General features: G+C 36.9%; 1 protein-coding gene across 2 annotated transcripts; it reads right to left on the minus strand.

The window, feature by feature from the left end:
* Positions 1-14,551: 14,551 nt before the first annotated feature.
* Positions 14,552-113,465, minus strand: LOC149088156 (agrin-like). 2 transcript variants are annotated; one of them, XM_089245014.1, is made up of 29 exons: positions 112,589-113,465; positions 72,727-72,762; positions 59,340-59,555; positions 55,605-55,841; positions 55,212-55,427; positions 54,914-55,129; positions 54,174-54,386; positions 53,765-53,859; positions 52,420-52,534; positions 49,305-49,520; positions 48,955-49,197; positions 46,351-46,500; positions 45,585-45,677; positions 45,256-45,417; positions 40,931-41,074; positions 40,448-40,705; positions 37,787-37,987; positions 36,025-36,220; positions 35,704-35,916; positions 35,476-35,600; positions 29,401-29,508; positions 29,143-29,277; positions 27,286-27,529; positions 24,495-24,606; positions 24,111-24,414; positions 22,298-22,379; positions 21,926-22,159; positions 19,929-20,032; positions 14,552-15,151 (listed from the first exon to the last, which is right to left on the minus strand). In XM_089245014.1, the coding sequence occupies exons 1-29, from the start codon at positions 112,992-112,994 to the stop codon at positions 14,994-14,996; spliced, it is 5,232 nt and encodes a 1,743-aa protein (XP_089101140.1). In that variant the 5' UTR covers positions 112,995-113,465; the 3' UTR covers positions 14,552-14,993. The 2 variants fall into 2 exon arrangements, with proteins under 2 accessions (XP_089101140.1, XP_089101131.1); XM_089245005.1 differs by having other exon boundaries at positions 36,025-36,223; positions 112,589-113,464.
* Positions 113,466-144,179: the final 30,714 nt, after the last annotated feature.

Here is a 144,179-nt window from a genome sequence, read left to right on the forward strand (position 1 = left end):
TATATGCCGGGGCGGCCGGAGACAAAATTCTAACCCGTGGGGGTCTCACTTCGGTCCCCCTATAATAAAACGACCAGAAAAATTGCAAATTTGGATACGTACGACTTTTATCGTTATATCGCGGACTGTAATTACCCTTGACTAAAAAAAATGTGTACTGATCCCAGTGAAAATTTTACTACGTTTCCCCATAGCAATAATAATGGAAGATATAAAATTGTATACTTTTAATGTCAAACTAAAAGTTTGTTAATGCCAAAGAATATTTACCTTCCGGCATCAAGATATCTGTAAAAATACATTACTGGAAAATACATAAAAGAAGCACTTATTCAAGTTTGTACAGTAATTATTTTCAAAATGAATTGGTTAATGTGAATAATTGATTAACATTTCCATGAAACGAAAAATCTTCTTTGTCAATGACGTCGAGTCTTTTTTTTATGAAAACGGGAACTACGGGAGACCTCTTTTTCAAAACTCCCGTGAGCCAGGGGTCTAGCGGATTCTGCTGCAGCTTTCTTCCTACGTCTTCGCCTACAACAACAGTAGATACCTATCCCTACAAATACCAAAAATACTAGTATGGCAAGGGTAACGTATAATAAGCGTAATGCATCATTTTTTCCTCCTTCACCGGGTACTGTCGACAAGCACTCGCCTTCGCTATTGCACTCTTTGCTCCGACCACACTTGGTACCGGGATACAAAACCCGTTTCAGTGCCGACGAGGGATCCAGAATATCGGCAGGTTTGCATTTAGAAAAGAATCCTTTATTCTTGCAGCAGACTTTGCAGGCATCGGAGGTGCTGCTGCACTTGCAATCTTCCATACCACTGTCACGGCAATAGGTACTGACGCATTTCCCGGATTTACACGTACCGGATGTTCCGTTGCACGGTGTACGGTCATCAGCGTTGGTGATTTCCCCTGCACAATCTTTGCTCGAGCCATCACATTGCCTGGTTATGCATCCACCCTCACCTACGAAACAATTTTCCCCACGCTTTCCTGGAACGCAATCGAATGTGCAGCACTTGTCCTCTCTCTCGCTACAGATCCGATTGTAAGCCCTGTTATACGTGCACGAACCACCATGAGGACTCGGTACGCAGCATCTGTCAATTTCCTCGCACATTCTTTCATCACCGCAGTCGCATTCCTCACTTTCTTCACGGATGCCGTTGCCGCAAGTAGACTTGTGTCGTTGGAGGCATCTATTCACGTTTCTAACGACAACAACGCTCATATTGCTAATACTGCATGGTGAGAATGTAGTACTGAAAGGTCCTGATGCGATTTGAAAGTGCATGAGGTAGTAACCATAACTCCCACCGGGGCTGCAAACAAAATCTTCCGGAGGGTCGTGACTGCTACCGAAGGAGTGTCCAAGCTCGTGAATGAAAGCTTTTATACTGAAATCTTGCGTGATAGGTTGTCCCTCGTCGTCGATCAACGTCACGGCTCCCGTATTGTACCAGCGGGAGCGACGTTGACCAGTGATCGTCACCTCATCAGTGTCCGACCGAACTCCACATATTCCGGTGTTATCGTCCGCCGAATGCCACGCGCGGCCTACATCCGCCAACGTAAAGCGTATTGCGCAGAAGTAGTACGTGAGGCAATAGTCGGTCTTCCTGTAGGTCGCTTGCTCCAAGAAATCTGTCAAACTGCTCGGGGGTTTCCTGAATATGTAGTCTTCCCCACTGTTATATAGAATTTCATATCTAGCGACCACTAGTCTGACGATGTACGATTTCATGAGTGTCGAAGCGAATACTCTGTCTGCTGACTTGACATGAACGTACATGTGGCCATATACATGCAGAGGATTATTATTGTACCATTGCAAAAGACTCTCGTGAGCGATCAACTCAATGGAGCACGTGACATTCACGTTGGATTCTCTTCGTTTTCTTTCCGAAAACCCCTGAGAGGTACCATTGCGATATTTCGATTTTTGAAAACTCTTCGTTCTGTTATAGAGTTGAGCACCAGTATCGTAAGTATAGTTTTTCGAATAGCTCGCATCCACGTTTCTGTAGATAATGACCTTGGAGGTGGAGTTCTTGAAGTATTTCTCGGCCGGTTCCATATGGTACGTGATGTTTCCGTGCTCAACAAATCCTATAAATCGGCCATCACTGGTCCTATATCCTGCACCTGAAACATCCCCGCTATCAAAGTCGTAAAAGTCTATACGTAAGTCTTGTGTTTCCGCACTTTGAGAACCGTTGAGGGCTTGGGAAAGTTCCAATCTCGCCTCATCCAAAGTTGGGTCCATATACTTATCAGCTGAGAAATAAATACCTTGGCCGGAATAGTTGAATTGTACCTCCAGGACGTGATCGCCAATGATCGGGCTGTCATACTTCTTAAAAACCGTCACGTTAGGTTCAGCGATTTCGTATCGACTTACAAATCGTTCCAGTACATTTGGTGTGAAAGTCCACACCGGAACCAACTGGAGATAAATGATAAATGAGAAAGTAGATACCATGGCGCTTTTAATGCGCATAGTAAAGGAATCGTTTGCAGCACGAAATGATAAATGGTTATATCGCGAAAACCTATAAAAATATTTGATTCCCGCAGTTGCGGTTGAGAAACACTTCATAGAAAACTGCTGTTGCTGATGATGATGATGAGTTCGTTAAAATTCCACAATTCACACACACAAATGTAATTTATCTTTTAATCTTTTATACATTGTATTTACCAGATATTACATTTCACACAGTCTAATTCCGTGATGAAACTACTTTCAGTATATACCAATTTCTCTAATGTGCGCTACCGAGCCAAAAGGAATTCATTTTGTGATTGACTTTGCAAAGCCCGTACTGTCTTAGTGAGTCAACTGACCTTATTTTCTCATCAACGAAGACCTGATCAGTTGACCATATTTCCTAGAGAAAGATGCGGGACATCAAGATTATACAAGTGCAGGACATCACCAATTACAGTGAAACTTCGCTACAACGATACTCGGTATAACGATAGATCCCTCTAAAACTATATTTTTCAAAATCTTGTTTCGAATCACCTACAGTGTAATCTTAGAATCCTATCGATATCCTTTACTACGATAAATTATTCTGTAACGATATTTTTTGAAAGATTTTTAGACCGCTACTACGACATTCCTTCATATTTCGTTCAACATCGTCTTGAATGTAATTTTAACTTCGTCGCTTGTTTTTGCTTTTCCAAGGGAGTCCAATAGCATTGGTTTTTCGTAACACATGATCAAGTACTAATCGTACAAGTACTGATGAAATTTTCGTTATTGCCACTTTTCTTGTAGGGCAACGATCGTGCAATACGGTAAACTTCTTTACAGCGGCAATGTATTTGAATGAATTTTATTAATCAACTGAAAAATTACAGCTTTTCACCTCGAATAAATTCTTTAAAGCACATTTTTTGATTGTACCAACAATTCAAATGTAGAAAAGCTTTCAAGAACATCTAAAATTTGGTGGCACGTAAGTACAATGTCTCCTATCGATACACCCCCATAATCCCTCTACAATGATATTTTTTCTTCGTCCACACAGAGTATCGATGCTTCGAGGTTTCACCGTAATTTTCTGTGATTCGCAAATTATGCATGATTTCCCACCATTGACATCTAATTCAGCAATAATTGTGGCTTTGCTTACCTTCGGCATCTTTTTTGGTGATGCAGTGCATCCTCGATATAACGATATTCTGCGGACCAGGAAGAAATATCGTTGCAGAGGTATCGTCGTTATATCGAGAGGTAACATTATTCTTAACTTAAAATCACGCCCCCCCCCCCCACCTTCATCTGGTTCCCTAAACAGTCGGCTCCTTTCAGTTGGTGCCTTGTGCAGCCGCGTAGTTAACAGGATTCAACGCAATCCTAGTAGCTGTTTTCAAAATAAGTTTTAAAAAAATCGTTATAAAGGGGTTTATCGTAATAGAGGACATCGTTGTGTGTTTCATATTAGGCTATAGACAATTTCAAACAAGATTTGAAAAAAATATATATATCGTTGTAGAGCAGAGATCTTCATCCTTCTTTCAGTAGCGAGCACTGCCTGTAAAAGAAGACCACCGTTACGGCGAGATTAACATGCGAATGTATGAAATCAGGATGTTTCAATCCTTGACTGAAATTTGTACACGTAATACTGGGAATGTTGATGACGTGCTCGTGAGCACGGAATCGTATAACAGCATCGAGCACTCTGGGTACTTCAGGGAACACCGTGGTGTTCGCGAGCAACGGAAAGAAGATGACTGTTCTAGAGGCATTTGACGTTATATCGATTATGGCTCAGCGAGGCTTCGCTATAATATGGTTTGATTCATGTAAAGGCGCATGTACATTAACGCGTGGAAGCATTCGAAATTGTTTGCTCAGCAATTTGTACGATGTTGTCAACGATTCTTGAGCTGTTTTCACACTGGACCCACCTGGAATCGGTTTTTTTCAACGAACACAAAAAGGAAGTTCGTGATCCCACGAGCGGATTTGAACGCTGCAGGGGGGTTGTTCGTTGCAAGACCGGCGCGGTAGTGTATACGCGGCTCTAGGGTTCAGTAGGGTTATCAGGTTTACAAACTGAGAAACGAGGACACCTGCGCACTCGTCCTTAATGCAGTCACTTATTCCAATTTTCCCAATAGATAGCGCCACTATTCGGACCAATTAAAACCCCAGCACAAAAATAATTTCCCCCAACTCTATAAATCAGTATCCCCTTATAAAAGCAGAAACAGGAAAAATTCTTGGATTTTCGACGGCTATTGGTGAATGCGTGTTTGGGAAATTAGACACAAAAACACTCACATCAATAAAGAAATATATGTTTCAAAGAGTGGGAAAAAAAAAAAATAGTTCCGGAAACCTGAAAAAGGAGGACAAAAAGGTGAATTTTCCGAAACGTAGGAGAACGCTTGAAACGAGATCAAAAAGGAGGACGTCTTCCTAAAGATGGACGGTTGGTAACCCTACAGTTCAGTGCTTTTCGTATATTCGTCGAAACGCAGTGCGGAACAATTTCATGAAAATTTGTGAATAATATATTGAATTATTTTCAAAAAAAAATTGTGACATTATATCAGGGGGTGGAAGAACATCGAAAAACATGTATAAAATACAACATTTTATATTTAATATATTAATATATTTTATATTTTATATTTTGAAGACACACAGAATATATTTTTACCGCTACATATACGTGATGCTGCCATCTATGTGTCAAGTACAAAGGCTATAAATTTAACGATATTATTGAATAATCATAGATGGCAGCACATTATATTGACAAATGGTAATTTTTGAATATTCAAATATTTATATAGTGGATATCAGAGATTACAATTAAATAAAACAAGTAGTAAAGCTAGAGTAATCCTCATTCGTGGGGACATGTCCTTCTTTTTGTTGAATTCTCCCTTTCGTCACAGGTTTCCGAAATTAATTTTTCTATCTTGGTGGGGGGGGGGGGATGAATTACACTGGAGAATTATCAGCACAGTCCCCACATTCCAACCCTAGGGTTCCGTGAGAGCTTTTTTTTGGGGTTCCACGGGATCAAAAGTGACGGAACCCCAAAAATCTCGGAACCCTGATTTTTTCTGAAATTTTTCTTGTTACTGTTTCACCTGAAGCAATTTTTTATAAGAAGACTTCCTTGGAATTGGTACTCCCTAAACTCAAGATTTCCGTATAGATTTTATGAGGGGGTCTTCCTCCAAAGATGCCCCCCTCCCCCCGCCTCTCTTCTCTCCGATAGCCAATTGAGCTTCATGATATCGGATTCTCACCGCTTTTCTGAATAGCAAATTATAAATAGCAATTGTAAGACAGAACACTTTCTAACTTGAATGAGGCTATTTTTCCCATCCTACAGATTGTTCACCACAAATGGAAAATCGTTTATACGACGTTCAAGAGGCCACTTCAAAACGTTGTATATGAGTGAGAAAATCGTAAAACTGGAAGTTGGCTAAAAATGATCACCCTCCCACGCCCCATAGACCTCGAAGAAAATATCACAAGAATTCAATAGTTTTAATTGCATTTTGTTTGTTATAGAATAATCAGAGAATAATTATCCCCAACATTAAATTTTTCAAAATCATATTATAAATTACTTAAATAACTGTAATTCGCATTACATCACCGTTGCTCAAATCGTGAGTATTCTTATAATATATTGATCTCCTGAAGATTTGAAAGAAAAAAAACGTAATTTTTCACTTTTTCAAGAAAGATTATTTTTCTTTGTTTTCCATACCTAAGCAAAACAGGTAGTGAATCGAATCTAGCTCTTTAAAAGTTGTCTAAAAAAAAGAACCGAAATACTGGACATTCTTAAACCATGCATCGTGGCTTTTAGGGGCATCAACAACCATTTTCAAGGGCTTCGCGGCTAGCTGGCGTGTTGTTGATTGCATGTTTAGTGCTTTGAACGGGTATTTTTTTTACTTTCTGGGCAGGGGTGCAACTGGAAACTGGAAGGACGGGACTTGAGGGATTATAACTGGAGGGGGGGGGGGTGGTTTCTGGTGGCCCGGGCCCCGGACCGGGGGGGGAGTGCAAATTTCATTCTTTAGCCTCTCCTTCAACATTAAAAGGGGTGCCAAAATGCGTGCTTGCCCCATCTGACTAAGTATCGAATAGCGGCCTTGATACCGTATCCCTGTCAATAATCAGTCAATTAGTCGCTCAGCATCATCGCTAATCATCAAAGTTTAAGGCTTTTGAGTTGACGATATGCAATGAAAAACTATTATAGCTACACATTTTTGTAATTCACGATAACTACATATATTCAACGTATGGAAATGATAATTTTCCAAGCATTTGGAGTTCTAGTTAGAATGAAAACATCGAGTAAAATTGAAGTTTTTCCCACTCATAAATGTCCTGTTGTCTCCTTTTTTGCTCCCGTCCTCATCTGTGAGAGACTCGAGCCATTTGAATCACATGAGAAGAGCTCGAGAGAGGCATTGACATTGAACAGCATTTTTTCCCTTCCAGTTATTCTTTTGTATAATGTTGAATGAAAGCGTAAGGGGAATTTTCCACGAGTGACCATCATTGTATGCGGGTCAGTTCACCGAAAATTCAAGATTCCATATCACAGTAACACATAATGGCTCTCTATGCCCAATCAGTGCTGGTCATGCAATATCTCGTGACAAATATTTAGCATCTTCCGGAAAAAAAAAAAAGCTAGCTGGGGTCAATTGCTAAAAACTGACCGCCCTTCCACTTTATGTTTTATGTTTTTGTTAAAATTGGAATTTTTCATTCGTCTGAGACCATGATTTCAGTTTGTGCTGAAATCCGAAAAATTTATAGTCTTCATATTTACTATAGCTGATGTTGGTTTGACGCACTGAACCGTGGGGGAATTCCCTTTTTCTCTTCCTTTGACATCTCATACTATATTTCGGGTGAGAACGGTGTATGCCAAAATTCACACTCAACCGGGTGACCACGTGCAGTGAGTAGTAGTTTTTTCCTTTGTTCTGTATTTTGTTATTAATATTATTTATTTATCATTAAAGGTTTGATGAAACATTTTTTTTACTATGTTCTTATTGTTTTGACAGCTTCGTGTATTTCGTGAATTATAATGGGAATACTTAAATAACAAATCAGTGAAACTTTGTATTAGTTGTCATGATTTTAAAACGATGGGTATTTCTGGAATACTACTTACATTGCAATGGAATATGGTAGCTAGGTGGATAAGGTATTCGCAAACTGTGCCACAAGATGCTCAGAGATGATGTGTGTTCGAAACCTTCTTTTGTCCTTGTGTTTTTTCCTGCTTTGAGAACTATTTCAAAATCAGCGCCATGTTGATCAAACAGCAGATTGTTATTGGGGAAAGTCTGCACACCAAACGCTTGGAGTACGAACCTCTCGGTGAGAAACGTATAAAAGCCGTTTGGAATCGGTTGTGAACTGTATAAGTAAGTCCTATTGTGTATGACATTAAGCTGGTAGAAAAAAAGATTAAATGAGCATATTTTTCGTTATATTGAAGCTACTAGTGTACAACTAAGATGACCAAAGGAAACAACATAAAACGGACATTTTCATTGATGCCCGAGTCTATAGCTCATGTTAAAATAACGAATTCACGATTTACAAATTTCAAAGGGAGTTTTTTTAGCAGGTTTGACAAAATTAACATTTTTACTAAAACGACGAAATAGCCAAATATTATTATCAAAATTAATTCTGTCCCTTTAAATGTGGGTCATATGGTCACGCTGTGTGTAACACAAATATATAAATTTTTTGACACTTTTTATCCACTTATTCTACAGAGTGAATGCGGACTTTTGGGACACCCTGTATATTGAAAAATATTCAAAATTTTTTAAGGGTTCCGCGGAATAGCCTCGTAATCATCGAGGATTCCGGGATTCCGCGAGTGCTTTCACGTTGGAAAACCCTGCCTTAGGGAGTGTACAGGGAGGGGGACGTGAAAGATCTCAGCGGGGCCCCCTAGGCTGGTATCTTCCGTGCTGCCCTCCCATCAGACTTCCTCTATTGTGTATTTATAAAGTGGGAGGGAAATGAAAAATTTAAAACGGCTCAGTAAAAAAAAAAAATTTTTTTTCAGTTGCCTTTTGTGAGAGAGATGCTACTCAAACTTAGGCTGACCATCTTTCCGTAAGAGAAATAAGGAAAATTGGAGTTTCAAATACGGGGCACCGCCAATTATCGCCAGAAATGACACTAACACTTAAAGTTGCCAAATATTTCTGAAATTACGGAAAAATCACAATGGCGGGAAATTAAGCATTACTGGAAATTGCAGTGGATTGAAATGAATTCCACTTAAAAAAAACCGTTCACCAATACAAATGTGGGAGATTAATCATCTAAGTTATAATTGTAATTATCATAATATACTTTATGAGTTGAAAAATAATTTCAATCTTTGACTTGATTGAAGAATGAAAGTTCAAGTTGGCTTCGCGTAAAAAACGGTAACAACCGGGATACTTTGGCCAAAAATTAGTGACAGCCAGAAAAACAAAAAATGTCGGGACTCTTACAGGAAATACGGGACGTATGGTCACCCTACTCAAACTCATACGTTGTAAATACAGTGGTATTTCTGATATCGAAGGTAATTCCTTCCGGAATTACGTTCGTTACCAAAAACCTTCGTGAACCGAGGTATCACTCTACAGTAGAACCTATGTAAACGGACACTTTATGAGACGGAAACCTGTCTTTGAAAAATCCAAAAATCCTCCCTTCATTGCTGAGAATGTTTTCATGTGTGTGCTCTTCATGAAACGTAAACCTCTCTAAATATGGGATATTATTTGTCTCAGGAGTATTTTTCGTACAGGTTTCGTTGTATAATACAATCGAAGAAAAAGTCATGATACAAACAGACTGTCGAACCCATAATCAAAACAGTAATCGAGGGCATATAGTCCCACATAATTATGCTGACCATATTTGCTGGAGAAAAATACGTGAAATTGGCTTCGAAATACGGCAAAATACGGGACATTGCCAGTTATTACCAAAAATGATGCTAAAAGTAAGCAAAATTGCGAACTCGTGCTAAACTCACAGAAAATTCGCCAATCGAAGGAAAAGAATCACCACTTCCAATTGCAGTGAAAAATATCACAAATATGCGAAATAAATAGTTTGCAGTCGTAATCATCACAATGTAATTTCTGAGTTGGGAAGATAATTTTAATTGCTGATTTGAAAAATCAAAGGCGACTTTGTTTCGTTAACAATACGTGAAAAACCGGGACATTTTTTGCAAAAATGTCGAGACAGTCAAAAAACAGAAAAATCGGGACTGTCCTGTGAAATACGGGACGTATAGTCACCATACACATATTACAAGCAAACCTGTTAGAAAATAGAGAAATAATTATAAAGAAAACTAGAATATATATGTGTACGTCATTTTAAGAATTTCATGTTAAAAATATCTTTGGAACAAAAATGCAAATGATCATGAGATGATATGCACGCTGCTACGCATATCATCCTTGGATATTGGAAGCACGCTGAAAAACCAATGGACTATGTTTCCCCCCCCCCCCCCCACCATTTGTTATTTCCCAAATTTTCTCCGTTTTCGGAATTCAAAAAATATCCCAGTGAATATTGCACTTAGAAATGTGGAATTCTTTTGTTGACATCGGGAGAAAAAGTGCAACATTTTTCTGATAGGGTTTTTGAGCACAGGGTATCCGCCAACGCTTTTATTTCAATTACTAGATAGCCCCTTGCAACATGAATGATGTATATATCTGAGTTCTATATACACGTTATTTGAATAGTTTCTATAATTAGCCGCTGTGGTGGTCGAGTGGTCATAGTGACGGACTCCCGATTTCAGAACTTTTGGTGCAGTTTTTTTTTTTTTTTGTAAAAGTTTAGGATGAAATTGCAATGTAAGAAAACCAAGTGTTTTTTCTTGTATACATTTACACTATAATTCATTATTTGCTTCTCTTATTTTGAAAGAACAAATTAAACAACTGACACGAAATTTTTAGTATTTTATTTGCAATTGAATGAAATATTTTTTGAAGTTATTTTTCAAAGTTCGACATCAGGGGTCGTGACACCCCCTTAATTATTATCCGTGAAATACGGGACGTCACCAATTGTCATCAGAAACATTGTCAGAAGAAGCCACAGTAACCAATCGTAAAATCTAAAATTCCCATAACAATTGCGGACAAAACGTTAAATCTGACAGATAAAAAGATGAATACAGTCGAATCCCGTTTTAACGAATACCGTTATAACGAATACCATTATAACGAAATTCTCGTTTTAACGAACACTTTTCTAATCCCCCAGATAAGTATATATATGAACAATGCAAAAGAAATGGAATTCCTTTATAACGAAATTTTGTTATAACGAAGTGATTTCGTTATAAGGGGATTCGACTGTATTTATATTTTTTATTTACAATATACTGTAATTTATGTCATGGGATCACTGTGAAATCACGACTACAGTGAATAGTACAAATTCAAATAACTATCGTTAAAAATCGGGACAAATGCATAATAATAAAAAGTCAGAACAACGAAAATTACAGGGATGTCTCGTAATACGGGGGACACAAGTAGTCCGTCAAATTGTTTCAGAAGTTTTACTGGGCCTTGTTTTCAGAAAGATTGCTAAACACTGCTGTAGGATCAAAGGGGGTCCGCTTGAAAGTTGCGATGCGTGCTCGTATCTATCAACACACACACTGTATAATCACTTATCTCTGTTTGCTTTTAAGTCTATTCATTATGCTATTATTGACTCTCCATTCACTTCATCAAAGGAATTTATTTATAGATTTTCTTGAAAATTCCCATGAATGTCAGACGCTTTTTTATGACCAAGTATTTCTTCTCTTAAAAACCCTCTTCTTTCCATATAAACATGTGACACCTGAAAAACCTTTTCAAAAAGAAAGACAGAGGGCTAATATGTCACTTGTCTGAAAGAAATCGGAGACAAGACCCGGTATCAATGCTACATTACTTTTATTTTTCCTTTTACTTTCTCTTGTCTGTATGTCTTTAATGCTTTTCGTTTTTCCTTACGTTTTTTTCCTTATTCTTCAACTATATAAATGACAGTTTCATCCTTTCGATCGGAGCGTACTTTTGAAATGCTCAGTGAATGGCTTTAGAGAGAGAGAGGAGCAAGAAAAACATTTCTTCTATGGTCAGGGGGTATGTACGCATGGTATGTGTTGTTAGGTATATGGAAGGTGGCCGTACTTTTAAAAAGAGGGAGGTTCGTGAGGTAAAATCGCTGAGAGAACATTCCCCAGGACTGTTAGAACATTCAGAGACGTATATGTGCTTTTTTTGGTTTTTGTTTCAGCTCCTAGTTTCTAGCAGTTTTCAAGACAAAGCACCAGGGAGATCAGAGACAATTGCGAGGCATTAGCCGCCATCCTGAGGGTGAAAAATCGGACACGGGATCCAGATGCTATATAAATCTCTTTCTACGTATAAGGAAGGAAAAATATAAAACTGGAAATATTGCGGGATAGTCTATATGATAAATCATTTTTTTTATTGTCTTTGTGGTTATATTTCCAGTATTTTTTTCCTATCTATATGGGGACCACTGAATATCTTTTGTGTATAAACTGCTTTATTTTCCCTTATATAACTGTAGAGAATCGATCAAATATCTTATTTATGGTATAGAACTTTTTTTTATTTCGTATCTATGTATTAAATTAAAAATTCATAAATTCAAGGACTTGAAGATGGAAAAAATATTGGAGAAATAATTATATATATTTTGTGAACGGCTGTTTCTACAATCGAAAATTTTATAAATTGTTTTATTAATTATTTCTGTGTATGGCTACATAAATCATTGAATAATCAATTGATTTTCGGGCCTGTTTCACATGATTATCATTTGACCTAAAAGACTGGTGAAAATATCAGCTGCTTAAGGGGTCACATACCTCTTAACATGGGGAAACGTTAAAATATCATTACAAATACTATTTAGCCATTTATTTATTAGAAATTGTTTCACATTTTTCGAATTCTGCCAAATATATAATTTTTCCATTAATATTAATTCGATACTTAATATAATATACTAATATCATGTATTAAATAACTTCGAATTTAAAAAAAGGGATGGATTTATAAAATGAAGATTTAAATGCTGTTTAAAAATAGACCTTATTCTTCAATTTTATGGCTCCGTATCTTTTGCTTTCTACAACATCTTTTAGCTGTGATGTATGATTCAAGAAACATATAATTAGAAACGATTCTTTCCGTTTTTGATACTAAAATTTTTTAACGCCCTGAAATAAAATGGAGGGAACAAAAAAAAGCTGAATCAATTTCAAACACACACAAAAAGTGAAATTTAGAGGTGGAAATGGAGAAAAACGGGGGGTAGTTTTCATGAAATAATGTTCATGAAACAGTAGTAATTACGCTCGAGTTTGTACATCCATCCTAAATACCCGACATCCTTTAGAAGGTAGAGACAAATCTCTTACGTCCAATCTAGGAATGAAGTCCAAGAACAAAAATACGAAAGAAAGCTGTGAGAAAAACAAAAAAGCCCAGCCTTACGCTCCAATTACTAGAGTGAGTAGACTGCGTGATTATAGGAAGATGGAGTACCCACGACAAACTTCTCTCTTTGGCTGTTTGTGTGTGTATGTCTTTCTCAGTCTTTATCTCTTATATACCCGCCTTGCAGAGTGTAGATAAGCTGTTCCTGGTGATAAGTTCCTGGAATTTTCTCAGCTTATCAGCTGGTTGTGATAAAAACCTTTTGTGGAGGGCGTGGAAACGGGAAAAAGCCCCGAACGCTACCACTAAAGAACAACACTGGAGAACAACGAAGAAAGAATAAGTATTTCTGGGACTACTTTGCTCATATACGGCACTCTTGCTGTTCAGTCCATTATGAGAACAATGGATATGGGGGAAGCCATGCTTTTCCAATGGAAAAAAAAAGGATTGAGAAAAAAAATTCTCTATGGAAAATCACGGTGATCGGAGTTCTGCTTAAATTGGATAATTCAGGGGTTCTTAACGTTTTGAGACAGTGACCCAAAATCAACAACAAGATCAGCTTTGTGACCCCGGGGGGAGACTGTTCTCCGAAATCAGTGAAACCAGTGGCGCAACAGCCAGATTAAATTTGGAAATGTAACTTGAAAGGGAAGGGGGTGAAGTCCACTCTCTCGTCTATGCCAATAGCACAATGTTTTTACTGAACGGGGAAGGGGTGATCGCTTCATGCCACCCTCACAAAATCTGCTTATGCCATAGATATAGAAACTGTAAATACGCCTCTTCCTAGAGAGCGAGGGACTAGGCAAAGCCTCTTAGATATGGTATCTAGGAGACTTTGGACTAGGTCAGTGAGTGGCCGAACGCGTTATCTAGAGAGTTTCTAGCATGTCAGAGTGACCATAAAAGTGTCAAAGTATGTGACTGAAGAACGAGGGACCACGTCAGTGAGTAACATAAATAGCGCATGACCAGAATAGTGAGTTAGAAAGAAAGGAACCAAATCGGTGAGCGACCTAGATAATGCGCATGGATGTGAGTGACCGAAAGCACGTGCATGCACGTGAGTGACCAAAAGAGTGAATTAAAGAGAGTAGCGTAATGACAAGGGTGGGATCTACGCGGGATACAGCCCAAGGAGGAAAATTTAACGAATAAGTGGTCAGGAAAATTAGATTACAGAGGAATCTCTCACATAACGGACATTCCCAAAGCCTCCTAAGCACAAGATAGACTAGTACATAGGAGGCTTTGACACTCGCCGTTAGCGGACATTTCTTTTGAATTACGTCTACGGGCATCAATGTATTTGACTACCCATTTTAACGGACAATTCCTCGTTAACGGGCAACACCTTCAGTCCCCAACAGTGTCCATTATCAAGAGAGGTTCTACTCTGGAATGGGAGAAGTGCGGCAAAACAACAAATCCGCTGACACAACATGTTTCTACGAATACAATAATAATAATAACATCGATTCCTAGAAAAGTTCTTTAATGGGGGAAAAAAATATTAACATATATATATAAAATATGACATAAAATATTTTCATGTATATATGGCACAGTAATTCACGCAATCGTTCCACGAGAACGGACTTTGTAACCGAGTTCAAATACAGCCTCGTATTGAATCATTATTTTTGTATTTACAGTTCAACGGAGCGATCCATAGAGAGATTCTTATAGAGGAGTTCAGAACACAGATCAGAACAGCATAAATAATTATTACGTCGAGGATAAAGTTCTGACTCGAGTTATTTTCTCGGAATCACCATTCAGTCATGATTATACTCATGAAGGGAGTTCTTTAGCGTCGGCTAAGAAATAATATTATCCTCAATATCGACGATTTCTTTGCTTACGAGAATTCTTGGAATATATCTACACATACACGTGTCTTTCCCTTCACATTTCCTATTTAATTTGTTCTTTTCGAAGCACTGCAGAAGCTGAGTTCTTCTGTGCCTTGTAATAAGAAATGGAAGGGTTGCTTATCCACCAGTATAGAGTCAATGCAACCAGAAAAGCCTTGGTAATAGCTTGATGGCAAACCATTCGGTAATGATGGTGATCCACCTGAAGAGGAAAGCAAAAAAAAGAAATACGAGAGAAAGTTTCGGTGATGGTATCAAATATTAAAAATCTAATTATTTCGACCGAAATGGCGTTATTTGATACAATGGTTTTTCCGAAATGAAATGTAAGTACGTTTCAGATCTCTAATGAACATTCATATTGAATTCAAGATTGATGAGTAGGGTTGCCAGACATCCGTATTTTGAGGGTCCGTACCGTTAAGAGTACTAACGAGGCATTAGTTGTTGTTTTTTTCAAGATTATACTTCATACATTTTTCCTTTAGCGTTGAAATTGTTATGTTCAATATCTTACATGATTTTTGGAAAAATAAACCCATGACTTTTTTTTTTAAATACCTTAGTCACAATGATGATGGTTACCTGGCTGACTCGTTTTAGTTTTCGGGAAGTACCATCAGTGGTGAGTTCCGTATTTTGAGATTAGTGAAACTAGTAACCCTAATATGAATGGTTAAATGTGTTTTTTTTTACCGATTTTTTGATAATCGTTACTTCTTTGCATGCTGAAATAAACTTACCTCTTTAAATGTAGGATTTAGGCAACAAATTTGGAAAATTTATATTTGAAGTACCAGTGTATATACCATCCCTTTCTCAGAAACTGTTATATTTGCTAACATTTAAGAAATTTAGAGTACAGGTGAGTGGGGGCAGGCTTGCCCTTCCCCTCTATATCTGATACTAAATAAATAAATACACGTATGTTACTGCCAAAGCCCGAAGTTGACCGATTCGTGAACTGCCAAGCCCAGTTGATCCGGCCAATGTCCGAAATTCGAGCTTTCACCAGGATTTGGATGACCCCTATATGCCGATCCTTATACATCCCCATAATTACACTGCTCAAAACAATTAGGGGAGCAAGCAAAAAAGTGAAGAAAACCGTGCGAGACAGCCACGTATTGGCATACAATGGATAGTACACGCGTATCAATGCGCAATACAGAAAAAACACGTAAAAAAAATTGGAATTAAGCTTTAATTCTTTGAAAATATGGAAAAAACATGAAAAGGTGATTTAGCGCAACAATTTGGTTACATGTAAACGATAAAAAAAAGTACTGTTTAGACATGATGCATGAGTTTTAATAGGGCGTGTGGTCTCCTCGAACAGCTAAGACTGCTGCACACCTGTTTGCCATGGATGCGATGAGGTTATCGATCAGACTTTGGGGAATACTGTTCCACTCCTCAAGAAGTGCAATCTGCAAGTCTCGGACAGTAACAGGCGGCCTTGGTCGCGCAGCAATGCGTCGTCCGAGCATGTCCCAGACATGCTCAATTGGATTCAGGTCAGGAGAGCACGCTGGCCATTCCATACGCTGTATTGTTTCAGCTTCAAGCATCTTCTCCACCAGACGAGCTCTATGCGGTCGGGCATTATCATCCTGGAAAACAAAGGAATCTCCAATGGCTCCAGCGTAAGGGATGACATGAGGTCGCAGTATCTCGTCTGCATACCTTCGGGTCGTCAAAGTGCCATTCCGAATGATATACAGGTCCGTAAGTCCGCCTATGCTGATTCCACCCCATACCATAAAACCAGCTCGTCTGTATTGCGTAGCCGGTCAATTTGTCGCAATCAACTTGTCGCGCTCAACTCGTCGCGCATCAATTTGTCGCAGTGCCAATTCGTCGCGATACAAATTCGTCGCGGTACAAATTCGTCGCAGAGCCAATTCGTCGCGATACAAATTCGTCGCGGTACAAATTCGTCGCGATACAAATTCGTCGCGGTACAAATTCATCGCAGAGCCAATTCGTCGCGGTACAAATTCGTCGCAGAGCCAATTCGTCGCGGTACAAATTCGTCGCAGTGACAATTTGTCGTGTAACCAATTCGTCGGGACGTCAATTTATCGCAGAGTCAACTCGTCACGCGATCTGTATGTAGGTTTTTTGTCTCATACGTGAAAAAATAAACATGAAGAAAAGTTTTTTTCCATCAAGAAATGCACACAGTTTACTAAATTTTTTTTTTTGTCATTTCGAAAAAAATCATCGAAATTAAAATTACAATTGATATTAATGTTTTATTATTTAATTATTGTAAATGTTAAAAAAATCATTTTTTCTATGATAAAATTTTAAAATTCTGTAAAAAAATGTCGGTGTTTATGATATTCCCCAAATTACAGTACAGCGGAGGCTGTCTTTAAGTGTAAACTTGTATCTGTCCCATGTGGAATCGAGACTCCCACCAACATTAACCACTACAGTATCTCCACAAGAACCTGAAATAATTAATAATTTAATTTAATTAATATTTCATTTTCACCGGATAAGCCACACTTGTCGCTTTCTCTCGAGATTTCCATTACTCGTAGCGAGGGGAGTTGGGGCGCACACCGAGATGATAAATTGCGATCACATACATTTTCAAAATTTAATTTGCACCGGATAAGTTGCTCAAGTTAAAAACTCAAAAAATCCAACCAATAAAGTTCATAGGTTACATTCGAGCAAATGCAACCGATAATCTTATTGGTTGAATTTTTCAAGTTTTATAAAAGGACTTTTAGAACACTTTCATAGTGTAATGCTAGCCTTAGATATATTGTCGGTAAAAAATTCCTCAAAGATGTATTCCCTACATGGCAGATACATATTCAATAGTGAATTAGGGCCATTCAAGTATTACGTAAGCAGATTTTCAGCCATTTTTGACCCCCTCCCCCTTGTCAGCAAAAATCAGCAAAACACTGACCCCCATCCCCTCCCCCGTCAGCAAAATTTCACCAGCAGCTTAGAATATTTCATATCTTCAAAAAGGGGTGGTTGATGACGTAAGCGACCTTCAACCCCCCCCCCCCGCCATCAAAAGTCAACAAATCCGAAACTCCCTCCCCGATCCTGACGTAATACTTGAATGACCCCTTAGGCAAATTGTGCTTTGGGATGGGCATTGATCCTAATTTATCATCTTGGTGTGTTCCCGCAACACCCCTCGCTGCGAGAAATGGAGATCCCGCCAGAAAGCGGGAGTGCGGCTTATACGGTGAAAATTTAATTTTGAAAATTTATTTTATCGTAATTTATCATCTTGGTGTGTTCGCCCAACGCCCCTCGCTGCGAGAAATGGAGATCCCGCCAGAAAGCGGGAAGTGTGGCATGAATACCATGAAAACTGAATTTTGAAAATTTATTTGATCGGCGTACTGACTCTGCGACAAATTTGTACCGCGACGAACTGATTCTGCGACAAATTCGTACCGCGACGAACTGATTCTGCGACAAATTTGTACCGCGACGAACTGACTCTGCGACAAATTTGTACCGCGACGAGTTTGTAGCACGACGAATTGACGCTGCGACAAATTGATTGCGACGAATTGTCGCGCGACAAGTTGATCGCGACGAATTGACCTAGACCCTCTGTATTGTGACCTTTCAGGAACGAATGCGGGGTTATTTCGAGTGCCCCTGTCCCTCCATACCAGAACACGTCGGGTGTCACACTCCAGACTGAATCGGGACTCGTCTGTAAACAGCACTTGGCTCCAATCATGTTGCTCCCACTCTCGATGTTCAGCAGCCCATCTTCTTCGGGCCGCACGGTGGCGTGGGGTCAACGGAATGCAGACCATTGGCAGAGCCCTCCCTCATGAAGCCGATTACGTACTGTTTGGCTGGACACCCTTCGTCCTGTTGCCAAGAGCAACCGTCTTTGCAGTTCCGTAGCATTCTTTATTCTGTTTCGACGGGCTGTTAACCGTATATACCGGTCATCAGTTGCTGTAGTGGCGCGTGGCCGACCTTGCCCTGGTCGACGTCTAACATTTCCTGTTTCTTGGAATCGATTCCACAGCCTTGCAACAACACTTCCGGCGACTCCAACAGCGTCCGCGACACTACGTTGTGGTTGCCCGGATTCCAGTCTGCCTATAACACGTCATGCCATGGATTCCGGTGAATCACGCTGTTGAGACATCCTCAAGTCACCTTGTCTCAAAAAAAAATACTGCGCAGTCGAATTTCACAGTTACGGCAGTAAAACAGACGTTTCTGCAACATCCCGATTTCTGCCCTTATCTCCTTTTTCTGGTTTTTGACGTCATGAACTTTGATTTGCATATGAAGTTTTCCTCTTCCGTTTCCTGCTAGGCTTTAAATTATGGATGATTCATTTTGTGTTACTTATCGGTATACATCTTTGCGTAATTTTGTTAAAACCATGTGCTTCCCCTAATTGTTTTGAGCAGTGTATATCGATCACTGAGATATCGATATTCAAATTTCTTTGACCGTTAGGGTTGCCATAGCTAACCATACTTAGTATGTCTAGCTATGGCTAATTCTAATGACCGAATTATCACAAAAAAATACGCAAAACATTTCGATGATCCCGAATCATAGGGATCGATATAGGGATACCCCACCAAAGCCAGCATTTTGGACATTGTCCGAGTCAACTGCGCTGGCCAGTTCGCAAAGTGGTGAACTTCGCGCTTTGGCAGTAACATATACAGCATGTATATTTATTCACGTATTCACTCGCGGAACCGTAGCAAGGAAGAAATTGAAAGAAATAATGCTGAGGCAAATAAAAATATAATAATCAGTTTCCTTTCATTGGGTCATCAATGAAATGTGTAGCTGACAGAAGAAAGAGATATGGAAAGTTCCAGAATGTGTTTTTTCTTTTCCTTTCCATCTATTCTATAGGAAGATAAAATATCTCTTCCTATTACGGAAAGAGATTAAAATATCTTATTATTCAATATTTTTTCCCACGGTATAGAGCGGCCACTTACCGATCCATAGATGACCATCTATATTCAAATCAGTCGCTCCAGCTTCTGAAACATTCGAAACTGTTATTCCTTTGTCCACCCGTATTTCACCAAACCGTTTCTTCCTGTATGGAGAAGAAAAATGCGTACATGGTGAATACTTTGTCCGTTTCAGCTCAAATAACTCGTGAATCGTTGCTTGTAAAATATAAAAATAGAAACATACGTTAAACAAAGGCAAAAAACAAGGCCGCCTGGCAGTTCAGTGGCTAGGGAGCTAGCTTCTGACTGTGCACGTCTGGGTTCGAATCCCGGGTCGGGCATGGATGTCTACTAACACTAACAAATTCCCTGGACAGATCGTAACGATCTCTTGGGAATATGTGCTGATCACGTTAGTATTAATAGTATAACGTTCCCCGTTTACACATATCATTTACATAGTTGCCAATTTTGGAGAATGATAATTCGGGAGATTTCCGCGCGGATCCGAATACCGTACAAAAATCAATGTAAAAGGGATCTTTTAAAACATTTTAGGGATTTTTCATTAGGAAAAGGGAAATTTTAGGGATAGTAGCCCGTTGTAAAAAGTTCAAGTCGCAATAGTGAAAGTCGAGCATATATGCATATATCAGACCAGGGTGTGTCGGATTACCTAAACCACTGGATTACTGGAAGTTTGATTGCAAAAGGCTATTCACATACACACACACACACACACACAAAACAATACTATAAACTTCTGCGCAGAGACTTCCTTTGCTTCACTCGAAGAAAAGCCGCCTAAAAATGCCGGACTATCGAGAGCCCTATAGTTCAAGCGAAGAGTCGTTTTGAAATTAGATAATTCTCTGGAAATCAAACCACATTGTTCATCAAAATCAAGGAGCACCCCCCCCCCCCGTATACTTCTAATTTCATAATAAAACAGCACTTCCAATGAAATATTTAAAAATAATTTGATTTCACTCATCAGTAATTACGCAAATTAGAATCGAGTTGAAAATTGCATTCCAAAAACTGCTTCCGAGACGGCATATCCGTTAAGAAGAAATTGGGAATGTTCCCGGTATGGTCACCTCCTATGGGGAAGGCGGGATAATCGCCGATAAATTTTTTCGTCAAAAGGAGGTGCGGTGTTGCTGTTCAAAAAAGTTGGGAACCACTGTTTCAGGGGTCATTCAAGTATTACGTCAGCATCGACAGATTTCCGGATTTTCTGACTTTTGATGGCAAGGGTGGGGGGGGGGGGGTTTGAAGATTACTTATTACTTACGTCATCAACCGCCCTTTTTTGAAGATACGAAATATCCTAAGCTGCTGACGAAATTTTGCTGACAAGGGGGGGGGGGGACGTGGGTTTCAGTATTTTGCTGACTTTTCCTTACAAGAGGGGGTAAAAAAATGACTAAAAATCTGCTGACGTAATACTTAAATAGCCCCCCTTAGCGAATACTGTACTTGAAAACACTAATTTTTTGTTTCTTGTTCATCTCAGGAGAGACAGGATAACAACATTCTAATTGTTTTTTTTGGACAGGGTGACAAAATAAAAAGATTAAATAACTCTTATTTTCTTTTAATAACTATACACAACCTTTTACATTATTAATGGCGTATCAGAAGTCTACACGCTCTATTTGGATTTTGTTTTACAATGTGGAAGTATGCTTCTAAGATCAACAGTTCACGAGATATTCGAGACTAAAGGGAATTTCCTATGCACCACGTATATACACCAACATGATAAATTGCATTAAAATAGCTTCAAGTATAAAAGAGAAACCTAATTAAATTGCAGTTTTCAAAACTTTTTAATACACCGTATTGATTCGTTGGAGAAAGTTAATTAAAACTTACACGAAAGCTTTCTTTATACTGTAGTCAATGCAAACACGTTGTGCACGCAACGGGTAATTCTCCTCCCCCATCCCCCCAAAATACACAATATCGGAATTTAATTTTGAGATCTTATTATTGAAAACATTAGACGCATATAGAATAGCCGTGTCTACCTGACAACTGTTACAGTATGATACAATCCATCATCGACTCGCTGCATACTCTTGATCGACCAGAACGATTTCTGTTTACCCAAGTTGTAACTCAGCTCGGGATATCCGTCCACGATAGCCACCGCTATGTAATCGCCTTTCAGCGATGAACCCTTGTTGCCCCAAAGTAAGAGTCCGTTGGAATGTGATGTACGGAGTCTGAACTGCATTTTGTTGACTTTGCGGCTTCTTGAACTGGAATGAATGCGAAATATATTGATGACGTCAGCTGTATAATTGACGAAATCGAGAGGAACTAGCGATGCATAGAGATTATGCAATCAATTTTTAAATTATTTATTGTTGAATAATAAATTAATAGAATATATATACCCTTTTGCATTTTTGTACTGGAAGTTCAAGTGTGTAGTGCCATTGAAGGAGATTGCTCTCTGCAAATCCTTCTTCCTAACTCCTAAATACAAATATACATATTAAAAAATAATAATTTTACATTAATTGTATTATATTATGTATGGCACTGAAAACAAAAAAAAAAGTATAGTCAAGTTTGCCAAAGAACGAAGTTGGCCATTTCGCAAAGTAGCCAGCCCAATGTCCGAAATCGGGGATTTCACCGGCCCCTATATAACGATCCTTACACAACCTATATTAGGGGTGATTCGGGGTCATCACCGCATTGACGGATTTTTTGTGATAATTATGGCCATTTATAATTAGCCATAAATTATCAAGGTTAACTATGGCAATCCTAACGGTCAAAGGAATCTGAATATCGATATCTTAGTGATACATATACATAGGGATGTATAGAGATAGGTCCGAAGAGGTCAACTTCGGGCTTTGGCAGTAACATATAACATAAATTTGGGTTTCACCGGCCCCCTATATGTCGATCTCTATACATCACTATGTGTATGTATCACTAACATATCGATATTCAGATTCCTTTGATCGTTAGGATTGCCATAGTTAACCTTGATAATTTATGGCTAATTATAAATGGCCATAATTATCACAAAAAAATACGTCAATGCAGTCATTCAGAAAAGATGAGAAAAAGTGAAAGTTTTTCCCATCTTTTCTGAATCATCCTGTATATAAGATTTTGCCGCATGTGAGCTGGACAAGCGAACGATGGCTATATTCCAAGGAATTTCTCACTAATGGGCCACTACCTAAAATGTAGCAACGCCACACAGAGAGACAGCCTATAAGCTTAACAAATTTTGCCGCTCTCTACCTATTCTAGTCTAAATTTCTTGACCACTCATTCCTTTAAATTAGCCGTCCTGAGCTATAACTGCGTATGGGTATGCCCCAGCCTATAAGTCGTTATTTTGGCCGCTCACATGTTTTTCTACCCTTTGGGCAACTCTTTTCATTTCTCTCTCACTGATCTATTCCCTTGCTCATACTCTCTGCTTCGTGGGGTTCTCAAATTGCGTGCCGCGGTGCCTTGGTGTGCCATAAACTTTTATCAAGGATGCCGCGGGTGAAAAAAGTTAGGTAGGGTAAACTAGGGTAATCGCGTGCTGGCACAATGTTTCGGCCACCAATATGCTTGCGCTCTGTTTTGGGCACCCACTTCCTTGATAACTGTTCTGGTCCCTCACTACCTTGCTGACTGTTCTGGTCACTCACGTGCTTACACACTCTCTAGATCACTCTCATGGTCACTCTTTGACATGGTCTCCCCTCTTTTGGTCACCCACGTGTTTAGATCACTTACATGCTTATTGTTTTGCTCACCCACATGAATGCAAACTGCTTTGTTTCACGCACATGCTTGCACAATCTCCAGGTTACTCTCGTCGTTCACCGACATTGTTCCTCTTCGGTCTCATCAACAAGCTTTCGCACTAGTTTTGCCACTCACATGATTGCACAGTGTCTAGGCCACTTTTTTGATCGCTACCTTCCTATCCCTCACTTGCTGGGCAGAGTTGGATTTATAGTGCCTATTTCTTCCATTCTACTCGAATTTTCTTCATCATCCATTCCTGAAATTTTTCAGACTATAGACCGCTCAACTTTCTCCCCCGTAAATATGCCTCTGGTCATAAATCATGACAGATAATAGAAGGTGCAGCGTTGCTACGATATTATAAGTCTACGTTTGGAACACCCAAATCTTCATAAGTTTGGCGTCTATAAAGATTGAATAATTCAATGAAAAACTTACGTATTTCACATCTACGACCTCTGTATTTCAGTGAACACTTGCAATGGAAGTCGTTGAGTTCTGGGACGCACAATCCACCATGCATACAGACGCCATCAGAACATGGCGATCCCGAGTACTTCTGAACGCCGTACGACCTGAGAGCCCGGGACATCAAGTTACCCCACGACTCCCCGTTGACGATGATGCGTTGAATGGCTCCATCTAGGCCTTTGATAACACCTGATTCTTGATGAACGGATCTCAAGTTTGGCGTTCCACCCACGTACAGTGGGAGAGACAGATTCAGTTCTGTCAGTGGGGGCTGTAAAATGCAATAAACAACATCGTAAAAAGTACTGTATTCCAAAATTTCAAAAGGTTATAATTTTCTCGTATATTCACCTTGGATTCACCCAACACAGTTGTATCGTTGTCAACTTTGAGGGTCCCTTGTTTGCGAACTCTACTGACTTTCACGATGTGCCAATCACCCAAGCTCACTTTCCTGTTGCTTCTATAGGAATCAGTAGAGATTTTTTTTTTTTTGTTAGTTTGATAGTGAGGTAATTCTGAAATACAGTATTATATTGATATATACAGTATATCTCATTATTGTGACCACCAGTTTATATCCAGAAAACGAATTTGTGCAGGTCTGGGCTTGACTTAATAAAATGCTGAAATTATTTTATAATTATCTAAGCCTCGTTTACATGTGCAATGAAATATCCCGGGAAGTTCCCGGTGACATGGATTTTCGCTACAACCCGTTAATATGTCATTTAGTTTATGGTGGTATTCCTCCTTTTCTTTTCGGATGTCGTCACTGGTCACATGGGTTGAACGGGTGGTTGGCTCAAGATGGCCGACGAAAGATCTAACAGCAATTTTCGCGGCACAAAGGATTATGGCGGAATAGGTCGAAGTCACCCACCATTATTCCGCAACAAAGATGGGATTCTTTTGTGAGGGATCTCCGTCCCACCTTTTTTCTTCCCGATGAAGAAAAAAGTTGCCTTGCAGGTAAATAATCACCAAAGCTACCCCCATTCTTGCACATGTAAACGGGGCTCTAGATTGAAGCAGATTACGGTCCATTTACTCTTTTTGTGGTACAGAGGTTTTTTCGGTGCTTCGTTGGCACAGTCCATACTTTATATCCACCCCTCCATCCGCAATGAGAAAAGACCTCTGGTTGCTAGCTATAGCGTTTTTGTACCTTTTGAATTCTGCTAAGAAGTCAAATTCACGGTGCTTGCCTGTGATCATGGGGGGGGGGGGAAGGTTTGATGAACAATGAAATGTACTCGCTTTTCCTGCTGTCGATTCAGTATCACCACAGAACCGCAAAAGGTTAAACAGCTGCTCCAAATTCGTGACAAAGATCTACGCAATGAGGTTCTATGCTCGCTATGATCAATTGATGATCGAGTTGGGTTCAGATTTGCTCGATGTGGGGTTTAACCCCCTTAAAATGGTGGACGGAATATTTCTTCGGGGCCCGCTTGCAATGCTCATCCTCAATGTTTTCTCGCAATGCTCATTGAATGATGTCACCCTTTTGCTGATTAGTAGACCGATGGACTTTGGATTCGTTTGTAGGTGTTTATAGAAGCAAATTTGTTATAGCTGAGACGATTAGCATTGTTCACAACACTGGCATTTTGGACAAAAGTTTGGTAGCTCCGTGATTCATTTGGACTGTTGACTGCTCAATGGTAGGGCCGATAAGACCATGTACATCACGCCCTTACATATTTTGCAGATTTCAAGGCGTACCCAAATATGCATTATATGCATGGGGAGTCGTTAAAAACGTCGTAAAAATCGTTATCAGGAGTGTAGAAAGGAGGGAAATAAAAAGAAACTTTTTTAGATAGGGTTGGATAGGGTTACTATATAGAAATTTATGGCTACGTAAAGAGAGGAAAATAATACAGAATACTTACTCGTCTGAAACTTCATAATTAAGATAGACTTCGTTGAGCGAAATATGTGATGGAGTTTCTAGTGGCATAATGTCATTTGGAGTGATGAAAAAAAGTTTAATTTGGATAATCCAGATATGGCTGGAAATATTATCGGCATGATATCAGAAAAGAAGAACTAAGCTACCGTAAGCGTCAACAAGGAGGCGGTTATGTTTTCGTCTGGGGTGCATTGAATACTAGTGGAAAAAGTGCAGTTAACTGTTATATCTGAACGTCTGAATGCTCAGACATATCAGAAACTGTTGAATCAGTATCTAGTTCCATATTTTTTTAAAATCTCAAAATTACCCCACTGCTCAATTTCAATAGGACGATGCACCCCCTCACAAAACAAATTCGACCTGGGAATGGTTCCTTACGAATGGGATTCCAGTGATGGACTGCTCCGCATGTTCTCCATACCTCAATCCGATGGAAAACATGTGGGGCTACAGTTGCACGTAAAGTGTATGAGCATGACAAGCAATACAACAGTGTTTCAGAACTTGAACGGGTTATCTTCAAAGTGTGGCAAGATATGCAGCATTTGCCAAAAAAAAAAAAAACTTATTGAATTATGGAATTATTGCCTAGAAGAGTGTTTGACATTATAAAGAAAAATAGAAAATTAATTGGACGTTTAAAATGCAGCTAAACATGATTTTTTTTGAGTGATTTTATCATTTTGGGACAGGTTTTGATTCCACTATTCGATCTAATTTTTCCGTCATAATATATAAATGCAGATATATGTAAAACTATTATTTTAGTTTTTATCCTGTGAAGTCAGGAATTTCAAGTTAAAAAATAATTTTCACTTCGGAAAAATAAATTATATTATTTATAGAATATTGTATGTGGCTTTTTATCATTTTGGGACACACCTTATTAACTACTTAACATATCAGCAGTTACAGAGTAACAATATTTTTGAAAGTATCAAATAAAACTGAATAAAGCTACTACATGAAATTAGCATTATTTTGCGGAATCACGTTTCGCTATTTAATTTTGCAAAAAACTAAAAGTAATTCGTCTCAATTAACTCATTATTTAACTGAAAATGGTTCATAAAGATTAAAAAAAACCATTTTATTCTTGTGCATACCAAAAAAAAACAGTAATTAGTAAAAACTATAAAAAAATACATTGAAAAAGTTTTTAATGTTTGCGAGAGAAAAATCCAATTTCGATGGAAAGAATAAATTTTATATAATATTTACGTGATATTCGCTGAACCGCTGCCAAGATTGAACACGAAACTGACATGTCCGTCCACCATGTTGAGGGCCAAGAAATCTCCTCTGCCATTCGTGAGTTGCCCGTTGTAGAGTAGAACGCCGTTCGGAGATCTTGCCATGAACCATATCTCGATGGAAAATGCCTGACGGATATTTTGTAGAGTTGGGAGCTCCAAATACGTGTTGTTAGTGAAGTCGGGGATGTAAGACTTCACAGTTGCTCTCTCTGGAACAGTGAATTGCAATATGCAAATGCGTCAAATTCTTACTTATGTTGAATAATTATACGTATACAAACTGCATCACGTGGTTATGAAAATAATCACGCATAGTCACATCAAAGCAATGTGCAGCTCATTTAGCTCATGCATTTCAAAATTAGTTCTTGTTTTTAGATCAGGGGCCGTTCAAGTATTACGTCATCATCGATGGGGGGGGGGAAGGGGGATGTGGTTTCTGATTTGCTGACTTTTGATGACAAGGGGGGGGGGTTTGGATAATGCTTACGTCAGCAACCACCCTTTATGAAAATATAAGTTAGGATTCAGAGGGGCAGAGCTGATGGCGAAATTTTGCTGACAAGGGAGGGATCAAAAATGGCTAAAAATTTGCTTACGTAATACTTGAACGGCACCTCACTTATATGTCATTCAAAAAGATATATAAATGTATTTTTCAACATTTTAATATTTTAGTTTATGTTTTTACCTGTGTTTTCCCCAAAAAAGGCATCATTCAGTTTGACTATTTACTTATGGACGAAACGATTACCTTATTCGTACCAGGCAAAAGTAGATTGAACTTATCATTTCAAACCAAGTAGATTCCAACTTTCGATTCGCGTATTCACCTCGGTGAATAAGAGGGAATTCAAAGGTACGCGAAAATAATAATCAGAAATGACTGGAAAAATGAGCGAAGTAATGAAAGAATAAAAGCGTCAATTACGGACCACTTTACAGCATATATGCTCAACCAGCGGACCAAATGTGTGCCTCGGAGTTATCGGATATGGCGCACAGCAAATTTCCAAATAACTCAAGTGCGACCCCAAGTACATTTCCAAATCATTTGAGTGACACGCGGCATACGTCTAGTTAACTAAAGAGGCTCGTGTTACATTTGAGTGACTCGAAGCACATTTCCAGATCACTCTAGTGACCAGCGGTAAGTTTCCAAATCGATGAAGTGGCCCGCACTCCCTAAAAAGTTGAGCACCATTGCTTTTCAGGATGGGGGGGGGGATTAAGCAAGCTCCCCGTGCACTTGACAGTATACAAACACACACTTTCCTACGCATGTCTAAGGTATGAATGTTTGCGAAATTCCAGCGACATATAACGTGGATTTCCACGCTCATCAAGGAATACGTTCAACTCAGTATTTATAGGAGTACACAATCATTATCTCTGGAACGCTTGTCGGCTGAGGCTATTTAACTAAAAATAAATTTAAAAAGGGAGGAAGGCTCAGCGTTTTCTAATAATTCACTAATATACAATGCAACGCATCATTCCGCCTCTAGTTAACGCGCTTGAGCCCCGTATATACGAGACGGATGGCGATTTTCTACCCCCCCCCCCCCCAATGATGGTTTTTGCATTTCGATGGCTCTGTACACAAACATATTCCTATGGGTGCGCAATGTTTTCACATATTTCTAGAAGTACGAAAAATTCCTATTCATTACTATGGGCCCGTCAGTTCTTTTCTAGCAGAGCAGTTTTCTAGAGGGACGGGATCTGATGCAAGGCCCCTCACACGATGCATCTGAATGTTAGGATAAACACTGAATTAGGCACTTAAACTAAGATCTCTGTTTCGTAAACGATAACTTACGTTTACTGCACGTTTTCCCGGATCTACCAGGTGGACATTTGCAAACATATCCTTCGTTAGATGAAACTGAACAGAATCCATCTTTTCCGCATGGATTCGAACTGCACGCATCTGCTTCACTTTCACAGGAATAACCTAAAACGATTTAAAAAGAAGAAAAAAGGGAAATATAAATATTTAGGTTCATGATAATTCATTCAAAGCTTACTATATTGTTTCTTCAGACACATATAAATGTGACCATAGCCGTTAAAATACCTGTATATCCCGGCGTGCAGGCACACTTATAAGCGACTTTATCGGAAGCAATGCACGTTCCACCGTTTTTACAAGGCATCGAACTGCAAGCATTATCTGCACATTCACCTGCAAGAACAGTATCAGATGTAATGTACAAAAATTGTGTGCAAAGAACATGTAAGCAACATGAGCAGAATATTTTTGTACTAATACAAATGCACAACGAGGTGGCTGAAAAGAGATGACCATAAGATAATAGATGTACAAACAGGTATAATATACATCGGACTTGAAAATCTATTTCTTTATTTAAATCAGGGATGCACAGCCTCAGGCCCACGGGCCAAATGCGGCTCGCCTAGGAGTTCCATCCGGCCCGCGAAACACTTTTCTTCCCTTGTTCCGGAAAAAAAATGGCAATATAGACACATCACGGTCTAAAGAATGACCATGTTTCGTTCAGAAAGAAATATGGGAATTCGGGGTTCATACTGGACATTGTGATAATGAAGTTGGGTGTGTGTGTGTGTGTGTGTGTGTGTGTGTGTGTGTCAGTTACAGCCAAAAATAGCTGTCGAAAGAATGTAAGGTTGACAGCAAACAACACAGCAAAAAAAAGTACAACATGTAATACTAGTACTACAATGTAATGTTGTGGTACTGGTAACTATGCACCCTGTATATATATATATATATATATACACACACACAGCTGGTGTCGTGATGATGACCCCATGATGATGCTCCCTTGAACAATCGACACAAATGCAATAATTCTCAATTCAATAATACACCAATTGTAAAAGTAAACACTTTCAGACATTTCTCCGTAGGTTTAGGGGCTTTGCAAAACGACACCCATTTGTGCACATGCTCGTTAACGAGACTCAGAAAGTCGAAAATAATGAAATTACTACTGGCAAGTGTTAATCGATATCGAACCTATCTGTCTCTTGTGTTGATTCAAACCTAACTCAAAAGAACCCAATGAAAATGAATATACGAAAGAAACACATAATCTCTAAGAAAAATTGACGGCAGAGAGGAAACCAATCTCAAAAACTAGATCTTCTACGTGAGCCCGATTGTTTGTACGTACGGTGGGTAGTGGGGGGGGGGGAGACAGCTCTTATTTTAAACTTGAACCTTTATTCTAGGCACGTTCGGCCAGCATTTCAAACCGTCCATCATCTAAAGGACAAACAGAGACATATTCCCATCGAACTTCTTCTACCCCCACAAACAACAAGAAGAGTTTTGTGTGTTATCCGCGTCCGCAAAACATCCGCGGTCATTTTTCTCAGATATTCATTTCCCCCTTTTCCTTTTATTTTCTGTAAGTCCAAAGTCTCTATAATTCATGTACCAAGTGATTCCGGAATGGGGGCGGAATATCCTTAAAATGATGTTATAATGTATTATATAGAGCTTATAACGACGTCGAAGATTCCGTGAAAGTTTGTAGTTAGGCGCCAAGCAAGTATTACGTCAGCAGAGTTTTAGCCATTTTTCACCCCGTCCCCCTTGTCAGAAAAAGTCAGCAAATACGAAACACCCCCCCCCCCCCCCGAGGTGCTGAGGTAATACTTAAATGATCTCTTATAACCGAGATATTTACGTTACATTAACAAGGACTTTTCTTTGATTAAAAATGAAAAATGTAATCAGATGCAATCAAATACTGCGCATGAAGTTGTTGTTTCTTTTTGATCGGTCATTTTTGATCAATGTTGGAATCATAAAGGAAATTCGGGTCATAAATATACGATGTACGGAAAATTCACCGCCAACAATTCTGTTGTGTTTGGTCAGAACATGGTAACTCCAAAATCAGTTTTGAAGTATAAGCAAAATCAGTTTTGAAGTATAAGCAAAATCAGTTTTGAAGTATAAGCAAAATCAGTTTTGAAGTATAAGCAAAATCAGTTTTGAAGTATAAGCAAAATCAGTTTTGAAGTATAAGCAAAATCAGTTTTGAAGTATAAGCAAAATCAGTTTTGAAGTATAAGCAAAATCAGTTTTGAAGTATAAGCAAAATCAGTTTTGAAGTATAAGCAAAATCAGTTTTGAAGTATAAGCAAAATCAGTTTTGAAGTATAAGCAAAATCAGTTTTGAAGTATAAGCAAAATCAGTTTTGAAGTATAAGCAAAATCAGTTTTGAAGTATAAGTAGGGTGACCATACGTCCCGTATTTTTCCCCAGGACAGTCCCGGTTTTTTCTGCTTTTTTGGCTGTCCCGACGTTTTAGAAGAATGTCCCGGTTTCTCACGTATTTTCCGCGAAGCCAACTTGACTTTTTATTCTTCAAATCAACGACTAAAACTTTTCTTTCGAATACAGAACAATTACATTACGATAATTACGACTACAAACAAGATAGAATATGCATCTCACACACATTTGTCTTTTTTTAATTCACTGCAATTCGAAGTGGTGCTTCATTTCCCTGGATTGGCGACTTTTCTCTGGTTTTAGCATGAGTTAGCAACTTTGCTTACTTTTGGCATCATTATTGGCGATAATTGGCGATGACCCGTAATTTCCCATATATTCGAAGCTCAATTTCCCGTATTTTTCTCGAGTAAATGTGGTCAGCCTAGGTATAAGCATTTTCATTGTCTCTTAAAAATTAAAAATTAAGCATACACACAAATACAAATGAAAATATCATATATCAGCATGTTGTTTAGCCGTACGCACGTATTTGCGCATTTATCTCACTTCTAATTCACTTGTAATTATATCAGCTGTAATTAGCAAGTCGTTACTCTTAGATCAAAGAAACGGTTTTTTTTGGAGATATCATGTTCTGACCAAACACCACAGAATTTACCGACGGAAATACATAACTTTGAAAATTTATCAACAAACAATTCACCGATAGCGGCGCGTCAGCAATAAGTGAATATGGGAATTAGTGAACGAAGTAGGTACAGAGTTAATATGTGAGCGTATGAATGACCGAGTGAGTGGGTGCGATTGAGTGATAATATGAGTAAACCGGTAAATGGGTGAGCGATTGAGCAAGCCAGTGAAAATATGAGTGACTCACTCGCTCAATCTCTTTGCTCCTGACTCACTTGATTTTAATCACTCATTTACTCTTCCACTCACTGACTATGTTACTTTGTCGGTGAATATTCTTAGCGGGGTGAAGTGCCGTGTCCGTGAATTGCCTTGCGGAAACTTAACTACAGATAAAAATGAGTGCAGACGAGTGAATAACAATACATGTCCACCATACACTGTCTTCGTTCGCTGATGCATTTCACGAACGCAAACACCACACTGCTCTTCTTTATTCAGCATTAACTTTACTCTAACATTACGCAGACGTACATGGAATAAACATTCGATTGCCTATTGCACGATACTGTCGACCGACCGACAGAGCTTATCACGTGATTCCGCGCAACCATTTTTCCGCAGTAGGGGTTGCCGCGAATGCAAGCCGATCTCTTCATTAAAACGTCTCTCCGCAAAGAGCAACGGGCCTACAACGATAAAATCTTCAAACATTACACTTCATTCATAGTTCCGAAATATGTGGTAGATGGCAGCACTATAACAAGCATTACACAGAAACAAGCTTCACGTTAGGTACATCCCAGCATACACCAATTCGTTAGAAATTCCGTAGAGGAATATGGACGAGGTACATGCGTGGTTTAGTAGTAGTAGGGGTTGCCTTCTTTACCTCCCGCTCTACCTCTACATACTCGTACAAAAATAAACCAATTTATAACAACTGTTTTCATTTCAACTATTCTTATATCTGAAGGTTTAAAAAAATTCACGTGATTTCTGAATAACATAAGGCAGTTGCCAAAATTTATGTGTGATGTTGTTTAATTCAGAAAAAGGAAATGGGGGGGGGGGTGAAGATTTTCAAGTACAAGTGTGTGTGTGTGTGTAACCACATGAAATAAACTCGGCAAGAAGATGAGAAATTCAGTTTTGATTAAAATTTTTATAATTCAAAGCGATTTTGTTTCTAAACGATTTCTTTTCCTTGATCAAGGAAATATATTCTACCTATTTTTTTTCCTCATCAGAGAATTACTATTTGAATTAGGTAATTTTTAACACGAATGTTATGCACACTGAATCAAGATTTCGAATGCGTTAATAAAAGGAAAAAGTTGTCTGAAATTATTCTTTGCACTCTAACAATTTTTATAACAAGTTTTTGTTCTATTATTACGAAAAAAAAACTTTAATGATTTAGGTAGCCGAAAATAAATATTTCGAAGTCATTTATAACTTGGTGGGACGTTATTTATGCGAAGCGCACTGCTCATTTTGTTCCGACAAATGAAACAATAAAATCCGGTTAAACTCGATTATAACAATACTTCTGCTATAACGTCAATGATTAGCGATCTGTACAGATTCTCAAAGAGAATAATGTTAATGAGCCTTGCTTGCAATTTCGATGGAAACACTATGAACTTAGATACAACGTCATATTTTGTGTTGCTTTTACTTCCGTTTTCAAGGCGTTTACATGATCACATGAAAGGAATGTTCGTCTGCTGCTAACGTTGAATGTTCGTAATGTTAACATATATACGTATATACATTATTTATTTATTAGAAGCTTTGCAGTAGGACTTGCTCATTGACGTGCCATCACATTTAAATCTTTACTAGAATTGGAGATGAAGGAAATTTGCATGATTTTTATAACGAGCATGATTAAATATCGTTTCTCATTTTTGAAACATGCTTTAAATCACTGCAGACAAATGACACTATTTTCGTCATAAAATAGCGAAATATCTTGCACTTGTGATCCCAATTCATTTCATTTTTCTTGATCAAACATGATGTCGAAAAATTATAATAACAACAACTTCATGCTCAGTGTTTAGTTGCATCTGAGAACGTTTTTCATCACAAAAGTTCTTGAAAACGTAAACCTCGGTTATAACGGCGAAATTACACAGAATATTCAATGTCATCATAACCTACTTTGCACAGTTATAATGACAGGAACTCTAACTTCTAATGTATAGTATCGTGATTCGTTCGTCACCGTACGTATAGCAGGCAGTTGGAGTTGTATACGAAACGGTTTTAGGATTAGTCAAAACTCTTATTCAATACCCAAATCTCATTCAAGTCTCAGTAGTTCCCAAATATTTATTAGTCATGGACCCCTCGGAAATTTTGCTGTTTGCCATGGACTCCCACTTTTAGTCGTGAATCCCCAGAAATCTTAGTGTATGTCATACATCCACATTTATGGCAACGAAAACTAGTCATCTGCAAAGAGAGAGAGTGAGAAAGAGAGCGTTTTCAAACAATGGAGGACATTCTATCCAGTACTGGCAATTGTGATGCGATAACAATGCCATCTACTGGATTACCAAAGAACTAAAAACACTGTTTCATACTTCAATTGAGAGATGTCATCACGTGTAAAATTTCTGTCTAGAATTACAGCGATATTACTACAGCAGTGTGCCAACTTTATAGCGATGCTTTTGCGCTTGAATTCAACTAAACATTTCAATTTTAAGTAATTAATTTATATAATTTTTTTCAACTCAAAATATATTAAATTTTTCTTTAGTTTTTCAATTTTATAATTAAATAGCGGCCTATGTTAAATTTTTTTAGAAATCGGTTTTTGATTGAATATAGCGTTCCGTTTAGCTTAACGTTATACGTGCCTAAAGTAAGTTCCTGCGGAGACCAACAGATATAGTTGCTATGCCACTTTATTCAACTGCAATCGAGGCAAAAATAAAAAGTTCTTCCCTAATTCAGAGATGACTTTCATTGTGAATGTTCTAAAGTTTGGAAAAAAAAGACATAGAATGTTCTGCAAACGCGTCAATTGGGTCATAGAATCGCACCCCGCGATAAAAAAGAGGTGAACTCCTAGGCACCCATGCATATTCCCAATTGGGAACCGCTTTTTTCGCATATTTATATACCAACAAATTATCAGAAATACTAAATTACTGCAATATTCTAAATATATATTTTTTATAGTCATTTATTTTATGCCGAGGTCGTGAACTCACTCCAATGAATGATAAAACACAGATAATAAAAATACAGCATTCTAACTATTTTCTTACGTATTTTGACAGCTTTGAATATATCCTTCGATATCGGATATCCGAGATTGACTTCTCGCCGATCGACAGCCAAACGCCTTATGCATCCAGAGAAACCTTTGTTGATACCGATGTTGGCAAAAACACTGTATATACATAAAATCCATGAGAATTGTTACATTCACATACACTAAAATATTTCAGGTAATATATGGCAAATAGAAAATACATGATTGGACAAACTCTAACGTTTTGGAGTAAGTAGGAACATATCCGACGAAGAGGTTCTCGCCAAGATCCAAGTAGTTCAATAGACCATGACTTTTTCCCGAGACGTTTTCTTGTCCATCTACTGACAGTAAACCATCCTTCAGGTAGCGTTTCGCAGCGATTTTGATGAATTTTCCTAAAACAATCTTTTGAGCAGATCTCAAGATAACAGTACCGCTTCCCAAATTATACCTGGATTCAATAAAACGTTTTAAATAAAGTTTCTAATATGGAAATGTACGAGTAAATTATAAGCAATTTTAATTTAGAAATTCTGAACTCAAAGAAAAGATCCCTTACCGAAACTCTACGTGTCCGTCTTTGATGCTTAGAGATACAAAATCACCAATCCCCGATGGAGATTGGCCATTGTATAAGAGTATACCGTTCTCGGAATAAGTCTTGAACTCGATTTCTAGAGACAGTCTCGTATATGAATCGATCCTGTAGAGCTCTATGTATGAGTAGCCAGAAAACATCGGAACGTCTATAGAGACTGCTGTTGGTGCAGAAAACAAGAGTTTATCACGTGATCATCATACAGGCTTTTGCAAATTGTTTGCACAACGGATAACTCTGCAATCGTTGTCTTTAGTGAAAAATACTTTCATTTACAAAAAATTTTCAAATGACGTGCGGTAACTCAAAATGTCTAATTTCCTAAGGTGTCGTATACATAAAGAATATATGTGTATGAAATAACTTTTTATGTACCCTGTGTGCTAAAACTTAGTGAAATGTAAATTCAGCTCTCAGAAGTCACTAACAAAAGATTTCGAAATTTTTAAATACAATAGTTATACATATAGAAATGCGAACCATGACGCCACAACAAATTTCCGAACAACATGGATGAAAAAAGATGGCCATAAAATATAGATGCCAAGTGTAACTGAAATTCAGCAACCCAATATAAATACATATATCTCAAAAATAATTAACATACATAATAAACTGCCCTAAAAAAATTATGGTTGACGACCCCTAGAGGTAAGCAATTCCATTTATTCACAACCCTATTAGAGAAAAATTCCCTGCGGCAACACAACCTGGAATTGTCCCCAACTGAACCATAGTGGTGTCCCTTGTCGAAGCAGTTGATTGACGGTGTATTAATAACTCGTGGTCCATCCTATTCATCCCGTTGAAAATTTTAAACACTTGGATTCCCCCGACATCTACATTTCTCCAACGTAAACATATTCAAGAAAGCAAGTTTATCTTCATAGCTCAAATCTTGTGTACCGACAAGAGCACAAGCAGATCTTCTCTGCATCCCCGTCAACGACGACTATATCCCTCTGTAGGTATGGTATCCAAAACCTTACAGTATACTCCATTTTAGGACGAAATAAGCGTCGGAGAAGCGGAAGAATCACTTTAAGAGAACGCGAGGAGACTTTTATAAGAATGGAAACCGAGAATTCTGTGTTCGCTTTATTTGACTATCTCTGAACCGTGTCCGGAAAATCTAAGTCACTCATCAATAAGAATGCCCAGATAGGTGATCCTTGTTGCATTTGGAATAATAACACCATTCAATTAGGAACTGAAAAGTGGGTTGTTCGAACCAAAATGAGCAACCATGTGCCCATCAATATTAAAGGTCATGCTTCCTTCATTAGTTCACGCTACAATCATATTCAAGTCCATCTGGAGCATTTCCCTATTGCTTGGGTTTCCGAAAATGGAAATATTTGACTTAGGAGTTTTCAGATTTGTTGCCAATGAGATTAAGGGCACGGTTCAAGATGCGAAACGTAAAAAAAACGTAAAAAAAACGTAAAATAAAAGTTCAAACAGGACAAAATTCTGTAATAGTCAAATTAATTGTCAAAAATTCAGTTTGTATTTAGTAAAAGTAACTGCACATCATTTGAAAACGTTTCGTGATAGAAATGTGTGTTTCTAAAGTGATAGGTTGCAGAGATATTTTCAATGCAAACAATGTGGGATAACCCGTATAATCACACACAAAATTCACATAAAATAAAATCAAAATATTGTAACACTTCATTACTATGAGCGTATTGTAGATCTTTCTTTTTTAATCGCACATTACCTCTAGAATAAATTGTAGAAGGCGATGTGACGACAGCCAAAGCCGTTAACGTCTTCTTATTTGTAAGGTAAAGGTTCTCTGGATAACTGGAAGTGACTTCTCTCGTCACTTTACTATCGATTCGTCTCATGTGAGATCGACGTCTGGTCAGTCGACTAGATGGTCTGGCTGTTGTTGTCGTCGTTGTATAATCAGCCTGAACTGCGAAATTGATTGAGAAAAAACAAAAAACGTGAATTTTACGCAAATCACCCGAATATACATTGTTATTTAATATTGCACACATTTAATTCGACCGCACACAGGTTGAATGCATATTGTTATTTAGTAAGTTTCAAAGAATTCTCAGGTCTCGAATCGAGTACGAATGAAAAACTGCCTCTGGGAGTTTCTTTGAATTCATTAATCGCATAGTAATGATGAATAAACTAATAATGACACAGATTCCACCAATCGTCTTCATGAACTCTCATTGTTCGCAACAATCTGTTCAATCGATGACAAAAGCAAGGGTTTAAAAATATTGAGATTTTTTCTTATAAATATTCAATTTTTCATAAATTTATAGATTTTAAATAATTGTAGACAATTGTAGACTTTTTAATTTCTCACTTCAATATCCCATTTGTTTCATTACTGACAATTCAATTCTCTGTTAATCAGATGCAATACATTTTTACTGAAACTGAAAGGGACCTAAACAATTTTTAGGAACAGCTTGTGAAATTATCAAGATACAGTAAAACCCCTCTTAACGAACATCCCTCAGATGCGGTCACCCCTCTATCTTTCACGGCCAAATAATAATCTCTCCGTGTATTAAAAGTATGTATTTCAAACCCCTGATTAACGGTCACCCCTCTTTTACGGACGGATTTTTTTGTCCCATTGCTGCCCGCAAAAAATAGAGCGGTTTACTGTAGTTCTACAAATATTCAAAATATATCCGAACTTCGAAATATTACAGCTTTTCATAATTGAAAAAAATAATAATAATAAACAAATCCGATATTTCCAATTTTACGCGAAAATAAGATTTTCTAACACCAGAAAGAGAAAAATAGAGACAAGGTAAATAAATAAAATGTGTTCCTTTCTCATAGCTTATATCGCAATAAGTCAGCGGTATATCTCTGACAATGATATTTATCAAACCAGAAATGGATATCCATTTTGAATGCCACCGCCGCGTACAAAAAAAAAAAAAAATATCAGAAAACCGATGCCCTTGCAGATGATGAAGCCAAAATAGGGAAAATAAATATGAAAAAGGAAAAGGGTGAAGGAAGAAAATGAAAAAGCACCATCTTTTGAAGAAAAGAAATGTATTTTTCCCCCCAACCCCCTTAACAAATGGATTTAATGCTCGATCTGACAGCCACTGCCAAACCAAGGGTGTCGAGTTAGGCGGTATACGAAAAGAAACAAAAACTATTTCTATTCTTCTTGGAGTCACTGGTGCAAAGCCTTACCCTTGATTCTATTAAATTTCAGTATTGTTATCAGTTTACGTAAGCGGTTACTGGCTCCTCGGAAGGGGTGTGAATCATCGTCTATATTCGCCTATGGTTTAGAATAATGGTTCTCAACTTAGAGCTATGTGAGCCCCTTTTTGGCCCTGGGATATTTTAAGAGCACCACGGATGAAAATCAAGTGGAAAATGAGACACGAAAGGTGCCTGGGGGGGGGGCCCACAGACAGCTTAGGGGGAAGGTTGAAGAAATAAGGAAATATGATGGAGAAAGTATGCTTACTTCAGAACCCAGCAAAACTGCCCGTAGAACCTGCACCATCTTAACGAAGAGGCCATGTCCGTCCGGGCATGTGACCCTGTTTAGGTCTTCAACCTTTTTCTTATCAGGAGCACTGCCTGTTCCCATCATCAAAAGAAGAGCACCCTGATGCTGATTTCAATCCTTTTATACAATTGCTCCAATGTGCTTAATAGGAACGTTTATCAAGTGCTCGCTAGCACGAAATCGGACACGAGCATCGAGCACTTTGGGTACTTCAGGGAGTACCGTGGTGCTCGCGAGCAACGGGTTGAATATGACTCTTGTAGGCCCATAGAAGACTTACATAATGAGATTTGGGGTTATGTAAGTAAATATGCAAATGTGTAAGCCTCTTATTTGCAGCTAAGTATGCGGCCAGAAAATATCGTAGGAGGGGGCCTCCCACATTACTCGGAGGGCTCCGTGGTGTTGAGACATATAATCAGAAGGAAGCTCAATGAAATCTAACTCAGCTCAGAGCAGACTCGGATTCAGGGTGATCTGCAGGGAGGGGAAATTTATTGTGTAGGTTCGTTGGATCGTCCAGTATTTTATGGGAAAAATTACTTTTCAACGAAATAATCCGACTCTTGGGAGAGATGATCCCCCCCCCCCCAGATCTGCATGTTTCCCAGGGGTCCAGAAGATCAATGTTTTATAAAATGTTTATTTATTATCAACTTAAGTTTCTATTAAATTGAATTCATTGAGTAGAAGGATTCACGCTTCTCTATGAGGGTACCAGCCTGGTTAAGATAGGGGTAGGTGGGAATAGAAGAAAATATGAACCAAAGGGTACAAGCGGGTGAGGAAAAAGGGTTAAGAAACACTGATTCAGAGGTCAATATTTCTTATAATGTTCTATGGAAAAAATAAAACACGTACTTTCCTGTATGTTCCTGCTTTTGCAGCTTCCAAAAAACATCACGCCGATTGCCCTCTGGTAACGGCAGCTGAAAGTTCGCAGTTGGCACTCGGAGCCGTAACTGTGACCATCCGTACCACATACGGGGTCCTTCGCACCCTCTGGAGGACATTTAAAGTCGCAAACACATTGAGTCTTGTTGTTGATTATTTTGCAGACAGCACCGTGGTAGCAGGAGAGATCGTCGCAGGAGTCCGTTGTGGTATTGGCTGACGAAACTATTGGGGGAAAAAGGTGCTATATGAATGTATCTCTTAATAAAAAATATTTTTTTGTATAATTATTACTCTCTGATAGCATTTATATGAGAAAATCTGAATTGAAAGGAGTGCTAAAATAACTCATTCGTGTTCATAAACTTTCTCATACAATATGACTAATATTCTGAGTAAGTTTCAAATAATGTTTAGGTATTAGGTAAAAATGATATTCTCAATTCTTACTATCAACGCAGCCGTCAGGTCCCAGAGAAGTCCCAGGAGGACAATGATCGCATTTCATTCCATTTACACCATGCTTGCATACGCATCTCCCCGTCATTTGGTCACAATCATCTCGAACCGACCCATAAGAATTGCATCGGCAGCCTAGAAAAAAAAAGTACGTGATTTTCATTTCTTATCGCAAGGAAATAACATGATAAATCTTTATCTATCACAGGGGATATTTATTTCATGTAAACTCCCAATTATAATTCTTCATAACGACCACAGTCTCAAAATACTGAAAAGAGTAGTTTTTCCCGTATGATTCCTAGTTGGTAGAAACCTAGCAGCCCAGCAGCAGTCGACGCAAAACCCTATAGGCCAGATCATCACCCCGAAAATTTAGCTACCTCTCCCCCCCCCCCCCCAGGAGTTAATGGGCGAAAATAGCTGGGCTCTTATCATTAAACTGTTTCCGCAAGAGCACAGAAACCAAGGGCTTTTAATAGAGACTTCTTTAGGTCCGCGTATCTGCAGGATCACTACGAATACACACTGCGGAGGCACAGAATGATATTTAATATTGTGAATGAATATAATATAAGTTGCGCACTGTACGTAAGCGCCCTCCCTTTAAGTGGCACATCACCTTTAAGAAGCAAGGTATCTCGCTGATATACCGTGCTTCTTTAAAATGCTCTTATTTTAGAAATTGCAGATTCGGTTATATTTTGTAAAGATATTTTTCTCAATGAAACACTTTACACCTGTTCTCTTATTTTGCAGCTTGCTGAAAATCTGAAGAAAGACTATTTCCTTAAAAAAGATATGACGTTTTATGTGGAGGCGTTTCAGTGATTTGTATCGTCGCATGGACAGGGTAAAAAAAAAAATTGTGTTGTACTCTGGTTGAAAAGTTCTTTGCCATGTTATAATTTAGAAAAGTCTGACTTCTAATTACGGTCCCAGCGCAGGTCATATATTAAACTAAGGATTTTCAATTTTCTCACACCTGCGGACAGGTGAAAATATTTGAAATATTTTCGCACCGTTACAGATGAGAAGCAACAGGCCTACACAACGGTACAATTATCCAATCATCGCTATTCACTCATAACTAGAAAAATTCATGGCAGATGGCAGCACTGCACGTAACAAGCATTACACAGAAACTAGCTTCACGTTAAGCTCACAACACGTACGCCGACATTCTAAGGAACCGATTCGTTATAAGTGTCCGCAGAGGAACATGGACAAATTACATGGTTGGTTTAGTAGTGGTAGAGATGAGTGAAATAATTCGCGGACCGTCAAAAGATGAATAAATATGAAAATAATTTGCAGTCCGGCAGAAAATAAACAACTGGGGGAAAATATTTGTGGACCGGCGAAAGCTAAACAAGTAGCAAAATGACTTGCAAATGATCCCCCACGGGCATAAAATTAAAAAAAAACACCCAGGAAACATATTTCGTGGAGCGGTTGACAGCAAACACATAAATAAAAACTAATTTGAAGAAACACAATAATTTAATGTATTTTTTTGAAATCTGAGAGAAATTATATAGCGGCTACGTAGCGAAAGTTGTTGCGGACCGGTTTCGGTCCGTAGACCAGCAGTCACTGTATTGAACCCTTCGAAATGGCTACAAATCCCGTTGTACTAGAAAAACAAAGATCATTTCCATTATATATTCCATTATTAACAACAAAATAAATTATTATTTTTCCCACTATTTCACAGACCTGATATATTCAACAATATTTGAAAAAGACATTGCGGAAAATAATCGTACCTAATTCAATTTCTTTATACAAGTATGCTTAGAGATGAACGGTACTTCGTATAAAATTCTCATGTAAAAAAAACTCTACAATGCATGGAAAATTTAATGTTATACCATAGTAAATAGTACCGAGCAAAAAAGGGAATAAGCATCGTGTAATGCTCTTTTCTTTGCTCCTTGTTTGATAATAGCATTGCCGTTCCGCCGGAACTCGACAATACTGGACTGTTTTCAGCTGAGCACAAATAAATCGTGAGAATTCCGTTGTTCGAAAGAAGATTTATGTGACATTTCCGTGGAAGATTGTGATCTTTACGCAAACTATTTTTGTAAAGGATTCAGAGAGAAAGAGTGTTTTTTATTTGTTCTGTTGCTGCTGTTTTTTAAGCGTATATATACGGAAAAAGAGCTGTTTTATTTGAAGGGGGCAAAAGAAAATACGGTACCGGAGGTATTATTCTTGTACCGAGTCTCTTATCATTAAAGCAGAGAGATTAGAGAGCTTCCAAAACTCCCAACGCAATTTTTTTTTCCAGATTTTTCTACTTCACAATAGCACGTAATAAATACGTTTAGTTTTTCCTACCGCGGAACAAATAAACCGTTTGTTTTTCCAAACGTGTTTACAGCTGAATGTGACGTAATATAGAGCTGTGTTGTTAATTTATGTATAAAAGAGAAATGTACGTAATATTCATTTTGAAATAATCTTTGCGATTGGCTTCCGAAAACTAGAAACAAAACATTGACTATTAATTCGTTATAAATTACCCAAGTTAAATTGGCTGTTGGTTTGAGTGCCGTAGCCAGAATTTTCGCCCCCGGGAAGAACATGGTTTTGCTCCCTCCCCAAACAACTTGGAAATTTGATAATTTTGTAACAGTGACCTTTGTTCCCACCCAAAACTGCGGCCCGTTTTACTACCAAAGCCCGAAGTTGTCCGCTTCGCGAACTCGAGGGACCAGTTAAACCGACGAATGTCCGAATTTCGCTGCTTTCGCTGGGCTGTGGCCGGCACCATACGTGAATCTCTATATATCCCTAAATATGAATCACTAAGATATCGATATTCAGATCCCTTTTATCGTTGGATAATATATCGATTATAATTGCGATTATATCGCAAGTAAGGTTGCCACAGCTAACCCTAATTACTATGGCTAGCTATGGTTATATATAATAATTATGGTTAGCTATGGCTAATTATAAATGACCATAATCATCGCACACAAAAACGTCAATGTGTCGATGACCCTCCTAATCATAGGGATCGATTTCTAGGGATATATGGGGATCGATATATATACAGTCCGGTCAAAGCATGGCGAAAGCCCGACTTGTGGACATAGGCCGGGTCAACCAGGCCGGCCGTCTTCGGGCTTTGGCGCGCACACACACACACACACAAGTAACATATACATTTATTTATGTATAACCACATTACGTTTGTGTATAAAGTACTGACGACGAGTATTCTACCAACTAAGCAATGAAGCAGGGGCGTAGCCAGAAATTTCGTTCGGGGGGGGACCACTTTCATTTCGGGGGGGGGACCAAAGTGGCAGAACAATAGATTTGGCCATCTTTTTCCCTTTTTTCGGTCATTTTCTCACATTTCGGGGGGGGGGGGGACCAGACCCCCAAGTCCCTCCCCCTGGCTACGCCCTTGCAATGAAGACAGATAGAATTTCCTCTCCTTGAAGCGTTTCCTCCTTGGAGGTGAAGAGAGGAAGTTGCACAACCTGGGCGTGAGCGGTCATCAAGCAATCCTTGGAGCGTATGTATATGCTGAATGGCTCCGTTCAATGAACGGCGGCAACATTCTGCTAATACAGTCGAATCCCGTTTTAACGAATACCGTTATAGCGAAAATCTCGTTTTAACGAACACTTTATTAAACCCCCAAGTAAGTTTACATGGGAGTAATGCTAGGTACCCTGTAATTCCTTCATAACGAAATTTCGTTATAACAAAGTGATTGCTCTGGTTTCTTGGCGTTCGTGATAACGGGATTCGACTGTAGCTCGTAAATGACATCAGGGCCACCAGATGGCGATATATAACAAAAGACGTCACACTCCCTTGTTAATACGACAGACGTCACACTCCCTTGTTAATACGACAGACACAGGATCAAAAATTGGTGTACTTACAGCTCTTATTTAATTCCAGTTTTCATTTGATGAACTTTTATTTGAATTTTTAACATAAGAAGCAATAGCTGAAAAATATTTGGTGAAATAATAGTAAAATTATAAGGTCATAATTTTGAATTTTAAGGTCACCTTTTTTAGTGTTTTTTCAGGTCCAGGGCCGTCATTTCAACTTTTCCGGGAGAAAGCAAAGAACATGTACTCAATGTATATACGTATATATATGAACCATTTCTTGTGTATTTTCTAAAGCAGGGCGTTGCCCCCCCCCCCAAATGACAAGCCTGTTCAGGTCATATAAATGCTTGCATATTTATAAGATTTGTCGGTCATAAAAATCCGAGCACTACTGTACTTACTATATTCATCCCGAATGTAAAAGCAGTATTTATATCAACGTACTTATGCATCCGCTGTTTCCACTAGATATTTTGTGAAGACCCCAATAACCAGGTTCACACCTATCGCATCTCAGGCCACCTACTCCAGGTTTACAGGGGCATTGTTTGGTGACGGGATCACACGTCGAGCTGTACGATCCCAAACGATTGCAGCTACAGATACCTGTGCATGAAAACAAAATAAAAATCACGAAATATTCCGTTTTTGTTTACGAATAAAACTAAATCTAGACGATAAAATTTTTAGGATTTCACATGGGTTTGCATGGCCAGTTCTCAAAATCAGATTTACATTCATTAATAATATATAAATTCCAATAACATGTTTACTTGGACATCCTCCTAAGTTTGGACCTTGAACAGGTGTCCTTCCATCAGGACAGCAACCGAAAGGGGTATCATCGCAACTTTTTATCAAAGGAGCTAAAATGAGAAATAGCACGCTATTAAAAAGACAATCTGTATGAGTTATGCGAATACAAAAAATACAAATAAATTTTTTTAGTACAGGGTGTTTCGGAAAGGACTCCCTAACTTTGAAAGGGCATGATTTGTAAACAGTGATAGATAGATGAAGTAAATGCTAGGTTTCATGGAGAAACCCGGGATTTTAAATACACCGGTTTGCGAGAAATCAGTAAAAACTTTGCCACCACAGTCTCGGCCCAATGTCTTTTAAACAGCGGCAGAAATTGTCATTCATGCAGAAATGTGCAAAATCATAATTGAAATGAATTTGAAATGCTAGCAATGACACACACGGTGCAAAACAAGACTGAAACCACCCAATGGATGCGTTTGTTTCACACACCAACCGTTCATGCTGATGCAGCGTTTGAAGACTCCTACTGTAAAAAGTGACCTTCGAATGCTACTCCTCCTAGACAGAGATAAGTAGACTGTGTTGCCATCTGTTAGTCGAAATCTTAACTATGTTTACAAACCGGTTTGCTTGAATATTCTAAGCTCGCCCATTTGACCTTACCCCACTCTTGTCTCATTTTTTTATATATCTATCACCATTTCCAAATTATTTCATTTCAAAGAGAGGGATTTATTTTTGAAACGGCCCATACGTAATCATGGATGAGCTTACTTTCTTTGCAGCATTTAGCGAAATGGTCAGTCATATGACAGTATGTTTTAGGAGGGCACAGTTTCCCGCCATCTTTACCGCAATCATACTGTTTCTTTGTCGATGGGTCGATTACTGGAGGGTCGCCGTCACATGGCAAGTCAAATTTCGCTGAAAAGTAGCGAAAAATAAAATTAATATGAATATATAGGTAACAACTTATAAATGAAGAGAAATATTTGCAATATAGGTGGAGTGAAACTTCTCTGGAGAGCCAGTTCAATAAATTGACTACCTCTGAATAAGGCCAATTTCTCTCGGTCCAGAATACTTAGCTCATGAACTTTATTATGCAGAGTGTGTACGAAAATTCATCGATACACAATATTATTCGGCGAAAGGAAAATTCGCCGACAAAAAATTCATCTATATAGTGACATAGTGAATGATCAAGTGAGTCAAGGAGTTAGTGAATGAGCAAATGATCGAGTGAGTGAGCCACTCATTCAATCGCTTACTCACTCTGTCACTCATACGGTTAGGGGCTGTTTAAGTATTACGTAAGCAAATTTTTAGACATTTTTGACTCCCTCCCCCCCCCCTTGTCAGCAAAATTTCGTCATCAGCTCTGCCCTCTGAATCCTAACTCATATTTTTATAAGGGGTGGTTGATGACGTAAGCGTTATCCAAACCCTCCCTCCCCACTGTCATAAAAAGTCAGCAAATCGGAAGCCCCCACCCCCTGCATCGATGATGACGTAATACTTGAACGGCCCCTTACTCACTCACTGTCACTCATACGGTTACTCACTCACTCTGTCACTAATCCATCCCCTTGGTCACTCAAATGATCACTAACCATGGATGGATAAACGGGGGAGGGGGACCCCTCCCCCCCCCCAGCGTCAATGGTGGAGCCGAATGATCTAATGCATACGGGTATAAGTGAACTGACATCGTCATCATCATCATGCCCCCAGACTTTCAATTCTATCTTCACTTATGTCACTCACTCAGTCGGTCATTTATAAGGTTACTCATACGGTTATTCACTCGCTCGCTCACTCACTCACTCACTAGCTCAATCATTCGGTCAATCCCTGGTGATGAACTATGGTTTGTGAATTTTCCCCACGGTGATTTTTCCGGCGGTGAATTTTCCGTAAATCATCTTAGAGATGGTTCCACTGTATTTCTTAGTGTTAATTAATAGTATTTAAATATTGTTTTTATATATTATAACAAGAGGCGGAATACAGGGTGAACATAATTAAAGTTTACTTATTCAGAGCTTTTTATAGCCGAAACTAATCATCAAATAACGTCTTAATTAAGAGACGGGAAAATTTAGAGCAAAAAAGTCAGTTCCGATTGTCATCACTGAGGGGTGTTTTCTATTTGCATTGTAGTACACATGTTCATTTTTTGTAAACATGAGACTGAACTGCTTCCTGGCGTGGTATCTGAACATCTCTAACAAATCCATTACCATTCTTCTTGCTTGTCTAAAGAGTATGGCGTTGAGTTTTCCAGATCCGCGCTGGTAAAACTCTTTCACAAACGCGGTAATGTTGCATAAAAAGTTGTCATCATCCCCTTAACCAGATCATGGTCCACCGCTCTGTCTCAATGAAGAAATTCCAGCAAGTGGTCGAAGACCAGGACCTATGCTGGAATCCGTGCGTTTATGTTGCGAGTCTGACATGAAGTCTATTTCTGTGTAAAGCTTGTTAAAGTGTAGTGCTGTCATCTGCCATCAATTTTTTCTAACTGTGAGTGAAGTGTAATTATTGAGTAATTGTATCGTTGTATGCCCGTTGCTCTCTGTAGCGAGACTTTCTAACGGGAGGATCGGCTCGCATTCACATCTCGAAGTTGGGAACCACAGCAAATCAACTTCAGACGACGATGGGGGACGGGTTCGCACCCGTAGCCTCAAGATGCGAGTCTTTTACTGTGTCCACTCGACCGCTACAGTGGCACAGACGTTATCTTTTTTAAAGGGGGATCCGAAAATTCTCCGTATCTGTTCACAATTTTGTGATGCTAATTAAGCCTCTCAGAGGCAATGACGAGATATCTCTCCTAAATTGATGCCTTGTATTTTGGCAATTACCAGATATCTCGACTCCTTAAACCCTCTCATTTCGGCAATGTAAATCCCAGAAATATCTGGGAAAATGTTTTTTTTTTTTTCGCGAACATGTTTCCCCTCCTCCCTCCCCTGTCAGATCAACTGCCAGTGAGAGGAATGAGCTTTTATTCAATGTTTGATAACAGAAAGATAGAGGCAGTGTTTTTGTTCCTTCCCTCCGGAATAGTATAGGGATATGCGAACAGTATATATATATGAAAAATATAAAACGTTAGAGTATTTCCCTTCCTTGGTTTATTGTTCTCGGATTTGGAAAATCACTATTATTTGCACAAAAATGAAGAAAAGTTTATTTTTTTGAAAAAAAAATGTTGCGGCATTTTACAAAGGGGTTTACATATTTCCGGTGTGCCTGTTATAATGGGGATCAGTGAACTTTTGAGAACTGCTTAAATGGTTACGGTTCTTTATATACACTGTGTTTGTGTGTGTGTGTGCGCGTGCGTGCGGGCGTACAATTTCACATTACCTGAACAAAACTCTTGTGGTGCAGTGACTATCCTCCGCTGCTGCTTACAAGATTCCTCTCTCATTCGGCACTCGTTGTTGTAAATTTTTCCATCCGTACCACACACCGGCTCACGAATAGTCGGACAGGGAAAGTTACAAGAACAGTGAGGTATACCATCTCTATCATAATCACATACGCCTCCGTACTTGCAATCTTTCTGACGGCAGGACGTGGCTGTATCTTCTTTAGTTGGCGTGATTTCTGTATTTTCAAAAATACACAGGTACATCGTAAGAGATTCTGATTGGGTGAATAATCATTTTCAATAGAAAGGAAAACGGTAGAAAATTCTTCAAATGATTACTTACCGTCAATCTGTACAGCAGCCTCACAAATTCCAAAAAACTTGACAGACAGATCTACACTTCTCTGGCATGCTGCTCTCCTCATCTCGCACTCGTTTTGATATGTACTGCCATCACTGGCACAAACGTGTTCGAATGTCAATGGGCATTGCGTTGGGCAGACGCATCTGCCGTTCTCGCATCTTGCTCCATACTTGCAGTGTACGTCCAGGCATTGGTCTTTGAAATAATATAGAAAATGATATCTGATCATATGAACATGCACCAAAATTGTTATTCGTCATGCATCAAGTATAATTGCATCCAATTCATTAATCTAGAAGAGTGTTTCCTAAAGTGGGCAATATCGCCCCCTGGCGGGTGATTGAATGGTTTAAGGGGGATGTTAGAAGCTACGGGTTTAACATAGGATCGTACGAATTCGCTTGAGTTTGGAGGGGATGAGAGATATAATAAATTCTGAAGAAGGGGAGATGGAACAAAAAAAATTGGGAAACTATGTTCTAGACTCCAGAACATAATTTCCCAAAATTTTTGTTTCGTTGCCCCTTCTTCCGAATTTTTTTTCCGTCATCGCTCCCCGACGAAAGCGAACCCATAGGATCCTATGTTATACTCGTGGCTTCTATCGCCTCCCTGGACTATTTAATTGCTCCACCGGAGGCGATATTTCCCACTTTGGGAAGTAGTGTTGTACAATATACTATATCAAACAATTCACTTTCGTACCGAATTTATCATTTGAATGTATGCCGTGGAGTGGGTCACCGTTCTATGTAATTTTTTTTTTAAATTTCTATCCGAAACACCACGAAAAGTGCGTCAAATGATGCCTTTAGCTCACATATAATTTTTTTTAAAGAATGGATTATCATCTTCTGCTTGCGGATTGACTTGTCTATAAACCAATACAAATTGCAGGAATAACATTATTACAAGAAAAAAGTTACAAAAAATGGCGTTTATGTTATGATATTATTTCAAATAGTGCGAAAATCCTTCTTACTATCGAATTTCAGCATATATTTTCGAGACACTGTTTGGTTGTTATGAAGCCTTTTCTCTCAGATTTTTTGCACAATGTGCTAAAGTTTCTGTAACAGTCTTGACCACCTTTTCAACAGTTTGTGTGTGACATGGCAGGCGTAGTAAAGGCAGTTCTCCGGATTTTTGGGCGACAAACAGTTGGATGTCTTCGTCAGGTATGGATTTCAATTCAGGTGGGTCAGATATACTCTCCTTTTGCCAGTCAATGGGATTGATGTAAGAAAATTCATCAAATTTTACAATAAGAAATTGAAACAGTCGGAGTCTATTTTTCTGAATGCGGAGGGCTCACAGTTCACGGATGTGTGGTACAGAGTCAGTCAGCATTGCGATCAATGAATTTTCAGGGTGTGTAATATGACTAATCTGTACAAACATCTTATGTCTGTGCTAACACCTTGAATAGAAAACTTGGGTAACTCTGTTGAAATAACTTGAAACACCGTTTTTTTTTCTTTCACATATTTCTATATCTTTGTTGAATCTCCCTGAAAATGTTTTGGCAACGTATGATCGCAACGGCTTATCTAATCTTTAGTCGTTCGTTGGTCGATTAAGAAGCTTTTATCTCTGATAGGAATTTTTTGTATTTGTGGCAAATGCACTCTTCGATGTTCATATACTTGCAGGATGAAATGTCAAACAATAATTTACGGCGAAAAACTCTTCTAATTGCTTGTTCGGTATTTTAGGGTGAGATTTTAAAAGATTATTGCATTTCGTACGTGATACGCCATCGACATCGCTTTCACTCGTTTAGCTTGTACAGAAGGAATGGAAGCTCGTGACAATATTTCTTCAATTTTTTCCCGATAATGTCCTCTATTTCTTTATATGTGGGCTCTGTATTAGTTTAATTATCACGTTTCATCTTATGACGGTTCCACTCATACAACTTCATAACATATTCGTAGGTTAGTAACATATTGCATTTAATGTCACTTGAATCACAAAATAACGGACATTTCCACTTTGAACGAGTGCGATCCATGATGAAAATAAAACAAGCGCAACACAGCCTCACCTTATTTCAGCAGGAGTTATACTGGGAAACATGGGAGTCGCATGTGCATGCGTCTTCCTAGACTCCCCCCCCCCCCACTTCATCCGCCAATCTACCCCTCACACCTACAACGTGACGAATTGTTTGTTTGTAGAAAGTAACGTGAAAAAAAATCAAAAATATCGAAAAAATCCAAGAAATATATATCAATCCGGAGGCAGTTACACTTATCAGAGTATATAAAAAAAAACCACACGTGTTATTTTGAGACCATTTTAGCACCCTTTTAATGCTGTGCTCCTTATAATATGCAAATTCTATTTTCACAACTGGACAAGCACACAAAATATCATACAACCCATGCGCGGAACACAAGTCAAAACACACTCGATATATCATGTCCACGCATCCCAGAGCAAGGCATAGGGTGGGATCGTTTGCGGCCTTCACCAACCCCCCCCCCCCCAATCAGATTTTTCACGGGTTATGCTTAATTTATAGCGTGAAAAAGAAAAAAAAAAGGATGAGAATTCTTATAGGCCCCTGGTGCCAGAGCCCTGGCAGTCCCACCCGTGTAGGGGGGCCATTGTCATCATCATTTATGCTGAGAATCACTGACGAAATGGATTCGTACGCAAATCAGGAGAAAGCCGATACTTACGGGGCTGCGGACGTCAATGCAAAGGAAGGCTAAAGAATGTTTTCCGACAAAATACGTGCCAAAAGCGAGAACCGTCAGCGATCGCACCAGCACCTCCGCGAAAAGGGTTGCTTTATGAGTTGCATGCAGGATCCCGTGCGTGCAAGCATTGCGTCCTTTGTCCTTTCATTCTGTGTCCGTCTGCTAGTTTCTTATCATTTCATGACACAGCATGTAATTGTAGAGCCCTCTAGCCTCTAGCGTTTAACCAATTCAATTCCGGGCATGGGGTTTTATGGTGATTTGTGCTTGCCTAGTTGTATTCTATTACCCCCCCCCCCCCGCCCCAAATGTCTGCGTCATGAGTTTTGAAACACTCTGTATATACACTGTTTTCACACATACTGTAAATTATTTCATTAAATTACCGCAAAATCCTTTGGTCGCCACAGCAATGTATTCCTGTTTCTTGCAGGCCTCAACCCTGAGCTCGCATTCATTCTGGTAAGAAAACCCATCCGTGCCACAAACTGGAGCGTCTACCTTCAGCAAAATGAAATTACAATTAAATTTCATTATACTAAATACATAAATAAATAGTTCGTTATATCTGAAGGTTCACTATATCCGATCTAAAAGAGAACATCCCACGACATTGGGACCATAAATTGTGTCTGTTATATCCGGTGATTCTTCGTGAACCACGTTCACTATAGCAGATTCAATTGTATTTTGCGCTATCTCATATCATATTTCATTTTTCTTCGAAATACCATAGTGCATTCGCGAAATTTATTGTTCAGTGCTATTAGAGATTATTTTGAAGTGAAATTAACTAGTTTAAATTAATGAATTCAGGATTAATTTAGAACGTTAAAGATAAAATTTTAAAATAAATAATTTTAAATAATTTTAAAATAAATAATTTCATTATGAATTGTTGATCGTAATTTCATTAGAAGTCCGAATTTCCATCAAATGTTAATTTATGCAAGATATACAGGAAACTGGATGTTTTGTGTGAAGATGCTGTTTTTATTTCACTTTTTTCGAAAAGAAAAATTATTTCTGCCTCTACCGAGAATCGAACCTGGGCCCCTCTTCGTTTGCCAGACGAGTAGCCTACTCTCAACACTAAGCTACAGAGAAAATGCAGATATACGCTGCAAGGAAGAAATTTCCCACCTCCTCTGTAGCTAATTGATGCGAGCACTCGTCCGGCAAACGAGGGATGCGGGTTCGAATCTCAGCAGACATGCTTTTTTCTCCTACAAAAAAAAATCAACATATTTCCAAAAAAGATCAGCATCTCCATACCACTACCAGTTTTGTGTATATCTTGCATAAGCAAGTGGAGAGCGGCATGATGACATATAAAATCTAATTTAATTCCATCAGGGGAACTTATTCCAGGTAACAATGGCAAAAGCCGCTGCTGCCGTACGGCTTTGTTGCCCATTTCGGTCATTTTCCCAGCTCTGACGAACTTTTAAAGCATCCTATGGTTCAATCCCGGTTCTGTTTGGTATACATGCAAGTTTGGCGACGAATCGGTCTAAAATTGCAGATGTGCATAAAGGACAAACATACATACGTTCACATTTATATATAAGATAGAATTATATTTACTGCACTAAACATTTATTATCAAATCGTTAATTTCATGAAGAAGTTTACCGGAGACATATTCTTTGTTATCAAAATATAAAATGAATGCATTACATCTCTTTCATTTGAAAAGGGTATAAAATATGAAAATATATGAATTTATACCTTTATACAGACTTTCGGACACACGCACACATTTTCCCCGTCACTGTTCGTTTCGCAAACCGCATAGAAGTCACATTGAAGAGAGTCGCAACCATCTGCGAAGAAATTAATAAAAAAAATTGAAATAAATTATTTTTCTCGGAATAAGTTCCCACATAACTTGGAAAATTTTATATAAGGGAAGTTACCATTTATTAATTATCATTATTATTAGTATGTAGACTGCCGTGCTCACACTCTACTATCACACTATGATGTTCATGGGTCTCTGATGTTGAGCTCATAAATATTTTTCAATGTATTTTTTTCCTTATAGTAAAGCTTATTTGAGGAAACAAGGTTATACTGTATTTTTTCCTTTCACATTATTTTTCAATGATTATAGTCTTGTAACTAAAATTACACCTACTGCATAACCCTTCGTGATAGACAGTAATATTCGTTTTCTTCTGGCATGCTTCTCGCTTTAACTTGCAAATATTTGTGTAAGATATCCCATCGGTCCCGCATACGGGTTCGAACTCTTCTGAGCACGTCGGGCACTCGCAAACGGCTTGACCACTCTTGACTACGCACATAGCCCCAAATGAGCAATGGTGGAAATGGCAGTAACTTCGCTCACCTGTAACATGAATTAAAAAAATATATATATAATAATACTTCACACAAAATATATCCGCAGGTATACACGATGGTTATATTCAGTGCGTCCCTGTTCTGCAAAACAAAATCAATGCCCGAACCAGCACCAAACTTGGTTGGTTCACTTCATGCCATAAGGAAAAAAATTTCATCCATGCCATAATAATGAAAAAATGTAGTCTGTGAGGAAATGCCACATCACGAATTTTCCCAACCTTATTCCAATTTTTATTGTAATGCAAAAGAAGCGTTGGCGTCAAAATTTCTCCTCGGCAATTCGGATTGCAAGTCGGAAGTTTTTTGAATTTTTTTTGTGGAAAAATTCTCGGTGGTCTGAAATGATAACAAGTTTACCCTATGGTGGTTTCTATATGAGTAATTTAAAATCATTTCGTATACATTGTATACATATTATTCTAATATTGTGTGTGTGCTCGGAAGTTCATAATGCACATTAATCAAACACTGATTTAGAAATCCCATTGGAAGGGCGATTGAAATGCATACCACATTCTCCATCATGCAAAACGACGAGTTCTTGTCGAAGCAAACACGACTGTCGTTTCATCTCGCACTTATTGTCGAATGTCCGTCCTGTCGTTCCACAAATCGGTTCCATTTTCGGTTCGCAGAATTTCGGGCACTGACATGAAGCGACGCCGAACCGATCCACGTCGCATTCTTGTCCTGGTCCGCACTTCACCAGAGTACATGGGTTTAGTCCTAGGTATATGTAAAAATTTAGTCGCGTGCACAGAATTATGCGATCACACGTGTTCAATTCAGTGCCTTACATCTTACTTACCTGAACTGCATTCCCCAGAATATATCACACGCAGATTCTTCTGCATCTTACACGATTCCACTCTCAAAACGCATTCACTGGTATACGTCTTGCCATCGGAGCCGCATACGGGATGATACTCCGGAACGCATACGTCATTGCATTTGCATTCGGGATTCCGATTCTCATCTAGTTGACATACCTGATGCTGAGGACAAGTAATATCTTCACATGGATCTGGATAAAATGTATTTCGGCAAACATCATTAGAAAGCATGCGTTACCAGACTTTGAACAACATCTCTACAATAAAACTCTTGGTACTTTACAATTATATTCGCAATTACTTCAACGATACTAATTATACAAAATCTATGATTTTAAGAGCAGACACAGAAGAAGTCATGATCTTACCGCATTTTCCCTTATAACGGATATCGATGGCTCTCATCTCAATACATGACGTCCTCCGGAGCTCGCATACGTTGGGATAATCTTTCCCATCCGTTCCGCATACAGGCCTAGAATTCCGATTACCACCGAACATTGCGCATTTCTCTGGACAAATGCATTCCGCTGAACGGCCATCCAAGGAGGTTTGACATTTAGCACCAAAAAAACATTCCTTGTCATCACATGGATCTCCCAGTCCTGAAATTTATTTACGCTTGCATTATAAAATAATTATATACTTTTTTTCACTTATGACGTGAATAGAAATTCGTGTCCGAAACAATTTGTTTTTAATGCATTGAGGAAGAAAATGGACACGAAGCATAACAGAAACTATTTCTCGGAGATTCGCGAATGTGTGCCGGTTCTTTATTAATCTTACCGGTTCTAGCACAACGCAGTAGCGTCCGAGTGGCGATATTCTCGTCTTCCCCTACGAAGGCTACGGGTTCGAATCCGGTCAATGAATATCAGAAACAAGTACTTTACCTACCGAGCCTGGGGCGACCACCAATAGATAGCGCCTTCATTACCCACCCAGCTACAGTGGTTGGAAATTTCCGTATGGTGATCGAAGTTGGCGTACAGTGAAAATAGTTCAACGTAGTCTCTCTTGCATGTATATTAGTAGAAAATAAACATGGGATGTATTGAGTCACAAGAAGTTGCTTTCCCGTTACTTTTTCCTCCGATTTACGCCGGTCCGCAAAACTGTATATTTCAGCGGGCCATAAGTAAAAAAGGTTGAAGAACATTGTTTATATCGCTGCTGATGTAATTTCTCATCCCTTGATAATATTCGATAATTATAATTAAAGATACAATTTTCATCATTTCATTTAACGCCATCCAATCTATATCTTATATATAAATGTAAAAAGTATGTATGTATGTTTGTTCTTTATAACAAATCTACAGTTTTAGACCGATCGTCGCCAAAATTTGCATATATGCCAAACAGGACCGGGATTGAACAATAGGCTACTTTAAAAGCTTATCAGAGCTATTCAAATGCTCGAAATGGGCGAAAAAACCGTACGGCAGCAATGGTTCCTGGGCCCCAACAGTCACATTCGGAATTGTTACTTTGGTTACCCTCGTTCCCTAACAATGCGTTTCAGACATGCATATTCCTTTACAATGGTTTCCACTTCTTTAATGCTGTCAGCATTATTGTTTATTCCTTTACAATAGTTTGTTACGTTTTCAATAATGCCAGTAATTGAAGAAAACTCGGGCAGCGCCGGGTATTATAGCTAGTGACAAATAATGTCTGAACCTTATGTTTTTTTCTACTGCAGACGATGTCAAATCCCACGTCGGAACAATAAAATAGCTTCCTTTTGACAACTTTGAATTGGGTCAGTCAAATTATAATCACCCGGTACGTCGGAAAAAAGACAAATGAAGTAAGAAATAAAGATGTTGAAAAAAATGGGTTCTCTTGAAATGAAATGTAAAGCGTACAAAGCTGTACTTCAAAGGGTGTTCTTCCTTCGACGAACTACTATATTTGCATTCCGAGTAAGATGAAAACCATTCCGCATGAGCTGATTACCTCTCTCTACTCTATCTCTCAAGATGGAATTAATTGCCTGCTGTTTACCATTGCAACCAATCCACAGAGAAAAGAGAAGATTTAAGTACTCTGGAAATAGGGAACGCCTCTTGAAAATCTATTTAAAATGGAGAAAGTGCTTCATAACAAAAAAACGGAGAAGAGGAAAATCGATAAGAATTGTTTTAAAGACATTTGTTGTTGTTGTTTTTTTTAATTCATTGATGAAATGAAGATTATGCCGATAAAGTTCCAGGAACCATAATGAACAACACAATCGAAGGCAGCGTAAAATTTAGTAGAAAACATCTTCGCTAATTATATCTCGCGATCATTCGATTCGAATTTAGTTTCATCGGAATGGCTTCCGATGCATCAGGGACGTATAAATTGATGGGTTACCTGATCATTAAAGACGTTTTTGATGATGATAGGGCCTGAAAGATTTTGTAAAATATTTTCCTTATAAATTGTTATTATTTGGATCAGGGATAGGGATTTCGCTATTTCTTGTGTGCAAGAATGTGATTGTAATTTATTGCTAAATACTGACCAGTTTAACTTGAATGCTTCGGCAGTTTCGAAAGTTTCGTACTGGAAAGGACCTGAGGCTGTGGGTAACTAATATTGGTGGGTATTGAGAGAAAAAGATGGCGTAGCACTTGTAGTGTTCGCATCGGGGTGCGAGACAACCCTATTCTTTTTAAAGTAAACTCGTCCTCTCAACCCATGAACGTGATCTTCTTCATTATTTTAGTGTCGGAGTTGTTATTCGTATGGCGGTGTTGAAAACACGTATCATTTGGTCATAAATTCGTTTTTTGTTGACGTAAATGGATCGGTATTTACCCAATCTAATGCACGTTTTCACATGATTATCAAAATATGACTCAAAAAATTTGACCAAGAAAAAATTAATTAACTACTAACTAATAGCTAATAACTAATTATGACGGCAAAAAACAATTTTTGCCTGCCGAAGTGGAAATTCTCGGACAACGATAACGTAAGGAATGAAGGGACTCGTTGGAGCGTCCCATATTTTACACAGCCCTGTCCTATTTTTTTCACATTTAATGCGGCTCTTCGGAGGGATGATTACCTGGATCTGTTCCAGGCCCAAGGGTTCCAGAGGACCCGAGCTCGAGCCCCACCGTCGCCACGGTGGTCTTTGGCTGAAGTTATTTTTCTGTGGTTCCAGGTGAAAATGCGAGCCGATCTCCCCCTTGAAAAGTCTCGCCACAGGGGGCAACAGGCCTACAAACAGTACAAATATTCAATCAGCACACTTCACTCACTTCACTTCTTTGATCATTTTTGTCGAACCACGGTCATTTTCTCCGCACGAAGGCTAATTATACCGGGAACAACAATTGTTTGTTGATTCCTAACGGCAGGCTTGTTTTTATACTCATCGAGAGGTTGGTACTAACCCCTCGTTGTGGGACTCCCTGCGGTAGCAATCGTTTTCTGCGGTCATGTCACCGTTTCAGGAAAGTTTCCTGACAAGGACGAACCGGGTATCGCGACACCTCTAAAAATCCTTTAGTACTTTATGCGAGTATCTTATCGACCTGGGCTACCGCGCCCTTCACTTCTAAAATATAGATGGCAGTGATCCGATGCTTGTAGTGACGACATAAAACGTAATGAAAACTTAACGATTTAATATACGACAGACACATAACGAGAAGGATGACACGTGTATACAAATCGGTGGTACAATTCCAACTGACATTTTTTCTTTTTTTTACAATCACCAGGAGCGTGAGGAGGTTGCGCCATCTATACAGATAAGAACGCATTACAGCAGCATTGTAAAATCAGACACAACATTAGATACGCACTCAGATTGTACACACACTTATACTTCTGGCACAACTCATCAGGTAGTAAATTGCCCATGGCGATAGACCTGAGTTGTGCTCGGTTTGAAAGAAAAGAAAGAAAGGGTTACAGAAAAAAAAATCCATATTATTTATCATAACTTTGTTCATAAAAATTTAGTTTTGATTAAATTAAATTCAATAAGTAGAAATTGTCTCAATCTGGGACACGGGGGTTAATACAGGGGGGACACGGGTTAAAAGATTTCGAGGAGTACTGTTATTACGTATTTCTGGGTCACTTGAACTCACCGCAAGGTCCTTGGTGTTTAGTGAAGATCCTTTTCCGCCTCGTACAGGACGCCAACCGGAGTTGACATTCACTCGAGTACGTTACACCGTCACTGCCACACACGGGTGCGAACACATCCGAATGGCATGTCTCCTGGCATCGGCAATGAGCTAACCGTGTCCTTTGGTCGATAAGGCACGTCGCACCGTAAGCGCAGTACATCTTCTCACATTGACCTTTAAATAATTAAAAAAATATATATATAGAGACAATATTAATGAATTTAAAGAAAAACTTCATTATTATTGGAATCGACACCGAATAAGTAAATAAAAAGAAATAAAAACAGACAACACGTGTTCGTTTAATGAAACTTTGAATTTCATTATTTATTCGAATAGAAGCAATTTCAATTTTAATTTACTGAAAAAGTAGTGAGAACTATTCGATTCGGTATCTAAGAATAATGAACAGAAATAATTCAATGAAGACTTTAATTAAAGCTCTTAATTATCGTAATGAAAAGACACTAGTAAACGTAATTTAGTGTATTATATATTTTCTTTCCACCATATGTGCTATTTCAGAAATTTTGATGATTTTTTAATTTCTTTCGATTTTGTTTTTTCACGTGATTGATTAATTTATTCAATTAAAGAAATGTTATGGGAAATGCGATGCTGTAAACATTTATCACGGGTGTTTTTCGGGTCAGCAGCCGCATTAAAATAATGAATTCAAGCAATTGTTTATTGTGTGAATGTTCTTTCAATTTTCATAAAAGGTATTAACTCAGTATATGAACGGTATGAAGTTTATGATTTTATTTGCATTTATTTTTATATGATGGTTTGATTTTTTTCCCGTGCTACATAAAAAACATATTTGGATATTTATGAATACGTGGCCGATAGGATTTATCTACCATAAAATTTTTTTCTTATATTTAAAAGCAGTGTAAGTAATCAGACTTACACTGATATCATAGATTAGACAGAGAGATGGGAAATGGTTGCATTTTATTTGCATGTGTTACGGCCAAAGTCCGAAGTACGGCTGGAATTTGGCCAAAGTCTGATTTTCAGAAATGACTAGTGATTTTTTTGGGCTTTGGCCGGCCGGATTCGTGAAGTCGCTAAAGACCGCTGGTCAAAGTTCGATGGGGCTGATGTAAGATGGTCCGGTAGGCGCAAAATCCTTTTCTTTAGGGGGCCGTTCAAGTATTACGTAAGCAAATTTTTAGCCATTTTTGACCCCCTCCCCCCCCCCCTTGTCAGCAAAATTTCGTCATCAGCTCTGCCGCTCTGAATCCTAACTCACATTTTCGTAAAGGGTGGTTAATGACGTAAGCGTTATTCAACGTCACCCCCATGTCATCAAAAGTCAGCAAATCGAACCCCCCCCCCCCATCGATGATGACGTAATACTTGAACGACCCCTAAAGAAAAGAAAGAACCATCGCCATCGAATGATAAATCACTGTATATGGTAACAGTATTGAATTAGCTCGAGGTGACGAGAGAAAAACTATCAGAGATAAAAAATTATTTATATAATAAATGTAGACATAGTTTTTTGAAAGGATGACGACACTCTCCGTTATACATACGGAGGTTTTAACAACTGGCTGTTGCGAAGATGAATTTCGGAGAGAAAATTCAACTCCCTTTGCGGAAAATCGAACCCGCAAGCTGACTAGTCTAGTGGTCTAGAAAGTTCACCCAGAAAGTGAAAGGACGTGGGTTCGATTCCACGCAAAGGTAGATAAATTTTCTCTCTTTCCAAAATTCATTTTCGCAACAGCCAGTTGTTAATATATAGTTTTCCTTTTCAAATTTTGGGGAAAAAAGAATTATCGTATATACATTGGTTACCATAATTAACGTGGGCATAATTATAATGGAAAAATACGCCAAATGTCGATCTACCCTGAATCGTGTCTTTTCTTTCGGACTTTAGCCGGGGATCTCCAGCCGCTTCTCGAACGTGCTGGCAAGATTGAAATTTGGATATTGGCCGGGTAAATTTACAATGGAATTGGACAATTTGCGAACTGGCCGATTTCGGGCTTTGGCCGTAACGTATGCGATAGAACAGCGTTTCTCATCATATGTTCCTCCATTATTATACAGGTGGTCCGTTGGCAAACTTAATTTAATTTTTATTGAATGAAAAATCATTGAATTGTACGATAACTCAGATTCGTAATGTCAGTATCTGTTGAATTAAAAATAAGAATTTTTTTTAAGAGTAAGAGAGTTTTTTAAGGCACAAGGGTAACAACATTTTAAGAAAAATGCGAAAAATTTCGATAATGAATACAAGATATCATTGTCACCGGAAAAATGCAATTTTCTACAAAATTTTCAATTATTGCTAAAATTGCTAAAGATCTATTTCATATCACAGTAAAAAAATTATTATTACTTAAATTAACTAGGGTGCCCACTTATTACGTCGAGAAAAATACAGGAGATTGGGGACTCTTGATACAATACTACACAGCAAAATATCGGGCTCCCCCCCAATAATTGTCGTTTGGTATGAGGCTAAATTTAACAATTATATCTAAAACTGCTGAAAAACCACCAATGAATGGGAAATGAAGAGCTGCAGGAAATCGCTGTGAATTTAAATGCAATTAATCAAAAAAAGTTTAACGCATCGAACATGCGAAGTGAATGTTTATGCTGCTTAATTTATTATCAGCATAATGCAGTCGACGCACACATGAGGCACACCTCACGTTATAGCGATCATTCCATTACAACGATCGGTAGAACTTTTTCCCAAATGTTTTCGTATAATGACTATCGTATATGTTTTTTTTCGATATAACGGCCATCACCATAACATCAGTTTTCGACGGTAGGAGTGAGGTTGTTATAACGAGAGTCGAGTATATAATTTACAAGTTATGAAAATTTTCTGCATTCACAATTTTAGCACTTTCGGGTCTAAGTCCGAGCCTGACTCGGGCTCAACTTCTAACTCTCGTAGCAATGAAATGGCTGAATATATGTTCCCAGTGTTTTTAAACATAATCTATAAATCTGATTCCAAAAAAAAAATATAGATGGCAGCAGCCACAGATGTAGCTTTATGAAACAATGAAGACGTAAGTTTAGTTGAAACACATTTTCATCCCAGGTAAGGTAGCCATGTTTGTTGTGTTTCGCGATGTCTCATAAATAATTTTTTGACATATCCGATGATTTGGCTGAACTTAGAGATATATTAGCACACGATTCTTTGTCAGAGTTATCAGATTCAGATGGTACAAAATACCTGCTCGTTTTTATAAGGCATTCGAAATCGCAGTTTTCAGATGACGACGATAGCACCGGTGAATATATTTGCTTTTGAACAATTTTGTGTGTATATTACTTATTTTTTCAAATATTTTAAGACAATTATTTTATTATATTTGTATATTTTACAATATTATTATTCCCTTTAGATGATGAAACGTAGAACTCTTCGCCACAACTAGCAGCAGATAGTAGCATCTACATCAAATTCACGGAAAAAAAAAGTGAAGACAAGTCAGAGGGATGATTCTGAATGGAGTACCAATGATACCCCCGCCACAACTCCCTGTATTCCAAGAAGAATTCAAAGTGACTGCAGTAGTGGATGAAGATTCTACGGGGTTAAGTTTTTTTTCCTTCGATGAAGCAATGATTAGATAAACTACAGCTAAGCAAATACATAAGAGAAATTGCTATGCAATTTGTTGAAAAAGGTGGTACAGTAATCATAGCATGCCAACCTGCAGCAACAGTTGATAGACGTTTCGCAAGACATTTTCCAAAACTAATATCACCGACACCAAAAAAATAATAATAATCCAACAAGAACTTGTAAGGTTTGCAGCAGCAAATCAACGGCAGAAACTGGAAAAAGATTGAGGAAAGAAACTCGAACTTATCTCGAACCTTGTGGTGTTGCTCTGTGTACAAATGTGTGTTTTGAAGTGTACTATGCTAAAACAAATTCTACAAGATGATATTTTTTTTAAATAAAAACTATTTTTAGATATTTGTACAACATTTGGGTGAGTTTTTATTCAGAATTGTTTGAAATTTTATGTTAAAAAATTGTTTTCTTATGTTGTACTTTTTTTTAAAGCTCTAAAACATACAAATACAAATACAACGCCACAACAGGCAAAATGCCCAACGAGGTGGCTGATAAAAAGATGCCCATAAAAATATGGTTGTCATATGTTTCAAAAATACAGTAACCCAATTAAAAATGCAATTAACACAAATTACAAACAATATATACACATGATAAAATATTATACAATGCCCATAAAGAATACTTATGGTTGTCTTATTCTAAGAATGGATAGCTTCTCGATTTACCCCAACATGTTTATCGTATTTCTTTTTAAACGTGTCAATTGTGTTACAATTTACTACCTCCGGGGGTAAGCTATTCCATTTATTAACAACCCTATTGGAGAAAAATTCCCTGCGACACCATAACCAACCCTCCCTCACCAATCGATACTGGTGTCCCCTTGTAAAAGCAGTCGATTGGCGGTGTACTAAAAGTTCATGGTCCATCCTATCCATCCCATTGAAAATTTTGAACACTTCGATCATATCTCCTCGACACCTGCGTTCATCCAATGTAAACATATTCAAAAAATGAAGTCTTTCTTCATAACTCAAGCCCTGTGTGCCAATAAGGACACGCGTAGCTCTTCTCTGCACCCCTTCAACCAAGTCTATGTCCCTCTGTAGGTATGGTCTCCAAAACCTTACAGCATACTCCAGTCCAGGACGAACTAAGCCTCGAAAAAGAGGAAGAATGACTTTAGGAGAACGCGAAGAGACCTTTTTGAAAATGAGACCAAGCATTCTATTCGATTTTTTGACAACCGCTGAACAATGTTCAGAAAACTTAAGTCGCTCGTCAATGAGAATTCCCAAATCGGTGACTCTAGTTGCATCCGGGATAGTGACACCATTCAACTCGTAAGAGAACCGTGGGTTGTTCGAACCAAAATGAGCGACCATGCACTTATCTACGCTAAACGTCATGCTCCATTCATTTGCCCATGCTGCAATCTTGTTTAAGTTGGTCTGGAGCAACTCCCTATCGCTTTCATTCCCGATTACCCCCATTAGCTTCACATCATCTGCGAATTTGCTAGTAATTCCATCGATGCCCTGATCGAGTTTATCGATAAAAAGTGAAAAAAGTATGGGGCCAAGGACACTTCCCTGAGGAACCCCACTTGTGACGTCTGTCCAACCAGAGAATTCCCCGTTCACCATAACTCGTTGCGACCTATCTCTTAACCACGATTCTATCCAATTCAGCAAGTTGCCCCCTATTCCAATCTCGTGTAAACGCTTCAAGAGTTTGCCATGTTGGACCCGATCGAATGCCTTCTGGAAATCAAGGTAAACAACGTCGACATTTTTGCTCTTACCCAAAGCCTTAGTCACGTAATCATAGAAGCAAAGGAGGTTAGTTACACATGACTTCCCCTTCCTGAACCCATGCTGATTATCCGACAATACATTATTCTCGTCTATCCACTTCACAAACTGCCTTTTGATGATAATTTCCAAAATTTTCGAGAGGGAGCTCGTCAAACTCACTGGACGATAATTAGACACCACTTCTCTACTACCTTTCTTAAATATCGGAACAACGTTAGCCAGTTTCCAATCTCTCGGGACGATACCCTCAGCAACACTACTCCTGTATATCTGTGCGACTGGCCCCAACAATTCATTAGCACCTTCCCTGAGAACCCTGGGATAGATATCATCTGGTCCTGGTGCTTTGCTTGCACATACATTTCTTAGAAGATTTAGGACCTCCACGTCTTCCACTTGAATATCGTTGAGCGTTTTATTACCCCATGCAACACCCGTATATCGAATATCATTATCTCCATTAAAAACCGACGCGAAAAAGTCATTGAAAGCACTACACATGCCTACATTGCTCTCTACTTTTGAGCCTCCTATCGAGAGGGGGCCAACTGTCCCCTTACATCCATTATTGACGTATCGAAAAAATGATTTTGGGTCAGAGCCAATGTTATCTGCCAACCTAGATTCAACTTGCTTTTTACTATCCCTTATCGCTTTCTTCAACAGTCTTCTTTTATCAGTAAACAATGATAGGTCACCTCGTCCACTTTTATACTCTCTGAATGCTCTTTTCTTTTCAAGATAAAGGTTCCGCACGCTATCCGTGAACCATAGAGGGTGTGATGTACAAACACGCTTTTTTCGAACAAAGGGTATGACGTCGTGCAAAACAGAGGACAGCTTCGTACTAAATTCTTCCCATTGACTTACCACCCCTACTGATTCCAACCGGTCTTTGAAAACTTCCGCTAACCTTCTTCGCAAAACATCAAAGTTAGTTCTCCGAAAACAAGGAACCAGTCTTTTGTTATCAACCTTACCCGAGGAAAAGTTACAGTGAAATCTGACGATACGATGATCACTGGAAGAAAACTCTTCCCCCACCGAAACATGTTCAACTAGATCCTCAGAACTAGTAAGAACTAAATCCAAAATAGCAGTACCCCTAGTGGCTTCTGATACATGCTGATACAAAAAATTTTCGAGCACCAACTTAAGAAAGTCTCTTTCATACTGATTTCCAGATGAAAGGTTCTCCCAATCAATACCCGGGTAATTGAAATCCCCTAGTATGAGAACCCTCTTTCGCTTACACATGTAGGAAATTTCATCATGCATTTTGGCGATATAGTTTTGATCCCTATTCGGTGGATTGTAACAAACCCCAACAATAAGCTTATGACGTCTTTTGTTCTCAAGTTCAACCCATATGGTTTCAATATCACTTCTCTGCACGTTACACTCTCTAGCCTTCAAACATGATTTCACGTATATCAACACTCCACCCCCTTTCCTATCAGATCTATTTCTCAAAAAAGTATCGTATCCGGAGATGTGTAAGAAAGATTCATCCCCATCGTTTGCCCAAGATTCTGTAATGGCTATAAGATCCAAGTCCTCCACAACTATCATAGTTTCTAAAAAATCTTTCTTCTTACCCAAGCTCCTGGCATTTATTAACACACATTTTAATTTGCCCGGTGGTTTGTTGTCAATCGAGAAGCCATCCAAGTCAGAGGTGGGTAATTCCCCGTCAGTACTGTTGTGATTATCATTAACTAACCCCCTAATACTTTTTAATTATTTCTCATTAAATATTAATTATTATTATTATTTAAAATAATTGATATATTATGGAAGAAAAGAGTTTGAAATTTATATTAGTTTGAATATATATATATATATATATTCTAAGTGTTTTATAAAAAAATCATGAAAAGTGCCAAAAACTCTCAGTTCACAGGGACAATTAAGGGAGCGATCGACTCGCATCTTGAAGTTGGGAACTACAGAAAACCAACTTCAGCCGACCATAATTGTGGTGATGGTGGGGTTTGAACCCGGGACCTCACGACTCGAGTCCGTCACTATGACCACTCGACCACCACAGCGGCAGAAATACACACTGCAGAATTTTCCTTTCACGACTTGTTGCTTTATTAAATATTCTCGACGCTCCACGTGAACCCTGACAGTGCATAAAAGCTTCTTTACCGCACACCAACGCCGGTTGTATATCGCCACACGGCGATATCCAACCAGTGGAGTTGCGTGGGAATGAATGCACCAACTATCGGAGGTCGCCCAGACTCGGTAGGTAAGGAACATCACAAGTGTACTTAAGCAAGGTCTTTTGTATTATTCAATATAAGACTCGATGAAGATGTACTAGCAATAAACATCTAGAATGAATGAATCTAGATGTTATAGTTCTGGTTTTATGTACAGTAACTACATACTATGGTAAATGTAATCCAATGACGTTTATAAATTTCTATAACTACGTCTTCTTTAAGAAGATTACACATAAATGCATGCATTAAATTACTCTCTTCCTCAAGTTTCATATCTATTTCCCCTTATACGAATTCGTGTAAATTTTAATGCTGATATTAATGCTTAAAAAAATATATATATATTCCCGGAAAGAGAAATTCTGTCTCTGACGTCAATACGTGAAAATAAAAGGGAAAAAAGTCTCACGGTAATTTCGGTAGACATACTAGTTGATAAGAATACGAAAACAACATAAATATAGCATCAGAATTAGTGTACAAGAAAGTCACGGAATATTCTCAAAAAATAAAAAAAAACTCAGAAATTCTTAGAATATACTAGATACACAAAGAGACGGATATTTTCTATTTATTTCTTTACGTGCGTATGTTATTCGGAAGCATCATAAATTCAATTTATTAACCGAACCGAGGTACACAAAAGCAGTAAACGTTCACGATAGGATCCTGGGATTAAGTAAAAATTCCATAATAGAAACAAAAAAAAAATAAAAATAACGGAAAATAAATGAATTAAAGATTCCTATTCACAGTCTGTGGTTCGTAGACATCTTACATAGAAATTCTTTAGGTATTTTCTCCTCTGAGAGAACTTTTCTTCTTCTTTAGTTTCTTATTTCCTTATTTCCCTTTCAAACGAATCTTGACATCGCGTAGAAGAGACAATATTAAAATTTAAAAGAATAAAAGAAAAAAAAAACAACCCTAAAATTACACTATGTACATGTACTGGAGAAAAAAAAATTGCATTGTGTGTGTGTCGTATACCAAATGAAAGAAGAAGTAACAAAGTAATGGAGGAAAATATTTCCGGCTTCATTTGCTTCTGAAAGGAAAATACTTTTTTTCTTGTATTTTCTTATCTTATTTTTTTTTTTTCTTATTTCTTTGTCAAAAGTTCTAGATGCATTCTAAACAAGATGTGTCTTAACGAAAGCCCTTGTCAACGCATAATAAAATGCAAAGTCTCATAGGGCAAAAGGTTTTTTTTTTTCTCTTTTCTTACTTACTTCTACTATCTTCTTTTCTATGTATGGTTTCTATCAAGTTGCTTCCTTCCTCTCATTGAAATGAGATCAAAATTAAAATATTCCTATCAGTTTCCCCAAAGGACACGTACACGCACACTGAACGACAAAACACAGTGAAGAATCGCCAAGGATAGTGCTATTCGTTATAAGGCAGTGGCGTATTTGGAAAGAATTTCTTTTTTATATCGAGAGAAATGTAGGGTTCGATATCTATTCTTGGTACTATTATTACAGTTATACAATCTCATGTCTCGTGTTTATTTATTGGGCAAAAATTTTGATACTAACAATGCGTACTTTCTAGGAATTTTAAGATCTCTGTACAGTTTTTCCGCGAATATTTTCGGTGTTTCTAGGACTCGAGCCAGCTCGAATAATTCACACAAAATGTAAATCTTTTCGCTCTTCGACATCAAGTTCATCCGATGGTGGAGCATGAGTTGAAGAGTATTTGGTGTTATGTATAATTGTGAGAAAATGAGTTTTTTCGCTATAGGGAATTTAATAATGTAGGATACATGACTGGAATGTATCGAATAAATTATTGATTAAATTTAAAAGACTCTATCTTCAAGATGAAAGGTGGTCCATCTGAACAGACTGGCTTCCTACCACAGTGAGTAACTAAGTGCGACCCACCGACTTGAGGACTGAATTGTCGGGAAGGATAATTTTAACGGAGAAGGCAGTGTTGCAAAAAATATCGGTAGCGCAATTTTTGAAGAATCGCTCGGGACAGTAATCTGCTGTTGCCAAACCGGAAGTGGAAAGATAAACACTGGAATCGTGTGAAAAGATCGAGAATGTCTTGGAAGGTCTTCGTTGACCAGACTGGTACTACAGTAGAATTTCTGGAAAATTTGATGTCTCCTTAAAAACGACAAAAGGAATAGAGAGAGGAGTCAGAGTTGTTGTTGCTTTATCCTTCATGCGAGATATTTATTTGTGAAAAATTGTAAATAGCTGTTTTCTCTATGAATAAATTTGTGATGTCTTGAAGATTAATTCATCCTTTAATCATTTCAAGAAATTGTGAGAAATTATCCGGAACAATATCTTCGCATCAGCCAGCTGTTAAAAACCTTCATATCAACAATATATACTTTCGATGAATTTTAAGAGATTTCTATGCAGTTTTTCCATAAATATTTTCGGTAATTTTAGAGCTCGAGTCAGCTTAAATAATTCACTTGAGATGCCAACTTTGTCGTTGGTCTAGTTTATCCGATTATCTCATAATGGGACGCATGGTGAAGAATTTTCTGTATAATTTTGAGATAATGTGTTTCACCACTCCTGGGAATGTAATGTGTTCAATGAGACTATATACAGTAAAACCTCGTTAAGTCGTCACTCCGGTTAAGTCGTCATTTTTCTTCAGACCCTTCCAGCTCTCATAGACCACAATGTTATTAAACCCTCGTTTACTCGTCGCTAATCTCGGTTAAGTCGTCACTATGAAAAAGTTTGAGAAAGAGGAACAGACTATTTTTATGGCTCCCATTAAAAAAAGAGCTTGTTAACAGCATTGCCATATGCTTAAAAGTAACCATAAAATCCTATATATCCAAACGGAACAGTTTAAGTAACGAAAGTTACGCTGGGGAAGTTCATTTGCCGACTAAGGTTTTTCGAACGTTGGGGACTGTTCAAGCTAGATCTCATTTCTGCATGGACTCTACTAGAGAAACTGGAGAAACCGCGACACACTCAGGCTCTGTCGCAAGAAGCAACGTAAGCACTTCGGCCAAAATTTAAGTGCAAAATTTAAATTTGCCAAGTGCACCGCCGGCGGGCACGGATAATAAATAATCATAGAAAGCATGGGCTCTACTAATTTAGGGCTTGAAATTTAAACAAAATATCTTTGTTGAAAAAAATTAGACATTCTTTCCCAAGTTGAGGTCTTCGGTTTATTTTTCCCTGCCCAGGGCCCCTCCACCAAGTCAAAAGTGTCCGAAATTACTTTGTAGTTGTATCATGAACTACTGATGAAGAATTAAAACACTAAAATTTTAAATTTCATGTATATGTAAAATTAATGTGCAATAGAGTTCTATTATGAAGAAAAGCTACTTATAGCTACTTAAAGCTATTTATAGCTTTAGACTAACAGTTGCTCTCTGTAAGTCTAAATTAAAAATTACTAGTATAAACTAAAGTGTACAGTACATTTTACCACAATAATTTAATTAATAAAAGATGAAAAAACATAAAAAAAACTGCTATTATTTTTTCTTTCCCAATCTATAAATTTTATTGATATTGTTATTTTGATTCATACTTTAATAAATGTCATATTACTTTAAATTTATACGATTTTCACAACATTGCACATTCAAACTGACGGCACTCCGCTTAAGTCGTCTCTCCGTTTAAGCCGTCATAATTTTTCGATAACTTGAGGTGACGACTTATCGAGGTTTTACTGTATATAGGTTACACACACACACATAGAATGCATCGAATGATGCATCAACTTATATCTTTTTATTCGATGTCATTTCTGCTCTGACAATGTATTTTCTGTAAAACGAGAAATTTCTTAATTAAAACTATGGATGATTTTATGATGGCAGTGCTAGATGTTGTGAGAAATGTTGATTTGATTCTGAAGGGAGTTTACTAATCCAAAATAATGAAAATAAGAGAAAAGGTCCCAAATTTGTGTGTGTGTGTGTGGAAACTATAAAGTATGATTCAATTATCAAGAGTTCGGTATCATGGATTATGAACGCGCAATTAATTGAAGTAAGATCATTGACCTCAATCGGTTTTCTTTCCGTAAGACGTACATCATCATCACTGGCGGAAAGTGTTATAATCATGATGGTAAGAAGTAAATTTCTGGCATCAAAATTCTCTGTTATTGTTTATTATGACCATATATTTGTGAACGGAAAGTTTCAAGCGTTTCCGGTATTGCATCCGTTTCTTATTGCTTATTTCTGGAGCTTCTAGAATAACTGGCAATTATAAGTGATGTGTAATAACTTTCCGACAATCTTTACTGCCTTTGTTCCGTTATTCTCTGCAATGGGTAATGTGATCGCTGAAGAACCTGACGTTTTTCCTATTCAAAGGACAGATTTTATGTTGATAATTTACCGACATCATTTCGGTCTTTAATTTTGTGACGTTTGGCTTCTCTTAAATTCGAAGTATTTTACACTTTGCTGGGCATTAATTAGCCATTTTTGACGATTTAGAACCATTTTCGCATAATTGTAATATAGTAGATGTTTCTATGCCTTTTTCAATAATTCTGATTTGTTGTAACTGATTTTTAAATTTTTCTCCGATTTTATAATATTCTTTGATATATATATTTTTTTTAATTTCTGATTTTTTCAATTTTCTGATTTTTCAATTTTCTAGTTTCTCTGATTTTTCGATTATTAGCTTCGAAATGCTAATATAATATTGAAATTTACTTAATTAAACTTAAACTTAATTAATATTGAAATACAATAGTGTTTCTTGCAACTTTATGATGTACTTGTTCAATATTTTTGTGGCATTTTACACTATATAAAAATACTTTTTGTGCGAACAGAGTTTCACCATTTACTACATAATTTATTTTATTTAATATCAAAATTTTGTAAGGTCCGTATTATCCAAGGTTGCTCCAGGCTAAATTATCTAGAATAATCCTAGAATATGAATAAGCCCAACTGTATTTCATCAGAAACACCCGGTATGACATCGTATACAGCAGTGTTCTCCAACCGTTGGCCCACAAACCGCTGCCGGTCCGCAATTCCGGCCAATTTATGTAGCAACTTCATAATTCCAGATTTTGAAAAATAAAGTAAAATTTCTTTATATTCGCTACTATTACTGTTTTTGCAGTCAGCCAATCTGAAAATTTTATTCTCCATGTCCATTTTTTTTGAAACTATGCAAATTATTTTCATAATTATTTTTGACGGTCTGAAAAATTATTTGCCATGTTATTTTTATACTCCCGGTCCGTAAATTATTTTCCTTAATAATTTTTTACTTGTGTACAAATTATTTTTGACATTTATAAATCTTTTGATGGACTTCAAATCATTTCTTAGATTTACAATTTTTTTGATGACCCGCAAATAATTTCTCCTATTTATTCTTATATTTTAGCGATCTGTAAACTGTTTAGGCTATTCCCACCTGTCCATTTAAATATCCACTTATCCGCAGCTGTAAAAAAGTTCAAGAACATTGGTATACAGCAGTGGTTTCCAACCGGTGATCTGTGGAGCACTTGGGGCTCCGTGTTCACTACCTCGGTGCACCACGGCCACTCCAGCGGGAAAAAACAATAAATTTGAGAAAAAATATATAAATATTTATAAATAATAAAAACAAAATCGGTAACTCGAATAAATAAAGAATAGGCCTATGGGGTACGTCCTCAAAAGAGGTTGAGAACCGCTGGTATACAGACGGTTCTCAATATTGAATCAGACTTACTCTCTTGAACAACTTTTCTTCTTTTCAAAGGCAATCCTGAAACGACAAAAAATTGAATACGCTATTACATAATTATTATACCATCGCGGAACAAGTACTCTACAATATCAAAGCTTGTTGAAAATCATGGCTTAAGTTATTCTACACAAAACAGAAAAAAAAAAACCCCCATCATAATTTTCGATGAAAACTCTTCCGTTGTATGCGATGTAAATTGCTTCGAGTTTTGAAACTTATAATCCTCCTTAGATGCGTGCGATATAGCCTTGTATGATATATGAATGGTTCAAGATCAATAGAGATCTTTTTTCACATTAGCCATATTTTTTCCCCCCCTTTCAACATCCACGTTACTCCTTTTTCTTTATATTTTCACGAAGCTTCTTCCTTAATCCTCGCAAACTTGACGAGCAGGATGATGAAGACAGGACTCAAAGTCCCAGATGGTATTACAGCATCGTTATTCCTCAACATGACACTGAAGAAGAAGTAGTAGAAGAACCTTGTCGGGGACCTCTTTTAAGAGCTTCATCCCATGTCACGTTATCACTTTAAACGATCAGAAAAGAGCTTGAGGAATTGGATGTACTCCCTTCGGGATGTGCTACCACTTTGTTATTGTTCTCTCATGTTACAGTTTCTGAGATATATCATTCGAAATACCCGATTTCCATCTCCCGATCAACTTCGTATGCTGAATGGCCATACCTGGCATTTATACTCCCATTCCGAAAGGATACGGATTTGCTTGTATCATAACGAGGTCCCGGAGTTGTTGAAGGTACATAAATCCGTTACGGAATGCATAAGAGGAGTGAAGCTAAAATAAATGCATGAATAAATAAAGACGGCGAAGGAACATCGGGTCGTGCAGTGTCTTTCTTAGTTGCGTATTTTCTAGTCAATGGTCTTTCCCTATGGTCTGAAGTACCTTTCAGATATAAATAATACTCTAATCGTGGAAGTCTCTAAACTCTGTGCAAAGTTCAGTTATTCAGGAAGCATAGAAAAGACCTATCTTATTTGAAATATCTTGAGAACGGAGAGAGCTATATGTATAGAGCTAATATATGTAGAAAGAGAACAGTTTAACTAATGACCGTACAGTAAAGAGACACTCCCGATCCGAGGAAACGGGTAGTAAATTAAAAATTATACGGCGATAAAAATATGTAAAATCTGTATGCAGACAAAGAATGTCAATTGATGAAATGTATGCCTGTCTCCGTTATATAAATGGAATTTTTACCATAACAATTGGATGGAAATTCGCAGAGTGTAGATGCGGAGTAAAGAGCAAGAACGATATTAGGAGCATATGCGTGTGTAGATTGAAGAAAGACAGGCAGAATAGTCTTCCGATTTGCTGCTTTCGAATTCGAAACATTGATGGCCGCACCTCGCGAAAGACATGACAGGCAGAAACAAATTTTAGGATAGGAATACAAATACACTGCGCATTCCTCCACTGCCACATTTATCAAATGGTTAGAAAGGAATGTTTACGGAAGCGCATCTGTGGTTTATTTGTAGTAATTATTTGTGGTACTGCTATTTGCAGCTTTATCATCCCGAAATAGTAGAAGGCACAAAACCACTAAAAAACACATTAGTTTATTAACAATGCCTCCATGTTCATATATTTTGATGAGTTATTTAGTTATTTTAATGAGCAAAACTCAATTCTAATCCATTGCTATTGGAGTTAACAAGTGTATTATTAATATCACCTTTAAAAACAGTAATAAAAGAACAAATATAATCGAACAAATTTCCTTTATCATCATTTTTTTTTACTAAAAAAAAAGAAAAGATAGCGATAAATCTCATAATTTCAGACTCCACATATAGACACAGAAATCTCAAAAAACACGAAAGAATTTCGTCTTCATCATTCTTAACGCCTACGCCAATCATTTCTCGACCAATTTATTCGTTATGAAGAGGAAGTTTTCGTTAATGGAAAACGGAATCAACTTTGCAGTGAAAACATCACGGTAGACTGAGGGTAAAAATAAGGGACGTCCTCTTTCCTCTAAGTGCTTCCCTAAATAAAGACGTAATTAATCGCTAGTAAAGGTCAAGATATTTCCTTGCAACGAAAGCAATTTGTCATTAACATCAAGAGGATAGAGGAGAAGAAAAAAAAATAACATGCCAACGGAGAGATCTTTTGCAATTTATATATATATTTCTTATAATGGTTCCTCCTCCCATTGAGTTTGTGTTCTTTGAAATACATCATCTCATCAGAGAGTTAGGATTGATTCTCCTGTACAATATACTAGAAGGTCGCATCTTTTCTCTCTTGTAGTCACTAATTACTCCCTGCCCCAATGGTTAACACCACAATTAGCACTTCAATCGCTTAGGGGGTTAAGGATGGGCTTTCATAACGAAACAAAATAGATATAGTCCCTAACCGTGATGGGTTTCTCAAGGAGAAGGAATTACAATCTGCCAGTTATAATGACCTTTACGGGGTCTTACGAACTTAATTCACATTGTAGATTTTCTTTCATCCTCCTCTTGTTGCGTTTGTTTTCTTTTACCAGTGAGGGGCTGTATTAGGTACCTACAATGTAGCCACATTTTTTTTTTAGTAATTTTGAGAGAATAGAAGATTTTTAGTTGAGGAGAAACAGTGATCATTATCTTGGGTAATTTTAATTCGTGACACTGTTTTTGTTATCGTCACTTTGAAAGAAGAACTTTTCGAAAGTACTGATGTACTCGAATCACGAAACATCACAATCTCATATGTACGCACGCAATTAGAGTTAGTGCCAAAGGTTTTTGTTATCACTTCGACTGAATCGATTTTGATTTGAAAAAAAAAAAAAAGTTTTTCCCAAAAAAATATATTTTTTTATTATTTCTTGGAAATAACGTCATTATTATTATTATTTATTATATTAATGTGTGTGTGCATTGCACTTTTCACATCCCACAGCCCCTACTTATAATACAATTTACGAGAGTTTCGCTTAAAAAATGAACGTTTCAGTTGTCGCTTCTCATAGATCTGGATGTGAGTTGGAATGATCGTATGTTTAGAATTATTTGGGAATATTTGTCAACCGCTGTGTGCGTGGAGAAATATTTTTCAACCAGGCAGATGGCTCGATGTCACCTGGGCAAAATGACAGAAAATTAATCTAGCAGACCAGTCTTGTGCTGGAATCCAATCCTTTCCATTGCTCACCAGCTCCGGTGAAACCGTCGTATCGGCAATTTACTACCAATCGAGTTAGGGGTCGGAAATTTTTTTTTCTCGTCTAGAGAAAGTCATGTTATACTTTTTTCCATCTTGAAAGAAAGGTGCCATCTATCTGTGTCGCCTCAGGTTCGGTTGTTATCAAACCTGACGATCGCCTTCTTGGTTTATCGCAAGTGGCTATTACGCCACTGGTTCATAGCAATCTGAACATGATCACTGATCACTTTCCAATCGTTTTCCCTAATAATAACATTGAATCTAAGCTACGGAGGCAGGCAGACCCCCCCCCCCCCCCCACACACACACACAAAATTTACCGAAATATTCCACAATACCTTTTCAGATTGCATAACTGGCATGTCCACTCATCAAATCAACTCCAGTACCAATTTTGAATATTTCAAAAATAGTGTTTTTCATGCAGCAGAACTATGGAAATGTGCACCAACGGGTAAAAAAAGGCAGCGTAAATATCTTAAATCTCCTTGGTTCGATTTGGAGTGTCGCATTTCAAAGCGGGATGTAAGATTATACACTAAGAAAAGCCCGACAGAGAAATTGTCCCGAACTTTTCACAAAATATATTCAACTGAAAAAATCTTTCCGTGATTCAAACAGAAAAACGGATATATTTCCAGGAAATTTACTATAGAATAAAGAACTCAACCAATTCCTCTGAATTTTGGAAACATATTCTAACCCCTCATTAATTTCTAAACAATGTTGATTTGGTCATTTCTCTAATCTTTCTGCGGCCCCCCAACAACTGATTTAACTCACTCCTTTGTCTGCCCTTACTTTAATAAATCCTGCAGTTTTTTAGAAGCGTCCATCTCAGTTTTCGAATACTTTTCAGTGCTCCCGTTACTGAAAGCGTAATAAAGCCCCAGGAAGCGATGACATTTCCAATGAATTCTTGACGAATTTGCAACCTGACGGAAACATTCCTCACCAACTTGTTTAACTCCATTCTGAAAAATTCTGGTGACATTCCTCGGTCTTGCTCTGAAATAATAATCCCACCAATTATGAAAAATGGTTCTCCGTTAGACTCAAGCAATTACAGAGCTATATCTCTCTTGAATTGTTCTTCAAATTTTTTTCTTCCTTATACTAACGAAAAGGTCGGAACAAAAGGGGATCCTTCCTGAATCTCTGGGCGCATTCCGTAAGAACAGGGGTTCTACTGACCACATTTTCACACTAAGCTCTATTGTTTAAATCTTCGAAGACCCGTTGGCAAAGTGTTTGCATGTTTTACTGACTTTAGTCAAGCTTTCGATTCTGTTAATCGAAGCATTTTGTGATGGAAGCTCTTTGGTCTGGGAATAAGCCATAAAATTATTAAAATTTTCGATCGGCTTTTTAATGATGCCCGTGCAAGAATAAGAACTAATGGGTTAACAGATACTTTTCTCGAGAAATTTTGCAGGGTGAACCTGCCTCCCCCGTTCTATTTTCCATTTTTTACCTGACATTGAAAAATCTTTTTGTCAACATCATGTTTATGGCATATCAATTAACAACTCCACCGAACTCAACATCCTCCTGTACGCAGATAATATTGTGATACTGGGTGATTCAAAAATACAGTTGCAGAAAAAAAATCAATCTTCTTCACTCATATTTGAAATTCAACCACCTTACTGTTAATTTGTACAAAAAAAAAATCGTTGTATTCAGAAAGTCCGGCCGTCTCGCAAAAAATACTAACTTTTTCCGGGGTAACGTTAAACTCGAAATAACCCGTAGCTATGATCTATTTTGGTCTCACTTTTTGATGTTCAGGAAAATTTTCATTAGCAGCTAATTTTATGATAAAAAAAGGCTTTCGTGGCCATGAACCAACTACTTGACTTACTGCGTAGCTCTAGAAACCCCTCGCCGTGTGCAGCATTTAAATTATTCGATAGCCTCGTACGATCTACTTTATGTTATGCTGACAAGTATTGAGGGTTTCTTCTATGCTAATATGCTACAAAGGATTCATACGAGTTTTCTGAAAAAAGTTATTAAATGTAAGCAAATATTGTCCTGGTTATCGACTTGAGCTTGGTCGCCACCCAATTGCCCCTCAAATGTTTAACCAACTCATCACGTATTGGCTTCTAAAAATGGATGAAAACCCGTCTACCAAAAATTTGTTTTCTCGAACTCTGCAGGCGCACAGAAAACTGGGCGAATTCTCTCAAGTCCCCTTTTGAATAACTGCGGTCGATCTGATATTTGGTGCATACACCCCCCTCTCTACCTCACTCCAGTAGTTTTTACACACACATCTCTTACTAATAACTATACTGATATCTCTCTGCAAGAAGATAGATCTCGACTGACTACTTCAACATTATTCCATTTCGCCGATAATTTTGAATTTACACTGTCCCTGCAATCTTACCTTCTCTTAATCTCCCCTTGGCGGTTCGTAGGAATATGGCCAGGCTTCGACTTTACCCTTTTATACTTTACACTAACAAAAGTATATATTGCACAAATTTAATCAAGATGAACCTTGTCAGTTTTGCAATCAACTAAATAGCCACAATTATCTTTATCACCTGCTTAAGGAATTCAGAAGCCCTTCAAAAACATACTCATATTTCTAAATACCTTCGCCATACCTATTCCCGATCAAAATTTTGTCTAAATTTTAGCAACCCCCCCCCCCCCTCTCCTTCTATGTGTCTGCATTTCTTCAGATGTATCGAGGACATATCAAAAATTGGATTTTTCTTGCAACAGCAGCTTTGACGCTAACCCCTTTCCCTTTTTGTTTTCGTTTGCTCTGCATCTCTGCTCATGCAACATTATTTTTATAACTTTATACTTATCCATCAATCTATTTATTTGGTTTCGAGACTATATTATGCATGTATATTCTTTGTGTTTAATCTTTATGTATTTGTTTCTGTTTTGTGCGTGTATCTCCAATAATTTAATTACAAATATTTGTATTTGCCATCCACTGGTGTATTGATAGGCACGATCGTGCAAATCATTAGTTTCAGTTTCGTCCATCTATCAGTGGCGCCTCGGGTTCGGTTGATATTGAACCTGACGATCACCTACTTGGGGGTTTAAGCGCATGTGGCTGTAACGGCACGTGTTTATAACAATTATTTGCTGTGATTACTTAATAAATATTACATTTGATAATATTTCATATATCATTTTAATGAGATATAAACTCAATCAATACAAGTTTCCACTTAAATAATACATTTATTAAAATTAAAGATCAATAAGAATAAACAAATTGAAAACTTTTCAAATTTTTTTTGTGTGAAAAGCAGTTACATAACTTAGTTTACACTGTTGAATAGATGGCGCTAATTATCCATGGCATCATTGGATAATCACACACACATTGATGGATTATTGATTTTTTCTCTGTTCAACTTGTAAAACAATATGCCATTTTATCAGGTACAACATAAGCAGTGAAATTCCCACAAAATTAAAAAGTGAAGTGTATTTATGTTATTTAATATTTCAGTAATTTTGTAGAAAAAAATTTGTAGTAAAATTCAATCATGACTTTTACTACAAAAGGTAATGGGGAAAAGAAACACTTTATTACAAAACTATTGCATTTTAAAGTTGGGGGCAACAAAATCCAGTCCCCCACCTCCAGTGCGATTTTAAAGCGTAGATCCACCCGAGCACGGCACGGGGGGGAGGGGCCTCAGGATAAGGAAATCCGGTAAAAATTTCCCAAAAATAAAGCATATGAATTGGTAGGCAGATATTTCTAGTCAGATAAGGGGCCCTCAGAAAATGAATAAATGGGCACCATGATGCTCTTAAGACGGTCCCCCCCCCATCCCCGAGTTACGACCCTGCAGTGGTGGTCGGCTGAAGTTGGTGTTCTGTGGTTTCAAACAGCAAGGCGTGAATGTTAGCTGGTCTCCCATTTAAAAGCAGGCCCTAAGATACTTATACCAGGGACGGAACTAGAAGGGAGGCACCAGGCATTAGAATATAAGATACGGAAAACTTTAGTCGGGAACAAAAGAAAAATCGTAAAAATTATCGAATTTTAAAGTGTTGAGGACGGAATATTCACGTATGTCCCGGGCGGCAAACATCCTTGTTACGGCTCGGTTTCTGACACCCTCCGTGAAACACCTCGCGCGGTCTTTTAACATCAATGATTATTCGAAAATCTCATAGAATCCAATTAAAAGATATGAAAAAAAAAAAAAATTAAGACCTAACTATTTCCATTGATGAAATCACTTTTCAAATACTTCGTATATAGAAAATATCTCTGTTGTATAATATCGGAAAAGAAATAAGTAAAAGAAAAAATCGGAGAATTCTTAAGAAAAACATGATTAAAGAAAATCAATGAGAAGAAATGTCACAAATAAAAAGAGGAAGGAATAAAAAAATACTTTCACAAGTTGGGATAAAATAAGAGATCAGAGAGAAAAGATAAAAAAGAGAATATAGAGGATACGAACAAAGATGATAATAATAAATAAAAAGAAATCGTATAGGAAAGGATAAGCCGGATTGACCATGCCTCTTTTCCCATCATAACAAGCTATTTACTGCACGTCTAGCGTGAGTAGCCTCCATGTTATCGGCTATAGGAGGAGTCATTCAGGACCCTCTAACAAGGACAGCTACTCGCAGCATCTGCGACTCTCTCTTCTCTTCTATTCTCTTCTATTATATATATATATAATCTTCTTTTCTAATTTTTTCTTGTTTTTTCCTCCCCCAGAAAAACCTTTCTCGCCGTCTTCCAAGAAAAATCTGTGAGTAAAGACGCCGAGAGAGAATAAGGTTAAGGCTTGTAACGTGGCGTTATAAGCGATAATGGACAGTGACATATCTATCAGAGATGCCTTATAGAGATGGTTGTTTTCCTTGTTGTACGTGATGGCCGTTAATTTGATGAAATTATTGCGCGTGTTTTTATTTCCCCTATCTCTCTCTCTCTCTTGAGATCTGTATTATTTTTATTATGCCTTTGCTCATATTTCTGGTAGTGCCGTGATTTAATCCACTATTTATCATTGTCTTTCTTAGGGACACTTGCTTTGTGAATTTCTGCTTTTTTGAGCCTTGAACCTTCACTGGTATATCGGGGTGCTGCAGATGAGACTAGATTTTTGTTAAACTTTTAAAATTTTTTTTGTTCAATTTTGTTTAACCGTTTGACGTTAAACATATCTGTTTGAGCAGTGGAACTTTTAGTTTTGATTGTTGTATATATATATATATATATATATATATATATATATATATATATACCTAAATTTTTGATTTCACTGCTACAAAAGTTGCAAACACAATATGAATATTTAAAGAAAAATATTAGTTAATGAAAAAATTAATATTTTCAATTCATTAAGACTTTTTTTCCCCAAACACTTTTTCTTTCATATTTCATTCATGTTAGAACAATTTTGTTTTCGAAAAAGTTGAATTCAGTAAAACCCAAGACTGGTTATGTTTGGGAATGGTGATTTTTTTTAGGAAGGAAATTTAATTTTGTGCCCATGGGGGACTCGAACCCTGGTCTATCGTCTGCCGAACGAGTGCTTTAATTCCCATAAGCTATGGAGACAGAAAAAAATCAACAGCAAATCAACACGTTAGTTGATTACTGCATCCGTCCATGTACGGAGAAATTAAACATATATATATATACGCTCGAAGGAAGAAAAATTCTACCTGTTTCTATAGCTTACAGGTAGAGCACTCCTCTGGCCAATGAGAGACTGGGGTTCGAGTCCCCGTGGAGGAAGAATTTTTTTTTTCCCACAAAAAATCATCTAAAAATATAACCAGTCTTTCCTAGTCAAAATATCCGGTCATTAAATGATGTTTGCTACTGTGGAGATCAAGTAGTCATAGTAACGAACTCGCATCGTGAGGGTCCGAGATTGAACCGTACTGTTTCGCCACAGAGATCAACAGGCCTACAAACGTTATAAATATTGAATCGTTACACATCACTTCTGACTTCACGATGGCAGTACTGAAAAATCAGACACAATACTAAATATGCACTCAGACTGTAAGGACCACATATTACACGTCAAGCACAGCTCGCTAGGTAGTGAATTGCCCATGGCGATAGACCCGAGTTGTGCTCGGTTTGAAAGAAAGAAAGTTTTTCGAGAAATCTTGTATTAAGAAACGGGGAGGACATATTTCTCTACAGTAAAACGTTTACGAACGGATTTTTTGGTTTTTCAATATATATATGACAAAACAAGTTCGGTCTACCCCCATAAGGTATTTGCTGCCGAATGAGTCGCGCAGGAAATGTGATGGTGTGTGTGGTATACCTTATAGTCTAAGTGCGTATATATTGTTGTGTCTCCTACATTTCGGAAGTGAAGTGAAATGATTGAATATTTGTACCGTTTGTAGCCTGTTGTTTTCTGTTAGACGTTTTTAACGGGAGGATCGGCTCGCATTCGAGTCTAGAATTTGGGAACCACAGAAAACTAACTTAACACGACTGTGGCACCGGGGGATTCGAACCACAGTCCTCGCGATGCGAGTCCGTCACTATGGTCACTCGGTCACAACAGCGGCACATATAAAGGGTAAAGAATTGATAGCGTATAGCGATGATGCTTTTTCTCAATTTATAGATTCAGGAAGCGGGAAAAAATTTTGATTAGTTTTTCTGGCATCAAGAACGAAGGTTAGTTGACGAATCAAAATTGGCATTCAATGAGAGTCTATAGACTAGAAATGGGTTAATGCAGTCAAACTCAGTTAATACGAGAAGCTAAGAAATTATTATTTGCTCATGTGCTTTAGTGCTGTAGTGGTGGGTTGGTAAGATACGGGGTTAGAGATGGGAAGAGTTCAGGTTACATGGGTTCAAACCCACCCACCTCCAAATAATTACACACTTGCCGCTGTGGTGGTCAAGTGGTTATAGTGACGGACTCGCGATGCGAGGATCCGGGTTCGAACCCCACAGTGGTGGTGGGCTGAAGTTGGTTTTCTGTGGTTCCCAACTTCAAGGCGCAAATACGAGCCGATCTCCCCGTTAAAAAGTCTCGCCACAGAGAGCAACAGTCCTACAACGATAAATCATTCAATCATAACACTTCACTCATAGTTAGAAAAACTAGTGGCAGATGGCAGCACTACACATACCAAGCATTACAGAGAAACAACAAAAAATTTCACGTCAGGTTTCACTACACGTACACGCACATTCCCGCATGTACCGATTCTTTGGGGGGTTCCGAGGGGGGGGGGATGCATGTAGGTAGGGCCTCCAAAAAATGGCTCGGGGATCCAATATGTTCTTAAGTCAGCCTCCTCGTTGGGCAATTTGCCAACTGAACTTGAAAGCAAGCTGCACAGGGCTACAGCTAGACTTCTCGGTTATACATTGAAAAAAAAAAACCACATGCACCGACTGTATTGTTGAATAATAATAATGATGAGTTTTACGGATCTTGATATAAAGATAGGAGAAAAGAAAACGGAAAAAAAGAAACAAATTGGAAAATGTTTCCAGTGTTAACCTCCTGCTGTGAATTGTTTAACTTTGCTACCAGTCAGGGAAAAAAAAGTATGTATATGATAATGATATACGAAACACGTCAGGGATATTCTTTGACTTACTTGACCCCCTAACACCAATCAACGAGATCTCGTTATCGATGGAACCAATTTCCTGAAACTTATGAGTTTCCCACTTTGCTTTGAATTCTGATCAAACCATCCCGACTTTCCATATTTCACTATTATGAATCACTGCTTGAGTAATTTATTCAGTTTCGTTGATTAGTTTATATAAACTTATATTGGCTTTTGAATGACTGTAACGATCTGGAGTTATGAAGATAAACTGTCTAGAATCCAAGTTTTCAGAAATTTTTAATTTAAACTTTAAGTTCAGGTACATTCGACATTATATTCGACATCCATATTTCTTATCAGAATACTTTTCAAATACCTCTTTGGGCATTTTGTCTGTTGTGGTCTCTATTTGTATTTAATTTACTGTTTACTTCCCTTTAAAGATTGATTTCATCACATACTTTTTGCCCTTTTTTCAGCATAATGAATTGAAAATAATGAAAAATGGATCTATTTTCTTCATAAAAATATTAATAGTCGGCAAAAATAACTTATTTGTACAATCAACGCTCGATTTTATGAACCGCACGTTTTTACGCATTAATCTTCTGATTCCAAACAATATACTATTCCGTTAAACGTCTTGCTCATTTACAAACTGATTTTTCAAATCTGTACGGGTTCGTAAAACCGACCGTCAGCTGTTAACTATGGGTCGTTTTTGGTACTACTGCTACTACTGTACTTAACCTCGTACATACACCTCGTATACATTCCTCATGGTATTTCTAACGAATCCGTTCATGAAAGAACGTGTTGTGTTCCTGGTACCGTCCGAAAGAGTATATATGCCTAGAGAAGTGGTAACCAACCTTTGATTCTTCAAGTGACCCCTGGGAACGCGTAGCAGAATTGCGTACCTCTAGAGCAGCGATTCTCAACCTGTGCTTCGCGGAGCCCTTGGGATTCCCTGTGCACTTCCCAGGGGTTCTGCGGCCACTCGAGGATAATAAAATAAATCAATAAATTTGATAAATAAACAAAAAAAGAGGCCTAAAGGGCTCCGCCATATAAATGATATGCTAAAAAGGGCTACGCCATAGAAATTATACACTGAAAAGGGCTCCGTGAGCCAGACAAGGTTGAGAACCGCTGTTCTAGAGGCATGTGTTACATAACACTAGAAATAAGTCGAAGACGTGGGTATGCCGTGCAATGTCTAGAACACGTGTATATCTTAAAAAATATATATAAGAAACTTGTGTATCCGTGTGCGGCTTGCTTACCCATGGCAATACGTAAGAGTATTGCTTACTTCAAAACATGTGTACACCTAGAATGACGAAGAACGTTTCATACACTTGGAATTGTGTAGGCAACTTCCATATCTTTAGAAATACATAAAAAGGCTTCCGCCCCTCTAAGGTGTGCGCAACCGATACATAGAAGGCTTGGAAACCCCCACCCCTCGAGAAATGATTAAGATGCTTGCCTATCCATAAAAATGCATAAGCGGCCTGCTTACTGCTGGTCATGTATACCTCTCATAAATTATGTTATAATTATTTTTTTTTACGCTTTTTATTACTTTACTTCAATCTTCGGCCAATGAATGATTATTCTTCTCTTACACAAAATTACCCTTCACAAAATTTCTACGTACCCTACGGCAGGGACTCTTAACCTTTTGCGTTGAATGGACACCTTTTGCACACCTGATAAATGCCTCGGACCTCTCTATGACAACCAAACGAAGACAACCCTGTACAAAATAATTTTTGGAAAATTATACACAAATGATAGATAGATTGCTTTCTCACGCAAGCGCAAGGACCCCTTGTAGACACCGAAGTACCCATGGTCTCTGTTTGAAAACCCTTGCCCATGGAATACACGTATCACATGTTAGAAGACACTGGGTCTATAATAATAGGTCTCAAAGTAAGCGTAGCAGCACCCAGGGTCCATTGCCGAACGGGGAAAAAAGAAGTGTATTATGACATTTTTATTAAACGCGTTTATCAATATCTAAGCCAATATTTTTCATCGAATATTTGAAACCCGTTCCTAAATGCTTTCAAGTACTCATGAAATCAAACAGGTGAAAATTATGAATTCTCTAAATTGCAACTTTATGAACACGGAAAAAGTAAATCAATTCTTTATTATCTTGTAGGAAAAAAAATGTTCTACGACAGAATTACAAGCTTTATTTTTTATGGAATATTAATCATCCGGACAGCCATATTGAAAAAAAAACCACATATAAAAATGTTAGAAAGGGGGAAAAGTAATGAAATATAAAAGTATGTCGGTTAGAAATTCATCCTAGCCATTTAAAGGAGGAACTACCCTCGATTCCGCCCTGTGATCTCAACATGGTCACCTTTGACATGGAAAAAAGAAGAAGGGAGCTTGGGTCCCTTCCCCCCTCGAAGGGGCCTGAAACTGAGAATACGCCCTGGCTGATCCCAAGTGAAAAGAAAATCTCATAAGAGGTCACAGGAGCGAGAAAAAGCATTAGTCAAGGACGGCAACCAACTAACCACTACCTATGACTGCTGATACATCCGAAAAAAAAAAGAATAAAAAGAAGTAATATATATAGAGAGACAAAATAGCTTTGAGGAAATGGATTTTGGGAAATATCTCCGGTAATTGCATGTAAAGTGATTAATGCTCAAGTTTAATATCGTGGTGACGAGAAGGGATATAATGCAGTTTGTTCAGCTCGTTTCGATTCACCCACCGATTGGAATTATTTTTGGTGCCACCCTCGTTTTAACGGCCTCATCTCGTCGGCTGGAATTATTGTTTACGGGTATTTCTATGTCGTTGTGGTTTAAGATGGATCTCGTTAAATGCAGTTATTGAAAAACATCTGACGCGGAATTACCACGGCGTAAATTGCAATTTAGTGGTCTGCGTTCGATTATTGAAGAGAATATATGCATTGTTATCTAACCCATGAGCCAAGCTGGCTAAAACAGCTGCGTAACAATCGTCGGTTCTTTGTCAGTTGGCTATGGAAAGAGTTGGACCTGAGAATTTGGCGGTTTTTTACAGTTTTATGGTATCCGTATGTATATATCCTAAGGAAGGAATTTAGACTGAGAAGGTTCTAGTATGTTTGTCAGGGTCTCGTTCTAATATACTTTATATGTAAAAAAAATCACAGAAATTTACTGGGAAATAAATGCACGGGGAGAGAGAGAGAATGCTATAAATGGCCAGTTTGAGATCTTTCTGTGTAGGCGTGTGCTATTTAATAATGCGGAACATTCATATATATTGTATATACAGTAGACTTACTATTAGAAAATTGGAGGACTTTGAAGCAAGGATAAGTTCAAGCAATTTTCAAAACGAAATACTTGAGCATTTAATTTAATAAGTATATATTATCTGCTAATATTTAGGTTATACAGTCCGCATCTGCCTAAGTTGCGCATTTCAGCGTTGTGTGAATACAGGCGATCCCACTTATAACGCTTTTCCAGCTTGCTTCCCACCTGCATCGTTTTTCATAGAGGTTTTTGAAAAAAAAAAATTATAAGCGGGATTCTCTCTCTCTCTCTCTCTCTCTCTCTCTCTCTCTCTCTCTCTCTCTCTCTCTCACACACACACACACACACACACAGTATATGAGTTACGAATCGGTTTTGGGCTATGTGATATTGAGGAAAATGGAAATGTTTGATTATGTAATCAGGAGAAAAATGAAAGTGTTGGGCTGAAGTAGAACCGAGAAAAATGAAAAAAAAATTAGGGTAAAATCGGGAGAAAAATTAAAGAGAGTAGTGGCTTGAGTAGTTACTGAGAATGGAATGAAAATTATTGTGGGTCTAAGTAGTCGCGAGGAAAATGGAAGTGCTGGGCTAAGTTTTCACGGAAAGAGTTGGTGGTGGAAAAGCTGGTGCACTCGCTAAGATTTTGAAAGTGATAGGTCAACTAATCACGACAAATATGAAAGTGATGGGCTAAAGTTGTCGCGAAAAATATGAAAGTGGTGGGCTGGCTAGCCGCGAATAACAAAAATTCGTTTTAAGAAATATTCGAAACACAAGGCAGATCAATGAAACTTTATGTATTTGTGAATTACACTCATTGTAGCTTTCCACACGTTAAACATAACTCATATGCATTTCCTTCCTGTAAAAGAATTTTAGAGAAAGTGGCTTCCATACTGCCACTTCAGGTTATAGCATTGCCACGCAATTGAATGTGCTTTCAACATCTTTTCAGTATTCGAGCTTGCTCAATCGCACACTTGCGCCGGACCGATTGCACTCGGAAACAGCAAGGAGGTCATAGAAAGGAGGAGATAATGTACCAACAAACTAAAGATATGAGGGTGAGAAGATTCATCCCCCCCCCCCCCAACTTCATTTTTGATCTATTCTACCTCCCATCCACAAGAGGCTCATCTTATCAGCTTAAATGATCTGTCATAGCTGCCAGTAGGAAGCGAAAACAAGATCCTAGCCCCGCGTCTCCTCAACTTGCTTTATTTATTACCTAAACGGAAAGGGGCCTCTCTTCGGATTTTTCCTCTCTTTTACTTCTTTTTTTTTTGGATTATTTTCGGCCACATGTCATTTCAGAAAGCATTTTTCTCACTTCTAAATGAAAAACCACAATTTTTACATCCAGAATAAACAACGTTAGATGAGAAACTTTCGATCAACAGTAATCACAGCTGGTTATATCAATATCATTGACACCAATATAACATGAAACCTTCCGGAATGAGTTACAGCATGTTTGAGTCGTTTTGTTGTTTCTTCCTATAGACACCATCTTGGCTGTTTTTTTCTTTTTCTTTAATAGTTTCTAATGTTTTGGTAGTTATCAAGGTCACCTTCTGTGCGAGTAGTTTGACGTTGGCGTAGGAAATCCGCCTTGGCATATGGTGGTAGAAATTACGCCCTTGCGATGATTTGCATAGTGGTGATTTATGGTGGACTCGGTGTGATTAGTTTGACCTTTTACGCGTAATGTGGTCAAGCTGGTTCAGTGTATTGATGCTTGAACATGAACTCAATACGCTTTATTCAAGGTTAAATGATTCTAGACTAGCCTCTGAGGAATAGATTCTTTTTCGTGAATGACTATCTCGAAAACGCTTTTTTCTGACTATCGTGTTTCCCCGAAAGAGGAACTTGACCAAAGACTAAAGCCTCAGGGAGCATTATTTTTCAGGATGCTCCTAATATTAGCCCTACCTGTGTGGGAAAATGAGATCTAGTTGGAATCATCAGCCAAACAGATGCATTTTTGCGTCCGTTGCTGCGCTCGACGGATGCATTGAACTACTTGTATGATTTTAATATGTTATATACTGATGATCTATGGTAGAGATCTATGATACAAAGAATGCGATTGTTAGATATCTTTGAATGCAGACCCATGATAATTTACGATGTGGTTGTGGTGCAGCAATTTCTGTCATGTGTGTGCCGAAAGTGTAAGCAAAGATATGATACCGACATAGTAAATGCGGGGTGGGGGTGGGGGGTAAGAGTGTTATTACTACATTAGAATAGGCTGTTAAAGCGTAAATATTCCGAGTTAGAAAATTGCAATAATTTTATTTTTCCCACCACAGCAAAAGCATCAGATTCGTGGAATTTGTGATTTCTTTCGAAATTGACATTTTATCTAAATACCTATGATTAAAGCTCCTTGCAACCCTAGGCCAAAGACCTTCGGCGTATGGCCCGCTGGCCAGATTCAGCGATTGGAACTTTTTTGTCGTAGTTCACCGATAATTTTAAAGATATGGATGAAATCATTGAAAAATTATTAATTCTAGAATTAATGAAAGAAATAATTTCAAAATTGATGGAAGAAATTATTCTAAAAAAAATATTCTAAAATAAAAATGAAAGATTATGTCAAAATTATTAGAGAAATGGGTAAAACGACAACTTAATAGTTATTTACACGCCATTGCCTACTACTCACATCATCAATTTGGTTTCAGGGAAAAAAGGAATACTGAAATGGCTATGATTAGATTAATGGATTATATACAAAATAAAATTAATAATAACAAAAAAGTAGCAGCTGTATTTATAGATATCAGTAAAGCGTTTGATACAGTAAACTGGGATATCTTATTGGAAAAACTAAAAAATATTGGAGTAAGAGGGCTCCCACTCGATTGGTTCAGATCTTTTATAACAAATAGGAAACAGACAGTTAAAGTAGGCAATGCGATAAGTCAGGTAAAGGCAATAGATACAGGCGTACCTCAGGGATCGGTTCTTGGCCCAATACTTTTTTCTATTTACATTAATGAAATTCATAATATCAATATTTCCGGTCAACTTGTTTCATTCGCAGATGATACAGTTCTAGTTTCCTCCGCTGAAACAACTGAAGAACTGATAAAAAATTTGGAAAAAGACATTCATGCAATAAATAAAAGAATTCGAAACCTTCGACTTAGGCTAAATGCTAGCAAAACTAAATGGGTTCTTTTTAATTTAACTAACTTAAGCACACAGACAGATTTAATGAAATTTCATGAATGTAACGACTTTCTTTCAAATACTATATGTAACTGTTCATACATTGAAAGAGTACAGCATTATAAATATCTTGGAATCATTATTTCATCTAACCTAAAATGGAAAGATCATACTGATCAAGTTGTTAATAAATTACGAGCAATCACAGCAATGACGTATAAATTAAAGGCTATCATCTCACACCAAAGTTTGAAAGAAGTATTTTTTGCATGGGTGTTCCCACATATTTTATATGGACTACAAGTTTGGGGGGGAACATATAAAAATTCAATCCATACTATTGATAATCTTTATGACTGTTTGCGACGTGACATTATACAAACTAACAGTTCTGCACAAAATAAAGTATCATTGATCCAATTTAATATACGGCAACTTTATCTGTATAAAGTTTTAGTATACATCTATAAGAATCCTGATTGGTATCCCAGAGTGAATATACAAAGAACTATGAGATCACAATATTTATATCAAATACCATTACCTAAAAAAACAATTTTCAAAAAATCAATATGTTTTCTTGCTCCAAGAATATGTAGAGAATTTGATGATATTATTAGACAACAGCAATCATTTTATATGTTTAAAAAGACTATAAAGGATCGTATACTGGAAATAGCAGATATGGAGCGGTTCGTTTCGTTCGATAGTTAATGCAATTGCAAATGATATAAGGAATAAAATTTGTTTATATTTTTGTTGTGTAAGAAAATATATCTGTATTTCGACATATCAGACTATAGTTTAACTTTTAAGGTAATATAGTTGGTGTGACTTGAATGCAGCAATTGTAGTAAAATATATCTATGTATGTTGCCAGAAATTCTTTATGTAATGTATCAATACGACCCATGGAAGGTTTCTTATATCCCTTTGGGTCGAAAAGTGTTTGTTTAATTTTTTTTTTTTTGTCTGTTTTGTCAATTGTGCTGTTTGTTCAATAAAATAAAAAAAAAAAATAATCTTTCTTATTACCCCAATAATCATAGAATAGATGAAAGAAATAGTTTTCTGGAAAAAATTCATGAAAAAACCAAGAATAGGTGAAAATTCAGAATTACTGATATGAGTATATATTGTTTTTTAAGTTTTGAAATAAGTAATTTCATAATTAGTTTAAAAATAATTTATAAATCAATGAGAGAAATAATTTCGTAATTTCTGATATAATAGTAATTGCACAATCATTGAAAGAAATGATTTTAAAGGAAAATAACATTGTTTTCTTAGAATCACAAACCAAAATACATAATCAAAGAATTATTTAAAGTGATTTCAGACTAAAATTAATCTCAGAATTCAATAATTTCATCATTAAATAATCAAAACATTTTTCGGAATTGGTGCAAAAAATTAATTCACAACTTATCGAAATTAGATAAGAGAAACAATTTGAGATTAAATAAGTCTTCAGTTATTTTCGTCTCTGTTCAACTTGGAGGGGCTCCCATTGCCCCCCCCCCCCCACTGTCTTAGACGCCACAAAAATATTATATGACTTGTAATGTCCCGAGAGCTTTGTGGGTAGTTTCAATTCAGCCCGCCGTGTCTGGAAGGTTGAAGACCGTGCCCCAGGCCCAGGCTAACTCATCGGGAAGTGTCACGTGAGCATTACCACTATAGCGACAGCTGTTCCCTACCCTGTTTTTTTTCACTGATTAGGTGCCATTTCAGAGGCAAAATCGAATTCCTATTCGAAGACGGATGACGATCCATTCCGTTTTCTAACCGCCTTACCTATGACGATATTAAGGCGTTAAATGCATTATTATTTTCCATTTCTAAGATACTTTGAGTAGCTTCATTCAATCAGACCAGCAGTTCTCAACCGGTGCTCCGCGGCCACTCGAGGAAAATAAAACTAAAATTAAAAAAAAATAATTATAAATATTTTCAAATAGTAAAAATAAATCTGTAACTTTGATGAATAATTAAAAAATTTGCTTACGGGGCTCCGTCATAGAATTTTTTTACTTAAAAGGGCTCTGCGAATCGAAAAAGGTTGAGAACCACTGAATTAGACTAATCATTTAGATATACAAGGTGCATAGCAAGCATTATGACATTTTCCTGGCGAACCGTTGATCCTAGAAGTATACTTTCAATATACTTTGAAAAAGTATCAAAATAACATGTAGTACTCAGTTATGCCATTCATATTTCAAGGGGTTGTGTAGTTATTAAAATATAAAATTAAATTTTTATACAGTCCCCGTGTGCTTTAGAACCCAATTGAAGACCTGTTGTCCTATCTCTAATATGGTGCCAACAACAAAAAAATCTTGTTTCCAAGTGCAATATTCATGGAGATATTCGAATTGTTATAACGGAGGAAATTTTTGGGAAAAACATTAAATGCCGATAAAATGTTTTTTTTCGCATTTAGAGCTATTTTCTCTCTAATTTTTCTCCGTTTTTCCGATTCGAGAATATCTCAATGAATATTGCACTTAGAAACAGGAATTTTTCCTTTTTTTGTTGTCATCAGGGTAACAACTTTCTAATAGGGTATTTGGTATACGGGGACCTCGTATATAAAATTCATTTTTTGCATTTTAATAACTATACAGCCCCTTGAAACATGAATGACATACCTGAGTACTACACGTTATTTGGGTGTTTTTTTGCTTTTTTTTCTAATTCGAAGTATACCTCTAGGATTAATGATTCGCCAGTAAAATGCCATTCCTTGTTTGCTATGCACCCTGTATATGATATCATGATCTCACAGAGATCTTAATAATCATATGCTAAATAAATTCAAGTGGATGAATAATCAATAACAGCTTCCACTCGCTTTCTTTCAAGCAAAAAATACTGCATATATAATATATATTTGCTCTAAATTATTGAGTATTCGTGTCAGTTCCAGATCATTAAATAAGGACATTTGATGATTTCCTAAGCCTAAATTCAATTTGATTCAACTATGAGTGTATATCAATTCAACTATATATCGGTATTCTATATTGAAACAACTCCTATTGTCTCGTCCTGTGTTGCAGGTATAGGACGTGAATGATTAGACATGAGGAGAGAAAACAGAGTAAGCTGAGTATTCAGATGCCGATAGTTGCGTACTCCTTAGTGAAGCGAGATAAACAGATTATACTACAGGAGGAGTATGAGTAACGAAGGCTAGATACATATAATGGACAGCTCAGGGACATAATAGTTGATGTTGACATGGAGGTACTATTGCTCGATTCTAAAGTTCTGGGAATGAGGAATCGGCGCGTATGTAATAAACGAGAAAATTCCAACACCTTGTTCCATAGATGCTCAACCCATAGCCCACGGGCTAGATGGGTCTCGGATACATCTGATGTGGCCGTGAAATCAAACCTAATTTTGTGAAAATGAAGTAAGCGCCACATTTCCAGTCCACTTAAGTAACTACCGATGCACTTCCATATCACTTGAGTAATCTGCGGCACATTATCAGATCATTTGAGTGACTCGCGGCATATTTATAGAGCACTTGAGTGACCCGTGGCGTATTTATAGAGCACTTCAGCAATCCGCGGCAAATTTTTAGATCACTTTTGTTATCAGAGGTACAGTTTTCAGATCACTTAAGTGACTTGCGGCACAGTTCTAGACCACTTAAGTGAATTGCTGCACAGTTCTAGACCACTTAAGTGAATTGCTGCACAGTTCTAGACCACTTAAGTGAATTGCTGCGCAGTTCCAGATTCCGTTTAATATTCCCGCGGCGTATACCACGACCTATCACTTGAGTGACTGGCGGACAGTTCCAAACAAATCAAGTGTCCCGCTGCACATTCCCTCGATAAAGTTACCCGTGGCATGTGTGCAGCTCATCGTGGTATATTCCGATATTACCTGAATGACCCCAGGCATATTTACAGGTGATCATGGCATATTCACAGATTACTTGAATGACCCCAGACATATTTACAGATAACTTGAGTGACCTAAGGCAGAGTTCCAGAGTACTTAATCGTGACCCACGACACTTCTATAAATCACTTAATTGAAATGCGGCACAGTTCCAAATCATTTAATTAAGTGGCCCATTATAAGTTTTCAAATTATTCCGCACTCTGCTAATGGTTGAACACCCTTGCATACGGCTGGAATTTTGTTAGAAATTTATTGTAGTGTAGAAATAGAACGGCCCAACACTTGGAATGCCGTTGAGAAAGATGTTCGTTCAGATAAAAACAAACTGGCTTGATTCCTCTCTCACGCGGCACCCATTTCTTCATGCACCTGAGGTCAATTAATCCATTTCCAGCAGAAAGAGAGTCAATAATTCTGATTAAACTGAAGTGTCTGATAAACCAGTCCTCACTGACATTGAAAAGTAAGGTATTGGAGGAATGTTTTGTAAGGTTTTTAACTGCGTTGATAAAATGTGATTCGAGGTTTTTCTTTGAGGCGTCTTGAATTTCAACATCCTTAGCTGTATTTCAAATGTTATTTAGTTTTGGCCTTGAGGCAATGGCTACACTATAGTTTCAACGATTTAGGTGGTTTCACCCCAGGGCCTATGAGTTTCTGTAATGTACCAGAGGGCACAGTTTAACAGTTGGGATTCCTGATAACGACGAAACGTTGGAATTCCTTCAATTAGAGTCATAAACGTCAGTATTCGGATAACTGGATTTGATAGGTGCTAACCAGCTCGGAACGCGATAGAAATACAGTCAAACTCTGACATCGAAGACTTCTCGGAATTTTGTCGCTATAACCGAGGTTGATATTTTCATGACTTTTCTAAGTATGGAAAATATAGTACAGTATATTACATGCAAGAATATGCTATGCATGAATCTTCCATTCTATGTTATTATAGGCATTATTGACTATGAACAAGTTTGATTATTGATTATGATAAATAGTTCACTTTTGAATACTAGAAATGAAAGCCACATCAATAGAGACCAATCACTTCTAGAAGTACTACTGATATCCGTATGTAAAATTAATTGATACTAAACAATGAGCAAGTTCAACGTTAAACATGAAAAAAAAATACATCGTTACGTACCAATAGGAGAACAAACACATTTCTTCCATGTTTTGGACTTCAATTCTAAGAATTTCTCGGCAAAAAACTCCATAAAACCGAAACAAAAATGCCGAAGAATATGTCGTTATATCGGAGGTCGTTGCGTTTCGTTTAATTTATAAGCAATATTCGTGAGCATTATTTTCTACGGAATCAGCTGCAGCCCACAGTTAATGTCGTTACAGCCGACGTCGTTATAACCGAGTTTGTCTGTACTACTTATAAGTAGAAATGAATTACTTTTTTGGGTTAGGTAATACAAGACCGACGTAAGTTGGAGCTCTTTCCACCTCCTTTGCTCTTGTTGCCGGTTCATTTTGAATTCGACTCTTTTGTCTACAACAGCGAGTAACTACCGCTATAAGGAACATTTTCACTGTTTGCTACTGATGAAGGAACTTCATGTAGTTTGTAATGTATAATGTCTACAATATCGTGTTATATACTACAAAGTAACATCTACGATAGATGTTACTTTGAATGAAGAATCTCTTTCTTCTGGTTTGATCAAAATGATCCTAGACAGTGGATACGACGTCTTCCGGTAAAAATAAATGCACCATACGGTTCACATTTTCGATACGCAGCGTAACAAGTGAACTTTGGATTTAGAGCACTGTTTCGTTTCTCAGCAGTGCGCAGAAATGCTTTATTACAGTCTTCCGCATCTCATCCAGGCGTGCATTGAAGCACAAAGGAGGTCGAACACAAGTGAATATTTTTTCCATAACATATATAGATAATGTTAACTTTTAATATTCTGTGATAATTTACGCGTATAAATATGCTCTTTCTCTGGCAAAAATTTCATAGTGCAACGTGTTCAAAAGGTGATTCTAAGTTCATTTTTATTTTTTGGTAGGGTATTTGGATTTCCAACATTTACATGATACAGTATGCTCAAGTGCGTTGAGTTCGAAAGAATCTCTCCTCCCATATCAGTGCCTCAAATGAAGGTGAAAGAATGGCGATAGAGTACTCCAAAATTGACCAACTGACAAGTCGTACTCGAGAATGAAGATTTCGAGAGTTTACGAGAAACAGCAAACATTCAAAAGCGGGAGGAGGGAATGAGCAGTACCCTGTGTATATTTGCTTTTGAATACATTTTTATGCCAGCGCATTCTTATCGACGAAGCAATTGAAAAAAATGCAACTGAATCACCATTCAGCTCATTATAACATCAAATAATGCAGTTTGAACTTTCATGATCAAAATAATGAATCACCTAATTGCATAAACTATTCAAATTTTTTTCAATTTCTTGAAATACGGCACATATAGCAGTTGATTTATTTATAATCTGAGATTGCAGATATTGCTATAATACGGCACATATACGTTATTCTATGTCATCTATAAGAGCCTCAACACTTTTTACATTACTACGGTTTTGTTTAGCACGATTCTCAGCGTCAAATTAGTTGTTGAGCCTTGAAAAACAAAGCGGCACTATGTACAGTAATGATTTTCTTGTCGCCCACGTGACACAGGCTACTCAGAGCATTGCTCAAGGGTATATGTCTCAATGAATATGTATGACAATCATGGGAACGGTCATGGGAGTGGATGAGCTTAAATGGCTCTTTTGTCTGAAGCGCTGCTGCCCATCCTTATCGATAATGGCTAGGGGGTTTTGTTTCCGCAATATCCTCCGAGAATTCTGGATTCTATCTCTATTCTTTCTTCTAATATATCAAGTATTACGTTGTCCTATGCTTAGATTAATATACTTAATACGAGTGTGGAAAATTCGAGTGTAAAAGCTATCGTTAGGTTAGAAATTAATAAATAATAATAAAAAACTTAAAATGTCTATATAGGGGAGGATTGAGTAATCAAATCAATCAATATATATATACATACAGTGAAACCTCGTTAAGTCGTTACTCCGGTTAAGTCGTCATTTTTCTTCGGTGCCGTCTCTAGCTTTCATAGATAACAATTTTATTAAACCGTCTTTAACTGGTCGCTAATTTCGGTTAACTCGTCATTATGGAAAAGTTTGAGAGAAAAGGAAGAGATCATTTCTATGTATCCTTTGAAAGAAAGAGCTTGGTAACAGCAGTGCCCTCTTAACGTATGGACCCACCCGAGCAGGGCCCGGGGGCCCTCAAGAGTAAAGGAGCCTCACGGAAATGAGATCTAGTTACGAATTTCTAGAATTTATCTGGTAGGGGCTCAGAAAAATCTCTTGGCCCGGGGGCCCACGATGCTTTTGAGACGGCCCTGGGTAACAGCACTGGAATATGTTCAAAAGTGACCATAAAAGTTTTACGTACCAAAACGAAACAGCTCTAGTAACGGAAGTTATATTGAGAAAGTTCATTTACTGACTGAAGAAAAAGTAGTTTTAGAAACTTCAGAGACTTCGACTGGGCCCTATTTCTGCATGGGGTCCCCACTAATTTAAGGTTTCGAATTTAAACAAAATATATTTCTTAAAAAACCAGACATTTTTCTCCAAGTTGAAGCCTTCCAATGTCTGCTTTGCCCTGCCCAGGACACTCTCCTCTCAAGTAAAAATTGCCTTTCCCCCCGGGTTCGAGCAAATAGTAATTTTTTCTTCGATGATTCTCTTCTAATGAATTTTCCACCCGAAGGAATTTTTTTCGATGAATTTTTCAGTCGGTAAATGTTTTCTTCAATGAATTTCTCAATCAGGGAATTAAATATATTGTCAGGTAAGCTTTCTCCGGATCCTAGACGTGACGACTATACCTTCAGAAACCTCTTCTCACAATGATCCGCAGTCTCAAAACGTAACAATTCACACGTCTACGCACTGCCGATGGGGGGGGGGGATGACCACCAGGATTGTGCGCTGAGAAAAGTCATAAATACATGAATAAATGTAAGAACAGAACCTCTTAGATCCTAAAATCTATAGAATGCATATTCTTCCATCTTGCCTACCACGTACATGAGGCAGTACAAGAGATACGATACAAGGGGTGTTGATGAATACGGTGAACATTATAGTAATAGTTTCAAGATAACATCAAAAACCAACATCAGATATCTCTATGATCAGCTAATAAATACATTATTAATGCTATCGAATCTCAAATAACACACATAAGGGGGATTCCGCCTCGTGCCCACACTTTAAATTGATGGATCGGTTATTGTTTCATCCCAAGCATAGCTTATTGTAGAAAAGCTCAGCACACAAAGGGCATCCATCGGCATCCCGGCTGAAGGGCGTGGTACATTTTTCGGGCCCGTTTAAAAAAAAAATACAGGGGCCGCGCGAGATGAATTGATGAATTTTATACGGAATTCGTGTTCATTATGTCAGTAGGAGCTACACGATCTGGATTAATGATCCGTAGGGAACGATTAATTTAGGAATTAATTCCGTTATTTCGCTAATTAAAAGAAAGATTATATCGTTATCGAGTACAAGGTGTCGCTGCATTAGCTCCTTTTTGATACGCTTACGTGCCGAAAATTGGTAAACTTTCAAGGAGTGGGGGCCTAAAGGGTACGGAAGGAGCTATTATTTGAAAATTTACAAATAATACGGCTATTTTTCTTGGTGTAGAAGCCATATATGTAACGTTTTGAGGCCATTTACACGTTTATTAAAGTGTGTTGATCAGCATTACTCGATTGAGATACGGTGGAAAATTTATGAGTGGACGCTTGTTCCTCATAAGTTCGGGCACTCGGAAAATATTAATTTTTGAGGCAATTATATATACAGTATACTTCGAGGCAGAGGCATAACCAGGGAGAGGAGGAATGTGAACCCATGTTCAAAATATAAAAGACAGCCATTTTGTGGGCCCTAAGAACTTGTGGGCACGCGCACCGTTTGTCCATGCGAGAAAAATCCCCTAGGTAGACACCACAATGGGTTCAGCGACAAATTGAATAGCAGTGAAAGTAGTTGTGTTGTGAGGGTTCCATAAATTTCCTATCCCCATGGTTGTGAACCACGGCTGTTTTCCATGAGATTCCTTGAATATGTATGCAACTATGAGAGTTTCCTGAAATGCGGGTATTTATGCAAGGGTTCCGTGGATTATTGATATCGTTTCAAGGGCCTCCTACAACGTGAATATAATTTCAGAGATTCTTTGGGAAACGAATATTGTTCAAGACAATGGTTACCTGGACTATGTGAATATTATTTATAAGTTACCTTAAGACTTCAAGGGAAACTCGGACTTTAGTATCTTTAACCTATTCGCGAGCACCGCGGAATGAAAACCTAAAAGTGTTTGATGGTTGTGTTTGGTTTCGTAACTGAAGAGTGTTGATGGACTGTCTAATTAAATACCCCATACCATTTGCATTCAAGTCACCATTACATTGATTTGAGTTTGAGCACATACGTATTAGAGTTGCTATGTGGTTATTTTTGTCTTTATGATGATAAACGTAGACCATAAGGATTCTTAACATTTTGTGTTGCATGGACCAACACCACCTATAGAACAAGGCCGCCACAGGAAGCTTGTGACGTCAATGAAGAAGGCCATTTCTCCTATTGTCATTGGATATACTGCAAATAAAAAGTAAATATATCGCATGCGTCGACCTGCTATATCCAATGGCAATAGGCGAAATGACCTTCTTCAGTGACGTCACGAGCTTCGTGCGGAGGCCTTGTTCTACAGGTGGTGTTGCATGGATCCGTTGTGTCAATAAAATGAAGATTGCAGACCCCTTTTGGCTATAAAATGAAGATCACAGACCCATTGTGCATCTAAAGAGAAGGATTGGGTTGATAAAATGGTGGCCACGGACCCCTTTTGCCTGTAAACTAAACGTCATTGCTTCTAAAATGGCCACAGACACCCCTATTCTTCTAGAATGAAGACTTAAGCCTATAAAAAAATGAAGAAATGGTAATTTTTTTGCCTCTAAAATGAAAACTCGTGCCTAACAAATATAGGCAACGGACTTGTGCCAATAAAAAGTATACCATGGACCCCTTTATCTAGAGAAAAAAAAAACACGCCAACACTTAAAAGCTATTATCAATTCACAAAAATTTATCAGACAACAAAAGTATATTAATATTTATGAATTTATATGAACGGTAATAAATATTCACGACATAAATTTCTCAAATTTTTTTGGACTTGAGTAAAAATCGATCAATCATTCTCGACCTCAGACACCGATTTCTATTCTCACATACTTCTAATAGCAATGAAGCGTAGACTGCAACCAGACAACGTTTTATGTACAATTGAAATGAATAAAAAAAATGCGTAGAAAATTCATTTGTATAAGTAGAAGAAAATTTTAAGAGTATCTCTTGCACCACTCGGAATGACATGCAACTCTCTTTCTCAATGTCTGTGTTGCAGAACTTGTTTGATAAGGGGGTGGGAAAAAAAAAAGTGCGACAGCGGAACACGTGCCACCAAAGCCATCATCTACAATCCATTAAGAACATTGTCGGAACACATGTTGGGTTCGGCACAGTTTCGTGTGTGCTCACGGCTTAAGCTTACGCAAAGAAGAACAACAAGTAGTTGTAGCAGTAGTAGTAAAAAGATAGAGGCCAGAGGACTATCTCGAGAATGGCAGTTTTTAACAGATGGAGGCTCTTCTTGAATGTCAATGTCAAGCTGTTGCGTATTTCCGAGACACTATTATACACACGAGAAGGGAGATTACTTCTTGTAAATCCTTTCCTACTTTGGCATGAAGTATTATGTAGGGCTACCGCTGACTTTCCGACACTTCCAAGCATTTATCTTAAATGCTTCAGAAAAATACCGAATTCTCATGTCAGAACGATCAAATTGATGGACTTCTTCACTTATGTCGTCGCCTTGATGGAAAGATGAAAGATGCTAACTTACTTAACGTTAACTGGTCTTATTACAGCATTCCCCTACGGTGGCCTGCATTAGCCGGGAAACAGCAGGGGGGAAGGGGCTGCATTCTGGAATACAGTAGACTCTCGACTATCGGGACCGTCCAATAATCCATTTTTTTTTCTTTTTTCAAGCATAAAAGAGGAAAACATACCACTTCATGTCTGTGCCCAGAATTTTATACACAGTGCACATCGCTTAATGTAATTACAGCGGGATTCGAAGTTTCTGATAACAATAACCAATTGATAACTATAACCGAAAGAAATCCGAAAGCAAACATGAAGGCCATACCTCTAGTTCAATCGAACCGGATGTATTAAACGGGAAAAGCTCAGTTTTTTTTTATTCTGCACAACTGGTTGCAAAATGTTCAATCGCACCGTTTTCTTGTTCCATATTGTTCTGAAACACGATATTTTTGCTTTATAAGCTGAAAAATCCTACGTTTATTATTTTTACTCAGTCGTTATGAGCAGTTTGAATGGAATAACCTAATGTTTTTTTGAAATTATGTTTTTTTTTTTGCAATGCACGGTACCTTCCATAGATGACGTGAGAAAACTTTTCTTCTAAGTAACTGTGGAAACTGATCGAAACTGACCAAGTATTAATGTAAGGGATTTTTTTTTACATTACATGTGTCTCCACTAAAGACGGACCAAAAGTAACTTCATGCGTAAGTGCATTATAGCGGTTGCTGCTGCCCAAACAGGGAATTATGGACCGAATAGGAAAACGATTGTCGACAAGGAAAGGTTGCACTTCTTGAATTCCTACATAGGATTCAGGTTAGTAATGATAATTTATAGAGAAAGAAAGTCTGACGTCCGAATACGCAAAAAACATTTTTTGACGAAACAAAAAATTGATAATATTAACCAAAATCCTGATAACTATAAATTAATTTTCTCCCATGTTATGATACCTGCCAATGCCGTACTTTGCAAAAATCATAAAAATACATGAATGATAACCACCAATTGACCGTGATACTAATAAGCGTCATCTACTGTGCTATTCGACTGGACTTCCAATTTCTTCTGGCAATTTCGACAATCCTTCATACCCTAGTCTGATACACGCCGGATTAGAAAGATTCTATCCTACTCGTATTTTCCTGCATGCCGAGTCCGAAATCCAGATTCTTAAATGTCTGGAATCTGAGAATATCGATTGAATTTGTTGTTTTGAACCCCCCTTGTGTTGCTTATCTGCATTTTAAATCTTCATAATTATTCTTTTGCTTCACGAACTACATTCAAACAAATCGAAATTAATGTTTGCTTTTGCAACCATAACTCTTTAACCATTAAAAATGTTAGATGCTAAGCATATATGAGTTCTAATTAATTAGAAGAGATGAATGGAAAAAAAATTAGGAGACGGCGAAGTATTTTGGTATATATTATTTCATCATGGGTTTAAAATTTGAATAATTGGAGCACAAAATAAAACTATTTGGCTGCTGAAATACAGGGTGTCCCATAAATTCGTGAATAGTTTAAAAAATTCATAAAAATTGGAGGTATATACATATTTGAATACGGTTTACAAAAAAGTTTCTGGAAATTTTTCTGGCACAGAAAAAAGAGAAATAGTTCGCATTTCTGTCAGTAGAAGACGCTGCACGATAACAATTCGCTGGAAATATATAAATCAGAGTCCTATATAAAATGCAGGATATACTAATGACGGCTCATTTCTGAATTTTTCTGCTGCTGTCGCTTACATGCGGTTTCCGTTGTGATGTTGACACTGGCGGACAAAGCACTATTGGAGAAGTTGTTTTTGTTTTACTATAGTCATAGTTCGTCGGCTGAAACTTTAAGAGCGTTTCGGCCACAGAAGATATGGAAGAGAGGCTCGGTTCCACCATTCTACGATTTGCTTCCGTGATTTTCAGCCATTTTTGACGCCCCCCCCCCCCTCAGCGAAATTTCGTCAGCAGCTTAGAATATTTCATATCTTCATAAAGGGGTGGTTGATGACGTAAGCAACCTTCAAAACCCCTCTCCCCCCTGTCATCAAAAGTCAGCAAATCCAAACCCCCCCCCCGTCGATCCTGACGTCATGCTTGAATGACCCCCTAACAATATTTACATAATATTCTTGACGTAGGTTATAGCTATGACATTACGAATGCCAGTAGACCGGAGGAATCACTGCGTTAAAAGAAATTTCGTTATAAAGGAAAAAAATACATAAATTTTTAAACGGTCCCCGTTCTCTAACTTCCGGTTAGAAAGTTGTTGCCCTATATATCCTGAGACAAAGGGAAAAAAAATTCAATATTTCTAAGTGCAACATTCGCTAAGATATTCGAATTCAAAAATCGGAGAAAAGTTATGAAGGAACAGCCAAAGCTAACGGGCACAACGCTCCTTCTCCTCATTAATGCTGTTGTCCTTTACCAACTTTTATCCGATTTTTGAATTGGAATACTTCAGGGAATATTGCACTGAGAAACTTGGAACTTTCTATGTTGGCCTCAGAAGAGGCCGGGCAACAACTTTCTAATGAGAAGTTAGAGGGACCGTACAAAAATTTAGATTTTTTTTTATTTTGCTACACGCTGTACTTTTACTCCCTGAACTGCTACAGAGAAATTTTTGAATGCCATTTTTTTAGCACTTTTTTGAATTCAAAGTATACCTCTCCGATAGACGGTTGATGAGATAAAGACCGCAGAATCGTGTCTCATAGAACACCCTGTATACTTGAAAAAATATGTATTTTTCGTAAAAAATACTTGATATCCCTAATTAAAAATCGTGATAATCGTAATAAGTTTGAAGGAGTTTTGACATAATGCCTTGGTTTTTAGTTCATCGCACACTCAGAACTGTTTAAAATAAAATTGGAAAATATCATATACAGATATTTTATAAAATTCTTGGAATATCACCTTGAAAAAGTAAAAATAAAAACAGAAACATTCAGAAAACGCATTCAAATATTTTATTTTCAAATTGAGATCCTTGAAGTCATTTTACATAATTGGCAATAACTTCGCTTCTACTTATTATACAGTTGAAAACAAAACAGTCTTGGATTTTTGAGAATAACTATTGTTTCAAATGAACACATGAAACAATTCCGAAAATTTTGACGAAATTCATCATTTGAATGAGGGCAGAGGCCTTTAAAAACACCTGCTCCCGAGAAAATATATGATGTTTTTCTTTGTATATTAATTAATAATCAATGTGTAACGCATGCCATCTAGCTTCCGAAATGATCAATAATGGAAGAAATTAAATATTTCTTCATCACCTGTTAGATGTTTCATTGTACAACACTTGAAGAGAAAATATAAATCCATATAGCACGTCAATGCTATCAAAATGTTAGAAATCAAAACTTAAAATGTGTTAGAAAAATAATGAAACTATGTATAATCAGAACTCGCAATTATGATTGTAGGAAAAAATCCATTGAAAAACATTCTAAAAATTTCCCACGTCTCTGAAATATTACTAATTTCATAGAAATCGCCGAATCTTATGATAGAAGAGACGTAATAAATTCTAAAAATCTTTGTTATATTCCTCTAGATACTGCCTAAAAGTATTTCGTAGTTGCTCGCAGATTATTAAATGATTGAAGACCATACGTATATATGTATACTCATAAAAAAAATAATACTAATAATAGCAACGGCTGCTATTACTGAAGACTTTAGACGGCGTAGTCAATGATTTACGAATTTCAGACGCACCCAACAGTAAGAAGCCTATAATCCAGAACATAAGAAGCTCCTACTAATAGCTTTTAGCTTGTAATTTATGTCTCTATCTTATCAAGAAATAACGAAGGTAATTCCAGAAGCATCGCATTTATTTCACAGAGAAATCTCTTTCCATCGAGACCTATTTAATGGATCTAATGTAAAAATAACGATGGAATCATTTCTTTTATTATGGATTCGATACAAAAACTAATCAATTGAGTCCCGAGAGAACTCTAAATTTTTTGTTGTTTTTTTATTTTTTTATGATGCATGATACATAAGAAATCGGTGATTACTGCTAAGTGCGATAGCTGTGATAAAGGTCTTCTATACGAGCTTCTTGTAACACTCTATTAATAATTATTATAATAACTCTCCACGCTTGATAAGTTTGAAATAGCTTCGTAATTAGTCATTTTTTTATCTCTTTTTAGTAAGAAATAAAATCTGTATATTTTCTGTAGAAAAATTGGGGAGGGGGGGGGGGTGATTCATTATGCATATGTTACGGTAAATGCGATAAATTGGTTATTATTATTAATAATCGGTTATTATGCGTACTTACCTATCTCGGTAGGTATTGCAATTACTTTTACAAGCTAAGTTTGATAAATTAATCACTTTTTCTGTGGCGAATATGCATAATAACTAAATGTCGTTGGTGAATTTGATAAATCATTGAAATTATTTTATCGCATTCATCTGTTATTATGCATGGGAAAATTTGATAAATATGAAAAAAAAATTGCAAATGAGTCAGGTGTGAGTGATGAATATAGTCGGACCGCGATGTAATGATAACAAATTTTACGATCGTACCCCGATATAAAGTATAATGATACAATACACATATGAATTGTCATTTATATACGCAGTGTCTCACAATTGACTGACGGTTTTCAGAAAGAGAGGGAAAGACAAAGAAACGGTGACAGATATTAAAGTCATTCTTGCGGAATATAAGTGCGAAGTCAGAAATTTCAGATACGCCATTCATGTTGCAAGGGGTTGTGCAGTTATTAAAATAAAATAAAATGAAAATAACTTTTTATACGGACACCAAGTTATTAAGTTCCAAAATGCAATATTCATTCAATATTCACAGTGAAATCTGAATTGAAATCTGAGAGAACCCGCGAAAAGTCTGGAAAGAAGAGTTTTCCTTTATTTTGTTGTTGTTGTTTCACTACTTTTCTCCCATTGTTGAATTCAAATATCTCTGCCAATATTGCACTTTGAAACGTGGGAATATTTTTTTTTTGTTGGCATCAGGAGAAACAGGGCAACAACTTTGTAATTGGGTTTTTGGGCACAGGGTATCTGTTGAAAAAGTTTTTTTTTAATAACTAGAGGTTGAAAAGGCCCACTTAAGTGAACTATAGTTCGTCCGCGGGCTACTTAAACGGTTTTTAAATGTACCGCACATCACTTAGGTGATCTGAAAATGTGCGGCTTGGTTCGTTCTTACAAAATTAAGTTTAAGATCGTGGGCCACATCAAATGACTCCGAGGGCCACGTTTGGCCCACGCATCATGGGTTGTGCATGTATGGGCTAGTTAATCGTGGGAGGGTATAAAGAACTGTTTGGTTGCTGGTACACCGTCTTAGTCGACATCAGTTTTTTCCCCCGCCAAGTCGTTTCTGTTGTGTTCAACCTCTGCATTGCAAGACAAATTTTAGAACGGTAAAGTAGCACTGTAGACGATTAACATGGCCGCAACAATGTGCTTGGTCAGCCGGGGTGAGCACACATTTTGGCACCAACATTCTGATCCGACGCCAGAACATGAGACCCGCCTGATCCCATCTACGTATGAAAAATATAATTAGACGTGTCGAAAACTGCATCGGCAGGTTATTTTGTCATTGTGAGAGTAGCCATATAGTTGGACCTAACCGAGAAAATACTGTGGGAAATTTCGATCATAAATACGAAACATTGCCGATTCTAGCCAAAAAAAAACTTACCAGTTGTCGGTGAAATTGCAAATTATTGCGGTAAATGTGATACATTTAGTGATTATGTATAAACACTTACCATTTTGGTAAGTTTGATACATTTCACTATATCACTTGTACGGCGATTGCGCATGATACCGAAGAGTCGTTAATAAACATTATAAATCGTACTACATTCATCTAAGTATATACTAACGTTTCAATAAAAAAGTAAACCAGATGAACATTTTCACTCAAAAAACAGTTGAAAGCATTTCTAAATCCAGAAATTTGTTGGGAAAACACCATAAAAACGGAAACAAAAGCGTTAAGAAATAGACGTTATATCCGAGATCGTTGAATTATCATCGATGTCATAAGCAAGGCTTTTTATGGTAGTATTTAATTATATAGGAATAATTATTACCTATTACCTCATCCCATAATTATTTACGGGCATCAGCTGGGATAGTAAGTTATTGACGTTATAGCCAAGGTATAGGATGTTGGACTGTACAGTTCAACTCTGTTATAACGATCTCGGTTGTAACGACGCCTAGGTAGTAACGCCAATAATTGGCGATTGCGACTAATTCCCGTAGAGGATAAATGTTCATAAATCTTGCTTATGACGTCAAAGAAAACGCAACAAACTCTGATTGTAACTGCATATTTTTTGTTGTCATTCCATATCATCTGTCATAATTAGGGATTGTTTTTGCCAAGTATACGAGACATTTCGTAATTTTGTTCTCCTCGACCATTTATTAATAAATATTTTCCGTCTTTTCTACGAAACTTGCTTATTTAATTAGAATCCTTACTGAAATCGTGAAGACAATTTACGTAATTTATGAAGTATATTACAATAAATATAAGTATAAATAAAAAATTATGATATAACATAAATTCTCATATACAGAGTCGACCCCGCTTAAACGGATAAAATTTTAATGCACCCCCCCCCCGCCGCATAATTTATAACTTTAACAACTCCCCCTTCCCGCTTAATCGAATATTATGATTCACGCGTCCACTGTTAATACATATCAACCACTATACACATAAATGAAACATTTAGAGTTGATGAACGATTTGTTACTAGGTTAAGATAAATACATTTGAGAGTAGGTACTGGCCTCCAAGTATTCAAGTTGATTTTTTTACGCACATTTGATTACTTTATTTTCGTTCTTCATTAACCCTGTAGAGGGCGCTAACTTTCCTAATGAAAAGTAAAAACATTAGGTATTGTGATTGTTTATTGTAATACAATATAATGTTCATTGCTTTTTAAGTCTATTCCATCCGAGAAACTTCATTAAGATCGATCCTCCTGTACTGACGTTGTAAAATGATAATTTAATTTTTCCGCGCATAATCGGATACCCACTTATATGGATATTGCGTTGCTAGAATCGTTGTTATCCGATAAATCGGGTCCGACCGTATTTGCCATGTTGAGTTTTTTCCTCCGTGAAACATATTTCAAATCACTATATGTTCGTGGTAACGCTGCATTTCTCGCCAAGAGGCATTTGCTGTATAAGGAGTAATTCATAGTTTCGCCTACGATTGGCAACATTTTCAGTGAGAATAGGCGATGCCCCATATTTATGATATTAATTCTCCGTACGTTTTCTCCATCAAATATGACCACCTTGATAATAATGAAAAAATCAACTCCATGCACAAAATTTGTTTGCATCTGTTTGAAAATTTCCATTAAAACATATCTTTGAAGCATCAACACCAGTTGTTACGACACCTTGGTTATAACGGCAAAATTTCGCGGTGATCTCCGATGTCGTTAAAACCGACTTCGACTATATACATATGTCTTTTTTTATTTCTCTTCTTTGACCCTTGGTATCTGTTTACCTCATCAACGAAGGTTTCTCTTTGAGGATTCAACGCGCACCTCCATCAGTAAATCACTAGATTATGATGCGATAACACTTTTTTAACACAGCTTTCTCTTTTCTTCAAGAAAGGTAAAAAAAAACTCGCCCTAGAAAATTCTGTGATTTGGGAACATCACAGGGTAGTGTCTTGATAGCTTAGATAATAATAATGAACACAGGTGACACTTTTTATGTGTTTGGGTGAGAGAAGTTTAGAATACACACACACACGATAACGGCGCATCCTTTTTACGTCTTATTTGTTCGTCTGGATGATGGAACGGCATTTCAATTACAAGCCACGAAAATTCAAAGAGGCTATTTTTTGAACTTTTTTGTTTGATTATTTATTTTTGTATGCATAATTTTTAATTTAAAAACATCGCTTTCGAGCTAAATTGATGCTAAATAGTGTTATATTTCATCAATCAATTTTTTTATTATGTTACACACGTTTGTGATTATAAGAAATAATCACAAATTTTTTCTCTCTTCTTTTTTTAATTTTGTGATGGAAATTACATTTATTATGTTAGTTTTTCTGAATGAGTTTCTCATGTTATCCGACACACGTTTTTCATTTTGTAGCATTTTGATATACAGATGAACCCGCTTATAACGAGCCCGGAAAAAGTGGGAAACTGGATTTAACGGGAAAAATTTACAAATACAAATACAACGCCACAACAGGCAAATTGCCCAACGTGGTGGCTGACTTAAGAACATCATGTATCCCCGAGCCATTTTTTGGAGGCCCTACCTACTACTGCTACACCACACATGCACCCCGCCCACACCCCCCCCCCCCCCCCCCGCGGAACCCCCAACGAAGCGGTACATGCGGGAATGTGCGTGTACGTGTAGTGAAACCTGCAAATTTATACATTTTGTTTGGTACAGTGCCAATTGAATAGCAACCCTAAGACTTTCAGCAAGTATGTTCTTCGTGGCAGCTCGGAATTAACGAAGAACTTAAAAATGGAATTTGAAAAAAAAGCGAGGAAATGTGCAAATTGATGCAGAGTAGGAAACGCAAGATGTTTTTGAAGAGTTTCTTATACCGTTCTCTTACTATGCAGATGATAATGCACATGTTGATGAAGGTTGAATGTCAACCAAATAGGGTTCGCCCAAAAAGACGAATAAGCATTGAAAGTTAAGATAATATACAGACGAATCAGAATTTTTAAAAATGGTTAATTAGCTTACGGCCCTTTTGCTTGGCTTAAAATGCATACCCATTTTTTAAAATTGAAAATGGTGCTATAGCAAAAATTTAACAAATCAACCATAAGGTTGCTGGAGAATTTTAAAATATATATGAATAAATTAGAAACAATAAATATTTAACTCGTACGTGCTATAAGCACCTAATTTCCGAAATTCAATTTTTGGACTTGAAAACGAATAAGCAGATCTAACGAGCTTCTCGCAGTTCTGTCTATATTGGCAAATTCCTGGTGAATTAATAAGTGAAGTTTTCTATTAGCGCCGATTCCTAATGTTTGCTATGCCAGCTGGAGTTCAAGCCCACCTTTGTGCAGTTGGGGGGCTGATGTGCTAGCAGCTATCTACTTCGACGAAATAGGAACTCACTTTACTGTACCAAAAGAAGTTTAGAGTTGTTACGACTTCGATACCTGCTCAATCCTTGTCAGAATATTTTCTGACACAGGCATGGCTCCACGACGGTCACAACATTGCTTCCGCAGGAGGTTCTAACTCTGAGATGTGATCACACTAATCTCTCGATGAGATTAATTAAAAGACAAACCCATTAGGAATTCACTATAAGCTGTAAGTCCCGGTCTAATTAGACGTTATGCTATAATTAAGATAGACTGAGATAACTACATAACTACTTGCATTACAAACACGCTAAGAAAAGTAGTCCATTTTCAACATCTTGCAAATTGTTCAAGCGTTTATATAACCCGCATTTATAGGAAGTAACATTATTTATGTTCATGATGTACGGAATCAGTGATCTGTAGTTACTGATTCGTCCTATTCCTTGGCGGAAACGGGACAACCGGGAAATCAAAAGAAGCAAGCACCGCTATTGGTTGAAACACCTAGCCCTGTTAAAATGAAGTTTCGTATATTACCGCGGTGGTGCTTAAAAACTTAATTGAGGAGTTTTGCAGCGCCAACACTATTGCGGTGTGTCACCATTTTTGCTTTCATAAATCAGTATCCCTACTAAATTGACTATGATCATATAATCTTTTTACATCTCAAATTTAAATTAAAATTCATTCAAATTTTTGTGTGTGATTAAATTTTTTCAACTACTCGGAATTGTTCCTGGTAATATTTTAACAAGTATTTCTTAACAAAAAAAGGGAAATTACATAATAGAGAAGTTGTTGTGGATACACAGCAGCTGTTAGGGTGCACCATAAATTGATACACAGTTTAAAAATTCATAAATATTGAATTAATTCGTGTATTTCAAGGGTGCTCCACCTTTACGGGAGTCAGGGCCACCTCATATGTTTGAAAACGTGACGCGGGCCACTTAATTGATATGGAACAGCACCACAAATCCCTAACATGATCTGCAAATTTGCCGAGATCCGCTCAAGTTATCTGAAACTGCATCGAGGGTCATTTAACTACTCTGAAATTGTGCCGCAGGTCACTTAAGTGAATCTGTTAACGGGCCGCTAGCTGCTTGAGTGATCTGGAACTGTACCGCTGGTAACTTGAATGATATAGCATTGCACCTCAGGTCTCTCAAGAGCTCTGTAACTGTGTCGCGGGTCACTCAAGTCATATGTAAATATGCTGTGGGTTCTCTCGAGTGATCTTGAAATGTACCGCGGACCACTTGAGTAATGTGAAACAGCACCGGTGGTCACTTAAGTTATCTATAAATGTACAACTTAGTTCATTTTCACAAAATTATGTTTTAGGTCTAGGGCCACAACAGAAGAATGCGAGGGCCATCCGAGTCCTATAAAATGCAGGGTTAACAGCTCATTTCTGAATTTCTTCGGTTACTGGCGCTTACATGAGGTTTTACTTATGATGGTGACATTGGTGGATACAGCACTACTGGCAAAGCTGTTTCAACTTAGCCACGAATCTCCGGCTGAAACTTTACGAAATTTTCGGACACAGAAGAGATTGAAGAAAGGTTCGGGCCTGAAATTCCCATGATTTATTTTTGAGCAGCGTCCTCTATTGACAAAAATTTGAAAATTAAACGTTATCAGCTTTACCACTGGCACATTGTACTCGTTCTTATATGAGTATGTGTCTACCAACGATTTTTTTTTTAATATTGAATATTTTAAGTTTTCTCCCTTATTATGATCTTTTAGAGCGCATACTACATTTGTACTTTGGACATGACGTTGGACTGGACTTTGGTTTACTCAAATACGCTCATGCTTTACACATACATGTACAAACTTGTCTTTCTCCTTCACACCGCCTCAGAAACCCTATTTGTAAATCGTCAGACAGTCTCATTGGGCTGGGAAACGACGAAATAAATGAAATTCTGTTCTGTACATAATTTGTATAAATGAATTGATATTATTTTTCTCGTGTTCCACAGACAAATATTATGTGGGAAAATATTATGTAAGGAAGATAATAAGTTATTGAGATATTCATTAAAACAATTTAATATGATAATTTTTGCAGCAATTGAAATTTTTTTTTTTTTTTTTTTGGAAAAAAAAGTATTTCTGTAGGGCAGGGGATTGCGCAACCGTTTCATTCCGTGGGCCCGAAACTTGCATGTTAGGTAATCATGTAACCCGCATTTTATGGGACATTTCCTTAATTTTGGACGTTCTAACTTTTTAATAAAATTTCCCGTTCCCTCTCATTTCCAACGAGGCTTAATTGAACTTTTAAAATCAAAAATTAAGATTCATAGCTTAATCAAAATAAACTATGGCCGGCCGGATTGGTAGTGCTCGCGGGCTGATGTTCGCCCACGGGCTGTAGTTTGGAGACCACTGTTATAATGATTAATACTCTTTAAGCTATACTAGAAGTGCAAAAATATAACAGTATATGGAGGGGTAAAGTTAAAAATACATATTTTGTTGAAGACTCACCTCTTATTGCTGAGGCGGCTCGGTCAAGATTCGCAACATTAACCCTCACGACACTCGAATTAAGTCTCAGGTTATTTTCAGAAACTTCTCGAACCATGAATATTCGCGTATCTCTTTCACGCACGTCACTGTAACAGATGTTAGGGTCCCCGAATCCATCCACCATCACAGTATTATCGGCGAGAGCCATGTTTCCTTTCAGCACTCTTTTCACGCGTATCTTGCCTCTGTACACGTCAGACCTAGTCCTGTATATCTTCTCGACAGTACCAGTGAACACCATATTAGCGACTTCTTCGCGTTTCTCCAGTGCAGGCTCGTGACACTGAGACCTTCTCCGTCTGGCCGACACCTCATCGTGTAACAAACACATTAGAAGTAGAAAATAAATTATTCTGAAAACCATGTTGAGATATTTTTCGATTTCACACGTACTTTTATGAGCTAAAACTTTTGTAGATTCACCATCAAGTCATTTTAGACTCTTCTTCATTCTCCACTACGTGTATCCATAACACACGGAAAGTGTCCTCACTCAGTCACGACTGAGTATCCGCTACGAATTCAAAATTTACATTTTTCTATATTTTTTTACAGCCCGAAAAATGAATATAAAATCATCAGTTTCGGACAAAACGTGAACTTTCCGACCCGAGGGATGCAAATAAAATCATTCAGTTCATTAATTCGTGTCGAAACGTCTTCCAAGAGCTCATTTAAATCGCAGGTGTTAGTGCGACGAAACGGTCTCACGTGCCCAGGATGTTCGCGGATCGCTCGAAAAAAGTGCCTTGGGGTGAAGCCCAATCCCAGTCTGAGAGAAGAACCCGATTTCGAGTCTTTCTCGCCCGCCCACGACCTTCGGCAAAGGGAAGGACCCACCAGATTGGATCTCATTCAAGACACACCTCCGAATAGAAGGACCTCGTGTTGTAAGAGAGAGAGAGAGAGAGAGACCGTCTTCTCCCATCGCATCATCGCATCGCTCTTAGGAGACACTGGGTGGGAAAAATATAGAATAGGATATTGTGGAAGAGAGGAGAGAGAATGATAAAATAAATACTGAGAGACGACTAAACTTCAGGTCGTAACTTCATAACATACGCGGGAATTCTTTCAAAAACAGACACCGTGAAATTCAATGGGGCCTCCATAAAGGTTATAAGAAACGTTGGGAGAGAGAGATGAAATTTTCTCACTAATTTGTGAAACTTTTACAATGGCTATTCACATACACGTACAGCATGGAAGTCTTTCCATATTTCCCTTATTATGTGAATTTTTAAAAATACGTGGGAGGGGGGGATACTATGTGAAGAATTTAAATTTCATTCAAACATTGTCATCAAAATATCCATGAGTTATACGCCTACAACGAATTTTAATAGAACTTCTTTTTTTTCCACACGAAAATTTGCTTTTCGATATGAATGGTATATTTATTAAGAAAGATTTTCTTTCTTTTTTTCTTCAGTCCAAGAGATCAAGGAAACATATTTTGTGTATATCATGCTGAGGTGCACTCGGAAAGAAAAATCCTCTGCTCTTCGACGGGACTCGAACCCATGTCCTCTTGCAAACCGAGCAAGCATGCTATCATCTACACCACTGGAGACACGACCCTGCCTTCCTTATTTTATGCACTGCGGCAAGAGGAACTGAAGTAGAGGCATTAGTAGCCTCTCTTAACTTCAACAAATAGCCTTCCAGGTAAGACGGTCGAGAGATATAGACGGATTTTCTCTCAGCCCAAAGTATTTCCAAGTGCACCTCGGCATAATATCTAGAAAATATATGTTTTACTTGCATTATTTTTTACTTTATAATTAATTGCAAGTAATAGCATAAAATTATTTTCTAAACCCAGTTTATTGCCATATAATGACAACATTTACAACAACTGAATCTCCGAAGTAGTTGTTGGGTCTGAACTTTATGTATTTAATATGGAAACGGATGAGTATTACGTAGGCCTTCACAAATGATAAAAATAATAATAAAATCGTATTTAAAAATATTTAAAAAAACTTGAAGAAAACTTGAATATTTAAAAGGAACTTCAACAGTAGATAACAGGAAAATGGGGAGATATTCGAAGGATCTTTTTCTAACGGGAACGTTTCCACTTTTTTTCGAAATGAACTTTTCAACGGTTTCTGAATATTTTGGATGAGTTCTGTCGGATTAATGCTGTAAATACTGTCCTCTCCGCCAATAAACTTATATAATTGTTTTATTTATAATTCCAAATAATTTAAAATTATAATTAATTAATTAATTAATTTTAAGTTATCTCTCATTTATGCGTCGGTGCAAGGGAACAAGGAAAAATACTCCATATAAGTGAATAGCATTATTATGCTGTATCTTTGACAGGGAGTCAGAGTTTTGGCGTTCATGCAGAACCCATTCTTGCCTGTGGCGAAATAATCCCAGCTTGGGAATTTATGGAAAATTTCTGACCTTTGAAATACGAGGGTTAAATATCTTTTATAATTTGCGTGTTTCTATAAGAGAAATTTACCAAGTATCTCTTTTATAGTATAATCAGAATTGCAATGATTATTATCCCTTGATTTATAGCCTACTGTGATTCCAAATACCCACTGACGCCTCAGTGCCAAATGGAGCCTATCTATTGAATCTTGATTGCGTACGATCCTATTATTTAGAACTACTCAAAAATAAACGAGTAGAATTACGTTGTTTTTTTTTTTGCCGTTCTAGATCTTTTTAAGGCACTGCGATAATATTAACAGGAAGCCACAGAACGACTACGGCCTAAATTGGTCTGGACGTTTCGGTATTGCATTCGGAAAATGATCAGGGTGTGATTACAATCACGATTACGTACAAAATTCCTCTTCCCTCCCCTACCCCCACTTGTACGAGGATTATATGAACTATCACCACCTTCGAAAGACTCCCAGTAACGATCTCGTGAAACAGCACGCTTCAAATTTACGGCCTAAAGAGGCAGCAACTCGCGATGATAATAACCGTGGCGATACCCGTGTTTGTGTGCTTCGGTATAGAATGACATAACCTCATAATTTGAACGAAGGAAATATGGGTAGTGCATGTGTAGGCATGTGTAGGTATATGTTTCTCTACCTGTAATAACAAGCAGCTACTCATCACTGATATATTTATTCCCGACTCCTCTCTCACTTTCCATTCTCTCGATCACGAAGAGCAGGTAATGATCGTGGCCTGGTTGGTGCTTTTAGATGCCGCGCCTATTACCAGCGGCATCTGATACTGGTAAAAAAAACGGTGAACGCAGAGGCGGCGAAAAAAATAGCGATTTTGGAGTCATTAAAACTAAATGCTTCCTAATTTGATGAGGAGAACCTCTTTTCTTTCACGTGCACAGGCTGGCTCTAACTATATCGTAACTTTCTCTTGTTTTGTGTTGGTATGCGTTTATGGAAAGGAATGAAGTTATAGAATCGGATTAGACTCAGATTTTTACAAGAAGAATTAATGAGGGGTTTTTAAATTTAATTAATTCGGTTTGTTTGGATTCCGTCTACTGATGAAATTACATTATGTGCAGTAATTTCGAATTTTTGAGTGTGTTCTCGTATGTGCTTTTTTTTACCAGATTTTAAACACAACAAAACTTAGTACATTGACCACATCGCTGAAGCCTCGTAATGTCTTAAAAATACAGGGTGATCCATAAATTTGTAAATAGTTTAAAAATTCATAAAAGTTGAAACGAACTAGTATATTCAATGCGGTTTCTGCGAAAAATATTTTTTTCCCGGCACAAAAAAAAATCAGTTCACATTTTATTCGATAGAGGGTACTGGGCAGAAGTGCTTGAACCTGAAACTTTCTTTGATGCCTTCTGTGGCCGAAACGGTCTTAAATCTTCAGCCGTCGATTCAAGGATAAAATAAAATAACTTCACCAATAGTGTATAATCTACCAACGGTCAACATCACAATGGCAACTAGCGCCAGTAACAGGAAAATTCGGAAATATGCCATTGATCGTCACCCTTGGTCCCTGAATGTTATAGGACTGATTTGCATTTTTCCAGTGCTATGGTTTCTCAAAGTTGTTTTTATCAACAAAAATTTTGATATTTTTTTGGAAGAAAAAACATCTTTCGTAAGAATAACTTTGAAGCATGAATGGCACCGCAGTGACACGTTTGACTCTGTTATAGTGAAGGCCACTGTCAGGTCTGCAGGCTCAAACAAAGAGATTGGCGAACACGAAATCTTCCCCTCTCGAAAATCTGATTTACACACAAAAATTACATAACCTTCCAACGAAAGCTTCTATACAGAGTAAACAATATTGCATTATTGTATTTCTATATCCTGGGTCGGTGTTTCCTAAAGAAAGAAATGTAACCCTTTTTTTTTTGGGGGGGGGGGGGGTGATGGAATGGACCAAGGAAAGATGATAGAACCTACATACAGCTATAATATGGGATCTTACGGGATGGTTTAGCTTATAGGGACGAAAGGGAAAAGTTCTGAGAAGGGTGTGATGAGACAAATAAGTTTGAGAAACTATTCTCTGAACAAAAAAATAATTTTAACGACAGTAAATTGCTCTATGATAGTGCTTCTCAAACGTTTGGCACCCACGGCTCCCCAGAATAGTCCTACAGATAATCTGCATCCGTAAAACAACCGCTCCAAAGCACCGAGAACTGGAAAAATTCAATAACGTAAGCAAGCTGCGACATGCCTTACAAAGTTTCTCGAAGTCCCTAGAGATCGCGGCCCAAAATTAATTAGAATCACTGTTCTATGGTAAAAGGACCAGAGTTGGTGCACAAGTAAAAAATAAACGTCCGTCTTCACGTAATTGCATTTTGTTAATTGCATTTTTAATTGGGTTGCTGTATTTTTGAAACATATGACAACCATATTTTTATGGGCATCTTTTTATCAGCCACCTCGTTGGGCATTCTGCCTGTTGTGGCGTTGTATTTGTATTTGTATTTGTAACATGTCCCACGTATAAACGCGAAACACCTAGAAGTTGAAGTTCAGTAGACACCTCATCTTGAACCGTTCTCATCCAAAGCATTGTGCAGATGAAGCAGACTTGTCTTGCCTTTTGTCGCGTGAGTTCTTAAAGCATACCCTACAGCTGAAATTAAATTACCTTCGCATACTTTAGTGCAAGTTACACAATGATTTTTAATTAAGCCCATTTCTTTCTTTGACCAAAAGATGCGAGCAACATCTTCAGTCAGACTTTCATGCTGGGCTGAATTGCTGTAGCAATTGTCGGATCCTCAGACATTTGCGCACGTCCCTAGGGGCAGGCCACTGGATTTCTTGAAAATTGCCTTTATGCTTCGAATATGTTTGAATGGAACCCATGGGGGAAAAAAAAATCACAAAATATTACAATGTATAATATTAAGAGAAAGCATACGAGTGTTTCATTTAACAGTGCATATATTTCAATGTTTATCAGGACCTTGGCTATATCCAACAGAAATATAGGTATCTATTCATATCAGTTTCAAGTGCTACAGATACCTCATCCCTCGGCCATATAACTACTTCTAGCATCAATATACGGCTATATTCGATGCGCATAGACCATTTCCCAGCTCAGAATCATCAAGAAAAGCGAAAGAAATGGAGCATTTGGTGGACTTGAGCATACATCGCAGTCACTACTTTCATAGTTTGCTGCTCAAGTGGTTTTTCCCTTGATCATTCAACGGAGCTCTACAAAAAGAAAAAACCACCTTCTCTTGATAAAGCTAGACTCTATAAAAAATCCTACTCCCGCAAGCACATTGTAAATCTCGTCCAGCACTTGAAGTTACATCAGCGAACACTGTAAGTATGAAGTGTTCCTGTCCATAACGGTGCCCTATCCGTTAAGTAACTCCAGGGAAGTACGGCAATAAAAAACGATCCAAAGGAAGCATGAAACTTTCTGTCTCCATTGTCTTTTTATGAGAAGGTACATATATAAGGATAGGGTGTTCTTTTCTTAATTGTAAATATATCTTACGGCGCCGAGATTTCTCGTGACGTGTAGATCTACACCCACCCATAAAGCACTAAATACATAACACTACGCACATCGGGATATGGAAGTGTGAATGAATGGGTGAAATAAAAGTAAAAAAATAAAACTTGTGAATGGGTGGTACATGATTCTCTGCTGAGAGAAGGGAGAAGAAAAATGATGTTAAAATTCAAAGAAAAAATATTAAGAGAAAATTTTTAATGTCTACACATGTTTCATATCCGTTTGAACACTTCCTCTGACGTAGATCGTACATTGGTGGAACTTTCTGTTTCCTTTCTCAATTTTTATTTTCCGTTCAAAGTTGACAAGAAAGTCCTAAATGTAGAGATTGATATATGAATTAAAGCAAGGATGCACAACCTCCTGTCTGCGGGCTAAATGCGACCTTCATAAAAATTCAGGAAATCGGTATTCATACGTGATGTCACCAATTATCATGAAAAAATTGTCAAAGGCAAGTAAAGTTAACATTTGTAACAAAAAAAAACTGTCAAAAGCAAGTCAAGTAGCCAGTTACAACCAAAAAAAATGTCAGTCAAGTAGAAATACCAATAAAACACATAAAAAAAAGGATCAAGGCAAGCAAGCCTGTCAAAGGCACCGTTGAGGTGCAATCCGCGGTCAAAAACATTTGTCAAAATCAAGTAAAAGTGCCGATTACAGCCAAATAAAATTGCCGAAGACAAGTAAATATGAAATTACAGTAAAACAATTATCAAAGGCAAAATGAAAAAAAAACTAAAATTGCTGAAAAATCACCAGTGGTGGGAACTAGAGAGCGGTAAGTCGCAATGGATAAAAATGTAATTCAACGAAAAAAGTACACTGATAAATATGTGAGATGAATAATGGCGGCAATAATTAATTATGATATAATAATCATGATAAAATTTATAAGCCATGAAAATGATTTCAATTCTTGATTTCAAAAATTCAACTAAGCTATGTTGAAGAGGGATTTTATATAAAAAAATGGGATGGCTAAAATTACTCCGAATTTTCCAGAATTTTATTGCTAAATTTTATGCATTAAGTCACACTTTTCTAGGAGGCACTTCCTGGCCTGGAAGCCATCTTAAGAACCTCCTGAATGCTCACCTACAAGAGCTGCCCTCTCAAGAAAGCCTCCAAAAATCATATTCACCATATTTTTAACTCAAAAATTACACATTTTTTTTAAGTCAGAGCCTTACTATACCTGAGGTCAAAAGAAAAAATTCTACAGTGAGGTAAAGCAACCCACATGTTTGTGGCACTAGGGTCCGAAAGGAATATACTGGATACAAGTTTCTGGCATATTTTCTTCTGAAATACCGCATATCTGGCCCGCCGACTGAAGAAAAAAAATGAATTAAAGGGAAACGCTTTTTCTTGCTATTTCCTGCGTAGGGTGTTTCCATTTTTATCATTTGTTCATGGATTCATTTCCGTAGTCAACTCATGAGTTCAACTTACCGCCAAGTGCAAAGATCACTGATTGTTTGCTAAGTGAAAATAAGAAATCACTTTGTACCTGTTCAAAACCAAACGTGTTCCGACTCTGGTATTAATGCAAGAAATTCTGTATAATCAGCATAAAATTGTGTATCAAAAAAATTACACTGACGTCACACAATAACATTGACCACAACGGGTCAAAAGGATAAGTTAGCTCTACCCAGTTCATGAGTGAAATTACAATGGACCTTTCCTTTAGTGCTTTTTAACCATCATTGGCGTCAACGAGATTGTTTGTGTCCGAGAAGAATGATGACCAACTGACGGCCTACGGACCACTCCCTGTCCACAGGATGTGTGATTTTATTCCCACCTGAAGGCTTTTATATAAATCACCGAGGCAAATTTCAAACTTCTTGAAAGACACATACATCATCGCATAAATTGATTATTCATTCAATATTATCATCAGTAACCTGAACGAATTGATCCAAGAAAACTGGTACTGGTGCCTACGCATCTAATTATGTCCCCGAAATGCCTCAAAACAGCGTTAAACCAGAATTTTATTTACAATTAACCGCCAAAATTTATAAATTATGTATTTATGCCATTGGAGTGTTTTTTACGTGTTAAAAATAATGTATATGAGGAAAAAAAATTCATAATATTTTCACTTTAAACGTCCTCCTTTCTATTGATAGGTCAGCTATAGACGGACAGAGTTTCGGGCACGACTGAGAGAATATCGCTCTGCTATTTCAAGAAAGAGAGAAATACAATTTTTTGAGCCTTTCTATGCAACAAGAAAATGCATATAATTTATCAGTCGAGGCAGAACGATTATCAGAATGTCTTCGTGAGCATTCAGACACGAACTTATTCTGGTTGTACGAAGTACAGACTGGATACCAAGCGAAGATAGTTGGATTCTTTTCTGTGGGGATCAAACTATCAACCTCGCACTTTCCAGGCTCGTGCTCTACCATAAAACTACAGAGGATAGACTTTTATTTCCTTAGAACAGTGTGTTCCTATTTGGGCTGAAGAGACTACGCAATAGACATCCTCCTAACGACAGCAACAGCTCGTAACGAAATTAGCCTCCAGATGTCGACATTTTGGTTACTGTTCTGGAATGACACATTTGGCAAGTTGCATAAATCTACTATAACTAGCATGTTGTGTAATATTATTGCACAAGAATGCACGCTGCTATGTTGTGAACATTCTTTAAGATTCTGTACGTTGAGGTTAATGTAATTTGACTGATTTGTGAACGACCAAAGTCTGTCTCCATGGCATGGTTCCCACAAAGTAGGAGGCACACAGGGCCGATAGCAGGGCTGGCACAAACAAAAGATACATACAGTTTATTCAAGGAGCCCAGAGAATAAACAATAAGCATTCAGTCAATAAATTAAATACGAGGGGGGGGGGGGGGGTCTCTTTAAAGTTTTCCTTTGGAAGGCCATGAAAAATTTAGCCTAAGAAGTCCAGTTTGAGAGTTTGAGTATGCGAGGCTGGATGCACGGCCTCTTCGAAAAGTTAGATTCATGTCTATAAAGGCCACTTGCATTTCACAATTTTTTTCTTCTTCTTATAATTGACAATTTTACTTGGAGTTGGCAATTTATTGCGATATTTGGTGTTATTCCGATTTATCGTAAGCAAATGTGGTCAGCCTAGCCGTTTATTCTGTATTGATACTTCTCTACATGAACACTTTTCGTCGGCCGAATGGAACCTCTTGGCGGGCATCGTTTTGCTTGCGGGCAGGAGGTTACGCACTCCTATCCTGAAGCGTCATTCCGAAAGGTGTCATCGCCTTCAGGGAAACAAATATCCATTGATGGGAGAAATATGATCATTACGATGTCAGCTCAGCTAACTTCATTTAGACTGACCTTTGTCCACGGCAACAGAAAGAGCCCAGATCACAGCACTTCTTCTTGAGGCTTGAAATTAAATGTGTTAAATTCTTGGTTTGTTTCTTTTGTTTTTAGCCAGGCAGTGCAGTTTTGTCTAATTCTGCTGCATTAGACACAACTTTTTTCTCACTAAATCTACTCCAACTACTGCTTTCATTTGATCGATCATTATGTTGAAAAGAAAAATGCTTTAATAACGCGCTATGTTTACTTAAAAATACTAATTTCAGTAATTTATAGAAAATCCCCGACGCAATAAAACATAACTACAGCCTTAAAATATTAACTGGTATATATATATAAACAGTCGTTTACTCCAGAGAAAACTGATCTTCTCCCGGAGTAATGAGAGCAAGCGAAATTAATATATTCCCGGCTTCATTATAATTTACTAGACGGCTATTAAGCAGCATTATATATTAAAAAAACTAAAATATGCTGTGTTAATGTTTCATTTCGGAATCTGAAATCAGGAATAAAAGAGCACAGCTGTTGTACTTATTGCTCTCTCCGGTAACAAAATTTAGCTCAACACCTCGTAACTCACTTCAATAACTCTTATGAGAACGGAGAAAAACACAAAAAATAAAGGAATACTTCACGGTAAAATTTTGTATTTTTAATCCTCTTTTGTGCCTTTAAATGGCGAGACTTTCTGGAAAATAGTCTCATTTTTTTGAAAAAAAATAGGGCATTAAAACATTTTCTTTTCATGGTCAAAAACATTAAAAGGGACTATACTCGGCCACTGGTGAGACTATTATTATTATTATTATATTATTTTATTCTTTTCTCCGACTTGCATGAAACATAGCTTGGCAAATATACATTCATCTGCATCCTCAAGAAAAAGGCCTCGACTTTTATTATCGCCACTAAAATTGATGATTTATGTTTCGAAACAGAAAAAAAAACTCTAGTTTTGTTTAAAGGATAGTAAAATGTAAAAAAAAGAAACAAATCCAATGACTTATGGTGCCATTTAGATGTCTCTCCGCACTATTTGCTTCGAAGCAAAATTTAGATATTTTTTATTCTGTTTTATAATGCTACGATATTGTGACGTTGAGCGTTTCAATCGATGGAAATTGTGTGACTTGATAGATGCGAGGTCTCTCGTTCTCTCTTATTATGTTAGATTTGAACTGTATAGAGAAAAAAAGCGAACTCGTCAGTGAATGCCATTTTTTTCGCTGTTTGAGAAGAGTATTTGATGTGAGATCGAAAGATGTTTTTCTCCTTTTATGCGAAGTACGGCTAAATTTCCTTCAATCGCTAAAAGGTCGATGTGTCTGATAAAAAGACACTGTGTGAGAGCAGTGGTTCTCAACTTTTGGGAGCCCACGGCCCGGTTGATTTTTATTTTGCGACTGAAGGCCCGGTCGTACACGTGACTAATGGGAAATAAACGGGTAAAAATGAAATTGTGAATCACACTGACGGCCCGGTTAGACTGATGTCAGAGCCCGGTACTGGGCCACGGCCCGGCGATTGAGAAACACTGTTTTAGAGCGTCTGATACCGAAATTCTAAGACGCCGGTTAGAGCAGGGTTCAAAAATATTTGGTAAAATGTATTGAAATCAAAATTATTATTTGTTTGTGTAAATGCACACAACTACAAGAAACCCAATTACAGTTGTGAAAAAAAAAAAAAAAAAAAAACAAATTACACCGAAAGCATAAAACAAACTCATATAGCTTCTTTACATGCAATCACTCATTTCATTTGAGAGGGGAATATTAACAATCATCGAAGCGTTCAAAATTTTCAACGGGATGGATAGGGTGGACCATTAATCGGGTATTTAATATTATTTGAATTATATTAGTACACCGCCAATCGACTGCTTTTACAAGGGGGGTACAACAGTATCGATTGATAAGGGACAATTCTACGTCATATTGTCGCAGGAAATTTTTCCTCTAATAGGGTTGTTAGTAAATGGAATAGCTTATCCCCCGGGTAAGATAAATTCTAATACATTTAAAAAGAAATACTATAAACATGTTGGGATAAACCAAGAAGTTATCCGTACTTAAAAATAAGACAACCATATGTATTCTTCATGGGTATTGCATAATATTCTATCACATATTTATTGTTTGTAATTGCATTTTTAATTGGGTTGCTGTATTTTAGTAATATATGACATCCATATTTGTAATGGACATCTTTTTCTCAGCCACTTCGTTGAGCGTTTTGCATGTTGTGACTCTGTATTTGTACTTGTACTAGAACACTAAAAAAAGTAAAATTAGAGAAAATATAGACAAAAAGTCATCAATCACATCAAAAAGATTGAAATCACAAAAAATTCATTAAAGCAACCAAAAACACAATACGAACAGACATTGTGAATACAAAAACTGCATCAGATTTCTAATATTCTTTATAGAAGTACTGAAGGGTCAACGGATTCAGATAAACTATTGCACAAATTACTGAGTCTTTCAATAGCACTAGAATGACCTATTTGGTTTGAAAAATACCTCAATGCAAAAATACTTGATGAGCGTGTTCTATGTTGCGGTACACTGAAATACATTTTTGATAGCAACAGCGTAGAATCGATTGTATTGATCAATAATTTATAAATGAATGTCACAAGAAAGAAATAATGCCTTTGCCTTGAGCTATTGACCTTAAGAAATTTTTGAGATGTGTGGCTGACATGTATCTACTATATATACCTACGTATCTATAAAATAAATATCGCAGAAATTGATTTTGAACACTTTCGATTCGATTGATCGGGTAACTATAAAATGGATTCCACACAACAGCAGCATATTCCAATTTAGGTCCAATGAGAGAGAAATAAAATCAAAAATATGTGACAACATCAGTGAAATTATGGGTGAGATTCTTTTTTAAATAGCGCCGAGTTTTCTAAAAGCCTGAGAACAAATATCATTAATATGGCTTTTGCAAAACTGAAACCAGTTGTATAAATAACACACCAAGATCCTGAATTGAATTTAAAAATTTCTTTGCAATAAAATTTGAAAAAAAAAATTGCAGCACATTCTTTAGTTCTTTTAATTTATAAAAATTATATTTATTAGTTTTTTTTAATTAATTTTTTTTTCTTAAACAAAGCGTTGTTCAATTACAACGTCAGTCAAAAAAGGGTTAGAATAACGTGAGAATAATGAATTTATTAATATAGTAATATTAATTGTTGGTTTCAAAAAATATTTCTCCAAAATATGAATTTAGTCAAACTTTATTCAGTTAAAAATATTTCTATCTACGAACACTCGAAAGTAGGCAGAGATTCCGCAAGGCTCTCAGTTTTGCCCGCTATACAAGTCCGCATACCTTCCGCGGCGGGGTTGTTTAAGGAAAAATAACCTAAAAAAAGAAATCGTAAATTTTTTTTCTACATACAGAAGTACAAAAGTCATAGGAATTATTTCCGACTCCTCATGTTATAATAGAAATAATAATAAAAAATAATAAAATTTACGCGATGATTCATGTCACCCATTCCGCGAGGAATAACTCGCTTGTCAGCATTGACATAGACAAACAGGGAACAGATGCATTACAGTTTTTAAGCCTCCCGTAAATTCATCTCGCTATCGACTTGATAGCATGTTAAAAAAAAAAAATGTAGGGCGACATCGAGACGTGAGTTACGGTAATAGTTAGACCACATAATTTTGGTCGAGTTCGGCTCTAAATAATGTGGCAAATACAGAAGAGGCGCTCTTCTATATACAACATCCCCTCTCTCTCTCTCTCTCTCATTTCGTTGGCGTTGCTATTACCGGGGCATTCGGAATATCCCGGAATGGGGCCCGGGGCACCGTAATAAAAGAAGGTGGAGGGCCCCGGTATCACAAGTCCACTCTGATTAGGAAGACTGTATTTCAAGTGAACGCCCCCGCCCGTGGCGGGTCGGAAACCTTTTGTAACCTCCAATTCATCCCCTCGCCCTTTATCTGAGTTGCTTTTTTTTTTTGCAGCTCACCCTACCCAATGCATATTCTTTGACGCCGTTATTTTTTTTATGTACTTATACACCTTAGCACGAAATTTTGTGCAATCTTCAGAAAAGGTAATCATCACCATAATCTAGATGTTTTTGAAACTTCTTAGGCAATAAAAATGAAATTACTCTTGGAGCTTCTAGAATTTGGAAACATCCTGGTAGCAGCAGCAACTGCTACGGTTGTTTTTATTAGTCTCCACGCCTAGATTTCGTGAATTAAAAAAGGAAATTTCATGGAATTCACAAATTATGAATTTCATGGCTGATTAACACAAATATGTCTATATATAGCTTATTTTACTTTTCTTTTTGTCGCTTCTCTCTATTTATACTGGTATGATGGATAGTCACTGAGGGTAATTTTTCATAATCTTGCATGTAATAAAACGTTTGATCATGAAATCTCGGATTCTTGTGACTGATTTTTGGAAGGAAGAATTTGGTTTAAGGAAATTTCGCTTCTGATATTTAACTCCGCACATTTCGACCCGAACATTTCACCCCTGGAATTTAGACCCGCACGTTCCGCCCCCAGACATTACTACTCGGACATTTATATCCTGACCGTGTGAGTGACGAAACAAGTAAGTGACTGTATAAGTGACCAAGTGAGTGACTGAGTGACCATATTAACAACCAAATGAGTGACTGAGTGACCATATTAACAACCAAGCGAGTGACTGAGTGACCATATTAACAGCCAAGTGAATGCATGAGTGATTGTATGAGTTACCAATTGAGAGTCGAGTGAAGTATGAGTGGGTTCGGGACCGTATGAGTGACAGTATGTTACCATACGAGAGGCCAAGTGATTGATTTGGTCACTCATACGGCCAGTAACTTGATCACGAAACAGTCACTTACTTGGTCACTCATACGGTCACTAACTCATATAGTGACTCACTTGGTCACTCATATAGCGACTCAATTGGTCACTCAAACAGTAACTCACTTGGCCACTCATACAGTCACTCAAACAGTCACTCACTTGAAAGAACTTTTCACAGTGCAGGTGAAATACCAGTGGTAAAATTTCCTGGGGCAAAATTCACGGATTCCGAAGAATTTATCGTTCATCTTAAATCTTTCAAGGCTTTACCCGTATCGCCAAAAACTTAAAAGTGCAATATTTGTGATTAGATGAACTTTTGAGATGACTAAAATTAGTGTGTATTTTCTATGAAGGCTAAATTGAGTTTTCGTCCAGCTTTTTTTTTACTGGTACGTGTATATAACACTAAACAAACGGAAAAAGATTTGCATTAGTTTAATGTGTTTTTCTGAAATAAATAGAAACAGTTTTAAGGGATTAAATATTCTTTAGTTTTATTCATTAATGTAAGATTTTCTACGTTAATAATTGATCGAATTTATGCTTTTGTAGTTGAATGGTAGGGATTCCATCGACAAAAAAAATCGTCGCCTGTAGAAGTTAATTTCTTGCTCAACGTTTTCCCAACGCTTGTGGCTGCTTTCATCAGGAATAATAATTCAACAATCAGTATTGTCGTTAAAAGGCTGAGAACGAAATAAATTCCTTATCGTGCTGCTAGAAACTTTCAATCAATTCTCTTGTTGGATTTGTAATATATGTTCAATTAAATAGAGTATTAGACATTTGCACTTAAACCACTTGTTCACTGCAGTTATCACAACTCCATAGTCAAGTTCCAAAATAGTTCTCACGTATGAATAATATCAAGGAGGTTTTTGGTATACATCAGTCAAATTGACGAATATGATTATTCTACTTTATGAACTAACAACGATTAAGCTTTAATCGCTCAAATCGAGAATTTTGCAGGAACATTAAATAATCGACTTACAAATGGCAAATAAAATCGAATAAGTACCCATACGTGTTGATATCGGGAAAAGGTAACTTCTATATCAAACAGAGTCTAACTAGAGTCAAACTAATGTGTCCAGTATTAATGGATTAGCCACCACTGCCCCAAGTAAAAATAAGGGCAACAAATGATTGGCGATATTTATTTATCCCGAAATCAATTTCTCTCATCAATTTTGGAAGTTCTTTTTTGATTAATTATTTCTATCATTAGTTCTGAAATAATTCTTTCTTCATAAGTCCTGAAAATTTTCCTTCAAAAATTCTGCAGTTATTTCTCCCAAATAGTCCCAAATCACTTTTTTTTCCATTAAAAGGGTTTCGCACACTTCCATGTATTGTGTAATCATGATTTTGTTTTTTCAGGTGTCGAATTTACCCTCCTGAGATAATAAAATTGAGAGGGGAAGGGCAAACTAAGTTTCCTAAAAGACTTTTTCCAGAGAGGGAACATCCCTTCTCTCTTTCTCATCACAGTCTAAATAATTTTTTTTTAAATTTCACTTCAGCAACAAGATTTATAGAAGTCTTTTTCGGCATATCACTTGTGCAATTTCATCTTTAATGGCTATCGCCCTTCTGATTGCGTAAAATAGATTCAATGTGACACAAATAAGCTAAACGAATGATAAAAATATTCAACTAAACTTTATTTTTCCTTCAAATAATACATAATATATTCAAACACTAATAAATTCAATATTCAAATACCTAAAAAAAATTGAGTGTGTGATTTTTATAACCATAAAAATAATCAAGAGTCCTTGAACGAATACAAAATCAGAGCGGAATAAACAACTTTAAAAAATGGAAACGGGGTCAATTTTAGCAAATTTTTCTCGTTAGAAACTTTTCGCTTATCCATTTAAAACTAAAATCATTTTTCTTGTCATTTTCACGGAAAACTAAAAAAAATCACTTGACATATTTTGCGACATTTTTCTTCTTTTTTTTTTTTTCCTCCTTCTTCCATTGTTTTGTCGTAAGTCGATTTCATAACGTCGTAAGTGTTAATTCATTTTAGGGTGTCGTTGTTTTCTCTTGTTTCTGTTTAAAAGAAGGGGAGAAAAAAATCATCGCTATACTTATTATACTTACATGTACGCTTTTCTCCATCCGACATTTTTTTTTCTTCTTTTATTCTTACCGTCTGTTATTCACGAAGAAAGAAGAGACAAGTAATGGCTGGTAATTATATGTTGTGTATATTTCTCAGCCAGTTGCTAGGAAAAATGACGACTTCTTTCTTAATTTTCTCTTTTTTTCTATTTTTTCTGAAAATTTTACGAAGTTTGATGGGATTAGAAAATTCCGCGGTATATTTCTTTCAATTTTTATCATTTTCTATTTTTTCCCCCCATTCAGAATATTTTTTTTTTTCCTTTCCATTCTAGCAATCAAGCCACACCCATTAAAACTATGATTGTTTTGATGTTTTTTTAATATTTATTTTGGAGCAAGTCAAAACCAATGATTCATCTCTCTTGGGAGTATAAGCCCCTGTCTCTATGTGTCGTTGGTGAAGTTACGTATGTCGAGTCGCACAGCGCCGGAGACGTTAATTATAAGACGAAGCGTATTAAAATTATATTGATTTTTTTTTTCTCCTTCTTATTAATACTGAATAGATTCCAAATTTTCCTTTATTTTCCGCCTTGTACATATTCGCTTCCCGCCAGTCATAGACGACGCATTTTTTTTTATTTTTATGAAGGAATTGATGAATGTACAATGGGTTTCAGTATCGAATAGCATTTCGAAATATTGTGCTTGTTAATGCTCACGAATAGTTCTGAATTATGTTATATGGGTTTCTGAGAAGGATATTACAATTGATTGGATACCAATGTATACTTTTAAGGTCGGTCTCAGACTTAGATAACACTACTTAAAAAAAACGTGTTCTCAAGGAAATTTCAACTGTTTTACAGTATATTTCGTATATTTTGGGCTGCTTATTTCAAAACTGGCATTACTTTTGATGGATTGGCTTTAGTTTTTGAAATAATGCACGTTCTTCAATATTTCAGTGTGGTCTGTATTACCATTGAAATTTAGTTTTCACTTTGTCTCAAAAAACTATAGCGTCGGACAAAACCAATGCCAGATTCGAATTCCTCCCCCAAAATCAATCTAAAATCACTGAAATATCTTTGAGAACAAAATCTGTGTTGAGCAGTGTTGGTAATATGGTACCATGCTATTGTACCAAGTTTGTGTGTGTGTGTGGTTTTTTTTTGCTGTTGTTTAGTCTGTTTATTGGTATTTCATGAACTCGTTATTATTATTAACCGTTACAGTATGTTCAGTCCATTTCTTGGCAAATAACTTTAAAAAATATCCCTGTTGATTTTAAATCAAATCCAAAAAATTTGTGTCATTTGGTTTATTGGTTCTTCCAAGAAAGACTTTAAACAATTTTAAATGTGATTTTCTCAGATTCCAGTTTTTGGAGCTTGCAATAAAATTAAAAAAAAAAACAGCAAGAAACAAGAAAAATGCTCAAATTATGCAACATTTTTAGAACATTTATACATGCGTCAGAAAAATCATCATCATATGTAGACATCTGGCTATTTCTCACAATTTTATGAATTCAAAAGTTACAAAAAAATATCAATCTTGGAAATCTGTGAGTTTAATTTGTTCCTTTCGACTAATTGCTAAATTCAAAGTTCATGTTACTAAAAAGTTTTCGAATAAGCATTTCTACAAAATTTCAGCAGTTTTGATGTGTTATTTGTTTATTTATCTTACGGATGAGATGCAAACTCTGCAGAAACTTGATCTGAGAATAACACGTTCGAAGTTTGATTTTTTGGGTGTTTTTATACTGTCATTGGTTTCTTTTCCTTTCATTTTTAAAGGACCAATTAACCGATTGAATGCGAAATTTTTTGCATTTGATTTGAAAGAGGGATATATACGGGCTGTCCAGTTTTAACGTTGGCTAATGGCTATTTCCTGACCCGTTGATTGAACCATCAATCACAAGAAATGTTTCAAATGATGTCGCCCATCATCTTAAATGCCGTTCAAAAAAAAATATGTATATAATAATAGAAAATTTAGAAAATTAAAAATTCAAATAGCACCCTTCCTATTATTTCAATTATAAAGTTGTTCTTGCTGAGGTATTTGAATTTAAAATCAAGGAAAAAAGAGAAAAGGGCATCATAAACTAACCGGCAAAGCTCCTTTCCCTTATTTACGTTGTTCTTTTTCCCCTTTCTCTGACTTTAAATTAAAATATCTCAGTGAATATTGCACTTAGAAACATGAAAAGGTTTTTGTTAGCCTCAGAAGAGACAAGGCAACAACTTACTGATTGGAAGTTAAAGCACATGGATACCATATAAAAATTAAAACTTCATAACTTTTTTATTATTCATTTTTTTCATTTGAATGGCATTTAAGATGATGGGCGACATCATTTGAATCATTTTTTTTTTCTAATTGGCAACTGCCTCTAATACCAACGGGACAGGATATAGCTATTTGCCAATGACAAGAGTGAACACCCTGTGTATGAGAAAATTTCTTTCAAATACTAACGTATTCTGAATACTGAAGTAATTTTTTCTACAATATTTAGATACGTTAATATACACGATTTTTCAGTATTATAAATTATATTTACTCTTAAATTTCTTAGAATGGACAATTTTTTTTGGACTGTTGTGTTCATGCGTCACTTAAAACAAGAAATACGGTACATAATACTTATAATGCGTCCTGATGTCATTAATTAATTAATAATGTTAAAAATACATCTCTCTTCGACACTAAGATCAGTCATACACCATCACCATTTCTAATTATTTTCCGCGACTCTGATAGTTCTGCATACATATTTTTACGAATCACTCAACATATTGAAGTTTTCCAGATGATTTGAAACTTATTAATCACAGTTGATATCAGGCCTGATTTATTAATTTATGCTAGAATTTCTCTGGAATTAGCTCTAGAATATGTGAAAATTGTATTTCATTCTCGTTTGCTTCAAAATGTTCATTGGCGGAAATTCGTTTCTTATTCCAATTTTTGAAAAAAAAACTTATATTTAGATAAAAAATGGTCACTTAGACTAATTTTAAAGACGATATTTTTAGATCGACCGAATGATTGCGCATATACAAATTTTTTTTGGTTATCATTACACAGTTTTCAATTCATAAAAGTTTGTTTTCTATTTGTCTCATGGAGGACACCACAGATTTTATAACACGATATCATTTTCCCCCATATACTTTCATATGTAATCATATCATATTTTGATAAATATTGATTCACGCCTCCACAAGACATTAACACGTGCTGCTCAATCGTACATTGAATTCAGATATCACTGAATAATGTGATTAGGATCTTTATAGTCGTTAAAAAAGAATGATTCTAGAGCATGTGGTAAACGCAACCGCAGAAAAAATAAATTATTTCCAGTGAAACGGAAACTTACCCGATGACAGTTATTGAGGAAAACATTCAATTTATCACCAATAAGAGATAGACACGAAACATAAACTTAACCAGAGTTTAGACACAAGTTTTTCTGCACACAAGTTTTTTACGTGATAAAATGTATGACTAACATGATGATTGGTTTATTTAAATCACGCGAGTCTAAATATCTTTCATTGATTTAAAGTCATAAATATCAACCGAAATGTATCGAGAGACCAACCATATGTTCGTTCGTGAAACGCTGACTACACATATGATGATCATAAATTACTTCCGGCTAATTAATCGCACGTTTTGACTCGAATTAGAAACAGATGTCTCCGAATCGAAAGGAATGGTCTATCAGGAGCCACCGTATCTTCTTTTTTTTCCACGTTCCAGATCAAGATGATTCAAATAGTTTCACACCACATTAGGGTCAGTAGCGATGGCTCATTGCTGATACAGCTCACGTATCTTGTAGAAGCACGAGCAAAGATCCAGAGAGGTCGCCCTGAGCTGTAATTTGCTGTCTGGACCGCTTTTAACCGACACCTCACTGTGAGGTCAGCGCTATGTAAACGGCACTTTAAACATCTCTTCTCCACGAGTGTGTTTCTTTTCTATATTTCTTTTGAGAGAATGAGAAAAGAAAAATAACAAAAGAGAGCGGGAGAAAATGGAATTCAAGAAGAAACCCCCTCCCCATAACGTATACTATAATGATATTTTTTTTATTTTTATACTTTTAGAGACTTCTCAAAAGTTTCGTAACGCATTTTTGAGAATCGAGTGTGTGTTCTGTTCTCTACTACTGACTATCTTTATAGTATGTCAGGATTAGAGGTAATTCTCTGTCACAATTCTTATCTTTTGATAGTAAGTACCATTAATAGAGTTGGACATTTGCAATTCTTTTCAGAGATACTGCGAGGAAAAATTTGGACTGTTTTCTAATGTCTTGTTCTTTCGAAGGGAATTGGTATGCAATTGACTTTGCGAACATTCTTTTTTTGAGTTTTATTACCTTATTTTGAACCAAATAAAGTCATAAAACACAGGCTAATGTGTTTGTTAAATGGATGGTGATGTTATTTTGTACTTTTAATCACAGTTCACAAATTACTGTTGAACTCGGTTATAACAACTTCGGTTCTAATGACATCCGGGCTATAACGTCAAGATCACTGATGTGCAAATAAAATTTTTCTTATATGGAAATATAAGAAAGAAGGCACAGTCTTTTAGTTATTCCACAATGTCTAATTTAACAGATATATAGTAGTTATACATATATAAGCTATTGCAGCCAGACACAAAAATTATTAGACAGTACAGGAACAGGGAACTATTTTTTCCCTTATTATGGAAATAATTGACATTCAAATACAAGCCACAGTAATGGAGACTTTTTATAGATGCCTCAAAATATAATCTAAAGGGAGTTCTTCATATTTGGAGCGTAATGCTTTTTTTTTTAGATGCCTATGCACGAATTAGCTCGAATTAGTACAACGTAATGAACACAAATGGAAAATATGCGGTAATTTGAAAGTACAGTAGTTTTCATGACCTTAAGTATGCAACAAGACTACACCAAAGTTTGGACGATTTCTGCGTGAGTGGGATAGCCACGACAGAAATTTCCATTACAAAAGAAATATTTATCCTCCATGTATATCGAAAGTACGAGAAAAAATATTGGTGGCGAGAGAAATATTGGTAGCCAGTATTACCCTCTTCACGTCAAGCTAGGTCTTATAAGACAATTTGTCAAATCTATGAACCCATCTGGAAAGGGGGTTTGTGTACCTTTCAAAAAAGTTTCTTTGTCTTTCGGCCGTAAGAATAAAAGATTGTTTGTGGGTTTTAAAATTAGAGAACTTCAGACACAGATTTTTTGAACAATGCCTGGCACCAAAAGAGAATTTATTTCAATAATGTAACGCAAAACCTTCTAGGAAATGAAAGAGCTAACAACTATATTGGTTCAACAGCTGATGAATTCACATAGGTATTTAGGATGCAACATTTCTCTGAAAGTGCATTTCCTAGATTCACAATTGCATTATTTTCCCGAGAAAGTGCAGTGATGTTTCCGACGAACATGTCGAAATGTTTCATAAAGATATAATGACAATAGAAAAGCGTTAGAAAGGGAAATAGATGCCAGCAACGCCTGTGACTAGGAGCAAAAGTGATCACTAGAGAAAAAAATAAGCCTTTTAAATTCTTGTGGAAAAACCTGAATTTGTCGATATTTTGTATCAGTAAACAAGTTTGTTTCATAAAATGATATGATATAATTTCATAGACATGCATGCACTTTTCATTTTATTCTCTTTGTAATGTTCCGATGCAATTTTAAAATTGAGTAGATTAATGATTATTGCATATTTTTCTAATGTAATCCATATACAACGTGGAAAAAAAAGTAAACAAAATTCTGAAATATTACATATAACTTGAAACACTTGCTGGATACAGAGAAAAAAATTACAGATTTGAATTCAGGAGGCAGATTTCCATAAGAATCTTGATTGTTATCCTTAGAAAAATTATTTTCATTTTTATTTGTAGAAAAATGTTGGCCTCCGTGCTGATGCCCATAGAGGAGTGTTGGTCCTCTATGGGCATCAGCCTCACTCTCGTCCTGAGGATCCAGGTTCGAACCCCAGTTGACGGCACAGTGGTGGTCGGCTGAAGTTGGTTTTCCAGCTTTGAGTCGTGAACGCAAGCCGATCTCCCATTTGAAGATGCCTCTCCACAGAGAGCAGGCAGACCTACAACACGATATTGGTAAAATATGAGAACTCAAGCATTTCCATTTTTACTTCAGATAATGGAAAACAGATGGTAGCACGAACACGACATAGCAACTAGACAACATAAATTCGTTGGGGTCATATATGCACTCAGAACACAAATTATGGCATGTACCGAATCGTTAGAAATCCCGTATAGGAATGTGTACAAGGTACACACATGTACGTCTAAGTAATAGTAACCACCCCCAATAGGAATTTAGAAACGGTTATTGCAAATGCTTACTGCTCCTTCCCCCAGAAATGCTTATTTTTGATGATATGTTTTATATTCTTTATATGTTGTTTTTTTAAATGATTTATGTGCTAAATTTTCTCACATTTCCTCATTTCTTGCGCATATTTGTCACTTTTGTATTACTGCATGTTTTTATTTTTAATTCAGTGCATTGATATGCGTATTTTCTTTTTTTTAAATTTTTCAGCATATTTATTTTCTCTCCTATTTTTGTTCATTTACCCTCATATTTCTTTTAATTTCTATGCATATTTTTACTTTTGATTTTTCTCCATTTTTTTTGTAGATATTTTTCATATTTAGGTCAAATTTCTATATTCTCAAAATCCACGGGTTTCTCCAACACCTTCTAAAGCACAAGCTAAAGATGGCGCTGGTTTCTCCTCCCCCCTCCCCTATTTTGTGCATATTTTCTCTTTTTAGGGAAGCTTTAGAGTTTTTAAATGCATTTTCTTTCCATTTAACGTATATATTTTTTCAATATTTCAATGGGGCACATTGAAATGTTTCTGAGAATATTTCTTATTTTATGCGCATTTCATCTTCTTCAATGCATATTTTATAAACAATTATATAAAATTAACAACTTTATGAACTTTTTTTTTTGACCCTATTAAACGCATATATTTTTTTTATTTTTGCCTACATTTTGTTCCTTCCCATACTTTGGCAATATTAGATGGATTTGTTTCAATTTTTTGCACATATTTTCGATTTTATGTGATATCGCGGCATTTTTAAATAAAGATTTATCTAAATTTTTAGTGCATATTTCAGCTTTTTTTAGTGGATATTCAAGCGTTTTTTAGTTTATATTTTGGCACTTTTTAGCTCGTACTAATTATAATTAGTATAGCCTGGTTGTATGTTTTACTCCCGGTTTAGTGTCCGCTAATTCTCAGATTCTAAACCGGGAGTAAAAAATATTATTGTTTTCTCTGCGGGTGGTCTAATACGGATTGCAATAATTGTGAAAGGAAAAGCATAACCTTGAAAACAAATGGTGTGACTCTAGACTGGTAGAGAAAGTGCGTGATACAGATTGTGATATTGAAGAAATCACGTGCTATTAGGCCAGAGATTATAAAGTAGGATTAACTGTTATTTTATTACTAATAACGAAAACTCAGACACCGAAACTGTATAAAATTTTGTGCTGACGATCTCATGGGTGGTCTTTATTTAGTGCAGAAATTTACTGAAACAAAAATGAAATGAAAACTACTAATAAATTGCAAACACATTATGAATTGTTTTAATATGCATATTAATTTTAATTACATAGTCAATCAGAAGTTTCCGCACACAATTTCTGAATTTTCCTATAAACCTAGGATCAGTAAAATATTTGGAACAAATCAACGGATTTTTTTCATTCAAATTTATATTTAGTGGTTGTTATATCTATAAAATTCTAGATTTTAAATTTAATTTTCAATAAGATTAAGTCGATGTGATTTCAACCTTTTGTCTTATTTGATGGACTGAGCAGTTTTTTATTTTATATTTTGAATCAATTTTTATGCACAAGTACATTGATGGCATGCTATGTTTATCACGCACACGAGGTGTTAACAATACATTTTTTTTCTTAATATTTGAAAATTTGCAAAGAAAAAGTATTAACGATACAGTCAATTCTCGATAAGTCGAACTCCGATAAGTCCAATATCTGTTTAAGTCGAAGTTTTCACTCAGTCTCAAAATGTTTCTGTATTTTAGTGTTAAAATTTTCCCTTAACTCGAAGTTTTCTTCCTTAAGTCCAAATTTTCGGGCATCAGAGAAATTAAAAAAAAAAAAAAAACAACACTTAGCAAGTAGAATTTAAGATTCAGCAATAGAATTTACCATTTACCAATATAATTTGACAATTAGCATTATTATTTAGCATTTAGGAATACAGTTCATCATTTAGGAATACAGTTTATCATTTAGGAACACAGTTTATCATTTAGGAATACAGTTTATCATTTAGGAACACAGTTTATCATTTAGGAATTCAGTTTAGCATTCGACAATATAATTTAGCATTTACCATTCAATAAAATTTAGCATTTACCATTCAATAGAATTCAGCATTTACCATTCAATAAAATTTAGCATTTACCATTCAATAGAATTTAACATTTACCATTCAATAGAATTTAGCAATAGAATTGAGCATTTAGCAATAGAATTTAGCATTTAGCAATATAATTTACCAGATTCATTTAGAGGATTCACTTTTCTGCTTGCGAAAAAGTGAAGTTTATTTCTGAATGTTCTCATTCAATAATTAAATATGACTTGCATTAAAATATTTTTTCCCCTGGAATTCCTTCATCTCTAGCAGTTTGACATATTTTACTAATACCATATCCGTAAATATCACTGTTATTTTCATGAATCTTTTATTCCCTCTCACTGAAATCGCGTTTTTAACTAAGGATAATACGAAATATTTTGTCGGACGCTGTACATTCGGCTTATCGATATTGGACTGTATGTAAAACATTATATTAGCATTGTATATCACATAAGATCGAGAATATCTTCATCAAATTTAATCGTAAATAGAGAAGCTATCCATAATTAGATAGACAATCATAAATATTTTATCACGTTTATAGTCTTTAGTTTTTATAATAACATTTTTAACTGAGAGTTGCTGTAGAGTTTAGAAATATGTCCATATTTGCTATGGGCATCTTTTTCTCAGCCACACCTGTTTGACATTTTGACTGTTGTGGCTTTTTATTTGTATTTGCATAAATTTGAAATAAATCAATAGATAAATGATATCTTTTTGACATGTCAAAATATGAGACCCCCTTAAAATACAGTAAAACCCCTCTTTTGCGGGCACCAGTGGGGAAAAAATGCGTCCGTAAAAGAGGAGTGACCGTTACTCCGGGGTTTGAAAATGCATACTTTTATTATACGGAGAAATTATAATTTTGCCGTAAAAGAGGGGTGACCGCTTCTGAGGAGCGTCCGTTAAGAGGGGTTTTACTGTAAATACATTTAAGGAAAGAAACAGTGACTTTTTTTAGCTATCGATGCATGATTTCATTTATGCAAGGACACATTTATTCCATGGAAAAATACCTACAATTGATTCGTAGAATAAATCGGCAATACATTACGAGTGTAATTATTAATACCACGTCAAAATATCATATTACTTAGAATTAACATTGTCATATAAGTGTATAAATATTTGGTTTCAGTTTTTCTTAAATCCCATCATTTCTTATTAAGACACTCGTTAAAAGTGTTTATAATCTTTACATATATATTAAAAAATACCCGTGCAGGAGAGTTTGGAGCAGAAACAACACGTTTTACCACAATATTTATGAGATTCATTAAAGATCTCGTGTGATATTTCGCTTGGAATGTCTCAACTGTTTGTCACAAGCTGTTCACCTCAAATGGCGTCGAAGTAACGTTCGCCAGACGGAATATATTAAGGTCCTTTTAAGTCAACAATTTAGGCTTATATCCGTAATCCGGCAACCCTTTGAGACCTTAAGTATAATAAACTGAACTCGAAGTGTTTTTCTTTTCCAGCGTCATCCCAGAACGAAATCAGATTTTTATCAAAATGAATTCAATCTCTATTTTACCTGAAGACATGTTACTTGACATTCAAGTGCAGACAGTGACATGGATTTTCGATGGGTCTTGGCGCCAGATTTCAACTGGCGTCTTGAAGGCGATTCTGGCTGAAAACAGGAACGAGATTTTATAATTAAATGCGTCTTGTGTGTGTATCAAAACAAACTATTCATATTTGAGAAAATAAAATAATATAGCAATGATGAAGAAGGCCAAGGTTTTTAAAAGCAATTCCTGCAGAAGTGAGAGAAACATTTGCGTGTGATTGATTCAACTCCGCCAGAGGGGCTTTGATGAAATTCGTCAAAATGAACAACTACTGATTTTTGCATTGCATTAATATTTTTATCGTCAAATGTATTCCCGAGTTTGATTGAGAAACACCGATTTCACCGAACATTACGAATTGGATTTTAAACCAAAAATTCAATCCGAACATTACGAACAGAAAAATGTAAGAAAGGAATTTATACATATTGAATGTGACCCCGCCTCCACCTCCGCGTTCTTAGCCTTAGAATTATTGTTTGCGTACGCAATTCAGGCATTTATACTAAAATATTAAGATAAAGTCATTAAAAATATTTTATTGAACTGATCAGGAATTTGTCTCAAACAAGAATGGCAACTTAGAAACATGATATAATATTTTCTTTTTTCAGTGCACGAGAAATACTTACATTATGAAAATATTCAATTACATGAGGTACATATTCACTTAAATTATGAAAATATTTATTTATATTATGGGAATATTAATTTACATTATAGAAATATTCGTTTGCATTATGAAAATATTTTCATTAGGAAATAAAAATATTTACTTATTAAAAATATATATGAAAATATTTACTTATTAAAAATATATATGAAAATATTTTTATTAAGAAGTATTATCATTAACATTATGAAAATATTCTCTTATATACAATTAATGAGTTAATTACAAGGTAATCAAGTGAAATAATTTTTCATGATTGAGGACGCATACAGGCGTTACACGGAAAATTTATTTTCGGAAATAGTTATTATTTTAAGGATGAAATAAAATCGAAAAGTTCTCACCATGTACAGATTTTTTCCTGAACTCTCAGAGTATTCTAAAAATTTCGCGATTTTTTCGAACAGAAATTGATAAAATATATTGAATCGTTTCTGCCGATAATTACATTATTGAAGTAATATTTTCCGATAACATCAAAATCAGGATGTCAATTTCTTTGTATGTATGAAAAATACTGGCTTATTCTAGTTCTAGGCGAATTTAAATTGACCATCGTAAAAAATGAACTGTTCTATTTCTTATTTATTTATATAAATATTTGATACACATTCTTTTATATGCACCATAAAAAAACATTTTGTGGATTCAGGTTTGGTAAACAAATCCAGGCCGGAGCTAGTTTATATTTTAGAATTATACGCCTATATACACACATGGAATTCTAGATTTTTGTGATATATTCTAAAAGAATGCGCTAATATCTTCTCTTTGTTTCAAATAAGAAAGTGAGAAATTATGCGATGATGCATGTTGCTATAAAACTACTTCACCAAACCCCAACTCTAGCCATATCGCTATATTGCAATTTACTGCCATTAGTGAGATGGGTTGGAAGTGAAGGCGCTGTCTATCGGTGGTCGCTTCCAGTTCGTTAGGGAAAATATCTTATCTATATCCTCCCTTGGGTAACGAGCATCTTACCACCATGCCACTCGGGCACCTGCTGCTGTAAAACTGACCAAATGAGGCGTTCCAAACCTAGTCCAGGTCTGAGTTCGAATCCCAGTCCAGCCATGGATGTCTACTAACCTAACGCTAACAAATTCCCTGGACGAATCACGCTGATCCCTTGGGAATACGTGAGGATCACGTTATTTTTATAAAAAAAAAAAAAAAAAACTGCGTGAATAACAACTCCTGTTACAGTACAGTAGAATTTTCAAGACTTTTTCCATCCTCGAAGTCCGAGAATATAGATACATCAAATAAAAGCAAATGATAGTCCAAGCTGAGCACTGAGATCTCTATACAATGTGAATGAAATCAGACATGCGCTCATTTCCACATATTCCATTTTATAATCATTTCTTCGTAATAAGAGAATTATAGATCAAAATATCTACCACAACATTGCCGATAAACGATGAGAGTGATTAGGAAGAAATGAAAACTTTAATGACTTTATGACTGAGCGCCCTATCCATGATTTTTCGAAATTGCAAAAAAAAAAAGAATAATATGAAAATTATTAAGAACGTACAAGAAGATAGAACGAAAAAAATACATTGAGTCAGCATTGTTTTAACAATGCAAGGGAAAATAGCTTAAAAATCTCTCTACGGGGGTATAATTGCATTCATCTTGGGCTTCCGAGGGTTTAAGAACTATTTATGTATTTAAATGGCTGAATGAATGAACGCCACAGAACTTTGCCACTGGACTTCTGCCAGCTCAGCTTCGTGGCAGAGTCTGGAACACTTTATTTTCACACTTTATTATTTACACTTTTTTTTTTCTTCTCAAATAATCGCAACTTTAAAACCTCCGTATTCGGTGTCGAAAATTTAATCATGCCCCAGGTAGGACGCGCGTCCGGTACTGCAGTACCCTAACCATAACAAAAGCATCAATTCCGAGAATTATATTATGAGTAAAACTCTTATCTTATCAGTAGCTGAGTTTTTTGTAGTTCTTATTAGCATGCTAGCGGATTAAGAAACCTAGATTTCATTGTTATGTTATTTTTTTAATGAACCATTTTCGGTGGTTGGCTACTGCAATACCCCCGCGAACGTCAGTGCTTGAATTGTATGGCTTTTTTAATACTGTATGTTGCTCCGGATTATTTCTCTCACAAGTCCTTGAAATGAGCTGAGGATGAAACAAAATGCAGGGCATTACAGATTTATCCACACAGAACATCTGTAGGCCTATATAGAGATTTACAAGCAAAGGTCTTGACGGAATGTGACCTACATATAATTTCTCGTCTCTCGACTCAAATTTCAACAACGGCGTTAGTTCTAGAAAAGCGGCGCCACATATTTATAGGCAATAACATCTCTAGAATAATCTTGAAGATTCGAGTGACATCTTTACATTTTCGGTTTGGCATCATCATAGCTTTATCGTAGCTATCGCCAAACGTTCCAACTTGGTGGTAGTTCGCGGATTTACAAAAAATGTGTTATCGATTGTTTACAGGTGAAAAGTGACAAATAATGAAGCGTAACCACTATTTACATAATTTTCGGAACGATATGATTGATTAGAGCAGCGGTTCTCAACCTTTTTTTACTCGCGGAGCCCCCGTAGACCTATTTTTTGTACTTATTCAGCAAAATCACTGATTTATTTTTATTATTCTAAAGTAATCATAATTATTTTTTTTTTCAAATTACTGTTTATTTTATTTTCCTCGAGCGGCCGCGGAGCCCCCCGAGGAGTGCACAAGGAGCACCGGTTGAGAACCGCTGGATTAGAGTATCAACTAAAACGTCTAACTGAAATACTCTATATGGAAAATAAATCAAATCGTATATGCAGTTATGGTACGTCAGTACACCACGCGAGCATTTGTGTCTACTCAAAGCGCGCATTCGTCCTTGATACATATGCTCAAGCGCAATCTATCACTTGAAGCCAGCCACCAATTGCTAAGAAAACAAACTTCAAGATATTAATGGTTCCCCCCCCCCCCCCCAGCTAATGTCATATTTCTCAGAGAAATGACAATCAGAAGTTTTCATTTCGTAAACTGGTATAACAAGAAATTGATTTTGTCTGTCTTTAAACGTCGACGTATAAAAAGTATTTCACCTCCATACAAGAAGACTGAACGAAAACGACTTTCGTATCAAACAGATAACGTTATGAAGATAATATTTAATCTGGTAGCATCCGGATTGGAAAATGTTCTTTTATCCACTATCATTCATTAAATGTCACTTAAATGGAGATATCGCGATGCTTATGGCAATGTTTATGCCCAGGAATATCTAATGCAGCGTTTCTCATACTTTTTTAGCCATTATGGAATCTCCGAAATAATGTTATGTTCAAGGCTCTAGAGAACCGTTCAAATAAATTATTTTTATTAGGTATTTATCGTAGGACCCCTAGCGATATCTCGCGCAACACAGTTAAGAACTCTGAGATCTCATTTTCCCTATATTTCTCTGTAAGGAATAGTCGGTTTAGGTACAAAATAATGTGACTATATCCAGATTACCTTACGAATCGGTGATTGTAATGAGAATATTTTGTAGAAAAATATGCTCAATCCTAATATCCAAAGAGACCGAAGGTAATATAGCGGTATCTCACTACTCCGTCTAAATATAAGGTTTCTTTTTCTATCAAATCGAAACATCGCTTTGAGTTAATCAAAGTATAAGCTGGAAATATTCGATAAAATTGTCCAATTTGTTGGCAGACATTTAAACCACGAGCATAAATATTAGAGACAAATACTCATTCGGTGGATAGAGGCTGGAGCTGTGAATAGGTCCGGCTACCACTACTAGCGTCCGAGCGGCGCAGTGGTAAGATGCTCGTCTTCCCCATGAAGATTACCGTCATGGTCCACGGGTTGGAATCCGAGGAAGAACATCGGAAACAAATTCTTTACCCACCGAGTTAGATTGACCACCGATAGTTCTAACGAATTTGTGAATACCGGAATGCGTGTTCTGAGTGTATGTGTGGCCTTAACGTATTTATGTTGTGCTGTCAGAGCCATGCATGTTTTAACTTCAAGTGGCACTGCCATCTGCCTTCCATATTTTGAAGTCAAAATAGCAGTTTCCTGAATTTCCGTGTTATGTAAATTTCGTTGGAAATTCTCTTCGCTCTCTGCAGAAAGATTTTTTCGAATGAAAGACCGGCTCGAAGTTGTAAAACAGCAGAAAACACAACTACAGTTGACCAGCACTTTGCCGCAGACGGGGTTCGAACCTATATCTTCACAATGAGAGTCTAGCATGGTGCCACACGTCCTTATATTACAACAAAATGAATAACATTAATTTTTATTCCGTCAAAATATAAATTCTCTAAGAATGTTGATAAACGTGATGAGAGCTAAAATTACAAGACTGGTAATAATTTATACCATAGAAATTATTATCAGTTATTGAATAATGATAAATTAAAACTTAACTAATAATTATAATACACATAACACTTGTTATTGAATTTGATTTTTGGCAAAATATGTGTAGTGCAGATACTG

The sequence above is a fragment of the Pholcus phalangioides genome, unplaced genomic scaffold (genome assembly GCF_987345545.1).
Source record: "Pholcus phalangioides strain wild (caught in Gottingen) unplaced genomic scaffold, Ppha-v1.0 ptg000003l_1, whole genome shotgun sequence".
NCBI lineage: Eukaryota > Metazoa > Arthropoda > Arachnida > Araneae > Pholcidae > Pholcus > Pholcus phalangioides.

Coding starts and splice junctions, on each gene's coding strand:
- LOC149088156 (XM_089245005.1), bottom strand. CDS start 112,994: ATGGTTTTCAGAATAATTTATTTTCTACTTCTAATGTGTTTGTTACAC. Junction 55,842..59,339: donor TAAACACCAAGGACCTTGCG/GTGAGTTCAAGT, acceptor AATAAATTTCAG/GACTGGGAGATCCATGTGAT. Junction 45,678..46,350: donor CGCTAAATGCTGCAAAGAAA/GTAAGCTCATCC, acceptor TTCTCATTTTAG/CTCCTTTGATAAAAAGTTGC.